This window comes from Lichenostomus cassidix, chromosome 2 (genome assembly GCF_008360975.1).
Source record: "Lichenostomus cassidix isolate B80296 chromosome 2, HeHo_3.0, whole genome shotgun sequence".
Classification (NCBI taxonomy): domain Eukaryota; kingdom Metazoa; phylum Chordata; class Aves; order Passeriformes; family Meliphagidae; genus Lichenostomus; species Lichenostomus cassidix.
This window is the reverse complement of record NC_139482.1, coordinates 101,917,908-102,062,086: the sequence shown is the minus strand read 5'-3', so window position 1 is coordinate 102,062,086 and position 144,179 is coordinate 101,917,908. Positions and strand designations below refer to the sequence as shown.

The following is a 144,179-nucleotide window of genomic DNA, read 5'->3' as shown; positions in this document are numbered from 1 at the left end:
GACCTTTCTGAATTGTTTCTGCATCCCCACCATCACTGGCACATCAGCTGGCAGCACTGACTATTGGCATCCTCTGCCCCCAAGGGCATCCTGCAGACCTTCCACCATGGCACTGATCCTCACTGCTGTGCCATGGCGATATGTTCCTGAAAAGTATCCTGGTCTGACAACTTAGCTGCTCAGAGTAAAATCCAAGAGCACTAGTTTAAATGCTCCATTTCCAGTAAAGGAAACTCTACACCACAGAAGCAGCTTTGTCCCCGTCTGGTCGAGGTTTGTTAGAGGGACCAGGGCAGAGTTTGTTATAATTTGCCAGTCCCTGAGGACTGCTTTCAAATTGGAGACGATTATTACCTGAGACTAGAGCTATCCCCAGCTTTATTTTTATACTATCACCAGTGCACATGATGTTTAAAGGCAAAAAGACAGAAAGAGGCAGCATCCCTTCCCCAGCTAATATATGGTTTGGTGACTGAAAGAGATTTATTGAAATCAATGTGCACTTTACCATCGATTTCTTTGTGCAGTGAGGCCTCCTTTAAAGCTTGTCAGCTTTTCCTTGTAAAGCTGAAATGAGACTAACCTGATGTATCAACACTGAGTAGTTTGAAGTGATACTTCTCTTTCTCTCTCTCCTTCTCTCTCCAGACTTCTGAGACACCACAAAATTACTTTTATTTAAAAATGTATTTATCACATTTACTGAAGGTGTCCAAACTGACTAAAAAAATAAAAAATGCATGCAAAATTCAGTTTAGCATTGGCAGGGGACTTGACCAGATGATCTAACTACATTTATAGCTAGCTATGACTGTAATTGCATGTCCACATCATGCTGTTTAAAATTTTAAATTCAGTCCACACCATATTTTCATTCCATAAAAGGAATTTACTTTAGCATCATTCTTTGCCCATGTCAGGAGAGCAATTTTTCACTGTTGATAAGAAAATGTCATTTTTTGTTTTAAAATTGCAAATGAAAAAGCCATTTCTATGTCTCCTGAGCTTTTATTTATTGATTGTCTCATTTTTTAGTGAGTAATTTCAATTAATTTTATAATAATAGCAATCTGTAGTGCATATCTATCAAATCGCACAGAAAATACTTTAAATAAATTATTGTGAATCATGATCTTGTCATGTGAAATGCTGCTTTTTCAGTGTCCATAGCTTGACCCCTAAAAAGAATAGCAAGAAATACATTATTTGACATTTTAAGTGACTGACAGGCTTCTACAATGAGGGGACCTGCTCAGTGGATGAAGGGAGAGCCATGGATGTTGTTTACCTTGAAACATTTCAAGGTACAAAAGGCATTTGACATTACTTCCAGTAAGACCCTCATAAATAATCTGGTGATGTACAGGTTAGGTAAGTGGACAGCGAGGTGGACTGAAAACTGTCTGAATGACCAGGTCCAGAGCATTGTGGTCAATGGCAGTAGGTCCAGTTGAGGACAAGTCAGAAGTAGTGTACACATTGGCTCAGTGTTCAGAGCCAATGCCTTGTAAACTCTTCATTAATGATTGGGATGATAGGGCAGAATTCAAGTTTGCAGATGAGCCAAAACTGGGAGGAGGAGCTGATACACCAGAAGGTTGTGCTGCCATCTGGAGAGACCTTGACAGGCTGGAGAAATGGGCAGATAAGAATCTCATGTGGTTCTATAAAGAGAAATTGCAAAGTGTTGCTTCTGGAGAGGATCAGCCAGCCCCAAGCTCCAGTACAGTCTGGAGGTTGATCAGCTGGAAATCAGCTCTGCAGAGAAGGACCTGGAGGCTCTGCTGTAGGAGCAGCTGATCACCAACCAGCAAAGTGACCTTCATTGCAGCAACAGGCCGTTGCTGCAAAGATGGTCAGTGGCACCTTGGGCTGCATTAGGAGGAATGTTGCCAGCAGGTCGAAGGAGGTGATCCTTCCTCTCTGCTCAGCACTGGTGAGGCCACAGCTGGAGTGCTGGGTCCAGTTCTGGGCTCTCCAGTACAGGAGGGATACAGACATACTGCAGAGAGGTCCAGCTAATGGCCCTAAAGATCATTGAGGCACCTGAGTTTCTGAGGTGGGAGGAGAGGCTCAAAGAGTTGGGACTGCTCAGTCTGGAGAAGAGAAAGGGCATCTAACATATGTATGTCAATACCTGATGGGAAGGAAGAAAGATGAGACAGCCAGGCTCTCTTCTCAGTGACCCTCTGTGCCAGGACAAGAGGCAGCTGGCAAAAATTAAATCACAAAGAATTCCATCTGAACACAAAAAACCCCTACACTTTTTACAGTGATGGAAGTCAAACACTGGGACAGGTTGCCCAGAGAGGTTGTGGAGTCTCCCTCCTTGAAGATATTTAAAAGCCATCTGGACCTGGCCTTGGGCAATCTGCTGTAGGTGTCCCTGCTTGAGCAGGGGGGTTGGACAAGGTGACCTCCAGAGGTCCTTTCCAGCCATTCAGCCATTCTGTGATTCTAGGAGTAATTCAGATACTGCACAGAACACACACACTTCCTACTTCTCAATGAGAAAACAGCAAATTACTCCACTGCAATTCCGTTTTCTGACTTTGATGAACGGAAATATGTTACGCATCATTAACAACATGCCAGCATATTAAAACCATATTATGCTTGTAAAATAAAGAGCATTTTTTTCATCCATTGCCATCAAATTTATTTCTGAGTTAATCTGAGAAATTAAATAAGTCCACATGGATCTCCCACTTCATGATGCCAAGTAAGTATATTCTTTAGTTTGAAATGGCAATATTTCTCTTCAAAGATTGGGATGGAACATGTACGCTCCCATGTTTCAAATTAAAACAAATTAGATGATTTTCAATCAGAAAGCTATGTCAAAGCGAAGGAAATGGCAGTATCACAGATTGGCCATTATGCCTTATAATGGCTCATCAGTCCAGGCCAAAAGTGCAGTAAAACCAGAGAAACATCTGTCCTTGGTCTGGTTGATGTGAATATGCAGGAGGTATATTGTGTTTTTGGACAGGACTGGTGGCTGCCTGCAAGTGTGAAGTCTGGACAATCCCAGACCACACTGAAGTGGAAGGGCATGCTGATCGTCTTTCTTTTAAATGAAATTAAAGAGGAATTAAAGCCTCATTTATTTAGTGGTAATTGAAACAAGACAAGCCACCGCCCAAGGTGCAACACAATATAGGAAGGCTGGATTGGAAGCTCAGCCATGTGGCTAGAGGGATTTCACTGGAAATTGGTTGCAAAACCAGGAAATAAGGCTTTGATTTGGTTGAAGCTTTGCATTAGCTTGTGGGTGGAAAGAAGCACAAACCAAGCAGACAACCGGACAGGCAGAGTGTGTGTGTGTGGCCCCAGAAAGGTAGCCAAGAGCAGATGACTTTTTTTGCTTTCCAACACTGAAAAGCCCAGAAAAAGATCTCACAAACAAAATAAAAAAACACTTTCTAGCTGTCTTTTCCTTCTGTGTTTCAGTGGAAAAAATATTTATATATTAACAAACAGATTTTACCCAACTTGTAAAAACAATGTCAACTTGAAGCAACCCCAGAGCTCTGTGAACTTTGGCTTCCTGCAAGGAGCTGCCTTATCTAACTGCAACACCATATAACCTGCAGCACTTAAATCAGTCTTCCATAAAGCAGGCTAGAGTCCCATCCCGCTGTCAATTAGAACTCCTCTCACAAAACAGACTGAAAGAGATGTGTATTGCAGCCTTGGAGCAATACAGCTTCTCCCACAAAGTTATGAAACCTTTCTTCCTTTAGGGATAAACAGTAAAGCAACATCTAATTTGTATGAATAACCCTTTCAGCTGCTTAAATACTTCCAGTCTGATGAATTTTTAAGCTGTTCTGCATTCCCTGAATATATTAATCTTCCACACCTGTTATTTTAGTGTAAACAGTGGATCATGCCATGCTACTAGTGTGTCACATTTCATACTATGCTTTTTTGAAGACTTGTGATTTGACAGCTTTTTCAAAATGGTAAAATATTAGCCAACAGTTCTGTAGATGTTTCTTCAGGTAAGGTTTTATGTCTGATGGTCTGTGGCACGGAAAAAAGAAATTACTTGCTGACGAAGCTGTTCAGTCTACTCGTGGTTCTTGTTGAACTGAGAATTTGCAGAAATGTATAATGGTGCATGGACTACGGCTTTTTTCTTGCCAACTCCATCTCTAAATGCGATGCCATTCATGTACAGAGCTATCCAGATGTGTGCCACAGCTTGATTTCCTGAGGCTGTCTAGGGAAATGCTTCAAGAGAAGCACAGCTCTCTACCCCAGTGACATGAAAAATCCCTTCAGGATGCTATACAGTACCAGAGCAGCAAAGCTTCATTACATTTGCTTTTAATGTGTCCCTTTTCAGTTTGTTGAAAATCCATCCTTTCTTCTAAACATGTTCATGAAGCTCACATAAAATGCTTTTTGTCATGTCTGACTAAACCTTTTTTAATTTGACAGTGGAAATTGTGATTCTGTACTCTTAGCTGGTTGTTTGTAATTTGGGCTTTTTCACTGATACACCAAAAATAGCTCCAATCTGAAGGTGAAAATTCTAGCCTGCATTTCTGTGCCAACACTCACAGAAGAAGTCTAGCAACGCAGGGGGATACAAACATATGCCTTAATCCTCTGAACGAACAGGTGCCTCATAGTTAAAGACAGATGAATACTTATTTGGAATATTATTTGGCATATGCCCTATAGGTCGTTGCCTCTTACCCACCCATTGCAATGCTAAGGACTCCTACCCAAAGCACAGCATGGCATCTCCCCCATTTTTATCTTTTCATGCACCTGGTTTGTGTCGAGAGCTGAGCTGGGAAGGGCACATAGCCCTTGGAAGTGGGAGGTAAGCTTTGACATGTAGGGAGAGGGGAGGAGAGGTAGAAGGATTCAGATCCTGAGGAGTTTGGGATGAGCCTACAGATTGAAATCTTGCAAACATTTGCAAGCTGCAGATTCCCTTGGGGTTTTTTTCCTCTCTTGCTTTTCTTTCTACCTTTTTTTTTTCCTTGACAATGTGCAGTAGTTGGGGCTTATAACTGTACTTTGCTATAGCTGGGAATCAGAGCTTCTTCCAAGACAGGTACTGTGATTTGTGGGGCTTGTCCTGCTCTGCTGAGCCTGTGCTCTCCATGGCCACATGTCCCACTGGGTGGCCCTCTGAGGAAAGCCTCCAGCCAGATGGTCACTGCATCTGCTGACACAGGATGGACATGGAGAGCCAGGTCCAGTTGAAGATAGGGCTGGGTTTGTTTTGATGTGAGCTGCCAGATGCCTAAAAAGAAGAGCATTATGAAGAGCATGGTTGTGTAGCTGCCTTTTCATTATTTTCTTTTAAATCTTTGGCTTTTATAGTTGAGAAAATAAAGATGACAAGTGAACTGAAAACATTCTGAGGATCAGAACATTTGTAAAGGTGCTTCCTGACAGCCTTTATATTACGGCTATGTCATTCCTCAATGTCACAGTTACTGTGACAGTTACTATTATAACCATTTAGATTATTGTATGTGATTTAGCAGCATGGATCATGGATTGATTGCAAAAGAATGACTGCACATACTTAAGATTCATAATCTGCAGGGCATGTTACATTGAAAAATAAAAAATGCTTGAAGCAGAACTGTCTAATGAACTTACATGTGTTTTCAGACCATACTATTATCTCTCATTTGACCACAGATTTCAAATTCTAGAGAGGAAGGGTTAAAACTCCTAACAGCTGCAAAAGTTTTCACAAGACAAGTGGTACATATATCATCAACAAAATCCAGAAAATCAGTCCAGCCCTTTCACAGTAGTGACTGAAAGACAGAAGATGGTAATTCCTCAGTGAGGTAACATTTGTCTTGGGTGAGTATCAACATGAAATCTGTTTTTAATCTCATTTTCAATTTTAACTAAAGGGATCAAAACTAATGATTAAAATAGGACCTCAAATAGACTTCTTATTACAATAAAAAGAAAGATTATTAACATTCATGAGGACCCTACTTAAAAAACAAAAGGCTCCAAATGAGCTGAAAGATGAAATAGATCCTGAAAACAATAGGTAATGCATTAAGAAATACAGAAAAGCATCAATTAGACTCAATAACTACAAATACATTGACATATTTAATTGCTCTTATAGAATTTATTAACCCCGCACACTAAAAATAATTGCACAGAACTGCAAAAGCAGCAGAGCAGATATGTCTAAGTTCAGTAATTCTTTAACATCCGTAGCATCTTAATCATATGACTGGAGGAAAATAGCATTTTATAACTGAGGGCCTGATTTTCAAGTGCTGCTGGAAAGACAATGAAGCCGTAAGCAAAGGATACAGCTTGTCCACTTTGGAGTCTTGGCCCAACAGAAGACAGCAGCTAGTTTTAATTATTACTTTTAGCACAGATATTAATGTGGAGACTAGGCATAAAAAAATTCTAACCACACAGCCAAACCCTACCTGTAAATAGTGTGGGGTTTCTGGGTGAGACTGAATGGCTTCTTCTTGTGGTCATCACTCCAGTGAGACAACTGAAAAGAGCATGTAAACAGCAGCAGGGTTATATTCTGGGATACTGACAATGCAGGAAGGGTCCTGTGTTTTCTGACTTCTGCGTGTTACTTGTATGCAGACCAGAGAATGTATAAAATCCTTAAAGAATAAAAATGAATATACGTTTCCATATATGTATTATTTTTGTGAAAGCTGTAACTTTTTCTATGAATTATTTGTGGCATTCAGTCCCACTACACTATACCTTACACACGTCATCTAGCAGGCTGTCTTGCTTGCAGCAGTTAAGACATTTTTTGTCAGTCTGTTATTCACGAAAAAGTTTATATTCCAAAAATCTTTCCAAGCTGCTTGCAACTGCACCTGCCCATCCCATGCCATACACACCATATGCCAGAGCCATGGGTGGTGTAAAGGGATGTGTGGCACTGATTTAGGTGGAGGCCCCATAATCTGCCCTGGCAGAGAGCAGAGCCTGACACCTGTGCAGGAAACAAGAAAACCACTAGAAAGTGTGATCAGCAATTTGGGAAGAAGATCAAATGTGGTTTCTGTGTCACCATTTCTCTGCTAAGCCTGTGACTGCCACTTAAGGGGATGTACTGTGCCTTCAAAGTTAATATGAGAGTAAGACTTGTCAGTTCGCATTTACTCCAGGACCTTTTAGCTTGAAAAGAGAAATGTTTACAGTTTTATGTTGTTTATTAAACTTTTTTTTTAATATGCTTTACATTCTTTTGATAACATTATGGGCAATTTTAGTCCTCAAGCCCCTTGTTCAGTCAAGCATCTAAAAGAATGAAATTACTTTTATATATAACCATTAAGTGCTCCCCTCTATTAGAACATTACAGACTAGATTTCATGCCTGCAATAATGCTAATAAAGCAGGTTATTGGAACAGGATTTGAGATTTTAATTCAGATTTATAATAAACAGAAGGAAAATAGCTAATGTGTATTGGCTACCAAAGGTTACTGTGATGTCAGATAAAGACTGAAAGAGAGTTCAAAGCAGCATGTGGTGCTGAGGGACTTTTCATTACAAGGAAGATGGATTTGTGATACTATGGACTGTTGCAGCCTAAACAGGATAACTTTTCCAATTTATATTGCATTAAAACATTCTACATAAAAGTCAGATATTTGTAATAATTGCATCATTTTTCTGTCCATTTTCATTTTCATAGTAAGTCACTCTACAGAGACCAAATCCTATGGAATAACTTTACCATGAAGTAACAAGGACATTGGAGTAGAAGTAAGAAGAAGTTCAACTCTTCAACAAATTTTGTTGTTGCAGAAAATTTTTTTCTGAAATATGAAAATACTCATGATTGAAATGAAAAACGGAAAAAAAATCAACAGCATTCATTGGCAAAATCAATCCATCTATTAAAAGGGGAGAAACTTCTCAGAATTAAAGATCTGACAGCATAGACTCAATATTCTTATTGAGTCTTATCTAGATTTATAAACTTGGTCCTACAAACATATCTCTAGAAAATGCTATCAAAAGACAATATGATAAAGTAGGATAATTTACTGTCCATTTTTATCTGTCCCTCAGTTTAACTGTATTTTGGTCTAGAAAATATTACCATTTCAGAATTAAAATAGTGCCTCGGAATTATAGATATAATCTGGTTTATCTTGCTTTTAGGTAGGAAACCATCAGCAATTGCTCCTAAAGTATATTTCAAATTTTGTTCCAGTTGGTGACTGGTTGATGCAGTTGATACAAACACTGACAGCAGAGTTCAGACTTGAGAGAGGTGAATATTGCACTGTCAGACCCAAATGCAATTTCCCTTACTGTACTCCAGACCCAAGCTAGGTCCCAGTAAATAATTAATCCTGTGGAAAACTCTAAAACCACCAGGATGTGAGACATGGGTTTGGACATCTCCAGTTTCCTTTGAACAATAATCCTTCAGGATTTAATACTGGTGGGAAGTGCTTGGCACAACCAAATGCATCCTGCAGGCTGCAGACTTCAGACTGTCTCCCACATGGGTGTGATGGGAGGGCACATTTCTCAATCTCCACATTGGTATTTTGGACATAAAGAGATAAGGAATGTTTCCAAATGCAGTGCATGCTTCCAGTAAAATGTAAAACTTTGTCTTTTCTGGTTATTAAGCAAACAGCACATCTGAGTAACTCTTACCAGAATGATGATGACTCTTGTGGTTCATTCTTTTTTTTTTTTTTCCTGAAAAGAAATAGGGCCATTCTCACTAGTCTTGGTTAATTCCACCATGAAAAGAAAATAAGAAAATAAGAAAATAAGAAAATAAATAAGAAAATAAGAAAATAAGAAAATAAAATAAGAAAATAAGAAAATAAGAAAAAAAGAAAATGAAAATAAGAAAATAAGAAAATAAGAAAATAAATAAGAAAATAAGAAGATAAGAAAATAAGAAAATAAGAAAATAAGAAAATAAAATAAGAAAATAAGAAAATAAAATAAGAAAATAAGAAAATAAGAAAATAAGAAAAAAGAAAAAAACATTTGTTGAGGAAGAAAAGTGAATTAATATAGAAATAAAGAAAATACATCTGAATTTTCTTTACTAGCAGTTTATGCAAATACTGTGACGTGTTTGAAAGGTTTCTTTTCCTTAGATATTACAAATGCTTCTGTTCATTTTTTCAAAATGTCTTTCTTTTAATAATTTGCAATAATTATTTAAGAACTAGGTTTTCATTAAAAATTCCAACAGTGAACTTTGGTACTGCTGGTAAACAAAAACATGAGGTTTTTGGGAAACAATTTTTCTTCAAAGACCAGCACACAGCCATTGAAATTCCTCATCTGTCCAGAAATTATGTGCTTTTCCTTTTACCAAAGTTTGCCTCAACCAGTTCTGTGCTGCAGTTACCTGGGGTAGGTCTAGAGCTGCCTACAATCATCTCGGAGTGTCTCCAGCTTTCAGGCTGGCAGAGGTTAATATGACTCAGCTACTTCCTGGCCAGCATTTTTTGCTCCTTGCAAAATAAATAATGCAGTAACCATATTAATTTCTCTAAGTTCTACATTTAAGTAATTTTTTCCCAGTATGTATTTTGTATTACATATTTTATTTATATATTTATTCAAATGGAAAGAAAGAAAATTGAGGAAAAAAAGAAGTCCCTTTCATAGTAGCTGAACAAAGTAAAATTACAGCAGCATAGATGGGTAGGAAAAAAACCACATTCATTTTTTATTTTGATTAGTAGGCCATTTGCAGAAAGAAATAATTTATTAGTGCAAAAGCTATATCAGGTAAAAGATACTTTCTTGGTTAAAATTTTCTCCTGTTTTCAGTGAAAATAGATTTCAAAGTGGAAACCTCATCATGTTGCTTTATGCAAAATATCTGAGCCAAGGGAAGGATATTTTCAAAGAGTCTCCAAATACATTTTCACTTTAGCAAAGACCCCAACCATTGATTTGATACTCTCTTTATGGGTGAAAATCTTATTCAAAAATGAGAAATGTTTCCATTGAAATCACTTATCAAATAATAAGCCATTAGTGTGTTTTCTTTCTGGAAGAGACGATGCCAAGTAAATTACTTTCATTATAGGTCAAATATCACCAGTACTGAGAGCCTTGGACATAGCTTTTAAATGCTTTGATGGATCTATATCAATGCACTTTCTACCACTGAGGACTTCTGAGACTCCCAACTCATCAAAATGTATTTGTTCATCTCAGCTTGCCTATTCAGTTCCAGTTCAGGCCTCTTCTTCACAGCAGAACTCCTCTGAAGAGTCAGAGGACATGGGAACAAAGAGAAGGATTTTGTTTGTTTGTTTATAATTCTCCTTTGTGAGATCCCCCAGGAGCAGGAAAGAAAATAGTTCACAGTCTGGTAAGATCAGAACAGCAAAAGTATTTGCAGTATGGCACACAATAAAGCATTGCCTGCTTGGAAACATTGCACTTCCAGCCAGCATCATCCTGTGAGACTCACAGATGAGCTCCAGATCCTGCCGCAGACTTGCTCCAGGACCTAAGACTCCACTCACCTCTGAAGGCTATTGTTCCCTAGAGAGGCTTAAGATCTGACCCACTACAGAATATCTGGTTATTTTTCTAATTTTTTCCTCTATGAATGGGTAGTTTTTTAAATACTACTTTAAAATTTGGGTTGGTTTTCATTCCCAATGACAATGCTTATATCCCACTAAACTGTTATTTATTTTACAAGTCTGTATTCTTTAATCATGTCATGGAGCAGACCACTAATTCTCTCCTTCTGGATGGCTGTGATGAGACCACACACTCTCTGCTCTGAGCACCAGTAGACTGGAAAGAGATGAAAAGACATGGCAAGAACAAAATACCGTTAGAAATCCAATGTTGTTTTCATCTGAATAGTTCTCTTGTGGTTCCTCATTAAGTTCCTCACCAGAGATCTTTTGTGTCTGTGGACTGATTATCAGTCCTTTTTTCTTTTTTCCTCCCATTGGTTTATCATTCCAAAAGTGATGGCAAAGCTGCATCCAAACAATTATCAGTTAGCTCTTGAAGGTAGTCCAAAATAAGCAGTAGCCCACACTATGCTTTTTGGTTGAGACACCAAGTTCAGAAAAGAAGGTATTGAGCTAATTAGCCTGAGTGAATGAATGGCCTTTTTTGGAGAACTAAAAGAGGGGATTTTTGAAATGCAATATTCCAGTTATATGGAGGGATGACACTGATGGGAGTTAAAGTTCCCATGCTAACTAATGTGCTCATTGATTAGTTATTTCTAAAATCACAATTAACATCTATTTTTAGTCCACACTGTGTACCAGTACAAACTGTGCCTTCCCTATTTCAAGTAAATTGGCAAGTTGGAAAACTTTAGAACAACTACACAGACTGTAGTGGTCTACATTTAAAGGAAATTGAATCTCACCGAGAGAGTATTCTAAGAAAACACCCGTGTTTCCTGATTTGAAACAATAAAGTATTCAATTTGATTTTGACAGCAGTGATATTGTCTAAAGGACAGAGTGTGGTAAGTACAGCTGCCTTGACACAAAAAGTTCTTCTTTATCTTCCTGTCCAAGATGACATCATCAGGGAGACAGTTTTTGTAACCTGTGTCTCACCTGAACATCTCGAAAGAAAGCTACAGTTCAGAGACCTGGTTGCTCAGTTTGCTCCATTTGCACAGCTCCTGGGGCAGATGTTTATGTGTCTACTGATGCAAGAGACACTGGAGAATCAGTCTAAAGTGCCATTGACTGCTACCATCTCTGCAGTCCAGTGTCATTTACATTAAACTTGTTTTACCATCAGGAATTCAGATACAGCCTTTCTCATCAGGACTGTAACTCTAGCTCATATTCTTACCTCAAACCCATAATTTCAAGAGATAAATTCTATAATATATTTTTTTTATTTTAAGGATATTGCCATCACTCAGGGACTCAATGGCAACCACTCAAAGAAGCTTGCAATGCAAGCTCCCTATGGTGATCAGTGGAGGACCCACGGGGATGGATGCTCTGTTCACAGATTCTTCAGGTTGCAGCTCTAAATCTGGGCACATTCCCCTGCCAGCAGCCAAAGTTAGGTGTCTGTGCCCTTCCTCAAACAACCTTGGCTGCTGCTTCTGGATCTGCCTCTCCTATTGACCAGTGTTATATTTGGGATCAGAGCTGCCTGGGACAGAGGAGAGTTTGTGTCCTGGGCAGAACCATTCACCTGCTGGCTACAGACATGGTCAGGAGCTGTGTGGGAGCTCAGCCTGCTCCAGCCACAAGACTTGCTTTGGCACATGAGCTGCCATGCATGAGCACCCTTTGGGCATGACAGCAGAAAGAAAGCCCAGCATTGTGTGCTGCCCACCACAGGGTTTCCGAGGGAATCTAACTCTTCATCAGCTCAGATCCATACCATGGCACTTTTACACCAACCCATCTCTTCATCTCTCAAATTTTTCAATTTCATTCACATAGAATGCACCATTTTGTGATAATAATTTTTGTCCACACTTTGAGCACACATACTCTAGGTCATTACAGGCTTGTCACTAGAGGCCTGTCAGTCTGTTAGCACAACCTGGGTGCCCTGGAAGCTCATGGAGCAAACCATCTTGAGTGCCAGGACCCATGCAGGACAACCAGGGGATCAGGCCCAGCCAGTATGGGTTTGTGAAATGCAGGTCCTGCTTGCCTAACCCTATCTCCTTCCATGAAAAGATGACCTGCTAAGTGGATGAGGGGAAGGTTGTGGATATCATCTACTCAGAGCTTTGTAAAGCCTTTAATGCTGCTTCCCACAACATTTTCCAGGAGAAACTGACTTTCCATGGGTGAAGATGGGTGCTCCCATCTTCACCAGCTGCATTGGTCTTCTAAGAAGACCTATGTCCAGTTTGGGTCCCTCACTACAAGAAGGACATTGAGGTGCTGGAGCATGTAGAGAGAAGGACAACGGAGCTGGTGAAGGGTCTGGAGCACAAGTCCTGTGAGGAGCAGCTGAGGGAGCTGGGAGTGTTTAGCCTGGATGAAAGGAGGATCAAGGGTGACCTTCTTGCTCTCCACAACAACCTGAAAGGAGTATTCTTTTCCCAAATACCAGTCAAAAGGAAAAGAAGAAATAGCCTCAAGTTGTGCCAGGGGAGGTTTAGAAAAATTTCTTCACAAAAAGGGTTGTCAGGCATTGGAACAGGCTGCCCAGGGAAGTGATGGAGTCACCATCCCTGGAGGTATTCCAAAGATGTGTAAATGTGGCTTTTGGGGACATGGTTTAGTGATGAGTTTGGCAGTGCTGTGTCAACAGCGGGACTCAATGACCTTAAAGGTCTTTTCCAACCTTAACAATTCTATGATTCTGTCATAGTAAGTCTGAAAGTTCAGTTTTTATTTCAAACAACCATTTGATTCAAGTGTTTCAAACAAAGGTTCTTATCTTTCACGTTGTTCCAAAGGGAAAAAAAAAAGCTTTGGGTGAGTAGTGAAATAAATCAAGAGTTTATTTGCAACTTTTTAGCAGCCGTTTGCTCAATATGGCCTCTGGCACTGCATATGCAACAACCAGTTAAAAGTGCTTGTACTGAGGAGCCAGCAGCAGCTCTTCTGACAAATATTTACCCTTACATGTTGCCTCATCTTTCTAGTCAACATTTTTGTTACCAGCTCCTCAACAAACTGGAATGAAACTGTCTGAAATTTTACCAGATCCAGATAAATGCAATCATGAACATATTACTGTGTCAAAATGAATTTTAAAAAGAATATTAAAATCAGTATGATACTAAATTAAATTAGTATTACTGCAAAGTACTCATTGTGCTCTTCATTTCAGCACCAAATTTTATCTGCCTTCTCCTAAGCTTTTGAAGATGCATCCCAGGCTGTCAGACTGACAATACTAAATTACTTTATAGTAAGAATTGTTGGGAGGAATCTGGATGTTTTGGTGACTGGGAAGAGGACAGGTGGTACATCAGGAACACAGTGGAAAATATGGGAAGTGATTTGGGAATGTAATAAGAGCATATTGGCTGGATGTTTCTGTTAGAGTATTCAGTAGCAAAATATTTAATGATGCTGACATTTAAATTGTGATAATTTGATTTCCTAGTTAGCACCACATTGAGAAGAATGGGAACAGTTTATATACTGCTCAGAGCTATTATTTCAGACTGTCTACAAACTTGTGTTGGCAAGAATGACCTGGTTCACATTCTATTTATATATGAGTTTTATTTTGGCATTAATGAAAGCTTAGCTTTTGGATCACAGTCCTCTTCTATTATGTGGCTCTGTGAGGATGGAAATCACAAAAGGCTTGCTTCCAGCCAAGCTTGGAGCTCCTCTGGTGAGATAGCAGCACAAGGCATTACCTCTGCAAATACTGGTCTGCAAATATGGCCATGGCACCTCCCTTTCAAGGGAAGGGAGGTTATCTAGGTGTCTTAGAAGGTACACTGGACATTTGAATAGAGAACTGTTTTTTGCAAAAAGTTTGTGGGAGAAGCAGACTAAATGTTTGCCATTATTTCCTCTCCAAGAGATTTGTCCCCTTGCTTTCTGAGATTTGCTACACCAGGCAGAACAGAGAGCTGCACCCACCATGACACAGACTGACAGTCTCTATCTGATGGCCAGTTTTGCTGCTTTGTGCAGGAGCTCTGGAGCAGCAATCCATGTAAAAAACCCCATTTTTCTCTGGCTGACCTTTCTCTCCTCCAGAGTTTTTGCAACAGAGCAACTTTGGAGGATGGGATGAGGAAAGAATCTTCTTTCCCGTCCATTTTAAGAAATACTGTGATCATCCTCTTCTTTTTCTCCTAATGGCCTCCCCATTAACTGTTCTTTTGGCCCACATGACAAATGAATTATTTCAGTTTAGATGTCCTTGTCACGGCTTTGGGGGGAGACAACTTGTCTTCTGAAATTCTGCCTGCAGCCAGCTTCCTCCAGAGCCAGGTGTGGCTGTGCTCAAGTCACAGCCCTGTTAGCAGCGAGCCCATCACCTTGGGGTGGGGACTCCTGCCAGCTGAATGGACAGAAGCCCCTGCCTGGGACTGAGGGTAAGAAGGAGCCTGAAAGGAGGCGCATCTGAGGGAGTGTCAGGGCTGAGGGAGGATCCATTTGTGGGAAAACGGGGCTAGAGTAGGACTGGAGAGGCAGCAAAAGTGCACATGGGATAAATGTTGGAACACTGGGGTGTGTGGTAGAGATGGACGCAGATAAAAGACCAAATAATATGGATAAGAGCAAACTGAAGTGAAAAGAGAGATCATGGAGGCAGACAGTCTGTAGCCACTGGGGTGTTCTGCCCTCCAGGAAGCCACGTTGATCCCAGGAGCATCTCCACCCGTCTGCTGTTGGTCGATATCTAAGAAATCCAATAACAACGTGTGAATCTCACCTTCCCTCATTTTCAAACGCCTGGCTTGCAGTCTAGCACAACCCCCCACTGTTCCAGTAGCAAATGTGATCAGGAAGCCAAGATTTATGCTGCACTTGTGGGTATAAACAATGCTGCTGCTAAAGTTCAAATGATGCATGCCTGGGGTTTTTTTTGAGAAATCATTAAGCCCTTCAGAACAATTCCAAATGAGCCTTTTTATTAAAGGGGGGGGGGGAGCGCTTCAGAGGAAAGCACTCAAAAATTAAGGAAAGTATCCAGAGTTAACAGAGACTCAGAACACTCCCCATGTGTGTGCTCTCTGTGAGACAGTGTTTAATTAGGTGATCATCTTATATATCATCCACGCGACCTTTGCCTGATCCCACACGCAGGGCAATGAGTCTCCAAATTTTTTGCTGCTCTTGTAAAGCACATTTCTGTAGCAGACATTTTATTTTGCTCCACAGTAATTAAATGTATTTATTGAGCTGTAGTAGGTTAACAGGGGAACTATCTGAGGAAAAGCAGAAGGGAGGAATGACTTGATGAGTAACTAATCACTCATAAAACTCTTGTAGTCACAGTTCCTACAGGGATTTCTGAATTTGTGAGCTACCTTATCTTCACTGTGGTGGATTTTTTTGCTTTGTTTTTTTTGTTTTTTGTTTGTTTGGTTGTTTGTTTGGTTGTTTTTTTTAGTGAGCAACTCAGGCATTATTCACTTTGTCTGGTACATATGTATACAAGGGGTAAAATCACATAGCAACCTTCCCCTTGGAAGAAGCACTAAGATGGCCTTTGGACCTGTATTGCTGTTTATTTTCATGAAATTTTCAGGACGTAAAGACTCCATAACTTTAGACCTGCTGTCAACTCTGGCCAGTGGCAAGTATGTGAGCTGAGAGACAGACTTCCCCAGCCCACATTCACACTCACAATCACGGTTACTCAATGTCACATTAGGACCCAAGGCCCATTTCTCCAGGCCATATGGATCCATTCCACATAGGGCAGCTTGCAGAAGTTTTTTTTACAGTGTATACAGCATTAGATTTGCTCAGAGAGGTTTGAGTCCCACATTTGTGAAGCCTTATCCTGGGTTCCTAGACAGGGAATGCCTGGCCACATAAAGAGGGCTGGTGCTTCCAAGCCAAGTTTGTAAGCGAGGGAGGCCCCAAAATGCAGCCTGTGAATCCCTGCTGGGTGAGGATCACCAGCTGCACAGCCTTTAAAACCAAGTGCACTGTTTCATCAGAAAGAATACCTCTGACCATACCATTCCCTTGAGCTTGGAGTGTCTGCAAACAGGCAATTCGCTCACAGTATGGAAGCTTATCATCAGGCAACTAATTCAGCTTTCCTCCGCTGGGATAATAAATTCTATTTACTTACCTGTTATCAGCAACAATAGTAGTTTAGAAAGAATGAAACAGAACATGATTGATTAGCTCTTTCTCCAGCTCCTTGTGGATCCAAGGTTATTTTTTTCATCCATCATGCCACATTAGCACAAGCATGATTTCTTTCAAGGTAGCAGTGTGGCTATCATGGTAACGGAGTGGATTATTCAGTGACGTGTTCAGCAAGAGTAGCTGTTTTTCTCCCATCTTCACTGCAACATGCATACAAGATTTCTAAGGCTACCAAATGCTTACAGCTTTTTCCCATACTGTATTTAGACAGGAAAACCTGTTGGCTTCCATATAAATTTCAGTGTCTAGAAATAAACTGCAATCCTCTGAACTAAAACGGGAGTCTGGATATATCTCTTTGCTAGAAGAAAATAATTAAAGGAGAGCCTTTATATTTATTTATTTACTTCCTTATCCTTTGTCTGTAATGGCAAAGAGTGAATATTCTTTTTTGCTTTTACTGAAAAGTCTCTTACCAAGGCTTAGGTCCTCTCTTCTCCCCTGGGCATTCTCTTCATAGAGCTGCAGCTGGTCGAAACAGAGCCAGAGGAGCCTCAGCCATGCCCTTGCTTATTTGCTTGCTATTAAAGTCTGTCATTGGTTCTACAATAGACAATATGATTTCCCACTTGCAACAGGTGGTGGAGCAAATGTAATCCAGACAGGCACTCACCCAGCACAGCAGCTGTGGTTCCATCTCCCCTGGGACATGCCATGAAAAAGTCAATACATATACAAGGCACAGTTTTTCCTAAAAACTCTCTGTGTGCTTGGAGAGGGCCAGCCTACACCTCCCTTGCCCTGGCCTCACCTGCTGTCCTCCACCTGTAACATTCACACTTTTCCATGGTCTCCAAGCCAAGGCTTCCTCTACAAGTCAGCATGGATCAGCATATCAGTCCTGAAGATGAAGGTAAACCCTCCTTCAGCAAGGTGGAAAGACAGGGGTTTTTTCCCCAACAAGTCTTAAGGGATGGGGGTATGCTCTGTGGGCCATTACTTTTGGCACTCAGATGCTGAAAGAGTAAAACCAGTCCCATCACCCTCCAAGTCTTCTGTCTTTCTTCCTTGCCTTTGCTGCCCTAAAAGCTCGTTGTTCATTCAGCTGTCCATGGACTAGGAAAACTGGGGAGATAAGAGAGGGAGGGAGGGTAGGAAGGCGTGCAGATGATCACAGGACAGATAGCCTAAGTGCTGCAGTCATGTTCTCTCTTTTTAGAAACACCAAATGTATATGCTGCCTCTTTCTGTCTGGCACTCATGAAGATCTCATCTTGCCATTCCTGATCAGCAACAGGCATTGTGCAAGAGTAGACACTTAAACTTTCAAAGCATGTCCATACTGTGAGAGATTTCACGTGGAGAAAGACCTGTGGGGGTAGTTCTTGCCTTGAGTGATGGAGGATTATTGCTCTGTGTGGAGGAAAGGTGAGTATATTACGCAACAGCCCCATTAAAATAAAAATGAAGAAAGATAAATGACTGTGAATGATCTTGACTGAAGCACTCTGAGGCCCCAGGTCAGTTTTCAGCTGAACTAACAGTATGAACATTTTTAAAGAGATTTAATTTTAATAAAGTGAGAGGAGTGACTGGAGTCTGAGAGGAAAATTAAAGAATTGCAGCTGAAGAGGAAAGCTGCTGCTGTACTGGCTTGATCCCACCTTGCACTTATCCATTCCCCCCTGCACTGCTGAGGAGGGAGAGGAAGAGCCTGGCTGTGCAGGTGGCCAGCAGCCAGCCAAAGCTGACCCACCACACTGAGACCAGGGGATCAGCACTTGTTCACGCCAAGACCAATGCTGCCCAGTCATGTAATGAATGTTGGATAGCAAGCATGGAATTGTCCCAGCTGTCCTTTCAACACAAGGTGCCAGAGCAAGCAGGAAGTCATGTCGGCATGAGCTGTCAACTTCATCCCCTTTTGGCTGCAATCTGGACACCAAGGTGGAATGTGGAGGAAGCTGTGCGCTCCCTGGCAGGCAGCAAGGTGCTCCTGCTTTAGCAGCTGGGCTCCCCAGCTGCCTTTCTAGGGATTGCCATAGCACACAACAGCAAGACTGCATTGGGTTTCAAGACTGAGCCCTTACTCCATCCTCCTTAATGAAATCATCAGCTCCTTGCTGCAAAAACAGTCCCCAGACCCTGTAAGACCTTTGTGTCAAAAGGATTCCAGGGTATTACTCTGACATACTATATTGGCTCTAATGGGAAATGCTGAAGGAGATGATGCCAAAGTGACTGTCAAGAACACAGAATAAATATTGCAGAAAAAAATGACTTCATACAATCAGATTTGTAGGCATTTATTTTTGGAGGTATAAACATTATATATATATATATTATATATTTATATTTATATATAAAATATTTTATATATTTATATTTATATATATTATATATTTTCCAAATGAAGCTTTCATCATGTTCTTAAAAAAAAAATCATTTCCTTTGTACCTATAAAAAATCAGAAGGTATTTGACTTGATATGAAATACTTTTAAATACTGTCCCAGCATCATAACTTCTGAGAAGTTTGCACTGAAGATGTAATATCTTGGTGCTCTGAGCAACAGAAGACCAGAAAGATTTGAATGATAGTGATCCTACTCTAAGGAAAAATTAGTCTTTAGTTTTAGTAACAATCTACTATTTTCCTTGTTATTTATTTCCTTGTTATTTATGTTATTTATATTCTAGTTCTGAGTTCTCATGCTGAGAGATATGAATGAAACCAGCTCTGGTTTTGTTGTTGTTTTCTGTAAAGAGAGGTGACCTGGGACCTGTGGTACAAATGGTGTTGTGCACGTTTCTGAAATCTGTGAGATTCAGGAACATCCAGAAATATCCTGATGATTAAAAACAGCTATCAAAAATAAGGCTATGTCTACAAAATAACAAGATTTCCCAAATAACCCTCATATATTTTAAACACTCATTTTCAGAAAAAGTCTTTGCAGTACCTTCATTAAGTCAATTGACAGCATAAACCAGACTAAATCTAGACAGAAACAGATCTTAAATACTAATCTTTCTATGTCCATAAGTAACAGAGATACTCCACCTATAGTTGCATTTGGCCTTCAGTTACCAAAGTAATTGTGCATATTAAAAGATTAAGCCTTTTGGAAGCTGCAATCATTTTCTGCCAATTTATTCTATACTGCTATATTTTTAATGAGGTCATTTACTGGAGGGTTTTGGGCCAAAATCCAGAGCATTTCCAGATTGGCATAGATTGCCAAGAACAATTGTAGATAAAAATAGAGTGTATGACTTTTTCATACAGGGAAAACTGAAATCTGTAAACTCATTCTCAATTAAAAGGTCCTTGATCTGGGAGGTGTGTGATTTATTCCAAATCTAATTAATGATTACCTTTTTTTTCTTTTTACTAGATTTATTCATTCTTGATCAGTTTTCAAATATTATTTTGTGCTGTTAAATACCGTGAGCCTGATTCTCATGAACAATAGATTTCTGTCCCCTTCTGACAGCTCAAGAAGCCCTAAAAGTGAGCAAAACTGGCAAGAGAATGTTACAACACTTTTTCATGCTCTTATAATTTCAGAACAAGTCCACTGTAAGTGAGGATAAAGGTAGCCTTGCTTCTTAGAGGAGAATGGGCATATTCTTTGCACAGGAGTCTTACTTGTCTTCAGCAAATCTTTGGCTTTTGAACTGGTTTATCTGGGCAGATAAACACTGTCTACCAAGAGGAGCACTTGAAGCCTATGTTTACTCTTCTAGCTTAGCTAGCATCTGCAGCAGCCAAAGTACCTTAAAACATTGCTAAGTCCTCCAAGAGAGGATCTGTATCCTTGTTCTATTATTTTATTTCTGTGCTAGTATCAATGGTCTGAAATACGAAGGTCACTGACACTCCGAAAATTCACAATTTAGTGTGACTATTCATATTATGCCAGTTTAAGTCTGTATCATAAATGAGGTTGTAGATACAGACTTTTGAGACAAAAGCAGACCCTCTTGACTATTTCTATCAGACTCTCCAGATTTTCATTTAATTTAAATAAAGAGAGATTAAGCTCAGGCATTAAGGTTAATGGTGGAATCTTGACTGGAATAAGTTTAGTCCAGACGCTATCAGTGTCATCACTATTATAACAACAGAATTCAAGGCTTTTTATTTTTTGAACATATGTTTGTACATCCCAAGTTATTTTTGAAGGGGAGCAGCCTTAAATTGACTTCTAGTTTGATGCTGATAACGTGTGTCTCCGCCTATGCACAAGTTTGGATGTTAATCAGTTATTTCAGTACCTAAAAATTCCCCTCAAATTGATTAACGTTTCCAAACTGAAATAATTGACTTGCTTTATGCCTTGCCTATTAACTGGGTATGCTCCATTGTGGCCTGCTACAATCTTCAGTGAGGAATACAAAACTGAGGGATAAAGAAAACAGGGAAGAAAAGCAATGGCGAGAGGTGCATGCTGTTCTCTGTTAGCATGGTGGGGGGCTGATAAACCATCCATAGCTGTTTAAGCAGGCAGTGTCGATAGAAGGATTGGCTCTGGTGCTGTGCAGCATTGACTGGTAGAAAGTAAATCTTCACTATTGCTTGCAGTGCAATGCCTAAGGCACAATGCTGTATCATAATGGGGAATTAGAGCCAGACTATGAAAAGCCTTGTTGCCTGCAACTAATCTGCAGGATGACAGCATTTTAAAAAATGGATAAATGCTACCTGAGCAAGGGGGGGATTGCGATATCAGAGAAGACACAGTATATTTCCCCGTCAGCAACAGAGGATATATCTCACAGTACTCAATACATTGGCTGTTGTAATCACACTCAGTACAGCATGTGATTGTTTTATGTGGTTGATTTGCTGTTATCTTTAATTAGCCACAATTCGGTCTTTTTGAACATTAAATGAGTTTGGTTTGAGAATTCTAATTGTAAAAGTCTCTCAAATTAACAGAATGGAAAAAAAAAAAACCCTGATCATAATGAACTGAATTTTAGATTACAATAAGCTATTACAGGGAACAGAACAAACGTGTGCAGGAAAATGATTAAACTGCATGGAGTTCTCCATGCTGTACCACATTCCCCTCCCTTCCCCATTTTGGTAACTCTTCTAGGCTCTTTTAAGCACAGAGCTTTCCTCATCTTCAGCCACAGTCAGTTAGTTTCAATGGAGACAATTCCTGAGCTTCAGCCACCCAGTCAGGGGAAGAATACAAGCAGACTCAGAATTTGGATCATAATTTTCAATGGCAAGAGTGGCTGGAAGATTTTCCAGCACTTAATATAGAAATGGGTGTAATCTTCCAGAAGAAATTTCACTCTCCCACAGCCTTGTCTTGAATCTTCTGTCAAAGGAAATGGGCTTATATATTGCTAAAATATATTGAGCAGCTTTTGACACTTCAAAGCTTCAGTGTGCTCAGCACAACGTGGACTAGCTAACACTTCCAAAGTGACTGTACACTGAGGATCACACTGCTTTAGAGACAGACAAAATTCTTCCAAAACAGATGTCAAAGCTGACACAGCAACCATTCTGCTGTGTACTCTGGCTGTCGCCTTTCTTAAACCTGTCACAGGGCAACTACCAGCATACTTGCCATTCAATACATCTATATGCAGCTCTTTCATGATACATTAGAAAACTACCTTTGCAAAGCCAAGAAGATGTGAATGTAATTTCTTTTTCCACCAAGCATTGGCTACATTTTTCGAAAGGTTAACCCACCTTACTAAACTGTACAAACATTATTTCACTTTTATTGACACTCTTTTCAGACCATGAAATGACTTGAATTTTAATCTGGGTTTTTGGGGTTTTTTTTTAATACTGAAAGGAACAGACTAATTTAATAAGCTTCATACAAAGAGGTATTTCTAAAACATGTTTTCCAAGGCTCTTGAAGTTGCAAGAGGGAAAGGAAAATGTTGTGTCACAAAGAAGGGGTTATTGTTGAAATAAATACAGTTATGTTTACTGGGCTAATATTAGTTTGTTGGTTTTTTTGTTCCAAGATATGCCTAGAGACCATGGCACAGCTTTCATGAAAGAAAGGCTTCACACTACTTGTTATAAGTAAGGTTATAAGGTCTTATTATCTTTCCCTAGGGGGGAAAAATTTACTGTTAAAATAAAACTCTGAAAGGATGATTTCATTCTCAGCATAATATTCTTTACCCAAATATGATCCATTGCCCACTTCACTTCTCATGGTGTGTGAAGACTGAAGATGGAGCACCTAACAGGGCTGGCTGCTCACTGGGGCACTAACAAGTCTTGTATCATCCAGTCTGGTGCCACATAAAAGGAAAGAACAAGCAGCAATTTGGTCACTTCATTTTGCCATAAAATTTGCAGAACTCATTTTCCATACTGTGTCTAGGGGGAAGCAAAAGGTCCCAACACTCCTGAACATCTCTGTGGGCCTAACTGCAGAAGCTGGTGAAACCATCATCCTTTGGAGCAGCTGAGCGAGTGCCTGTTGGAGTGGGGCTGGAAAACAGGTGCACAGCAGCCTCTGCTTTCAGCACCTGGGGGTTCCAGGAGATGGTTCCTCCAAGGCAATGTCTTCTCAGGGGAATGGGATGTCCAGCCAGTACAACCTCACAGTGGCCACTTTTGTGCAAAACCAGGGGGAGGTCCTCCTTTCACCGGAGACCATGAAAGTGTAGTGGGGCACCACTCTTGATCAGGAGTCACCTATCAAATGCTCCAAACTCTGAAAAAAAAAATTTCAGAAGTGTGGGACGTGGTGATTCCACTGATAGAAACTTGTTTCAACTGAGAATTCCATGCTGTATTTTTCTGGTGAGGGAATAACTCAGGGACAAACATGCCTCAAATGCTCCTTCCAAATTCAGTAACATATTTGAACATGCATTTGAGCAATGCAGCTTTGCTCTGAGGAAGTGGATTTCACCATCTGAAGACTCTTGGGTTTCATGATTCATGAAATTGGTTCACATAGCAAAATATTAAGGATCTCATAAAGATTATACAGTCTATATAGATTAGGGAAATGGCACACAGCATTAGCTAGCAGTTGTTTCATACTTAAAAGGAAAAAACAAATCTACCAAAAACCAGCAATTCAGACAGCTCTATAGTAAGCGTATATGGAATCCAATCTCTTGAAGATCAGGCTGGTCAGATTGACCAGAATAATAACCAGTCTATATTAAAAAAAAATCCAAGTACAACTAAGGAAACAAGGATTTTGTTCTTGACAAAATAGTCCTATCAATGTCGAAACCTGCAGCCCCTTTGTTTTTTTCCTCTCACTCTTTGGGCAGAGAATTTGGGCATTACTAATCCTCAAGCTGACAGCAGCAAGCGGTCTCTATGATAAGAAGAAAGATTGTCCCAGAGTAGATGCCTATCAAAGGTTTCTGCTAAAGAGTCTGTGCCAAAGTGATCAGCACTGGTGAGGTCACAGCAGTGTGTTGGATCCAACTCTGGGCTCCCCAGTATAAGAGAGAAATAAACATACCAGGGAATCCAGCAAAGTGCCACAAGGATGATGAAGGGACTGGAGCATCTCTCCTTTGAGGAAAGGCTGAGAGAGCTGGGGCTCCTCACTCTGGAGAAGACTTGACTCAGAGGAATCTCATCACTATGTACAAACAGCTGAAGGCATGGTTCCCGGAAGATGGAGCTGGGCTCTTTACAGTGATGCCCAGTGACAGGACCGGAGGCAAAAGGCACAACCTGAAACACAGGACATTCCCTCTGAACAGCAGGAAACATTTTTCTGCTGTGAATGTGACTGAGCACTGCCACAGGTTGTCCAGGAACGTTGTGGATTTTCCAACCATTTGTGGAGTTTCAAATGCCACTGGGACTTAGTGCTGGGAAACTGGCTCTGAGCATCCCTGCTTGAACTGGGAAGTCAGACCACAAAACCTCCAAAAGTCATAACAAAAATTTCTAGAACAGTCTCGTTTTTTGGTCCCATGCAAATTTTTACGTTACTAAATTTTTTATTAAATTTCAGCCAGTGACTACTGAAGTAGTAGCTGTAAGAATCATACCCCAGATCATTTTGGGTGTAAAACCAAGGAAATTTTTGTCTTTCAGTCAGCATAATTTTGACTCATGTTGTACAGAAAAGAAATTAAGAAAGAAAGAAAGAGCCAATCCCTTTAAATTTATATGCTCTGTTGATTTGTGGTGTTTCATTAACATCCATAGCTTCAAGCGTCACAACAGAAGATTAAATAAAATATATATTTAACAATTTTATATTTGTATTTTACCTGAAAAATTCTTTGCCAAAGTCTAGCCAAGGCAGTATACACCACCCACAAGATGTGTCTTGATGGATAGTAAAAAACACCACACGTTCTAGGAAAGAAATTGAGTCCTATGTGTATTGCATACATCAAACCTAATCCTGTGTTAAATATGAAGGAAACCATATTTTCTAACGACTGCTTTACTGACTTGTTACATTTTTAGGGCCAGACTCTTTTAAAAAGAATTGCTATAACTAAAACTATCCTATAAATTTGAGATATTTCTGGAACTGTAAACAAAGCTAAAACTTTCCCACTCTGTCATAAAAAGGAAGTTGGTTTTTTGGATTTTTTAACATAATAGCTGAAAGTTTTTGTCTGCAGCCTGGGGCAGGTATTTTAAATCTGTTTCTTCCTGCAATGAATTAGGAATTCCGTGTAAAATCTGCTGCATGTATTTTCTTTTATCACATTGTCACTCTGTGTTTTCCTTGTTTGAAATCTCTCATAGTCCTAAGCATAGACATTAGGCCACGGATTCATCTTTTCTTCCTTCATTGGTTTAGACTCCTTGTGGATAGCTCAGGGTCCATTTTTGCCCAGAAGTGTGTTCTTAACCGTTTTTAAAAGCCAGACCTGTGTGTGAAATGTGAAAAACACAACACACTTGGACAGCTTGGGCTCCCTCACCAAACATTAGTGTTCATAGAAGTAGAAAAACTTTTATTTCTTCACAAGTGGGACATCACCACAAATATACAGAAAAATATATGCAAATATGAGAGCACAGTGTACTCAAACATAAAAGCATAATGACAGCGTTAACTCTTTAGCTGATGAATGTTGCTAAAATTTGGTTAAAGGCACATAACTTGGGAGATGCATATCATATTGTTGCAGTGATTCCTGTTATCTTCACAATTAATTTGAGAATTTGCAGTAGTTGGAGCACTCAAGAGATGGAGAAGTGAAGAGATAGCAGGCTGTGTCAGGTGAAGAGCAAAAAGGGGTAAAAAAGAGAGGGTATAATATAAACTGATTTACAAAAGTTATTAAAAACTTAGGACAACTGAATATTTAAAAATGTTATTTAGATTGAATTCTGTGATAAAAATCAAGGTAGACCTGTATGGCACTAGAAATGAAACCCTTTTTATATCCTGTTGCTCAGTAGCAAAAAATAATGGAATTGGTCCAAGACACCAAACATATTTAATTTAGAGACTGATTTTTTTTTAAAGTAGTGACAAGAACAATTTGTTAAGCCTGAATTTTGAAACTATTATTTTTTAAAATTAAGATAGAAATAAATATTTGTAACCTCTGTAAAAACTACCTTTTGTGATACACTATCTCATTTTCTACAAAGTCAAAAAATTGTCAAGCAAAAATTGACAAGCTCTGCATATCATATTAGTTCAACTTTTATAAAATCTGCTGATTGTCTTCTAAGGCTTCTTTCATTAGTTCCTGGGACTCAAAGACTAAGCAAAGACTTTCTTTAGTAGCAAATAAAACAATTTAGAGGTTTAATGGACTGTCACTTGGAAGGAAAATTATCTAAATACAGGCAGCAGGTTTCACTGTAACCATTCCACTTTCAGCTCTTCCCATTACCCTAACCTTCTGTGCTGCAGTTAAAATAAATTAACAAGAATATGAACATGGCTAAAGTGAGAATTTAACCTGGCAAGACTCAGGGCTATGTAAAGTAAATTTTATTAAAAAGTCCTGTTAAGACAGACAGAAGTAATTTGGTTCTATCCTCCCCTGTTGTATTCAACTGGGTCTGAACAGCAGCTATTCAATTTGCATAGGAGCTTACATTACCAATAAATAGAACAAAACATGGCACTAACTGCAGTTGGTAACTTGACTTCCTTGCATGTAAAGGAAATGGGCATTTATTCTCTGCTTAAAATACATGGTAGTAACATAGGAAATATTCCCCTTTTATTGTTGCAAGCAGTGCATGAGAACTAGTGAAGAAAATTTCCGTGTTTACCTTTACTTTTCAGAAATCAAATGAGATGTGTGAAATTTAGCAAGAGAATGTTAAAGCTTCATTGTAAATTCAGTATATTTTTAGAGATGTGCTATCTGCTTTAAATACTTTCTAATTTGGATCTGAGCAAACAAAATCTGCTAGCTGAGATAAATACCTATGTAGGATGGAGAAGATTTTGGCTGGGATATATGCAATCATCCACATTAAAAACCTTTAATAAAGCACTGAAAATCTTTGCAGTGCTTTATCAACACATAATAAAATACAATTTTAGGACTCAAATTTTCACTTAGCTTTCACAGATCAGAATAAAAAAAAAATATTCCTCCCTTGGAAAATGGTGAATTTGGGCATGGATACTACCCACAGTGACTGTCTTCCCCCACAAAATGCAGTGCAGTATGGAAGACCCCAGAGAGGGCTGAGCAGATAGAGCCCACATGGGCATCTCTGTGCCTGTAGCAAACACTGCCCCAAAAACTGAGAAAGTGGTTCAAGTGCCTTGTCACGGATGTTCAGAGTGCACTGGATTTCCCATAAGGTGTCCTTCTCAGTGGGTTCCCAGGAGAGTATGGGATTCCTGCATGTCAGCAGCACCTCAATGCCTGCCCTGTGCAGATGATTTGGGTACCATCAGACACCTGAAGTGGCTCTGACCATCTAAGCTCAGGCAGCCAAACCTCATCCCAAGCCCCTCTGCATTCATAGGATGGAGTACCTAAATTTCTTCAAATATCTAGGCCTCAGTATCTAAAATTTCGTGGTGGCACCAAATTCATTATGCCACACTGTACCGCAAATTGTAAGGACATTCTGACAGCTATTTCTAAACCCACTGTAAAAACCTCACCAAATTTGCATATTTTAAAGCTGGTTTTGTTAAACTCTAAAGCTCTCTCCTTGGCTTTACTCTAATCATTGTAGCTCATGTTAAAGGCTATATATTTGGCTACAAAAAAAACTATGAAGAATGATCAGAACAAATTAAATGCTACACTCTAAAAGTGCTTCTCTTAGGCTAAGCATTTCTGGGAATCTTAACAGGTCACTGCAGAAAGATGGCTTTTCTAAGGCTTAGAGACGTGTTACAGGTAGGGGAGGGAAAGAGCGGCAGCTTTATGCACTCCCATCCATTCAGCCAAATCAATCTGCTGTGCCAAGGGGTAATCAGTGACCCTCTTTTTTCCTTCTCCCAACAGAGCCTGCCCTCCTGGGGAGTACCTCGCTTCCTAAATCACAGCCCTGTTGGAGTGGAGATCCCCACTCATCTCAGGTCTCTGGTCTCAGGATCATTCCAACTCTTCTGTGATTGCCTAAGGCAAAACAGCCCTCTGAAAGCAGAACTTGTCTTCTCTCAGCTACATACCACAGAGCTGAGAAAAGTGGAGTCAGCTTCCTTAAGATCTCCCTTCTGGTTCAATGAGTCTTGCCCTGCTGTGAATCACCTCATATGCTTCCCTCAGGCACCTAGCCTCAAAAGAGGTCAGAGTCCAGCCTTCCCTCCTGTATTAATCCTTTCCCTGAACTGGCTGGAAGCAGCTCTTTTCTCAGTGAGTGGCTTTAAATCATCTCCCTCGGTCCTTGGATTTCATTGCAGTCAGCATGTGTCCAGAATGAAGAATTGCAGCATCTCAGTTATGAGCACCCCAGGCTTTTATTAGCTATGGTCCTAACAGCCTAATTCCATGGTTTAATCATTAGATAGGTCTTCCTGTTAGAGATCAAACTTCAGTCTTAGGTCAAGTTAACGTTGTTTGTTTAATAAATGTTCCCCCATACCAAACCATGCACTGTCAGAACATTAGTAATCACCCACCGCACCACTTGCCTTTTGCACCTCTTGAGTACATTGTCTGCAGATAATATCATGGTCAAGAAATGTTTTTTCCATTACCTAAGATAAAAACTCACGTACTGGAAGCTACAAGTCATCAGTAGGATGTAACAAATACCTGAATGAAATTTGTCTCTCTTGTGAATGGAGCTCATCTCATTCATCTCAGAAACAGTGTTGTGGTAGCAACACTGAGACTATGGGCCTTGTAAAAAGTTTTACATAATTATAGTAGCCTTCCACTATGTTTTTGGGAGGAATACCAGAGCTCAATGGCGGCAGCATTTAATGCAATCCTATTCTTGTACGTGAGTTTGGGGCACATGGAAATTCTGTTTTGGGTACCAGAGCCACATAGAAACCAAGCATTCTTCTAATTTTTTGAAATTTAAAGTTAGGGATAAAGGAATGCTACTGTGGGACAATACAGACAGGAACATTTCAGCCACCTGATATACAAAGACCAGATTTTCAAAAGATATTTGAAGTGACCAAGAAGTGTTGGAAAAACTCTGTCCTTACAGAGTTCAGTCTTGGACTCTTGGCAGCCAATATTCCTCACAATAGGAGGGAGATTTGCCAAGGAATTTTGGATCAGGTCTCTTCACTTATTCTAGGCTTTGAAATGTGTTTTGCAGCCCATGGAGGAAAAAATAGGGAGAAATTAAAACCGTGACTCAGAACCATCCCTAGAAGGTGTAAATTAAAGGGTTAGAAGACATCTCGCTTTTAAATCGTGTTCACATTCAATAGAGAAAGCACCCCTTGATGTTGCACTGACTTTTTGATTTAGAGCTCAGTAATTAAAAGCAGCTATTTTAAAAATGGTTGTTTGCTAATCCAAGATGCTGTTACTTTGCATTTCATTCCAGGCAGGGCTTTTATAAGTTTGTTCATAAAAAGCACCCCAAAAGGACTAGTTTCAAACCAAAAATCCTGTGAATATTTATCTACTGGATTTAAGACGTGATGAATTTAAGAAGCTTAGGAAAATGCCAGCAAAAGTCCACCAGTGCTTTCTAGCACTGCAACTGATGCGATATAAATTGGAAATTAATTTCTTCCTGAAGAGAAGGCTTGCATTGGAAATAGTACACTCCCAATGCAGGTCCAAAGGGAGAAGCAAAAAGAGTTGTGATTCTGCCATGTTGGATCCCTCCATGGCTGATCATCCCAGGGGAGGGAACTGGGTACTCTGCACCCTCTGGAGGAAGGAAATCTCTAGGTCTTAATTTCTCATCCAATTAGATAAATATGAATGGTCATTAAGATTAAATTTTAGACTTGATGATGTTATTTTGCCACCCAAAGAATGCAGTGACAGCTTGGCATTTCAGATCATCTGTGGAAAAGCAGCATGAAGAGAACTAGTGCAGATTAGCTGCTTTTAACTTTTAGCTCCAGGATCTATTCTGTGCAGCTAAAGTTGGGTATATGAGATTATGAGTGTGTGATTACAGGATTTTAAAGGAAGACTTGATCCCTGTCTGTTGAGAATGCTTTAACTTATCAGTGTAGTCTTAATTCCACTTACTTTTTTTCTTAGTTTACTCCACTTATTTGTAAGTTCAATTTTCATCTATTCTCATTCCTGTTGAATTGAGCTCTAATATATTGAAGTTTTCGTATTCCAGAAAGAAGCTTGAAAATTAGATTATGTCTTTATTTCTAGTAAGATTCAAGTTACAAGGAACCTAGTTAATGCATCTTGCTCAAAATTTCATAGTTACACCTACCTCTAGATCTGGAGTCTGAAGAAAATTTTCACCTTCTCTGAACACATCATCAAAAGGGTGTTAGACACCTGTTTTCACTGAGTGTGGAGCAAAGAACAGTTTCTAACCAAAGGTCTTAGGACAGTAAGAAGTTTCCTTCCATGGATCAGGTCTGGAAACACACGTGACCCTAGATTTTCTTGGTCAAGTAGTTGTTTTTGCAGTTTTTTACTCCTGAGTTTTTATAGACTGCTGAGAAGTTATGAAAAGTGAGACATCAAGGGCTGCACTGTCCTCTCCATCTAAAAACTGTGCCTAAGATGCCATAGGACAGCCCACCAGAGAATGCCCCTCAGCCCTTTTTGATTTGCCAGGGAAGAATCTAAACTTGCTGATCTTGTAAATTCAAAGTTTTCCAGAGAGAAACCTCTGTGACAAGGATGCCAGACTTGAATTTAAGTGATATTACTCTGCAAATATATTTGCCAAATGCAACATGAATGTAGGAGTATCATTACATTTGGTCTGAGAATTTCAGTAAGCAAGCAGGACTTCATCCAGATAAATTTTTATAGTTTGAATATTTCCCTTCTGGTGAGTTTATATTTTGTCAATCTTTGACAAATATCTTAACTAATTTTTCAATAAAAATGAGAAAAGTGTGAGTTCAGAAGCATGTCAACACCTTCTGTTTTGTCATCAACTGTGATAAGGTTAACTTTGAATATTTTTGAATTTATTCGGTAAAGGAGAAAAATGACATCTGTTTTGTAACCTCACATCTTCCTACACTTTCTGACAGCATGCAGCATTTTCACTGAACTGTATGGTTTGCTCATGAAAGCTGAGCTAATCAGAGGTGGCTATCCAAAGTTCAGTCAATAAATAGCTTGACTTTTCAGTTTGTTACAATATAAAGGGATCAATAAGAACTATGAAGATTATTTTTCCATTTCCTTCTGCTTCATATTAAGCTAGCCATGAAGGACAGACTACTTCCCTTCTATCAGTTTTTTGTCCTTAGCTATTATGGTGCACCTGTTCAGGAGACAGAAAGAAATGTAAACACTAGCATCTGAACATTTGCATTTAAGTAATACATTCCTAAACAATAACTGCTTATAGCCTTTGCATATTTACTATCAAATCAGAATGTTTAATTAAAAAAATATGTAATTTAAGTCTTTAAGATGCACATGGATTTTTTTGTCACTCTTCTTGCAGAACTGGCTCAATTATGAATATTTAGACCAAATCTCTTCTTGAAAAATTAGGATCACTACTGAGAGCAAGCTTTTGTTTAGAAAACAAGAAAATAATTTCTACCTTAACAACATACAGCACAGCTTCAGTAATGTCAGCCCACACGAAGCTTGTGAAACATCCATTATGTCAGATTACTTTCTGGAAAAGGTTTTAGTAAATGACTGTACTGGAACACTGAAGAAGTGTCCAGTTTGAATTGAATATCAATGCGGAGATTAAGCATTGACCAATGTGAAGTGAAGGGTATTTCTGAGGCAAAAGAGAAAAAGCAAAGGCCAGTAAAAAGAAGAACAGTTATGGAATTAATATAGATTTTATAGAGAAAAAAGGCAAGAAGAAGGATCCAGGAGAACCGAGACAGTTTTAAGTGTTTACATAAACACCAGTTATCTGCAAAACCAATGACTTTTATGTTGGGATTTTTAAGGGTTAGTGAAAGTGTGTGTGTACTTTGGCTCTGTATCTCACCTGCAATTAGAGTTATTTGTGGCCAGGCATTTAATGCAGTTTTAAACAGAGGACTAGGACATGCGCCATAATCTGTAAGAACATATTTAATACTCATAAAGAGTTAAAAGGATTTTAATTGTCAGGATGGCTGAAATTCCAGGAAGGAGTCTAGGGAATTAAGCCAAAGTAATCTTGGAACAATTCCCTTTGAATATTCATTGAGGACAAAGAAGGTCTGAGAACAGGAAAAGTTAAGAATGCATCTCTGAAAAAGAAATTTGTGGAACAAAACAGAAAGCTCAACTTTAAGACTTAGGAAGAATAAGTTAAAAATGTCAAGAAATGCTGGGGCTTTTTTTGCTTTTGGTTATTTACTCTCAGTGCTGAAGTGGTCTCTTATTGCAACTAAACATGAGGTTAGCTACAGCTTTGGGGTAGTAGGTAATACAGTGACACAATCCAAGATTTCTGTTACTAAATTCCATCTCAGAGTAAGAACAAATGCCAATTTTGGACACTCTGAAAAGAGCATCTGAAGCCCTCCACCTTTGAAAACAAGGGATAACTGCCTGAAATTTGTAAAATTAATTTCAGTGCATGAAACTGCAGGGGAGTGAGATAGGAAATGAAAAAAAATTCAGAGTAGGAACCATTCAGCCAAATACCACTACTACAGAAGCTAACCTAGCTCATACAATTGATCATTAACTGCATACATGCTGATGTTGTCATGTTACTTTAACAAAAAAACCCCTAACTTTTTGTATCTTGTAACTTAAACATCATACCTAAGTTGTAAGAAGCAGGTTGGGGTTTTTTCACCTCATGTGGTGCCTAGGATCAGTAGTCAGGACCCAATGTCCAGTTCTGGACACCACAAAGTACTGACAGAATTATAAGGAGAGAAAAAATACCTAGGGAGAATCAGTTTAAAACACCTGATGTCAAAAGGACGAAGGAATTAGACATAGCTGAGAAAGATAAGAGAGAAGAGACTATTGTGACATGTAAAGGTTATGCAATATAGGCATTCATCAACAAATATTCTACATGTTTTTTTGGACTATGACAGGAAAGAACAAGCCCTGATGTTCAGCATTTTCCAAGACCCCCTGGGCCACTTGTTACAGAGTTTAGCCACTGGGGTTTACAAAAGCTGTAGCATGTTCTGTTGCCTTGTCACTACATCCTGCTAAATCTATCCCCATCCCCATTATAATCACCCCCATGGATGGTTGTAGGCAGCAATTTAATCTCCTTGCCCTTTGATTTTTAAAAAATCCAGTTCCTTCTATTCTCCTATGTCTTGTATTCCAGACATCTTTGTGGCATTCTCCAGCATGTCCATGTACTTCGTTGTACTTTGAGAGACTAAAACTTGTCACAGCTCTCCAGATGTTGTTTCACAAGTTCCAAGAGGAAAGAAAGAAGCACATGCTCCCCTAATGCATGTGTGCAGATGGTTCCCCTTGCCATTAAAGAGTGTGGCTTATTCCTGTTAAGCTTGTCTGTCAGGATTTCCAGGTTCCATCCAGCAGAGCTGCTCCACAGCCAGTCAACCCCAATGCATGTTACAGATTATCCCATCCCAGATGCAGGACTTCATGCTTGTTTTTGAGCATCATGAGGTTGCTGTCAGTCCTCTGCTGTAGCTTGAAGATGGTCCTCAGCTTAATAGTCCTGCCTTTCAGTCCTTCAGCTACTTCACCTTTTTTATCTTGCAGTGTATCCTCACAGTTTGCCCAGTTTGCCTACAAGTTTGCTACAGAAGAACCTGTCAAGGTAAAAGTGAAAGTCAAGGTATGCAACATCTACTGCTCTCCCTTCATTGATAGAGCCCCAGATCTTCGCTGCAGAATGCAATCAGGTTAATGAGTCTCCATGTCTCATCATAAATCTGTACTAACTGTTTCCAAAGATTTTCTGTCCTTTGTGTACTTGGAAATGGTTTCTGTGAGGACCTGCTTCATGATGTTCCTACTTACTGATGTGAGGCTGACCGGCCTATAGTTGTTCCTTCTTTTTTTTTTTTTTTAATGAGAATAAAATGTCTTTTTTCCCAGTAATGAGAAACCTCTCCTGAACACCAAAAGCAATTTTGCATGACATGGACTAGCTCCTTCAACTCCATCCTTGCATTAAAATCTCTTCTATCACAGTGGGGATATGTATGTTCATTTCCTTTACCTCACTTTTCTAAATGCTGCTACTAAGAGCAGAAACTGTGAGGTCTGAGATCAAGCCTTGCTAATGAAGTGATGAGAAGAGGAACTTCAGAATCAAACCCTCATCAATGCCCATTCCCACTAGTTTGTCTTCTCCTAGATAGCAGTAAGTGCCATATTCCTTGGCATTCCTTTTGCTGCCAAAGTACTTATGGAAAGGTATCTTCTCAGCCTTCACATCTATGTAGTGCCAAATCCAGCTGTGCTTGACTTTCTAAACTTTCTCCCTGAAATAATTCTGGGTGGAAATTGTACATTGCCTGTGGATAGTCTGCTCCTACCTCCAACTCTTGAGGCTTGAGCTCATTCAGAATTGCATACTCAGCCAAGCTGGCCTCCTGACACAAGTTCATTTCCTTGAGCACTGAAGCAGAGCTTTCTTACCCTTTAAGAAGGTTGCTTAGGGAGATCAACCAGCTCTTTTATGTTCCTCTTAAGGGATACTCCCGGGCAGCATTCCTTGTGGCTGTGAGTCTTCTTTCAGGCACTCAGCTTTTCTCAGTTGCTGTACGTGATCAAATCCAGCAGCAATGGTCAAGTCTGTACCCACCTTGGCTGACTGTAACCAGGCTGGATGGAAACCACTGCCGACACTTGCTTGGAACTTCTTTGAAACAAACCATTAAGTTACACAAGCCTATCTTTGACCATGCCGAGACAGGAAAAGCAATTAAAGATTTAGCAGGAAACATGGATCCATAACATATTCAGTGAAGCCAGAAAAACATTTTCTAAGAATCACCCTGCTTATCTTCCTCTTAATGCAAAATCCCCAAATATACAGTTCCCTAGCTAGTCTAACATCGACTTGCCATTAATGAGTTTGATTTGCTTCTGTCTGCAGCAGAAAGCCTTGCAATCTGCACATTGTGTTACACAGTGTGATGAGAAATATGAAATGCACCCTTTTGTAGGGTATAGTCAACCTGATAAAAATAGAAACAGACCAAAACATAAGGAAGGATTTCTTATTCTCCTACCATCAGATGAAGCTCTTCAGACCCATAATTTAAATGTTTGTCTCATTGTAGAGGTGCTAAAAAATGTGTCAAGAGACTTCAGCTAGTTAGTCTGCAATTTAGCTTGAAAAGTTTGTTTCTTCCCATTCTTCCTAGTTTTTGAATAAAGAGACAAGGGAAAATGCCTGCTTGCCATGGTAGGTACATGAGCTATAATTTGCAATGAAATATCATGAACTGTGCCATACTACAGAAGCTTTAATTAGAGTAATTAAAACACATTGTAACTTACCAGTGATTTTGCATTCAGTATATTTTAAACAGCTGAGCCCTGAAAAAAATGCAGTGATTTGCTCACTACCACACATCAATGGGTTTCTGCAGCTGTGGAATCACACTCAAATTGAGCTTGCACAGGCAGCCAAATTATTCTTCAGGAACTGGAGAAAATCAGAGAATGATATTCCTAGAGACAGACCATTAAAGAAAAATTAACTATTAGGTGTCCTATGTGATTTTTGGCTCTCTGTACCCAGATGGAAGACTTCAAGGATCTTTGATATTGTGTGTGTGCATATACATACACAAATATATGAAGGTTTTCCTCTAGTTAGCCGAAGCAAAGAAATATGTTCCAAGGGAATATGATACTAGGAGGACTGTGAGCATGGACTCACAGTAGAAAGGAAAAGATACCAGGTAGTACTGGCTGGCAGTTTCAAACCAGCTGCTTGTTAAAGGATAATCTCAAAAGACTGTAATTAAGAAATGAATATGCTTTTGAGTGAAGGAATGAGGGCTAGAATTTTTTTTCCTAACTGTTTCTTGACAATTACATTAGCTTTGTATACATCCCTAGTGTATTTTATTGTGTAGGCCCTTAGAACTTCCAGAAGCTAGAAAATATAAAAAAAATCTTGCACAGATGCTTAAATCAAGACCACCTATGGGTAGGAGACATCTAATTCGACTGCGCTTTTACACATCCTGCACAAGCACTTGGTGGGAAAATACGTAGGAGATTCAGCACCAACATCACCATCCCTGCCACGTGTCTCCACAGGGCACATTGCAATGGCTGGTTCATGCTGAGCACCTTGTGCAGCTCTAAGTCCAGGTTTGTACCCAAATACGTGTGTCCTACTCAGAGAAATCCCAAAGCTTAGAGCACCAAGCATGTCCTCCCTGTGTCTGCTGGTGGAGAAGCAATCAAGCCTATCTATCCCCAGTACAGAGCAGTAAGCTGGTGAGGCACACCTAACTGCCCAGCTGCCATTAGCTGCTTCTGCAGGCCTGGTGTGAGGACTGAGAGGAGTAGCTGGGGCTCACCTAAGTAAAAAAGTGCAGACATCATCTTACCCAGAGCACATCAGAGGCGGATTTGGACAGAAAAATGCCAGCTCAGGCACCAGAGGAGCCAAAACTTAAAGATTTCCTTTGAGGAAAGACCAGTCTGTAAACAGAAGATTTTTACACTTCAAAGTTTAGTGAGGTTAACATCCCTGAGATTAAATGTACACCACAGCATCTGTAAATGGTAGAGAAGGGTATCAATTCTTTAAAGGTCATGCAATCTCTGCACAAAAGCAAGGGATTCCTATCAAAACAGGACCTGGGCAAGGACTGTACTGTTAATATTTTCAAGACAGCACAACAAAACAGCTGATCATTATAGTTTTCTGGAGAACACCCTACGTAGTTAATTTAAACTAAACCACAGAGAAATAGAAGCACTTTATTCCAACGCTGTTGCTTTTTTTAAAACTACCTTTCTGAAAATGTAATTGAGTCAGCTGTTCAAGGGACAGCATTCACAACAGGGAAAGGATGAGTCTTCAGTGAGTGATTAAAATCTGGAGCAATCCATTTAGATAACTATAAAAATATTTTATTGCAGATCTAGTTCAAAATCAAGAATATGTTTGTCATAGGATAAAAGAAGAAGAATAAAATAAAGAGAAAAATTCATACAAGCCTTTGGAATATGTTTTTTCTTTCTTGTGAACATTTGAATATTGTAAACTATTTCTGATATAGAAACTTGTCACAGGACATCACTGCCTCTCACTGCCCACCAGGCTGTCCCTTCTTGCCTCTCGAAACTGTGAGTGCCTTCTGCCCATGCAGCAGGCACCAAATTTCATTTGTGTGCTCCTACAGGAGACCAATTAATAGGGCTGTGACTGAGCTAGGGACACAGATGAACTTTTGCCTCTTCAAATACTCATTTGTCTACAAATCAATAAAAAATAATAGTCAAACTTCACAAAGCAATAATACTAAAGAAAGCTCCTACCTGAATGACCCTTGATAGTACTCACAGCCCATCACATAGATTCTTCTCACTTGCACAATAAACCATTACAGCTACAGCCCGTGTATGGCCCCAGGGTAGTCAGGGTCCCCCACTCTGCCCCAACAGGGAACCAGGGGAGGATGCCCTGGCTAAGGACAGTGGTAAGGATAAGTGCTAGGGATAAGCCACGCTCCAAACAGCAGTACCTTCATCTCAGGTCCAGCAATGAGGGTCCAGTGTTTCCTTCCACGAGGATCTACTCTGACAAGATTTACTTCACCATATAGGGTTTATACCACCAATCACTGTGCTGAACTTTAGATGGGTCATCCAGTCCTTACTCCTTGTCTCTGGCAAGGAGTAGGGTGCTGAGGGGTTGTGATGCCAACTCCTCCACAACCAGAGGGAAAGCTGGCGAAGGGATCAGGATAAAAAGAAAACAGCCCAGCTGTGACCTGAGTAAATCAGCTGGCCTGGCAACTACAGATAAATTCTGCCAGTAACTGGACTTACTTAGGAAAAGAAAATAGCCTTGCTTTCTGGATATACTGCCTAAGATTGCAGGATCTTCCTGTTTTACTGGTCAATCCATCTTTTAGTTGACCCATAGCAAACCTCAAGTGAAATGTTGTTCATAAAATACTTGTCAGCATTGTGTAAAGACATTTGTTATTGTGACCCAATGACATGCAACCTAATTTTTTTTATTTAAAAAATGCAGAGGCCCTAATGCACTAGGGAGAGAGTTATCAATAGAGATTTTAACACAGGACTTCAGTAGTGTCTGCAATGTAATCTGCATTATCCCTTTGAAGCATGATTTTAAAAAAGTATATTAGGTAGTACCAGCAAGTTGTGCAATGCCTGTTGTAGCTTTCTTGCCTTCTCAAAGGTCAGACTATTCTTCTAAGAATTGTTATGTAAACACTCACTGTTCATCTAATCATATTGCTTGCTTAGGGGCACATATTTAATATTAGTCAATTTATTTATTTAAAAATGCTGGAAATACCTTTGTTCAAATCAATTGGATCCTTTCCTTTAAAAGCAACATGCTAAAGAACCCACATTGCCTACAAAACTTTATCACACACACCTTAACTTCATCTCTAAATGCCACTAAGAGTGTCTTCTCAGACAATTTCAAAGAACATGCAGAGCAACAATAAAAAAGAGACAGAGCATCCTGAAGGAGAAGCTTTTATACAAGTAGGTCATCATCAGCCCTAGTCATTTATTCATTAAAAATTACCTGAGAGCTTCCAAGATCCTCAGATGTTCTGTGTAAGAAAGCAGGCCAAAGCAGTAAATCTATTGAGGAAATATTTGCTGTTTCAGCTGTATCAATCTTTGCCCTGCTGCCTTCCCACTCTATCAGGTAAGCAATAACTTGTAGTAGCTCAGCTTCAGTTTGAATCTCTTTATTCATCACAGGTGCAGAGGGGTCACACTCATGAGATAGCCTCAGTCATGTGAATTGAATTTGGTATAAAAACCCATCCCAGGACCGTGCTCTGTTTATAGGTAGTGAAAGTTTTAGTTGGAAGTTTTATTTCTGCTGTTGTAGTTGTTGCTGACCAAAGCTGTTTAAAGGGTTTCTGTGTAAGTTGTTAGTATTGTTATTAGCAGGTAGGTAAATTAATAGATGGTTAAATTTTGTTTCATAACTCTTTTCATGGTTATAGTGTTGCAATTTGAAGAGATGTAGCTGGTTAAGCAAATGTGCTGTGCACAGAGAAATAGCAAGTTATGGCTTCTGCTGATGAGATTGAAAATAGTTAATGGTAATAGGACTTTGTGGGTTGGGAGAGAGCAGAGGGGATGGTGTGGTCTGAGCTAATTTGATATTAGTGAGGTAAAAATGCACCTATTATAGGCAGAAAAATCTAATTGCTCAGCATATTTGCATTGTGGCTTTTTATGATGGTTCTGTACTGTACCTTATGACCCTGTTTTTACTTCTAAGGGGATCTCCCTTTGAAATTTGCTCCTTGAGGTATGAGGCTTATTGTACTGCTGTCCATTAGTGTTGGCTTACAGAGCAGGAGGTAGCAGTCTGCTATGAATTTGAGTTATGAATTGTTTATACATATACTATTTTAGATCTCTGTTCTCAGATTTTTTTTTTTGGCTGTGTCTATTTGTGATGCTAAAGTGATTGGAAAGCTACAGAGGAACAAAACCCAAGTTTATTTGAACTGAATCTGTATGCCCTTTTATAGGAGGTGGGAAATGATCATAAAAATATTTTCTTTTCCTTTTTATTTGGATTTTTTCTTTTCATTATCTTTAACTAATGTCTGTCCTTGGAACATACTGACCTGAGGCATTGAGTTGTTGGTTAATGTATGTAGAGACATGACCCTCTAAGATATAGCTATTTAGTGTGCTGTGCTATTCTGTTATTGCCCTTAATAGGCCTTCAAAGACATGCAGCTTGAATAATAACCTAAATCTAAGGTTGTTACCAAGTGTCTATAGGCCTAATCAGCTACCACCACTGGGAATAGCTAATGACAAAAGTGTCCCACTTCTTTGTAACTTGTGTATATTATTTTTGTTTATGCTTTAGCATTTGCTGTCATGATGCTCTTCAGAGAAACAAGACAGTAAAGTTTCAGCCTTAAGGTTGTCCTTTGGGGCTGGCATGTGATTTTGATAACAGCTTGAATACGAACTTGGTGTTTATTGGAACAATGCCAGGTCAGTAGCTTTGAAGTGTAAATCTCCTATTTTGTTTGCCCAAGAAGTGCAGATGAGTCCTGGTAATGCAGGTCTACCTTGCCCTGGGAGTACTTAGTAGTGTGCCTGAGGGAGGACAGCCTGAGCTGAGGGCATTCCATCACCTCTGGAGGGATGTCTCCTGGCTCTACAACACTGCTGAGGGGCTTGGGTAAGATGCAATGAGAGCAGGTGACTCCTTTGTCCTTATCCCCTGCTGACCACTGGCTGCCTCTTCTGTTTTGCTGCCCCAAGAGCCTGTCTGTGGCTGTTGTTCCTTTTCACCTACAGAATAAATGTCTTAAATCTAATTTGCCTCTCTTCCACTTAGTTATGCAGTAAGTCTGCTGTGACTTTCTTTAGGCTTTCTAACCACTTTAATAAGAGCATGGCCTTGGGAGATATCTTAATCTGGGAAGCCAAAAGGGGGATATTGTGAGGGGAAAATTGCTTCCTTAAGTTGCTTGCTCTGATCTGCAGAGTGGATTTGTGGGTCCTCTGCAGACTGCTAACAGGGATAAGTCCTTGCTGTTCTCTGTTAGATAATCTTTCCTTGCTGTTTGGATCCTTTTAGTGTTGAAAGGAACTTATGGATATGCAGTGTAAAGGGTTTCCATTGTTAAGGAAAGAGTGATCTGATTTATACTCTTACGTAGACACATATCAGCAGACTGTGTCAGTAAAATGCATGTTTAGGTTACAAAAATGTATGTATATACACACACATACAGTGTGTGTGTATATATATATGTATGCAAGCTGTAACTAAAGATTCCTGTTGCCATAGTGTTTAATTCTGAAGAAAACAGCTCTCTCTCAACAAGGAGCATTTTTTTTCAGAGCTCCTTTATTAATCATTAGTTTTTGTGCTGTTCTTTATTCTTTTTATTGATGTTGCATGTAATGGTGTCAGTCTGCCTTGAGATGTTAAGAGAGACTATCAAAAGCTAAATTTTCTGTAAGACTTAATTCAAAGAGATGTATTATTCCTGCAGCTCTCCTCCATGTTTCCAAATATGATCTCATGAATTTAAATAGATCAACTACAGTTGATGTATCTTCTTGATCTGTTTGAATTGCTTCTGAAGCTACTGATCATATGCTTTTGTCTCCTTCATGCTGGTGGCACAGCTGTCTGTTCATTCAAGGCCCAACTTCTGAGGTTCTGGGATTATTCTGTGCCTCTAAATGGGCTCTAAAACTGCTAGCTCTTATAAGTAATCAATGCTAGCTCATTCTTGGCAAGGATTTAATCCACACCAGGGTTTTGATGGAATGGTTCAATTACTCTTTCTCTTGAACTTGATCGTCAGATGCAAAAGGAATAAAGGAGATGGGACAGTTTCCATAACTCTTAATGATATTGTGCCTTACACTGCAATTAATAGTATTTATAGCTTTATGTACTCTCTCTTCTGCCTCCTTCTTGATATGAAAAGGTGAATTATTGCTTCCTAAAAATCCATAATAAAGACAAAATAACTCTTGCAAATACCTTCTTTATAGTTCATTTGAGCAGTTAATTAAGTATAGCATGGTTTCTCTTCAGTGACTGAACAAAACCCAAAGCAGTTTCTAAAGAAAAGTGTGAGCCTATACACATGCTGAAGGTGCATTTCACAGATATATTACAATTACTTATCTTGTAGAGTTAGGTAATATTTTCTTTTCTTGTGAATGCTTCTGAGTAATAGCCTTGTTAGAACTTCTACAAAAACAAGCTTGACATTTCAAAAATCCCCATTTATTTGTTCCCTGGAGTATCTAATCTAGCAAGCACTCTGCATTTCCTTTTCTTCTCCTGCCATCCTCTTGTGTGTTGGCATCACATTTGAAGTGGAGATAACTGACCTGCAAAAATGCTGCTTCTTCTTTGGGCATCTCTGACCTGCCTGAAAGTGTACAAGAGCACTTCAGCTGTAGAAAACTACAATGTATCTAAGATGTTTGTACCACGTTAATTTTGTTTGAATATGAGAGTAGTAAGTGCTTATGATAATTGACATGCTGCACAAGGCACAGTGTAAGAAATGTTTGCATAATATATACCTAGAGCTGTTGTTCCTCCCCAGGAGGATCCTGGCAAATTAAGATTTCATTCATGTAAAAGTTATCTTTCAGGATTGCCATTTCTTTGAAGACTCAACAACAATCACAAAATATATCAAAGCAGTTAATTTGTTCCTGCTGTACTCAAGTGCCTGCATGTGTCTTAATAGCTTCTTAATGGATGCTTAAGGAGTTCTGTCTGTGTCCAACAGGCAGAGAGCTCTCAACACGTTATGGTTGATAATTACTGATGAGTTTAGTTAATAGGGTTAATAGGCTGCAGTGAGAGGTTGGCATTTTGCTGTTACATTTGGGATTTCATTGTCAAAGATATGTTACCTGGGATGTCCCGATGTGTTGCTTCAAAAAAAATGTTGAGGGAAGGAAAGGAGAAAAGCTCTGCTTCTGCTGATCTTCAGCAGCTGCAGATCACATTAAGTTGGATAACTGAGTACAGAACTGAGCTCTATCCAAAATAATGTTTGATCTTATAACTTGTAACTCTGGGTGGATTGTATAGCTTAGAAAAACTTTGTGCAGTACCAGATTACATTTGTGCAGCAAACTTTCACATCCTCGTGGAAGCTCGTTGGAGGCAGTCAGAGGTAACCTTCCCTGTCCTGATGCAAGCTCTCTAACCCATCCCAAGACTGCTCGTCTTGGGACCAGCAGATGCTGTGGGGACTTAGTTCCCAGTGTACATAGAGGGATCATTCTAGCCTGATACATCCTTAAAAGAGCAACCAGGGAAAAAAAATCACTACAGAGGTGGAGATTTTTTTGTTTCGGTTTGGGGGGTTTTTTGGTTTCTTTAGTTTGTTTTGGGTTTTTTTTCTTTGTTTTTTGGTGGAGTTGTTTTGTTTTTTTTGTGGGGTGGGGTTTTTGGTGGCTTTTTTTGGGTGTTTTTTTTGTTTGTTCTTGGTTTGGTTTTTTTTTGTTTGTTTTTGTTTGGTTTTTTGGGGTTTTTTATCAGTCTAAGTACAGCTTTTGTAGTGATAGCTGGGAGTATGTTGCTCTCAGCTCTTTTGTTGTCATTGAAGAAAATTACTTTTATTTGTCTTCCAGACAAAACGGCATGAGTACTGCAGGGAGGGTTTGGTAGAAGTGCATTACAGTATGAGTTTTGTGGCATAAATGCAGTAGTTCTTGACTCTCCATTAGGTATGTTGCAGTAATGCAGGTGAAAAAGCCTTGTCACTCACCTCTGCACAGACCTTTCCCACCATACCAAAAAGCCCTAAACAAACAAAGAGAAAAAAACCCCTCAATCTCTCCCCCAAAAAAACCCAAAGAAACAACACAACCAAAACCCCTGAACAAGCAAAAAAATCTCCCCAACCCCCTGAAACAAACCCTAAACCAAGCCAGAATAAAACACAGGGAAAACTTTGATAACTTCATAAGTATCTTACTAGAGTGCGTAAAGGAAATTGCTTCAGGGATAACTGTTTTCTTCATACCCAACAATTATTTTTTGATTTGAGAAGAAAATTTCTTGATGACAGGCAAGTGTCACTATCACTTTTTGCTCTGCCCATTTCACAGGACACAAAGGCAATGTATAAATATAAGTTGACAATTCATACTTGCATGATGGCATAATAGTAATGTGTTGTGTGATTTCATTACTGTCCAGTATGTTGTCATTATGTTTGGCTTAAACACAAAATTCAGATGAGTAATGCAGGATTATTGTGCTGTACAAGGCTATGTCTGTAATGGAATGTGCTTCTTTGGAGAATGCTGGAAACAGCCTCTCTTCTGGTGCTGGAGTATTAGATACTGTCTTTGTGTCTAAATGTGGTGAGCATATGAATGTGAAATACAAGAGGAGATTTGCCAACTGCTGATATCTTTCTGATTTCTCTGCCTCCATATGTCTTTCCACTGGCTGCCTCTTACGTCACAGTTTCCATCCCCCTGCTCAGATGCTTTTATATCATTTTTGGAAGAAGGATCTGTGTTCATCTGACAGAAGGCATGCATAATGTGAGCTACTTATTGAAATAGAAGCAGTCTCTTGGACCGTACATATACACTGATTTTTCCTGAGCTCTCCTTTGAGAGTACAGGTAGGGAGGCTGGGGAAAAAAAACCCGAAACACATTACCTTTTCATGTCTGACTAGATCTGCAGTCCCTCAGTGCAGGGTGAACTGCAAGAGGAGTGTGACTCTGCAGAAGTGTGTTTACATGGCAGAAAAATCATCCCAGCTGTGACTCAATAGTTCATTCTGTTTACATGCACGAATACACAAGATCATTTTTATTCAACATGCTTAACAATTTCCTAAGGAGGTGTGTGTGTGTAATACAGGTTCTTATTGAAAAATATTCAGGTTTGCAGTCAGGTACATATTTTGTTTCTTGAGCAGAAGAATGGAGAACACTGTTTCAAACACTTCAATAAAGAAGAGGAAGATATTTCTTTGCAAATTATCTTAGCTACCAACTTAAAACTCTTTTTTTAAATACCAAAAGTGTAATTTTCACAATGACTTTTATTCTGCATAGCTGAAATAAATTTCCTGAACTAATACATTTCTGTTCATACAATAGGTTCAAAACAGACCTTTATATGTATAGTGTCAAAACCATTGACTTACAAGCTCTTTTTGGTGGTTATTAGTCTAGTAACTGAGTTTGAGTTTAAAATTTCGTATTCTTTATTTGAAAAGTTGATTTCTTTTTTTAAGGTATTTGCAGTTTTCTTTCCCTAAAATGACCTCCAGTCTCCAAGTAAGTAAAAGGAAATAAGTTTTTTTTGTTTGGTTTGTGTTTTTTTTTTTATTATTGTCTTGAGAGATGCTTTCTCTGGTCCTTCAGGTATGTTCCTCTGGAGAAGAACATGCTGACCTCTAGCAGGTCTGTGGCTGCCTCTAGCCCTGCTTGCAGCCCAGCCTTCACGGAGCACTGGATGCTCTGTGGTGGTCAGATGTTCTCTTGCTGCACAGCTGATAGTTGCTCTGACCACACAGTGTTCTGCCTGTACCCTCTGAGCCTAAAGAATGTCTGTTTTATCCTGAGTCCTTTCATTCTTCTTCTCTGGATTGCTTGTGTAATTGTCTGATTATAAAGTTTCAGGCAGGTGAACTAAGGACCTGACAGTGAGTGGCCTGGATGTTTAGGCAGGGTTTGGAAATAGCTATATGAATTAAAAGTTAGGTTTAGCTGTTGAGATACAGTATTCTCTCTCTCCAAGGTCGGATACTCAGTCACTTAAGATGGAGACTTCTTGTGTGCTTGCAGAAAAAATTTTTTAACAGAACAAATAATCCATATTTGCTTTTCTAAGTGGATATGAGGTACTTAAGAAGAGCCATTAATTTACTGAGTAAATCCTTTAGACTGCAGACAGTCACTGTGGCTGGATACTGCAGGAGACCACCATAAGCAGAGGTTGAGGTGATGTAATGCACTGTATTTCAGATTATCTCCTTAATTGATAGCTGGAAAGCAGACACTTCTAATTATTCTGACTTGTGAAATATTGCTGAGATTAATGGAATCTCTGTAAGTGCAATGAGAAATTGTGATAAAGAGGCAATACCTGGACTGTGCTGTCACAAACCCACAGCTGTGGGCTTTGTAAATCTGATAGTGTTAAACCCTGCCTTTGCAACAAAAAGTGCTTTAAAATAAAGGCAGAAGCACTCGTGCAAGAGATGTCCCTCCTGTGTGGTGTTCTCTTGGTCCATGGGTGCCTCAGAAGTGCTGATGCCAAAGGGTGACAGGAGTGCCAGGTCTGCTGGAACTGCTGGCAGTTCAGGGTGTCCAGGTGTGGAGGACTTCACTTGAAGACTCTGCCTGAGTGAGGGGCTGCAAAAACAGGTGGTTTTTTTTTCAAGTCAGTCTTGAGATTAGCCCTCCCACCTGTCAGTTTAATGGGGACTTTGGTGCTGCCTCTGTGAAGAAGTAATGAAGTCAGGAGATCCCTGCAAGGTTTGCTGGAGAGCAGCTAATTGTTTGTAGCATCATCCTTTTTAATTATAACCTCAGTCTCAGTATTTTAGTTCCTCATGTATCAGAAGTGATGAATCTTACCTTTTTAGAGAATGTTGTTTGCTTGCATAAATGATATGCCTACCAAAAATCAAAGTAATCTCGAGTGTGTGCTGATTATCTTATGCAAATAATTTTAGGCTTATCTTGGGTAACACTCTTGTTTCATTTCAGAGAGCATAAAGATACACTTTGAAATGCAGACTAACATGGCCAGATGAGTTATAGCTTAACTGTAATTCTGAGTTCTGCTTCACTTGGAGCTAGAGAGAAGAAGGGCAGCAGGGATTACAATTGAACCAGCTGACAATGTACAGAATATTTGCCTCTGTTACACCTAAAAGATTAGTACAGCATCCAAGATAATTGCTGTTTAATAGCTTCTCAGAGATCTTCATAAAGAAAAGCAATGACTGGGACACATTTTATGGATGTATTGGCTTTTTCCTGCAATGGAAAAGTGGTACAATGATTGCATGGTTCTAGTCAGTGTAAAGAAACTTCTACAAAACCACTTTAACACGATGTATAATGACTATAACTCACAGGGGAGCATGTATTATTCGAGGGAGGATGGTTTATCTTGCATATCTAACACTTTTTCTAATTATAGTGCTTTAAACAATGGCTAATAAAGCAAGCTACACACAGTCATTGAAAAGCTAATAACTGCATTTGTCTTCAGAGCAATGGTGGTGCCAGCTTTCCTTCTCCACCAGGTAGTGGTGGTCTCTAAGACACTGCAGTCACTATTGTATGCACCCTGCATGCTAAATGCTGAAACTCTATCCACACACAGATATGGTAATGGTGGATCATTAAATACAAGTCAAGCCTTTTTTATCTTTCATCTGTACTCTGGGAACAATTCATTCAGTGTGGTCTGACAAAGTGTGGAATCCTAATGAGTCACTAAGGAAAAAGTAGCTTCGTAAAGTATATGTTGCTCCTATGAAGGGTGCTGTTTCTGCCTCTAATGTCTTTCCACCAAACATAAATATTGTTCATTTCAAAGCTCCCATTTCTCCTGTTTTCACCCTCCACACCTTTTCCTTGGCCTCACCTCTGTAGGTGAACAAACACTTTAAATTTAGTCTTGGTAAGGAATTAGTGGCCTAATGTTAAATAGCAGTTTGGAATACTTCTTTTGGAATGCTTGTTTGTTACTTTGGTGATTAGTCAGAAAAATAGACATGACCAAATGTAGTATCAGTTTTGAGAGGTGTGAGTTCCCTCATTTTACCACTTTTATACTGGGAAAATGGAGCTAATAAGTGAACATGTCAAATTCTAGAACTTCAGTGCCTCTAGATTAACAGATAATATTATACACAAAGAAGGCAACTGAAGGGTCTACTTCACTCTAAACAGTTTGGGTTTCCACTGAAGAAACATGTAGGTACAGACAATGGAACACTGATCTTTCTCACGTATTCTCTATTATGGGTTAATTAACTGTGGCTTTGTATTCCCTCCCACCTTCACCCTTCTTCCTACACCTGTATTAAACCTCTAGCAAAATGTACGATGAGACAGGGCAAAATATGTCTCAGTAAAACAATTCTCTAGCTGAAACCATTTTGTAGAGATGACTTTTTATATTGTATTTAAGCTTGTTTCCTCTCTTCTTGCTACCATTTCTCACCAACTGCAAAAAAAATTCACACTTAAGAAGGTGCAATAAACTGGTAAGAGGGAGAAACTAAGGGCCACTAATTTCTGTGTGCTTTCTCTTGATCTAACTAAACTTAATTTTAATTGATAGGGAATAAAATGAACAGAGATTGTGGCATACTGTGATGACTTCAATGATACAGCTTCATATAAAAATGTTGTTTCTTAGGGTATTTATGGTAGGTTCCTTGACCTTTTTCTTCTTCTCCTCCTCTAACATTGTGGTAGCTGAACACTGAAAAGGCATCTTAGCAGGAAAAACAGGTATCTGAGATGAATAGTTTGCAGAATGTGCAGTTATTTTGGGAGGGTTGAGAGAGCGAGAAATAAGGCCTGATTACCAGACAAATATATCTCATCATTAGACTGAGGAAAGTAACTTGGATAACTGCAGCCTTCTAGCATGGCAGGATGAGTGGATGTTTTAGGCATGGGTTGCCAGAGGGCAGCATTGCTTAGAGAAAAGATCTGGGTGCTGCAGGAAAGGCTGTTTGCTTAAAATGCCTTTTGCTTCATGTACATCAGATTACTTCAGTACTTTGTTAGCTTTATTGGGGGAGTACCAAAGGCCCAAGAAGCTGTTCAGATCTTGGGCAAAACACAAGAAGTGAATTATTACAATAGGGGTGTGTCTATACTCAACCAGGACCTGGAAAATCTTCCCTGTATCTCCAGCATTCTAAGCAGCCTACCTGGACCTGGGATGCAAGTCTGCCCTTCAGCTACTGAACTGCATCTTCATCCTGCTCTTCTGCAGCTGAGTAGCAAGGGAGAGATTTATGCAAAAAGCAAGGCCCATAGATAGACTTGTTTGGGCTTCCCAGACCACTGTCAGCAAACTTGCATGTCACTGTCACAGCTGAGGAGTTTCAGACCTGTCTGATCAAGCAGAACTGTGTAAAAGCTGTTCTCATGGCTTATTTTCTGTGCAGAGAGGCTGTTTTGCATGCATCAGAGTGGCTGTAGCAGGCTTCAACATCATCCTTCAGAGACACTGAGGCAGTGTTACCCAGTCAGCAGTTTCCTGCGGCACTTCTCTGGAGCACAAAATCTGTTTCCGGGTAGAAACAAATGTTGCCTGGCTTCCAAGGTTTCTGTAATTATGGGAGCTTAATGCTGGCAATATAGTCAGCTGGGCAGAAGGGAATGCTTCACAGTAGAATTAAAGTTTAGAGCAGCAGAGCTGAACTTTTTATTGTCATCCACATTGGGTATTTGATTCTTTTGAGATTGAGGAGGTGAGAAATATCCAACTGAGGTCTGAAGCAGCAAAGACAGGTCTTTGGCCAAATGCTGTCTACATCTTCATGAGACAGGTCAGCCTTCCTTCTGGATGATTCTGGACCCTTTTGACCAAGGGTTAGGCACAGTTATTATCTATTTCCAGCCTTTGGCATGGGACTGAGGGTGGGGGTAGCTTGCTTTTGGAGCTTCTGTGTTTGTTGTTTCAGAGCTGCTGGCTGGGATACAAGTGTCTGCATGAGCTCTGTCTGTCAAAAGGCTGAAAATGGAGCAAACTATTTATTTGAAGAAAGAGCTTTCTTCATAGTTTAAATGTTTTGAATGCAGGTGGGTGGTCTTCCTGCTTTTTTTAAGGACCTCCTGAGGGCATATTTCAGCGCTATAGGGGCAGGAATCTTTCTTATTTGTATAGACTGCAGTCTTCATTTCTTGGCTGCCTGCCTTGCACTGGACCTTGCTGTGGGTGGACAAGTATTTGGTGTTGTTACCTGGGCTAAATGGCTTGGCAGGGCTCAGAATAACAGTGCAGGGGGAACCTGGGGAGATCTTGGGGCTCTCTGGAATGCTTCTAGCACTCAGGATCTCCAGCCACTTTTTATTTTACCCAGGTGCTGAAGTGTTTGAAGGGCCAAGATGCTGCCACTTCATGAATCTCTGATGAGGAGTTTAGGTTGTACCAAGTAAGAGTAGAAAAACCCTGAGCCCTTAATTCTCAGCAGCCACACAATGGCTTTAAAGACTTGCAAATAATGTAGGGATGGCTGGGTAGCAGTTGCAGCTCTAACTCTTTTTGCAGGGTGGAATTATCAGCTGAAGGTTTTGTGGGAAATGTGCACATATGAAGAAATACATGGAAGGAGGGAGGAAATAGTGTAGGGAAAGAGCTGTTTAAAACTGATGAGACTACCTTGATGCTATGTATTGAAAGTAATAAAATTGGCCATTATCTTGTACAGGGCTCTGATGCTTCTTTCTATGTGATTCTTCTATACTCACCCTGAGCTGCTGCATTTCTGTCCTTGCTGCATTGATGACAGTCTGTGAAATCCCTACTGAACATTACTGAGCAGGCACAAATGCAAGAGACACTGTGCTTTTAGGTGTTTCTTCAGGGAGGGAACCTAATAAAGCCAACAACAAATGTCCACCACCACAGCATCTCGTTACAGGTTGTTACCTGTTTTGATGATTTTTCACAGAGCAGCTTAGGGTGAATGCAAGACAGGGTTCATTTAGACTCCTGTTATGCCTCAGCTGCGCATTGGTAGTAAGTGGGGTTTATAATGTTTTAGAGCCATGAATTCTGTCACTCTACGTGCATAAAACTTTGACTCACCTACATGCATCTAAATACTTGTTTACAGTGAATTTAGATGCTGCATTCTCTGAATCTGACTGAACTATTGTAATAGGTGCTTACCAAGGCTTCACACAGCTTTGAGGCTTAATTTACATGATGATTTCTGAGAGAGAAAAGGGTTTGCTTTCTCAAGTGCCTTGACTGTGAGGAAGGCAGAGGAGTGTAATGGTGTCTCAGGAGCTGCTGCCCCATTACAAGTACTTTAAAAATACATGTATGTTCTACAGCAGTTACATGGTTGAAAGGGTTCTCTGGAAGACTTCAGTATGGCTCATTTCTTCCAGTTCCTCACTTGGACAGTGAATACATGAAAGCAGTGGCAGAGCTTGTTTTTGTCAAAGCTGATGTCAGAGAGATGTTTGAAAGTAGGTTTTGTGCTGTTTCAGGATGAAGTACTTCATTAGATTGTGCCTTTTGTTAAGGACCACCGAGCTGATCAGGAATTCTTCATGTTCCTGATTAGACATTCTTCCAAAAGGAAAAAAAATCTTCTTTTGGAGCCCAGGCACAAATATCATGGATAATAGCTGATTTTATAGACAGTTTATGACCACAGTGCTTTTCCTCCAGAGAGGTAAGATTGGTCTACTTCCATATGCATTTGGCCTCTTATGTTTTTAAACTCTTTATTAGTCTCTTTAACTCTTTAGATTTGACATACAGTCAACAAAATTCTCAAAGCATAACAGAATACAAGAAATGTATTTCTTGTATTCTGATTAGTGAAATTACATGTGAAATATGTGTGCATTAAAATCTCCTTTTTAAAACAAGTCCATTCTATGGAACCATATGCCAACATCTGGATTCTGGAAAGAACATATAATAGCCTTCACAGGAATTCAATATGAGTTTAAGCTTTTTGTATTTAGACCACTGCAAAAATAATTTGGTTTTGTCTTGGTTTTTTGTTTGCTTTTTTATAAGCAGATAGCTGTACTACCTCTGTCTTGGGTTGCCCAACATTAAAATATGTAGGTTGTGTGTCAATTTTTTTAGGCTTTTTCTATTTAGTTTTGACTTTTTTCATGGCTGTGGGTTTTGTGGGGGTGGGAAGGGATCTAGTTTTCCTGCAAAATTTGAACAAAAATTTTGGTTGTCTTGGAGAGCAGATTTATAAAAAATGTGTCTATATCTGCCTACCTCTTTATAACTTCAGGAGAAAAAACCCTCAGTGTTGTCATGACTTGGAAGGACTTGAAGTCAAGGCAGTTCATAATCTGGGGTCTGCAATATTTTTTTTCATACAAATGAATCCTGTTTGGTCTTTAGAATTTATTTGCTTAGACACTCTCTTTAAAAAGTGCTGTTTCTGTTGAGTGCAGTTGAGCTGCATGGACTAATGAAGAGATGTTCTTGGATTTTTGAGCTTCTGTGGAATTTGCCTCTGAAAAAAGGAGGAAAAAAATGCCTTTGCTCTTTCAGTGCCTTCACTGATTGTACCCAAACAGTATGGATGAGAAAAGCATCTCCTCTTCAACTTTATTGAAGAAGAAAAAGGGAATGAGACAGGGTGAATGGGAGACATTAAGACAAATGAGGATGTGGCAGGACTTTGCTGTAGGAAAATCTGTAATGTACACATGGGAAGGAAGAAAGTGTGTGCAGACCTGATTAGATGGTAACATGCTGCAGTTCGAGGTGACCAGAGCATCACTGGCAATCTTGTTTCTGTATGCATTCAGCTTCTGAGTGGCTCAGGCTATTCTCTGAATCTGAATCTCTGTGAGTAACTACCTCTAGGCAACACACCTGCAGTACCTTGATAAGGCTTCTGTCTCTGTACTGCCGCATGCTGTGAAATGCTGTGCTTATGCTTTAGAGCATGGGAGACTTAATCAGGGCAAGAGCAGAAGTCAAGACCACAGTATGGTGACTAGAAGCAAGAGTTCAATCTTCAGTCAGGCTCTCCAGAGGTTTTTAGACTGAGCTGTTTGACCGGGTTGAAGCTCCCTGTAGTGAGTCCAACTGAACAGAGCTGAACCCAGACTGAAATATTGTAAGAAATATTTTTGATAGCTATTCAGCTTTTTTTTTCTTTCCCCAGCTCTTTAAAAAAGTACTTCAAGCCCCAAAGAAAGAGAAGGAGGACCTTGGAGAATCCTCAGCTTAGAAGAAGAAACCTTCAGTCTTATAGGATGAAGGTGATGAAGCCAGAGTTGTGCAGTAGTCGGCATCAAGAGATGGTTCAGGTGGATGGAAGTCCAGAGGGAGCTCAGCCTCAAGAGGTGGTCCAGGAGCAGGTTCAGGTGGACGAAAGCCCAGAAGGAGCTCAGCAGCACTGCTCACCTGCACAGCTGGAGCAAGGAGACCATCCCCTAGCAGCACAGCTACTTCCCTCTGCTCAAGAGCCTCAGGGAGACAATGACATCCACACGCAGCCACAGGGGCAGCCAGCACGAGGAGGCACAGCCCCAAACACGGAACCACAACAAACAGAGCCAGGGTGGGAGTTCCCAAATGTGACTGTGAAAGTGCAGCCCCAGAACATGAGGCAGGGGTGGGAGTCCCCAGAGGTGACAGTGCAGGTTCAGCCTCAGAAGCCAAGCCCAAGGTGGGAAGCCCCATCAGTGACTGTGCAGGTGCAGGTCCAGCAGAGGGGCCAAGGGCCATCTCTTCCACAAGTCACTATACAGGTACAGCCACAGCAGTGGGGACAAGGCACCGCTGGCATCAAGGTGAAGGTGCAGCTGCGTTTGGGCAGTGAGCCAGAAGAGGTAATCTGCCTCCAGGATGGAGGTGAGGAAGTGTTAGATAATGGAGAGCAGCAGACCCAAATACAAAATCGAGGAGAGACAATGACAAGATGTGAAGGTGAGAGAGAGCTTGCTGTGGGGGAACTGGTGCCACAAGGGGTTCTGAGCCAAAACCAGGATCAAGAGGGGGAAGTGGCAAAACCCTGGCAGTATCAGAGCCAAGAGGAAAGAGTAGAAGTGGTGGAGATGCATGAAGTGCAGGCTGGAGACAAAGCAGACCTAAATGGGATGGTGACAGAGGAGCAGCTGCAGGACCAGAGGGAAGAGCAGAAGCAGCTAAAAGCAGACCTGTCTCTGCAAAAGGAAGGCCAGAGAAGTACAGAGACGAGACATGAACAAGGTGATATCCAAGAAGGGCCCTGGGGGATGGTGGAACACCAGAAGGAAGACCTAGGACAAGAACTGTCTAAGAAACGTCCACGAGAGGCTCCAAATTATTTTGTCGCTATTCCAATAACAGATGATAAGGTACTTTGAAGTAGCTGTTCTATCAAGAAAAACTTAACTTTAAACTTATGCTTAATTTCTTACTTACCTTGTTTGCAAAGCTGCTTAACGAGCCAAGAGTAATCAAATTCTGCACCCTTACTGAAGTGGTTTGTTGGGTTTGGGATGGAGTTAACTTCCTCCTAGCAGCCCTTGTAGGTGCTGTGCTTTGCTTTTGTAGACAGAGCTCTATTTATACACATCCATGTTTCACATGCTAGGAAAAAAATCACTTTCAGAATTTCTACTGCCTTTTCTATAGGGTCTGAGGTGTCGTCTCTCATCAATAATATCTTCTATTCTATAAACTTTTTTCAAATAAAAGCAGTGACTTTCATCATCATGTTTTTGTCCCATTCTACATTTTCTGAGGGCTTTGTGCAGCGCAAGGGTATTGATTTGTTTGTTCATCTCCTTTTCCACTGAAGTTCACAATGGAGAATGAGAATTTCCTTCTCTTCTGCAGGAGATTATAGAGGATTGATCTGTTTTCTCTACTCCATCTTTTATCTGACAAGCTTGCCCTGGGATCTTAGGCAGACAGTTAATTTTAAGAGCCCATGTGTGGAGTCTGTATGCTCATACTTCATTGAAGTGTACTATATTCTGTGACACCCATGTTTAAACAGTGTTGGAAAAAGCAGCAGATCATTTCACCTCCCTACTGTTGAACCAAAGTGCAGTAAACAGTGGAAAGCCAAATAGAAATATTTTCCTCTAGAGGCTTTGTGGGGGACCTAAAGCATTCCAATTACCACAGTAAATGCTTCTTCTGAAATAGGTCAATACAGTTTTGTAGGGCTTGGCTACTACAGGCCCTGTCTTATGATCTATGGAAGTAAATTCCAAAAATGATACAGTAGCAAGAGAGACAGGTTTCACACTTTATTTACTAGTTAGGGACTTCAAATAAATCTTACATAACTTTTGCACAACTCTTTGTACTTGTAAAGAAAGTGGGAAGATACTGGCTCACCTTGAGCTACTTCTTCCCATTCTGCTGATATGAATTTTGAAGCTCACACAAAAATTTCTGAAAGAAGGATATGGAAAGGCTCATTTCCAAAGCAGCACTGTCAGTATGTTTATGGACAGGTTTTTTTACCCTCTAGCTTTCCACAGACAACATCAGAGCTTCTGGTGGCAATATTTTGTTTGCAGCTGCTCAAGGTATACAAAAGCAGACAGAGCTTTCACTTTGTCCCAGTACCTGCTGTTATCCCAAGGAGCCTTGGATAGGATTCTGTTCTTGGACTGTGGAACAGCAGCACTGTGATGTGGACATTCCCCATGCCCCTTTACATAGGGGCAGCAGGTGACTATACACTCAAATGTATTGTGAAGAGGAAGAGAAAGAAAAGCCTTGAGATGCCAAGACAATCAGCAGACTATTCCACACAACAGAGATAGGCAGAGGGAAGCCTTAATTTGAATCAGAAACTACTGTGTCACAGCTAGCATGGCAGAATGGAGAAACAGTATATAAGTTGTATAAATTAATATTTATGTATATATGTATCTTGATACATTTTGCTATAAAGCAAATGTAAAAGGCAAAACCTGAATATTAACTTGTATGAACAGAGTGCAAATGCAACATTGTACTATCAGCTTCTGCTAGTAGTTTATGGCTCTTTTTCCAACGAGTTAAGTAGATATTGTTTGTTGCAATATATAACTTGATTCCTTTTTCCCCCTAGCTTAAGCTTTCATGCAGTATCTTGCATGACTATTTATGCTGCTTAAAGGCAATAATTAAGTAGGATTGATGTATCTGTTGTACAGACTTTTTTTTTTGTTCTCCAGTGTGACCAGCAGTTGCAGTACAGTGTCTTGCTTTGGCAGGCTTTTGAGTTTTTGTTTTTACCTTAGTTAAGTGTAAAAACACTTATGTATGTGTTAGGGGGGAGATGTCAAAGGTGCCTTCCTCTTGGTAGGCAATTATTTGCCCTGGCTTTGTCTTGAGCAGAATTATCTTTGAAGGTTATTTGGAGGATGGCCTCATATAACTTTAGTGATTCCTACATATGACTAGCTTTTGAGAGGTGAACAAAAGTGCAGAGCACATCAGGAAGATAAATGCCAGGAAGGGAAAATAACTGTGTAAGCTGAAGACAATGTTGGCAGATGAACAAATGGGTATGAAGTGGGCAAAGAATAAATCTAAGCTGGAAACTGGAAAGTTTCCTGCCATCTGAGGAATGAGATCATGGAACAGCTTGAAGGGTCATGAATGCCTAACTTATTCTGTGATTTTAATGAGATTTGAGTGTCTTAATATATGGCCTGGGACCACATCCTGTGTAGCCCTATGGCTGCCCTTCACCTCTTTTTCCTTTTCTTCTCTTTCTCAATTCTGCTCTTATAGATTTCCCTGCACTCATCCCAACTCTGGTGCTCTGGCATCCCTGGTTGGATGCTCTGCCCAAGATATGCTCAGTTTATGTTCCTCTCAAATGCTGCCTTTGAGGGTGGCAGTGACCTGAGACGGCCCTGTGTGAGGCTCTGAAACAAACACTGAAGAGTGCAGTGCTGTAAGGTTGGCATGTGTATGTACAGAGAGTGAGTAAAGAAATCACAGAATGGTTTGGGTTGGAACGGATCTTAAAGATCATCTAGTTGCAATACTCCTGCCATAGGCAAAGGCACCTCCCACTAGAACAGGTTGCTCAGAGCTCCATCCAAGCTGGCCTTGAACACTTTCAGGAATGGAGCATACACAACCTCTGGGCAACCTGTTCCAGTGCCTCACCTCCTTCACAGTAAATAATTATTTCCTAATATCTAGTCCAAACTTTGAGCTTGAATCCATTTCCTCCTTGTTCTGTTACTTCATGCTCTTCTAAGATGTTCCTCTCCATCTTTCTTGTAGTCTCCTGTCAGGTACTGAAAGGCAGCAATTAGGTCACTCTGAAGACCTTTCTTTTCCATGCTGAACAAACAGGATTTTCTCAGCCTTTCCTCACAGGAGAGGTGCTCCATCCCTCTAATTACCTCTGGACTCATCCAAACAGCTCAATGTCTTTCCAGTGCTGTGGGCCCTACAGCTGGATGCAGCACTCCAGGTGGAGTCGCACCAAATGGAGTAGAGGGGCAGAGCTGTGTCCCTCGACCTCCTGGCCAAATGTATGTATATACATATCTACATCCACATATAATGGTGTTTTGACAATTTTAGATGCTTTTACCTCTAAAGCAGAGGTTCCTGACCTCACTGAACACACAATTTGGTTGTCTGTTACTCTGTAGACCTTGTCTATTACAGAAGGTTTTAAAGATGCTGTTAGTGTTTTGGGAATAATTATTATACCTTAATTAAGAGATCTCTCCAGATGGCAGGGCCTAGGGCTGTGGACATTTTTCTCCCTTTCAAGAGGACAAAGGAAAAGCCCTGTTCCAGTCTTGATGGGTGCATAGCCCTTTTCCCTCTGTGTCTAAGCAGGGCTCCAGGAGGCTAGACACCAGGACTAGATTGCATCTGAGAATTTTATAGTCTCAGGCTTTCAGTAGTGTATTTTAAGTGCTTTCTTCCTGCCCCTCACCTCCCAGAAAAGCCCAAGATATCCCATCAAATTCAAATACACAGTATTTATAGAAAAGTGCTAAACTGATGCACAAAAAAAAAAGTGTATCAATAGGGTAGACTGTCTCCATGGGAGAAGGAGCAGGAAGTTGAGAAGAATCATATGTGAAGCTAAAAAAAAGAGGTAAGAAAAGACATTAACACTGCTTGTAATAGTTAAATATCTACATGAAGGAATTTCGCTCAAACTTGGCTTCCCAGATGTCTAAGCCTCAAACTGAAAAGGCAACAGGATCTTCTTTCTTGTTTCAAGAATGTTCTTGAAAAGACTGGGTAAGGGAGAATAACAGGAAACTTAGCCTAGTCTGTTGAAGCAAAGGTTGTAGTTTGTATGGTTGGACAGCTTGATGGCTTGATTCCTGCTCAATGTTTTTGCAATCTAAACATATGCTGTAAATAGCAGGCTGCAATAAATTGTGCTTCAGTTGCAGTAGGAATTAACTTAATGTAAGAGTCATTTCAGTGATGTGTTTTTCACAGTGACAAATGTACTGTAAGGGTTGGTGAATTCAGGGAGTTTGTATCTTCAAATGGTTATTTTAATTGTGTGTGGCTTTTATCCACATGTTTATTGGGAACTTGTTATGCTAATCTCTTTTGATGGGCAGGTTGTGTGACTATTTACTGGACTGCACAATGGCTGCTGAGGCTTTATGGAGAAAGATTGTAAAAGAAAAACATATTGACCCAGCTGTTTCAATCTGTGTAAGAATAAAGGGGAGCTCTAACATGCGTGAGCACCTAGGCGTGTAGGGCAGAATTTGCTCAGTGAAATAATCTGAAAATCTATAAATGATTTCTCTGCAACATTGGCTTGTACCAGGTACTTAGTACCTGTGTGAATGAATTCTTCTCTCTCCTGCCTGTTCTCATGACTGGCTTATAAACCTTAATAGATCATATTGAAAAAAAAAAAAATCTTTGAAGTTAATTGTGCAAAGGCACAGATAGATCCACAAGAGTCAGAAACTGGCCACACAGTTCTGAGAAACACTAGCTCAGAAAACAGCACGTTTACCCAGTCAATCTACTTTGTTTGCTGCTACATTTTCCTTTTGCGAAGAGATATCAGTTTAATCTGTGATCAAACTTGTAATCAGAAAATGGGGTAAGATTAATTATGGAAATGTTATTCAATTTACACAGTCTATTAACAACTGACAACTGCATGAAGATCCCATTAATATTTACACAGTGCCGTGAGCTTTTATCTGACATGCTTAGGGTCAGATTCACACCTTCTTTAAGATCTAGGGCTTCTGGTTCACAGGAGAGCTGTGAGAGTTTAGCCTGTAGGCTTTAAAAAAGGAAAACAGATCAATCAATCCCTGAAAAATTAAGTATGAAATTGAGAGTTGGTATATGATAAATGGGGGGGGGTGTGGAAGGTGGTTTCGGGGATTCCTGGTTTAAATGTTGAGTTGCATTTTTGGGTGTGTAAAGCTTTGGCATTCTGAAATTTTCCAGTAATGTGTGGCCATTCCAAAATGAAAATTTAGTTCTTTCTCCTGTTTACTCCACTACAGATTTTGGACAGAATTGAAGATGTCCAAGAGCTCATATTCTCTAAAGAACCTGACCTGTGGAGAGCTCTTCTTCCTGTTCAAACTATGCACCTTACTATAATAGTAGCTCACCTGGGAACAGAAGAAGAAGTAAAAAAGTAAGAATCCTGCAAAATTCAATAGCAGCCAAGTCTTCTGTAAATGTGGTAGCCTTACTGCTGCTATTGTGAATCATAATGTTTTATTGGAGCCTACACACAATTTCTCTTAAACTTCTTTTGATCAGTTTCTGGCTTGCTTTCAGTACCTGTGGGGAAGGATCTTTACAAAAGCTAGATGTGATGTGTCAGATTGAAATTTTCTGTATCTGCCATGGGGTGAAGAGAAAAAGCAATGTGGCAGTAAACAGTATTACTACTTTCTTACTGTGCTATCACAAATTAGCTCAACAGATGTAGGCTTCCCTGAGCTGCTGTCTTTTGAGAAACCACAGCTTTTCAGATCAGCCATACTTGCATCAGCTGGAAAATGTTAGCTGTTCAGATAGGTTACACTAAGAAGAAAACAGGAGAAATCTGCCTTGTTTCTTCCCAAGTCTCTCCCTTGTTAAATTCAAGCTGTGGGCTGCCACCGGGGACCTGGAAATTAAGATGGGGATATTGACAGATGACTAAGGAAAGCTACCCTGTGGTCAGGAAGGCTAGAAATGATAGAACTGTCCAGAAAATGATGCCAGTGTGCTGCAGTTTTTTTCCTCTAAGCCTTATCCTAGTGTACCACACTGGGAAACGTGTGACTTCTTGACATAAGGAGGCAGAAAGGGAAGGCCCTTATGTGCCTGGCAAGGCATCATGTGGTAGAGGTGGGAACCTGGTGAGAAGAGCACTTTCTCCAGGGGCCCTGGCAAGTATCAGCATGGGAATGAAAAACAGGCCTCAACACCATATGAGTGTCATGCAGGATCTGCTTGGGCGTAAAGCAGAATGCCTAGCTGGAAAGGTGTCACAAGAACCAATATGACTAGAAAAAAACCCTTCTGCCCGTACCAGCAGCATCAGTTAAGCATGATTAAGATGCACATGGCAGGCTTGTATGTGCCTTATTTTAAAATTACCTGCTTTATTGTACATTCCAGAGACTTTTTTTAGGAGGGTCTAAGGGGAAGAAAATAGTGTTATATGGGCTAAGGAGACATGCAGAAGGCAGTGCACAGTAATTCAGTAATAAAACGCTGTGCCAGTGCTGCTGACTGGGCAGGCTGATGTCCAAGAGGATAGGAAGGTAGTTGAGAGCAGCAATCAAAATAGAAATCAATTGGTTAGGGAGGTGAGTGCAGCTAAGTAGTGTTAATGAACTTAAGAGTGGCTGTGTGTCTGTAATGTAAAAATAATGGACATAGCTAATGAAAAGCAGATCTGCCTTGCCAAATTTTTTTTTCCATCCTGTATTTTTACCTACCTCCTTAGCTCTTCTAAATGAGGCCATAGTTTGGTGGCTACTGCTCTGTGCTCTTACAGGAAAGAGTGCCTTGTGCTTCTGTATTTCTCACTTCTCAAGCCAACAGCATTGCTGATACAGGGGGAGGGAGGCATCTTCAAATCTCAGGGCAGAAGATGGAGAAGAACCTTTTAGATGGACATATAGTGATAGGACAAGGACAGCTTCAAGCTGAAAAAAGGCAGGCTTTTAGATATGGGTAAGAACTTCTTTACTATGGTAAGGCCGTGAACAGAAAGAAGTGGTGGATGGCCCATCCCTGTAAGTATTCAAGCAGTCTGGATGGGGCTTTGAGTAACCTGGTCTACTGGAAGGTGTCCCTACCCATGGTTAGAATTAGATAACATTTCAGGTCCCTTGCAACAGAAACCATCTGATGGGAGAAGCTCTCTTAGCAGTATTTAATTTTAGTTTGGATGTTATGAACTTAAATGAAGGGCTAGATTAGCCATGCTTTTTGTTAAGGTGGAAAAATAAACTTCTGCGAAGAATTAATTCCCTTCCCAACTTCAGTCCTGTCCTCACTATATCTCAATCTGCTGAGTCCCCAGGAGTCTTGGAAAGAAGCTGTTCCTATGCCATTATTGCTGAAATAACCCCAAGGCAGCAGTGAGGACTGCTCATAATGTTGCTGAAGCGGCCTCTGTATGCATTAAACATGCTTTCTAAAGAGCATTACTTTGTGCTATGTGGGCTTTACTGCCTGGTTTGTATTTGGGTGTAACACAGTTCTAAGATTTTTAAAGAGTGAAATGGATGCAGTCAAAACTTGTTCTAGGTGTAATAATAAATTAAATGTGGCTACAGGATCCCTAATAACCAAGGGAATGGTGTCCTGCAGTCCTTAGTCATGCTGCAATTTGTTAGAAGTATGAAGCCTTAGTAGAAGGCTTCTGGTCAAACTGCAGACTGAAAGGATCCCCCTTCCTGAGACACCAGGGCAAAGAAGGGCACCTGAAAAACTTCTGAAGGTATGAAGTTACTGGAAGTCTTGGTGCCTACATTTAGAAATTTAATAGTTACGCTTTTTCTGTGTCTTTAAGAAAAATGGTTTAATTTGAAATATTAATGTCTTTGGATAATTCAATTTTTTGAGATTTCTCTGCACAGCAAGGTGCATATCTAAACTCTATTGAAATGGGACACAGAGCTGAGAATATAACCATCAATTTGGTATTTTGTTACCTAGCCTGGAATAGGGGGATAAAATGGAGAAAAATGCTAATTGTGCTTCAGGTGGGAGAATGACTTTGTTTTAGTTTGAGAATAAAATTAGTCAACCAGTTAAAAATGACAGTGATAAAGTTTTAAACTATGTGATAGAAATATAACTTCAGTTTTATCCCTTTTGACTCTTCAGTACCATATACTCATAGTTTTGGAATGTTAATATCTTATGGAATGTTCACTAATAAAACTTCTAAGATATAAGCTAAGGTTGAAGTTGAAAGATGTAATGTATTTGAAATCTGATTGTTACAATAGCATTGGCAATGAAATTCACTATTCTTGAGACACCTTGCACAGCGCTGCAGAGCGGTCAAAATCAGGTATATTGGCCAGTATTAAAAATAAAACAATGTTTCCATATGTAAAGCTTAATAACTTTCAGTACTTATATATTGATTATTTTTAAGGGCTGTTCTGGCACTGAAGCAAAGCAAGACTAAAGTGGAAGACATCTTGCAGGGCAAAGACCTTAATTTGACATTCCATGGGATTGGAGAGTTTAATAACCAAGTGCTGTATGTGAAAATATTGGAGGAAGACCAGAAAATGCTGAGCAGAATTGCAGGTAAGAACAAAACCTGACTTTCTGCCACTTGTGATAAACCAGTTTGTAGAGTCAGTCAGCTCTCATGAGCACTGGCCCAAGCTGTTGTGCATGACTGTGATGTGTGCTGCCTTTCCTCTCACCTCCTCTCTTTCTTAAATGTCAAACATGAAGCCAACAACTGAGCTCCTGCAGAGCATAAGGCCTAAAATAGGTTCTCTGCACTAATTTGGGACAGGTGAAATGCACAGACGTTCATGTGAAGATCACACAGCAAGGCTAACTTAACTTACCCTGCCCTGCCATTGGAATCTCACAGGCCTGAGGTGTGCAGAGTCTTCAAAGTGACACCTCAAACTGAGGCTCTGCTCATCCTAATAAACTGAAAACCTGAGAAATGTTGGCCCCAGCTGAGTATACAAGCACTTCCTCTAAACAGGAGTATGCTTGAACTCATAGGCACCTCTGGGACAGGAGGTAACAAAAAAGTATTTCTCTGCATAGGTGTGTGTAGCACCAGCAAATCAGTCTTTTGCTTCCACTGTAGAAGATGGAAGAGAAGTGTAAGAATAGCTTGTCTTCTGCTCTAAATTCCCAAAGCGCTGATGGGCTCATGACATGCTCCAGACCTCTGATCTGCTTACCTGCATCTGAGTGTAGAAGGGCTTGATACTCTCTTCTTCCTCCCTACCCTGCTGCCTATCCTCTTAGAAGATGATTTAGCCTGCAATGCAGAACCTAATCTGTGTCCTGGGCTTCCACTCCAACAGAACAGAAATAATCAATATACATTATTTTTCTTTGCTATTTTCATACTAAGCAAAAAGGAAGCATAGTTCAACTAATGCTTCTTGAAAAGGCGTGCAATACTAAGACACTGTGTAAACTTCAAAGAATATGATTCTCAGAACAGTCTGTTTTTCTTTTTGTTGATGCTGTTTCCTACCTCCTCCAGTTCTCAGCTTTGATATAATAGTTCTGCTCTCTTATACTCCTGTTTATTTTACCTCTTAAGTAGTCAGTGTTATAACTAGAGAGGGGATGCCTTTTATGAACAGCTTCTTCACCTCAGCTATGTAAAATTAGCCACTTCACTATCCATTATCTCTTTCTTGACTCTGGCCTTCACATCTCTTATTGTTCCATCTATCCCAAAGCTAATTTTGACTCAAAATAGCTGTGCTTTTGTTGAAAATATTCTGACGTTATCCCTATTTCTTAGGATTAGAACCTCAACAAATTCACCCGTGCACAAACTGCTTCTTCTCGTCTTTAACAAAAAATAATCTTGACTGGAAGATAACAAAGTAGAAGGTAGATGATGCAATTTCCTATAAGATCGTATTTGGTACATGCCTGTCTACAGCATATATATAATTCAGTGTCATTGAAAGAAAGGACTGACTGACTCTTGATGCCTGGTTTGACTGTTTTGAGAATACTGCCTTGGCTCTCTCCTCACTCCTGAAAGATGCACAAATGAGTACTTCATTTCTCATCTGAAAACAACTGGTTTTCCCTCGACTCATTGTCTTGCTTGACTGTGAATTTTGTTCCCAATGAGTCGTTGCATACAAGGTCAATTTTTCTCGTGCTATTTTATCACTATCAGAAGTGTTCAATTTTGGTTCTGCAGAATGTGTGCTGTGGTGCACTTTACATATCATCTTGGACCTGCATTAGCTCTAAAAGCCATTACAATAGTGGGTGGCAGATCCTTCATGTTCTCTGCCTAGATAACCTGCATCTTCAGAGTTCAGGAAACCTAATGTCTAGCTTCTGATATGAATCCCTTTTGTAATTAGGTAGGGGGGTAAATTTTTGATTGCAAGCCCTGGGAATATTCTGTCAGTACTTGTGTTTTTAATGCAATATGATTGTTCACTGATTGCCTGAAATAATTCCTTGACTGGGAGACAAGCTGCCAGTTTTCAAGCTGTTAACTCCGTTACCAATGATTTTGCTATTTAGAGAGTTGTAACTTCCAGTGTTCTATTCTGCATAACTTCTGACCATTTCTAGAACTTAATGAGTCTGGGAATTATGCAAATATGTATCAAAGTCTATCCTTTTAATGACATCTCCAAAGAGATGGGGTTTTGTCTCCTCTCTCTCAGCATAGCAATTGAATTAATTGTTATACAGTGAATAGGGATTTTTTTCCTTATGTTTTAGTAAATATTTTTGATTGTCATGAAGTAGGTGTGGATTTTAAATGCTACCTTTTCAAACAGCATGATGGGCCAACAATTTGGCTGGCAAAGGTGAAGCTACTCCTGCTACTCCTCATCATGGCCTTATTGATGGTTTGTCAGCAAGTCTAATAATTCTGCCTGCTCTAAGAAGTTTTTGAACCTCTGAAGTATTCCTGACATTAGGCAGGTGACTGGGCCTTCATTTGCTTTTGGTCCTACATCATTGACTTCAGGCTCAAAGTGGAGAGTTAACCTATTTCTTGATCAATTAACTGCAATTAATTGGTAAATACTGAGCACTACTGGGTTTATCTTGCTGCTAGTGACCTCATTCACTTTGGAGAAATGATACTGCTTAAGATGTCTTGGAATTTTTGTAGCATATTATTCAAATGAGCTGGAGAAGACAGCGTCTGGAAAATTGAGTGCCATCCTGGCATGGGCAGGACACATCACCTACAAACCTTGTTCCTACAGTGACTTCTTGAAGATGATTGCTGGCCTTGACCTTTCTTCCATCGTCAGCCTTTCTGATGAAAATCTGCTCATGCCAGAAAGACCTTCACCTTCCAGTAAGAGCTCCTTCCTGCTACTTTGCAGCATTGGTGCTGCATGGTAACCAAGAGGAGATGTTATTTTCAAGTTTTCTTTGCTAGGTTTACCTCTACCTGGCTTCTTTTTATGCAACTGAGGGACATTATATGTCTGGATGATATGTGGGGAAGGTTGTTTTTTTCTAGAAGGAGCTTGCACACTTTTCTGCTGTGTTTAGTCTCTGGGGCTTGCTGTGCTTTGACCTACTGGTATGGGGACAAGAAGATTTAATATGCAGAAGCTCTTCATGTTAATGTGTTCTATTTGACAAAGTACTGGAGGCACTTTAGGAGCTGTTTGATGTCTAACCATAACCATGTAGGTCATTTTCAGATGCCCTAAAGTATTTGCAGCACTCACACTGGACCTACAGCCAGGCTGAGCCTTCTGCAGCAGCAGCTGGAGGCCAGGTGGACATCCTGTAGGGCATCTAAAAGGGCATTAGATGCTTGTTTGGACAACTGGATCCTATTCTTTGTGTTTTCCAGATGGAAAATATAAAAAGCAGTTGCCTTGGCAAAGTGATCAGACAGCCCCAGCTGCTGTTCCTTCATAAATACTCTGAGAAGAAACATTTTAAACTATTAATTAGCTAAACTCCAAGCCAGAGACCTGGCCTTGATACAAATGCATATGACAAACTAGTGAACACACGTGTAGTTAAATTTCCTGATGGGTGGAAAATTAAAGTGGAAGTAGGGAAGTGGAAGGGAATTCAAGCAAGGCACTCATCAGATATGCAATATGCTATTTTCTACACAATCTCAACATTGAACTTCTCTCAGTGCCTAAGCAATTAAGCAGTAATAAAGATAAGTGTCAAGGTGACAGGATCTGGCCAGGAGAACCACAAATGCTGCAGGTGTCCAATTTAAAATGTTGATTTCTCCCCCCACTATTTTATCGTGTTTATACAATCAAGCTATAAAGACTTCTGGCAATAAGAAAAATTTTTGGGGGAGTACTCCAGCCTTAGCCAATGCTTTCAGTGTAATTTTGGAATTATTTCTTGCTGTTTAAGCACAACTGTTGAACAAGACATCTTATGTTTTTGCCAGACTTGTTGGGATCTGTCACATGCAAACCTTGCCTTGCTATTCTTGGTATTCAGAGATGAGTCTCTGCATCCCCCAAAGTTCATGAAAACCAGGAATAGTTCAACTTGGTTTGACTTGTCATTGAAATCCTTAGCTGAAAGGCCTACAAGAATATAAATCCTGGAGTTACTCACTGACAATTTTTTGTATGAAGGATAAAACCTTATTGTTTTATAAACAAGTGACTGAAGTTTATGAGCCAATACCATCACAAACACTTTGTATTACATTATCTCGGGAAGGAGTATTATGTTTGTTTGATGTTCCCCCCTGAGTTGCTTCAAGTGCTGTGGAATTGTAATAGTCTTGTGAATATAGCAACTTTTTTTTCCCCTCCTGGAAGCACTTTGCTTATCACATTGCTGTTTGCACTAACTGGGGAGAATCTGTTCAGTCACAGACTCTGGCACTGTGGCCACTGGTGGTGGCTGCATCCTGTTCCTGGCAGGGCTGCCATGGACAGATGCTTTCTTAAGCTCAGCATTGTGATAGGGGATTTGTGAATTCAGAAGGAATTGTGTTGCAAACACAGACGTTTGGATCCAGTCTTAGGTTTGCAACATATGTCTGTATGTCATGCAAAACTTTAGTTTTCAGTACTTTTCTCAGTTTTTTCTGTTGCCTGTGATGGTGCAGCAACTGGTAACCTGGTAAACTGGTTGTATGTTTTAAGTGTCTTGCTTCAGAAAAGGATAGTGGCTTTCTGTCTAACCTTCCTGTAAATATTTTTCCCTACCTCCCCACTGTTATTCATTTCTTTCTTATATTATCTTTTTCCAGAAGCTGTGGAAGAATGCTTTATTGAAAGGAATCTTGACATTTCAGGGAGTAAGGACTTCAAACCACATCTGTCTTTCCTGAAGCTCTCCAAAATATCGAGGCTGAGAAGAAGGGCAAGTAATTGGGTTTAAAAGTATTTTTTTCTGGGATCTGTTCAAGTTACTATTTTGCTTTTAATGAGATTCTTGGGATCTAAGCAATCATTGTTGCAACCAGAGAACAATGTAACTTCTCTTATTTAACAAAGCTTGTATATAGGCTGGCCAACACAGTTGTGTTTGCTCATATCTGACTGGAAGAAATGAGGTCTGTTGCTAATATTGTGTGTGGTTCTCTTGTAGAGTAAAGAGTACTTCCTTTCTGATGTGGCTGGTCAAATCTGCACAAAAACAATGTTGGGCTGTTTCCATAGGGCAGGATGGCTTCTGAGTAATATTTGTCTTCTGAGTAATATTTACCTCAGAACAAGATTAATGTCATGTTGGAAGTTAGGCTGGTGCCTTGATTTATACTAGAAATGTGTGATGTGCTTTTCTAACCTTTACTGCAGCATTGTATGGGATTTATCACAAACAATTAAAGTAAAAAACACCTCTGATTAGATTGCTCATTTCCCAGTGGAATACTGTCCTTCTTGTTTCCAGGAATAATACTTGTATTTATGAGGTCAATATATTGCAAACCTGAAATACTAGAGGAGCATGCAGAAAGGAAAACAGAAAAAGCTATAATAGCTGAAGAAAATGACCTTGTTCAAGTACTTCATATTGACTTGATATTAGCCTTTTGTGTACATGATACAATCAAAGTTGGCTAGGAGTGATAGTTCTATGCTGGAGGCTTTTTTCTTTTATACTGCCTGTAGGGATTTTCATGAGCACAGGCATCGACATTGTCTAATGCAAAAGAAACTACACAGTAGGCACGTAGGAATTACTGTTGACTCGTCTGGAGTATTTCCACACTTCCTCTTACTATCAAATTTAAAATTAAAAAAAATTGTAATTTCTTGCATACTCTCCTCTTTTGATCTCTAGCACTAAATATAGCTTAATCTTGCAGAGCATGATTTATGTGTGCCATCTCCTTGCAGATATATATATATAGGTATATGCAAGTGTGTATGTCTTTGAATGGTAAAATATAAGTGGTGTGCCCAGAAGTGGACGCAGTATTCCTGGTGTGGCCTCACTGGTGCTGAGCAGAGGGGAATGATCTCCCTCAATCTGCTGGCAATATTCCTCCTAATGCAGCCCAGGATATCATTGGCTGCCTTTGCTGCAAGGACATGCTCCTGGCTCATGGTCAGCCTGGTGTCCAGCAGGACCTCTAGGTCCTTTTTCTGTGAAATTCCTTCATAGTTAGCTGTCAGCCTGTACTTGTGCCTGGGTTCATTCCTACCCTGTGGCTGACCTTTGTGCTCCTTGTTCAGCCTCATGAAGTTCTCCATCCTGTTGAGATACCTGTGGCTGGCAGCACCCTCTAGTGAATCAGGCACTTCTCCCACTTTGTTATTAGTGAAGTTGCTGAGGGTGCACTCTTCCCCAAAATCTAAATTATTAATGAAGATGCTAAACAGTACTGGGCCCAAGATTGGCCCCTTGGGTGCCTCTCTAGTTATCAGCCTCCAACTAGACTTTGAGCCACCAATCACTACCATCTGGAACTGCCTGTTCAGCCAATTTTCAATCCACCTTGCTGTCCAGCCAGCCAGTGATGAATCAGCCTTCTCTATGGAGATCCCACAGGAAACAGTGTCAAAAACCTTCCTTGACTTCAGGTAGACAATATTCACCACTCTTCCCTTGTTTACCAAGCATTACTTTTTTTTTAGAAATTAGTTTTTGCAATAAAACCTTTGCTTCTGAAATATTATTTTACATAACAGGACTGTGAAATGGAAGTGGAGTAGGGCCATTTGTTGAGTTGACTATTAGGGGCATGTGGACTTGGTAAGTCCATGTACAAGTCTTCCTGAGGTTAGTAAGTCTCAACCCTAGACATAAGACATGATCTCAAAGACCAAACTGGATGATTAGTGTGTATGTGCTTTGAGATATGACACATAAGTGGACACTGCCAACTTACAACACTACTTTTAAAATATAATGTGAATAAAATGAGGAAAACTGACTACTTTTATAGTATCCCATTCCTAAATACTGCAGGAGAGAAATCAGCTTTCCTAAACACTAGAAGATGCCAAAGTATAAATAAGACAAAATATCACTTAAGTTATTATGATGCCATCTACTGGCTGTAATTACTTTCTTTATACTATAAATAACTGTTTCCTTGCTGTAAGGACGATGTTTAAGTATTTAATGCAATGTAAGTACCTATTGTATGAAGTTAACAGGTTATTGCTAATGCAGTTTATATTTTACATCTCAAGAATACTTTATTAATGAGAGGTATGCAAAGACACTGGTGGTGTAGCTGCAGGCCTTGTTCTCTTTTGTAGGGAAAGAGGAGCTGGCTCTCTTTAAAACTAACATAACTGTAAACTTTCACTTTGAGAAGCTGTGCATCTTTGGCTTTGCTTGTGTGTCTAAATAACCCAAGAGGCTGGAGAGAGCTTGGATTGTGTGCTTTTTATTCTGAATAGCTACCAAAGGAGCAATATGTGCTGTTTGAAGAACAGGTTCAAAACAGACAGTGTGACCCTGGCATAAATACAAAATATAGGTTCTTCAGGTGCTTTGACCTCTACTTTTCCAACGAGCCGAAAGGGAACAGTTCACCTCTTAAGAGAATCCATTACTTGTAGTAAGAGCCTTCTCTAGCACACAGACTAAGAACTTTTACAATGTGGGCTGTTTTCCTTTAATGCTGGGCACTGCCTACATTCACCTCAGCCAGAGAAAAGCCGTGGATCAAGTGCCTCTGAGCTAAAGTGGAAAGTGTTTGTTCATTCCTTTCTATGCTGTTTTAAGTAGATTCACTTGGTGCAGGTCTGGAAATAGCTGTGGTCTACCCTGGGTGGTGAGAGAGCATACTCTTTATTTAACAAGTATTACCAAGTCACATACTTGTATTAAAATATTTGGAGCTTTTTAATGGAAGGGCAGTCCTAATCCTGCCCTCTTCTGGCTGCTTGATAAGTTATCTTCAGTGATGTGACCTTACTCAAGTTTCTATTATCCTCCCGAATTACCCAGAAAACAGCTCATGCGCAGTGTGTCTCTGCATTTCAGCAGAACTTGAACCTCATGGCTTTTAGGTGACAAGTAGCTCCTGGCTCCTGAACAGCCTGGCTCTGACTGACACATGGGTATCTCTGGGGCACAGAAAAAGGTGTGCTGTTGGCTTAAATAAACTTTCAAGTGTTTTAGTCACCGCAGGCAGCAGTGCCTAATGGTTTGATGTATTTGGCTGTGAAGCTATTTATATCTGCTTCTGTCCAGGTGACATGGGCTGTTCTGGCAGTCCTCCCACAATCCCCATGCTGTGAACCATACATATCCACCTGCTAATAAGGCTGTCATTAAGAAGAGGAAGTCTTGTAAATATACTTTTTTTTTCTTCCCCCTGGTGTTTGAGAGCAGGGCTGAACAAACTGATTGAGACTTCTTTGAGGCAATGTGTTTCAAGGAGCCCCTTGGAGACTTGTTAGCTCACATACTCATTAGGTTAAGAGAAGGTGGAGACTATTCTTTGTTGCTTAATGATTCATCTGTCCTTCACTGCATGTCCATATGTGCCCCTAGAATATGTGGTTTGCTGTAGGCTAAATGCTTTGTGGGAGCCCCTTATATAAATTGGCAGCCTGTTGCTGTCTGAATTAAAGCCATGGGATCCATGGAATTGTTGGATTGCTCACCCATCCCTGGTGACACCTGTAAAGGGCTGCTAGTGCTGCTGTGTCCAAACTTGTTGAGGGGGAGAAGAGCAAATAAATTATTCTGAGGGACTGCTGAATTTTGGTCTTGTCAGTCATATATTGCAAGGATTTCTAAGCATATGCTTTGGTTATGACAATGGAAGTTACTTTTCTTAGTCTGAAAACTATGTGTCAACCTTTGAAAACACGTCTCTAGGAGTGTACACTTCCATTTATGTGTCATGACTGTTGTCATGGGATTATCATTGGGATACCAACAGTTTTTTGTAGCTATCTAAGAGTTGCTGTGGTTTTCTTTTCTAGCTTGCTGAAATGAGCTTTCTTTCACAGTAAATCACTGAGTTAAATTTCTTTTGTATATTACTTTGCTCACAGGGAGGAAGGTGCATGAGCTCTATTTCTAAACTGTCTCTAGCACACAACTTAATTAGTGTTGTGGAATGTGAACACCAAGGAGAAGGGTTAAATTTTCAGTCTGTTAAGACAGCAGTGGGGTGAAACTGAGTGAAGTAAATCTAGGTGAAATCGAGCAATCTCTCCTAAAGGCAATTCCAAATAACTAGGGTGACTGTGAACTTGCTTGAAATATCTAAAATTACATGGATGCATTTAAACAACAGTAGGTTAAATTGATCTGCTTTTGTATCTTTGTTATGCTTTTTTTTTTTCTTGCAGAGGGTGGGGTAGGTGGAGGATTCAGCAAAAGCCAAACTTCCTATAATTTTAATTTGTAATGGTTGGTTTTTCTCAATATCAACCTAAATATTGCCATAGAAAGTTGATGCTGTTATCCTAATCAGGGGTGAGCTGCATGGGTGGTACTTTCTTTGCTGAGTTTTGTTAAGATAATACTTGGCGTACCTTTCTAAAATGCATGCGTATTTGTCTACATGTACTCTACATATAATGTCATTTTGCTCTTTCAAGATACAGGGCTTCAGAAAAATTTGCACAGATCTGTATAAGGAATATGAAGACAGCCACTTTGGCACAGAGGTCTGCAGTCGAATTGATCTCTGCGCCATGCGTAAGAAGAAGCAGGAATCTGGTTACTATTACTGTGAGTGTTCAATAAATGTGGGCTCCAGTGGTAAGGAAGAAAGTAAAGAGCAAGAAATGCAGACAGAAGATGTGGGAAAAACAAGCAGTGAAGACCTCCCAAACAGTGCAGCAAAGGCTGAAATAGGAGCAACTGCTGCAAGCTGTAAGCTTGCCTCAACCACAGTAGCTGATGATAAACCATCTCAAAATATTGCTGAGGCCTCAATTGCAATTAAAGAAAAAGAAATCAATGAGGCAAAGGGACAGCCTGAAGCTACAGATGGGACTTTTCCTACAGCTGGAGATATCTGCTCAGAGTCAGTACTTGGTCTGCTGCCAGCAAGTTCAGATGTGTGGAAAAGCTTGGAAATAGAACAAGAAAAAGCAAAGATAACAGATGGTAGTTTGCAAAAAACTGAAGCAACAGAATATGCACCTAATCAGACAGCAAGTTTAAGATAAAGTTGTTGCAGTTCTTGGTGAACTTGGTGAACCTGTGCGTGGTGAGGGTGGAGAAGGCAAACAACTACACTGAGGCTATGTGGGTATGGTGAATTCATTTTTGGTTGGGAATGTTATTTTTAGGAGTCTGACAAAACATAGTAGAGCAAAGTCTGAGGGTGATATCACTTAATATTTTAATGGTGAAATGTTTAGCTCTAAACCTATACCACGTATGTGTAAGCATGGGTACTATAAAGACAAGTGAGCTGTGGTTTATAGGATCAGACCCTTCAGAGCCAGCCATCACCCACTGATGCCAAAGCTGGTGCCAGAAGCCCCTGGTGCCCAAATGCACCCTGCAGCTACCTTGGTTGAGTTTCTTTCTGCCCTGCTTCACCCCCTGCCCTGGGCTGCACCCTCAGCTTTGCTCCTTTATTTGCCTGCTTGCCTTCTCCTCTCTGACTACTGCCTATAGTCAACTTTTCTCATTTAATTCCAAGAGCTGCCCTGATCTGTGCCTTCAAACTGTGATTGCAACACCCTCATTCATTGCATGTCTGTAGCAGGTAGATGGTTTTAGTTGTTAACACACTACTGTGAAGTGTTTTCTTTCCTTTGACTTAGTAGCTACTTAATGAGAAAACTATTTTGCCTGACTTATGGAAATAGCATTTTTGGAAGAAAATGAGGTATAGCACTAAATACTTTTGTTTTCCTTTTCCTCTCCTTTTCTTTATCTAACGAACTGTCTTTGCAAAATGCCCTGAGGAGCATACAAGGGACTAAAGCGCTTTTCTAAACTGGAGTTCTGGCTAGGGCTGACGTTTCCTGGCTTTTCTCTTTGCTGGCCGTTCCCTAGCCGAGCTGTGCCCCCTGCCCTTCCGGCACGGGGATGGCGTTCCCGGCGGAGCCTGGCGACAGCGACACCAGCAGATGGCACCGCTGGAGAGCCAGATGCGCCGGGAAGGGACCAGCCGCCTCCCGGCGCTGCGCATCCATGGAGCCGGGGAAGGAAACTGCTCGGGCACTTGGAAAATGTCCCTCTCCCCTTATCTGCTCTAATTGCTCCTTGAGAAAGGGATATGTAGTACTCTAAAAGGAAAAAAAAAAAGTGCATTTAAAAAAAAAGTATGATCAAAATGTAGCTCCCCTTCCACACACACACAAAAAATGTAGTAGCATCAAACATACGGTGTTTTGCTTCCCTACAAGGTGTTTGGAAATACAGGTTTAGGCAGAACTGCCAGGATTCCCTCTGTTAAATTAACACCAGGCTGGTTTAAAACTTGTTACCAAACTTTTGAAAAAACAAAGTGCTGTATTTGTACCATTTTCACAGGGAGTGAGGGAAACAACCCTCCCTAGCCAGGCACTGTGCTGGAGGAAAGGGAAGGCTCTGCATTTAATGAACCTGCTTTGTACTCACACTGGGGTCTGTGTCAGATCCCTTGTGTTGCAGTGCTTGGCAGAGCATTTATTTTTATGTCCCTCCACTGAAGGTTGTGGACTTTGAAAAGGCTGTCCCCAAATGGTCTTCTAAATACAAATTCCAGAGTAGCTATTCCCAGCTTCTCTGGGGTCTTCAAAAGGCAGCTAAATTGTTAGGGGAAGACTCCAAGGTTGTTTTGGGGAAGAACTTAGGAGCTGACACCTCAGAGAGTGTCTCTGTATCAGGGCAGTCTGGATGATTATTTTTTTCCCCAGGAAAATTTGCTTCAAATAAACACTGAAGAAACAGTGTCTTAGTGATTTTTTTTTTTTTTTTTCCCCCCCTTCTAATTCAAAAAAGGATTGGCAGCGTCATTCATTGTAAGAACTGAAGTGAATTCAATGGCCTAGGACCAAATACTCTTTACAACATGCCGTATTTCTTCTTATTGAAAATGTTAATTATCTTTTTATAGACAGATGGCACTGGAGTGTAGCAAATGCATGGTGAATCTGCACTCATAAACATTTGGGGTTTTAGTGTGTACAGGTTTCAATTAAGTTTAATTTTGGTTTAGGGTTATTATAATGCTAGTAGGGTAATTAATTTCACTTATCTTGGGAGTAGAATAACTTGTTTTGGTACATTATGTTAAAATATATACTTAAGTTGTATCATTGTGATTAATCTTGACAATTTAGAATAGCGCTTGAAACCAAGTATCTACCAAATTCATCTCTTTATTCTCTAATGACAACCAAGTCAAAATAATCTTCTGTAATACTGTTCAAATCATGAGAGCATATGTTCAGCTTTGTGATGGAGGATATAAAAGAAGTCTTATTTAAGTCTCAAATTTTGTTGGTGCTCTGCTTTAGGCAAGGGTATCCGTGGTCTTGTTCCCTGGTATTTTTTCATTCAACTTAATTGAAATATATTTGATTATTATATACTTATGATGTAAAAAAGTGAGAGAGTTTCTAATTCATAACTTTTATGTCGCTGAAGCAGATTAATTGTCCTTCTTTATGACTACTGTAGGAAAATTGCACAGTGAAATTCAGATCCAGAAGAGAGTTTGATTCACTCTTTATGATCTCTGCATTTGCTGTTCTTTTCCTATAATGTTTTCTTTCTCTTTATGGTCTCTAACTTGCCTATTTTTTCCCTTTGAGTAATTTTCTTTATAAGTACTAGAAGTTTATGTAGAAATGCAATCTGTTAATTTCATGTAATTGAGTTTAGTTGAATGTAACTTGAGTTATTGAAATAATGGTACAATATTGGGGTTGGAGAGAATTTGCAATAAATATTACTCACTGACTGTGACTTTTTCTTTGTGTGGAAGTACTGAATGATGAATTGCACAGCAATGATAAGTATTTTCCAAGGGAGTTGAGAGGAGGCTTTACCTACAGCATCTCCCTGTTGCTTGGCTGGTTTTAGTTGGATGCTTGTTAAACTAGCTACTCTAATAAACAGGATGCCAAAGCCAGAGGAAGGATTGTTCTGTAAATACCTCATCATGCATACCCTGGTCACTGTTCAGCACTAAAAATCAGATGGGCCAATTTTTTCCTGGATGTTGCATATTTTGCTGATTAGATGCAATTAAGCAAGGGCTGTACGTCTGTGTTAAAATAAATAAAGGTTACACTGGTTAGTCCAGCTGCCTTTCCCTTTCATAGTCTCATACTTTGTACAAATGCAGAAGAAAGCAGAGACACCTTTGTTTACTTACACTTCAGGTCAGGAAGATGTTTGCACAGCAGAGGCAACAGACAGCTGGGAGCTTGAGGCTCGAGCCCTGCACTCATCTTTCCTGATCCAGCAGCTAGGAGAAGAAAGTTTTAGGGGAAAGTAATCAACTGCCCATCTTGAAGCATTTTATTTCCATGTGTTTATTCTGCTGCTGTTAGCCACAGTTTTGAAGGTGTAGTGTATCACCAAGGCAAAAGTTCCACACTGTTTCTTTGCATGCAGGGAGAAGGGAATAATCCCTCAATTTAGAACCTTTACCAATACTTGCTGTTGTTCCTCATCACCTCTTATGTAAAAAACAAACAAAAAACCTCACAAAAATAACTTTCCCAAATCCTCTACTTGGTGAAAAACTTGAAGCAGTTTTTTGCACAGGCCCACACTCCCTGCAATGTCACTCTGACCCTCAGATGCAATGCTGCAGGCTTAGCCAGGAGAGAAGCTTGCTTATGGCGCTCTGAAGATCAGAGAAAACTGTGGATTTTTCTCTGTTAGGAAATCTTCTATATTGTCTTGGAACTAAAAGCAGATGTTGGAATGAAAGACAAGTTTGATAAGTACTCAGATTGAAAAAGCCATGTCTTGTGGAATATTTAAACGTTGGTAAATACCCTCTTTGTGGAAGTGGCTATTCAGAGTTAGAACCAGAAGGACGCATCTAGGGGCCCATAAATCCTAGTAATTCAGTGTAGCTGTATTCTACAGCTTTCTTCTCAAAACCACTCCCAGATGGGCTTAAATCCAAGCACTGTGTACGCTGAACACTTCTGAAGCTGGCTTCTGACCATGGCTTTTGGTCACTGACCTGTGCATCAGAAACATGAAGCAAGTCTGGTAAAAAGAGTCTTAAGAAGTCTATATATTAAATGAGAGTATATTTTTCACACTCATGAGAAAGAAATTAATTACTTAAAAATTAAAACAAAAGGTATTGAGTGTCCATCCAGGACTTTTTCTTTTCTATTGTGTAGATTGACTTTTTATCTTCTAATTATAAAATCACGTTTTAAGATCAGCTGAAACTATTAACAATTTATTTTAGAAATGTTATTTAAAATTATTTTTATCCAAATTGCAAGATGTGGGGTGTCAATGCTTGGATCAGAGGTGGAAAAACATATGTTATTTTTAAACTGGACTTACCACTTTAATAATTCTGTCTTCAAACTGAAAAAACCCAATAAATTACTGCCTGGCTGTTCACTACCCTTTGAACCTTCAGTTTCTTAATGTAAAAAAGAGAGATGAGCACCTGTATGAGATAGTAGTTTATACCACTCTTTACAAGAAATCCAGCATTTATTATCTCCTAGTAGGTGCCTAGCTCAGCTTTTAGGCTGTTGAGTAAGAAAAAAATATACTGAATAAGCATTAAACAGTGACAAGTACGTGTGTCAGAGAGAGGTGATCACACTGAGTTTCTAATACACTTTTAAAGTTTATGGGAAGTTTCATATGTCTTTTTCTAAGACAAGGAATCTGCTCACCTGCTTGTCAGTAGTGAACTGGAGTCAAAGACCTGTTGAGAGTTTTTCTTTTGATAAATTCCCTTCAGGTAGAGGCCAAGCTTACAATGCTCTGTGGTTCAGAGGTGTTTTTCAGAATTAAGTTGACTTGAGGTTAAATCCTACTCAGACTGCCGTGGAGGCAGTGCCATCAGTGACACTGAGGTCTTATCTAATGCTGCTGAGACCAAATCAAACCCCCAATTTTCTGCATGACAATGGCTGTTACTGAGAGTTGTTGGGAATTCAGTTTGCTGAAATAAATTTAATTGAGAAATGCAGAGATTCTTCTGCACAATTGGACCTTTTTCAGGGATTTGCCTCCAAATACAGTATCCTGATGTGAGCCTTGTGCTTCACAGCATAATTAATACTTTGATCTGTAAAAAAATCTATGGACCTGATTCTTGAGTCTTGTCCCAGGGGGTGTTATCTCCTTGTGTTAGGTGACCTGTGGGAAATCCAGGCCAAACAGGGACCTTAGACAGACAAGAGGGAGGGTGAGTGGGCTCTGTGAGACTTGATGGCTCTGCTGACAAAAAGATTTTCTTCTCTCGTCTTTAACTTTGTGAAGAAGACATTTTTTTCTTGACTGACTTTACTAAAATCCACTGACTAGACTCTGAGCCTGATACTGAAATTACCCTGTCTACTGATTTCATACATAAAGCCCTGAAAGACAATTATTTGCAGAAATAATAAAATTATATTCAAACAAATAAAATATAATTAAAATTATATTGAAGTAATATAATTTCAGCCTGAATAATTGAAACCCTTTAGGTACTGTTATGAAATAATTTACAAAGTAGTTGTGAGTTATAAACAAATACATTATAATGTTAATATATTATCAGTCAAAGCCCAATCGAATCTTGAGTTTGACTTAAAGTTATATTTTAAGATATGTTTCAGGGCATTTTAACTTTTGCTGACACAAGAAAAACTTTAAATGCATAAGAAGTAAGGTAAACATACAATTTCAGGAGCATAAGCTTTGAGAAAACAGTTAATCTGTCAAGAGACGGGCACTCCTGTGTCAGTATTTGTTTCACTTTTTTATTTCCTTCTGCATGTTTTAGTATCCGCTGAGGGTAAGAGCCAGGTATCTATTCCTTGGCATATCTGTGCGCCTTAACTCTTTACTTGTCCTATGCACCACGCCCACACCTGTGCTGCCCCCCATCTTAGTCACTGCAGGACTTACAGTGACACTGTTCTGGTTTTTTTCAAAGCAGAAAGGGAGGAACATTGCTCAACTGATCAGTATTTATGCACACAGAAAGCAAGAAGTAATGCATGTGAATGTGGTCCATAAAATCAGATCTCCCTCACCCCTTTATAGCCAGGAGAAGCACTTATATGTTTCAATCTGCCTTTCAAAAACTTAAAGTACACTTCCTTTTCCCACTGTCAGGAGCATGGCTTTGTAGAATTTGCTAAGTTGAGTCACTGCCCCATCACAAGACCTTTTAACACTGCTTTTCCCATCACTGTTTATTTTCTATGCTACTCTTACTTTACTCTTCCTCTAATCCATGTATCCATTTCAGCATGGGGCCCTACACTTCTACCTCTTCCATGATGCTTCTGTATTTGACTGCATTTCCCAGCTGGAACCTCTTGCTCAGCCCGTTGCTGCAGAGCAGGATGCTCAGTGTCATCCCTTTGAGCTGGTAAAGGCTCTGGGCTAGCTCACTTTGGCAGCTGTTAGTCAGCTGCTTGTAAGCCCATTTTGCTCTGGTTTGCAGAGCCCCTGTTGCAATGGGGGCATTGAGCTATCCCAGAGTCTCTGAGCAGCTGTAATCCTACTTGGAATAACTGAGCAAGTGTAGTGCTGAGTTACTGCAAATAGAAAGTGGAGCCAGCACCAAATGGGATTGCAGTAAATGTACCAGCAAATGTGCATCAGGGTCTCACACAGCAGCACTTATGCTTTCCTTTGCAGATGCTGGTTTGTTTAAGATCAGACAGCTGGAGCACAGGTTCTCCCTGTAGTCTTTAATTTACTCAGATGACTCAGAGAAGCAGCAGCAAATTGCAGGATTCAGTGGCATGGGCTGTCCTGTCTCAGGCTAGCTCCAATCTTGGACATGTAGGAATATCAGCAATCACTTGTCGATGCCTCATCCCTGGAAGTGTCCAATGCCAAGATGGATGGAGTCCTGAGCAACCTGGTGTAGTGGAAGGTGTCCCAGCCCATGGCGGGAGGGTTGAAACTGGATGTTCTTGAAGGTCTCTTTAATGCAAACTGTTCTATTCTTATGAAGTGTCTTTTCCATGCTCCTGTTCCTGAGGCTGCTGGGCTCCTCTGTAGGGTGAGCTGAGTCATGCTAAGGCTGCTGCTGTCCCCACTGTCCCTATTGCTCACTCTCCAAGGAAGCGTCTGTGCTGCAGTCTGCAATTGTAGGAAATGTTCCACCACTCTCTGGAGGGGGAGCATCCACTCAGGACACACCAGCCACTCTGCTGTGGGGCCTGAAAGCAGCGAGTTGGCACTAAGGATCTCCTGCCTTGGGAATAGCTCCTGCAGTAAGTTGGGCCCTTTCCTATGTGCCTGACTGATGGGGAGAGTTCCTCTCTCCTTTTGAGCAGCTTTCATGGACTGCAGGTGAGCTCCTTAGCATTGTCTTAAGTTACTGCTTGGATTTTCTTCTTCTTCTTCTTTCTTCCTTCTTTTTTATACTTTTTTATTTTTTGTGAACTTGTGGCAGGTTCAGTCTAACTCCCATTTCAAGCAGCTCTGATCACCATGTCTATGGTTTTAAATCAGTGCTGTGCTGAAATCAGCCATTTCCTCATGGCCATCCCCATCTCTGACACCTGTTTTATTCTGAGTGCATATGTTACCCCATGTGTTGCACCAGAATTTCAGTTTTTAGCACTTGGCTGTTCTTTGGGCTATGTAGAAGTAATGTCTTTTCGATGAGCATAACCATGCTGATTTATTTATGTCATGTTGCTGTCGTTGATGCAGATTCAAGCACGTGTAACAATTGCTTACAATCTCTACCATAACAGAATTATTCAATTAAACAAAAGCTGATTAAGTTGTAGCCCCTTGACAGAGGAGAAGCAGAGCAATTCTCAGGACTCTCCTTGATAGATCGAGACTTGCTAATGCTTCCATATTTTAAGACAGTAAAACCAGTGCATTACTTACTACTTCAAAGTCACGAAAATGACACACTGCCTATGTTGATCAAGCACAGATTTTTCAAGGGAAGGCTCCATACTGGACATTGCTTCAATTTACTATGTGCAATACAAATAGTCTATCATCTCATGTGATTGGAAGGAAAACAAAAAAGGATAAAGCAATCTGGTATCATAGTATGGAACATTTATCAGCATGTGTTTGCAATGGCTATGTTACTCACCTTGGAGCTCCTGCTAACAAAAAGCTTCTCCATCTCCCACATTGCCACATGTATTCCGTTTTTATGTTAAAAAAAGAAATGTTTTATGAATATGTAAATATATTTAGGGAGGAATCTTTATTTTCCCTGCACTTTATAAGCATTCCAACTGCTCATAGGAAACCACAACTCATTTTAAAATAATTTGAATAACTTATGCTTTAATTCCCTAATGTTTTGACATCTTGAATTTACAAAAGTATCTGGGAATGTCTGAACTGATGGTGTGAAAATTTCATATCTGACAAGAAACTCAATTTTAAAATGGCAGTTCTAAATAAAGGATCTGTTGTTGATCCAAATCTGATTCTTGTCTCCCACCATTTCTTCAGGCTGGGATTAAACTAAACACTTCTGTTCACTTTATCAGTTTTGCTCAAACACATAGTTCTATTATTATAGTGGCAAAGTTACCTGAGTACATCTGCCTAAATTGCGTGAGATTTATCTAGAGCTGTAAACTAAGCCAAGACATTCTGCAGAACATTTTGTGAGGTGCTTAGTTGTTGGCTCGGATTGAACTATGACAGATACATACCTAATTTGTTCGCCAGAAAACCTTGCTGTTGAGAAATCTGTTGCCTATGTGAGAATTCAACCTGTTGGTGAATCATTAGGCAGACTAAAATATTTATTTGGGTAGAGGACTGCATTTCAATTTGCCAGTGAAATGAAGAGCTCTCTTATGGAGGGAGCCGTAGGTGGAAGCCGCAAATCTATAAGGACCACTCCTGGTGGAACTGCAACATTTTGTGGGTCCTCTTTTTGGCCAAATGTGACCACTCAGAAGTGCAAGGACAAGTACAATGGAAAGCCAGTGACTTATTGCTTTGCTTGCCATCTTCAATAGAGCCTTCTTGGTGGCATCAGAATTGCTGCAACCTGTACTCTGGTTGGCTTCTTTTGCTCTTCAGGTAACTCCCGGGGCTTGCTGGGTGCCATGCTGGCAGCTGACATACAAACTGGCGATGGCTAAAACTGCTGACCTTCCCTAGCTCATCATGTGACCCTTTCTTCCCAGATTGTCAGGGACAAGCATGTACCAGCCAAATGGCTACTGAGACACAACACTAGCAGCATTAGAAGCTCACTGATCCCAGAACTACAGCTCCTGTTCAGGTTTTCCTCCGCATGTGCCAGAGGAGAGGCAGTATATCCTTGTAGAAAACATTGCTAGAAAGGCATCCTCACCTTTCCTTTGCATATTAAACTCAAGCAATACCCTAAAGAGTGCAAGTGCTTCATTAAGGTGACAGTGAACCAACTCTGAGTTAATAGTTTAAAAGAAACAACATCCACAGCTTTCTTGTGGCGAGAGGTGATGAGAGATGCACCCTCAGCACCCGTCCTTGTTTCAGTGCTGCTGCTCCAGAAGCTGCACACATTGCAAAGACAGACACAAGGACAGAACAGTTCTGTTTGCATTTTCAGCCCCGAGGCAGCCTGTAGTGTTAATTACGTTAGCAGTGCCAGCAGACAGTTTTGTTTCTAAAATCCAAAGAACTGCGACTATCATCATCTTGTGCTGTGTTACCCCAGTAAGATAATAAGAAGTGCCAGACTTTACCTGTTCTTATTTTAATTTTCTGGTTTTAAACAGAATGTCATCAGCTGCCTACTATCACTTGTGTCCTTCAATGTTTTGTATGGTGTCTTGCTAATTTATTTTGTGTAATATTGTGTGTGATGAGTCTGGAAGATGGCGACCTAAATTAGCACTTCAGTGCCTCACATGCTGAAAGTGTCTCTGCTAAACCTGAAGGAGCAGAGTTACTGTTGGATCTCCTGTTGGAGTACAAGTGTTCAAAGTTCTGTTCAACAGCAGGCTACTTGCATGGTTTGGAAACATCACTCAGAGGCAGATACTTGCATGCTGTCATCATTGCATACTGGTGACTATACTCTTCTCCTTTTAAAGAAAATAAAAATCTGGTCTTTACACACTTTGTCTGTGGCTGTATCTCTGTCTTGTTTTCACAGAAGAAGATAGTCATGCTCTGTACCCAAGGCAGGTAAGAGAGAAATACATTAAGGACTGTGAGATCATTGGATACCAATTTAATGGGGACTCTATAAGAATTTAAAATAGTAGTTGCTATTAGGCTCTGAGACCAAACTGCCTTTCTTTAAAAAGAGTTTTGACTGTAAAGTCAGTGAATTAAAAACATGCTACACTCCTCAGAGAGACCTAAAGTAGACTCCAGAAATGAGGGGGGAAGGCTAGTTTATGGTGTTGCAGAAGTACCATATTATTTCATGAGGGGTTTATCCTTATTGAGCTGACTCTGGAGACTCTTCTGTGCCTTTTCAGGCAGTTTTGTGTGAGACTCTGCCACAGGTTTCTGTGTTGCTTCAAGATGTGGAGGGAGCTGCACTGCACCCTGTACCAACCTACCTCTTTGCAAAGCCTCTAGCAGCTCCAAGTCTTGCCAGAACTGACAGTCATGCTCTGAAGTCCTGCTCCTTTAGATATGGCTGATTTAGCTTTTGGCAACAAAATGGGAGCTGTATGGCATCGTCTCAGCCTGCTCTCAAGCAGGTCAGGCGGGATCATGCCAAATCTTATGACTGATTAACAAAATGCAATCTGAGGCTGTGTGATGGAATTACATCATCTTACGTGATGGTGAAACTTGCATGCTGAATATTAACTTTTTACTTGCCATTTTTTACTTCAGCTATGACGTTTATCATAGAACAGGCTGCTTCTCTAAAGCCAAACCATCTCTCCCTATTTTTACCTTCCAGTCTAAGAGTATCAGTTATGTGTCCTCAGTAGAACCAAACTTGTCATAGGGAGAAAGGGAAAGGGAAAAAAGAAAAATTAATGCTCAAAAATCTTAGACTGAAACTCCTTTGTGCAGAGGAAGATAAAGAAAACATCACAGACTGAGTTTTTAACAGTGATTTTTGACATTTGTTTAGTTTGTACCTCTTTTCATACTGTCCCCAAATAGCTTTCTGTCTCATTGCAATGTAATTTAAAAAGAATAACAATGGATTAAAAACCCTTTAAAAGTAGTATTTTGGCTTCACTAAAGTGTAGATAAAAGACTGACTAGTGGAAAAACACATGCCATGTTCCTCTGTTTCCTGAATTATTCTGTAATCCAGTCAGACCCTTTCTAGCAGCCTAGTTCCCCCATCCAAACTTCAATGCCATTTTACCTGACTGTGTATGCCTTTGTCAGATCCCCAGGGTCCCCCTCTGTCTCTAAGTTTACAGTGAAAGCTAAATGGTAGAAGACAATTTCTAGTGTGCTCTTTTCTGTCTTGGAGCTTCTAGAAATGGTAAATAGAAATTCTGGCTTCTAAAATGAAATAATAACGATATACTCTTCCATGGAAGACTTTTTTCCTGTGGCTGTTATGACCTGTTTATCCTCTCAGATTGTGTCTGCACGTGCCGTTTGTAAGCCCAAACTCAAACCCAGTAATTAAGTGACCTAGCTAAAGCATTACATTATTGTTACTGAGAGTCTTGAAAAGGTCAGAGGGATCTTTTTTTCCTAGAATTAAAAAATATCCCCCAAATCTATGCTTTTAATCTCTACTAAGATTTTACTAGTCAGGTAGCAGTGAGCATTTATATTTTTTGTGGGATTTGTATGGTAAGAAAAACTGTTTGGCATTATCAAAAGCTATTCTTCCATCTATAATCTAATAAGATTTATCATTCTGTCATTTCCTTTACTTGTAATAACAACTGTTTTTTAATTAGAGTCATATTGCTACTTCTCTGTAAACTGTTTTGTCCGTTATGAAATCTGCAACAATCTATAACATCTGCATTTCAGACTGCAGTACTAAAACGTCAACAGTTACCTAATTCGATGTTTCTAAGTGCACTATTGCTCACTGTTGGACAGCATCAGTCCTTGAAAAAGCTCTTAAAAACGTATCTAAACAATACAGGTTAATAAATCTGGGCTATAGTCTTTTGTAGTAGATCAGCTGATATGTCAACAGTTGGGGAGTTTGGTAAATCAGTCCAGCCAAGCAAGCCAGGTTAATGCAAGGATTTTAAATACTTTGCTAGCCAGCGAAAACTGAGCCAGAACTGGGTTACAGTATGATCACGTCAGCAGCTTCTCCAGAGTCCTGAGGATTTTGTAACAAACAGCAGCACGACTGAAGTACAATTAGGGCACTTGCCTGTCCTCAGACTGGTCCAAACAGCATCCACAATCATAATGAGCAGACATAGCCTCCCTCCTAGGTATGCAGGTATTCTGAGGGTTTGGGCAAAATTAACCTTCCTCTGGAAATTTTATATAAACATCATAGCATATTTATGCTAAAATACCCAAATCAACCCAAAATCCGATTTTTCCATAGCAAAAATGTATTGCTAAGTATGGCAGCTTACCATATCTTCAGGAATATCACTTCTCAAATACAGGGACTAATGAGTCTTTCTTAATAAACATTAACAATTTTTCTAAATTAATTAATTTTAATTAATTACTTATAAATAAACATGTATGACAGCCCATCTCTTTCTGAACATGCAGGCAGCTGTATACTGGCAATAGAGACAGTTCCTGGTGCTTGACAAGGACTGTGGAGGAAGCACTAGGTGGCAGGACACCAGAGAGGAAGGCTAGAAGGAAGAGCCTGGATTGGAGGGAAATGGATAAGCATCCTGTGACAGGATTTGCAAATGATGGTCAAGAGGCAGCCGGGCAGTCCTGAGAAGCTGTCAGGGCCAGACCAGAGAGACTCAAGAGCCAATCAAAGTACAAACCCCATCACCCCCATCATCTGTGGGTATCACCAGGAAAGGCTCAGCTCTTTACCAGCTGCTTGTACTGACAGCAGTCACAGATGGTGCACAGGGGTTGAACCTCTCTGTTGTTTTCCAGCATCGGGGTTGGAAATAATTTGCCCAGCTTGAATTTTAAACAAAGGTTTCTGACTCCAACTCCACCCCTGCACAAATTGCCCAACAAATAGTTTTAATTAATAAATTTGCAAAAATAATGGCTTGCAAAGACAGAAAGGCAGCTTTCTCTTCTTAGTAATTTATATGCTAGAAAATCACTTCTTGCTGCTGTTATTAAAAAATCCTGCTTGACTGATGAAAGTTCATGTTTCACATCTTTTTTGGCAACACAGGAACAAGCTATAATTTTACTTATTAAACACAAACTGTTATAATTTTGTCATTCAGAAGACTTTGCAGTAAATTAATCATCAGAATAATTACTGGTCTACTTTGATTTAAATCAATCTAAGGAGTAACCAAAGGCTTTTTAAAGTTGTTTTTTTTTTTCCAGAGCACACTTCAGATGACAGAAGAAATATTTACTAAGAATATTTTAAAAAGCATGATTTCCCCTATCAGAATAAAACAAACCCCTGTCACATCTTGAAAAGGATTCCATGCCCCAGTAAGTAGCACACAACTTGCCTTTTTCCCTGCATCTCCATGGAAGGTTTTAGTATGGAAAATAACAAACAGGGTGTCTTCGGCTCTGTAACCAGAATCTGCATCAGTACCAGGTAACTCTGCTCAGATATCTCATAAATCTTTCTGGAAGTCACAGGAGAAGGAGCAGTAGCACATGCCCATGGAGAACTGAAAGATCCATGCAAATGCCAGCACCAGCTGAGCCACCTGCTCACCACTTTCTGTGGTGCCTAATCCAACCCATGCCAATACAGGCAGTTTTACAGCAGATTTTTGCCAGCTGTGTGCTAGCAGTTTAATAGCAAAATAATGCCAGTGATGTTCATACTGTCAGTGCACTTGTTGCCACTGGCAGGAGGAAAGATATTGCCACGTGGATGTCTCTCTTGCTCAAGAGAACAAGCGCAAGGCACCTTCTGCTTCTCCAGTTTCAAGACTCTTACATGGCAATTTTTTTTTTCTTTTCTTCTTTTCTTTTAAATTAGCCTTATTTAGTACAGAATTTTGCAGGATTTCAAAATGTAATTGTATTTAGTGACAGTTATAATCCATGTTGCAATGCACTGTAATGTAAGTAAATATGTAGCTAAGAACTTTAAAACATGAAACCACAAGAAAAATTTTAATTGCAACAGAAAGATTTCTGCCTGCCTACACATTGTGTTTGTTTGATGTCGATTTCTCTTCCCACAGTAGAGAAATGCCACATCCATATTTAAAATCAGAAGTATTGACAAAATCTTCTGAGTGCATAAAGCTGTTTTGACAAAACACGAGTGCCTGCCATGCTGCAGCTATGAAAATGAAACAGCTCATCAATTTACCAAAAACTCTACCTACAGACAAGGCATTCTCCAGCCTTCAGGAACCTGATGCTTTTCTCATGCAGGAAGAAATCCTCATCACGCTGGACTCAGTGACAAACCGCTACTGACTTCAACATGGCCAACTGCTAAGAGACTGACAGGGTTATCATTATGCTTTAAAATTAAGCTTATGCACATGCATTCATGAATAGGAACTGCAATGGCAGAAAGGCTTAATGCAACAGTTATAAGGAACTGAAAAATCCAGAAAAAAGGTGCTTCAGTTAAAGATTATTCTGTTACTCACAAAAAAACTAATCTGAATAAAAGATCAAACATTTTAAAAAAATTTTCCCTTAGCACGTCAAAATCCCACATTTCTTAGGCTGTGTGTCACAGAGCACTATCAGAAATGGAGACATAATCTCTTGATTGAATTACAGTGTGGTTTCTCAAAGACTAAACCAGTATTTATTTTGAAATTACACATAAATTATTAATTACCTCCCTAAAAGTTTAAGCAAGCTTTTGGCATCATAGCATTTCTATAATCTCTCACAGTATAAAATGAAACAGTTTCTAATATCTATAATTAGTTATGAAAATAAAGAAATTAATTTTTGTAAGTTTTGTTTGTAAATATTTTATTTTAAAAAATCTTTTAATGCTATTAGTCAATACATGTGTAATAATACTTTGATAAAGTATCATGTAGTAATATGTATTTTGGATTCAGGAATGTAATGGTTTTAACTAAACCATCAGAGCTCTGTTCTGCTCCAGTCTCTTCTAAACTGTCATTTTTTCCAGAATTTAAACAAACTCATTCTTTGTCAAGGTACATCATCCTTAAGGCCTTGCAAACGTTTTAGTAATCGAACCAAAACAAAGAGAGAGCTCAGCTTTCTTTCTGAAGACCACATTGCTTTTGAGCTTAAAAAGGTGCCTGCAGCTTTCAAGCAGTTAGTGGCAAATCAGCAAGAAATCAGAGGAGAAGAAGGGGCACTTAAAAATCAAAACAGTAAAGTGCACAGCTATACCATCCAAAATTGTATTAATCTGATCCAAAGAACTTGCTGGACTGTGGATGTTTAATACAATTTGGCTTGCATGAAACATACAATCACAATTAGACAGAAAGGATTTTCTTTTTTCTTCCTGAAGTCATCTACAGGATCTATGGAATTCAATTTTCAAGGGTAACATAGTGCAGCTCTTTGGATATTGATTGATTTCCTAAGTCCACAAGGAGATGAAGAAGCAGGGAAGGTGTGGAGGGATGCAAGGTGTGCTCTTGCCATCTCTGTTTTATTTAGTTGCCCTTACTCTCCAGTTCCCCATCCTCCAGCCCTAATGCAGCATGTGACCTAGAAATCATAAAGAGTTTCTCTTTATTTGTGTACTGTCTTTGAATTTGCTGGGATTGTTCCCCTGTTTGTTCTCTGCTGGTAGCCTTGAGGGGGTCCATCTTCTCAACTGGTTCCTCCTCACAGTCCTGAATTTTACTGGCTGCGGTGTTGGCAACTGACTCCAAGGAGGTGCCTGCCTCCTCCAAGTGGCTGTAGCCCTTATTGCTGCTGGAAGGCTCAGACTGGGAGCTCTGGGAGTCCGTCCTGGTGATGGCAGGAGGGCCTGAAGGGGGAGATCCCCCCACATCTAGAGATTTGGAGTAGCTAGGAGATGCCTTTACCAAGAGGCTGGAGTCCAGGACCCTCCTGACAGCTGGTGACCGAGACGGCTCAGGGGAGAGGGGACGCCTGGCATCAGGCAAGCAGCTGGTGCTCTGCCGCCTGAGAACCAGCTTGTGCCTCCTTGTCCCACAGCCTCCCTTCACGTGGCTGCTGCTGAGGTCGGTTAGGCTCAGTTCAAACTCCCCCCGTGGGATCTCCTGGGCTCCCCGCTCACCAGGTGGTCTCTGCCAGCCTCCCCCTCCATTTCTTGGCCCCAAGGGCAGGAGGGTGAAGGTGCTCAGCGAAGAGCCAACGATGGAGCTGGCTGTGCTGCACCGCTCACAGCTCTCCGGCGGGCTGCAGGGCGGGCTGGTGGCAGGGCGGCCAGCAAGGGCAGCGTGCTCCCGGCAGATGCTGTACACAGCCTCAGCCAGGCTGGGCGGCTGCGCTGGGCCGCAGAAGGAGGAACGCTGCGGTGAGGACATCAGATCCGGCGGCGAAAGGGACACACCCAGCCCTGGTGGCCAGGAGCTCTTGGCCAGCATGGCTGCGGCACCCAGGCCGTCACCGCCGGGCTTCAGCTCCAGGCCCCGGGACTGCACGTAGTTGACAAAGCCATTGAGAGGGGCTGAGGCCGGGGTGCCTCCATCCTTGGCCCGCAGGCTGTGGGCATCGATGACGGTGGAGTAGAGGTCACGCAGGTTGATGATCTTGGTCTTCTTGTCGCGGTTCTCGTGCAACACCGCGTTGGCGCAGATGAAGAGGAAGATGCCAATGCCCATGATCAGAGGGCCCAGCACCTTCAGCTTGTCCGAATGCAAGTAGCTCGAGAAAAGACGGAAAAGGAAACCCACTGAGGCCTGGGGGGATGAGGAAGTAGGGGGAGACCTGCCGGCGGTAGCGGTGGTGGAGGTGTTGGCTCTAGGGTGGATCCCTGCTTGCAGCCCTTCCTGGCTCTGGGAGTGGTTCGTGGGAGTGCCACCCTGCACTGCTGGCTGCTGGCCCCTGGCAAAGCTGCTTTCTCTGTACACCTGGCTGGGCTTTGGCCAGTAGCCCACCACAGCCAAGGCAATGCCCACCAGCAGTACCAGGATGCCACAGAGGGCAATGAATCCCGAGAGGGAGCACAGTTTGAGCTTGCCTTTCACCACCACCACGTCATTCTTGCGCTTCTTTTTGGCCTTGCGTTTGCGCTTGGGGATTTGGCTCTGGGGTTTCAAGGGGTCCTGTTTCCTGGCCGAGATCCTCAGGAGGCCTCCAGTGGCGATCATGGCTGGCTAACAGTGCACTGCCCCCCACGGCCACTCCAGCTCCTGCAGCGAGAGAGAGAAGAGGATGAGGACCAAGGGCAGACCTGCAGCACAAGAGGTGTCTCTGCTTGCTCTTCCTCCTTCAAATTCCTGCTAATTAAAACCCTAAACAAGTGGGATGGGGGTTGAAACTAATAGGTGTACCTTCCTTGCCCACACAGCTCCTGTGTGTGAGAAAGAGACAGGCAGACCACCAGTATTAAAGAAGCCACGTGTCCCACTACACTCTTGCCAAACAGTTAATTAGTTTCTTTATACTCCAGGTAAATGATAGAGCTAGAGGCATCCACTAGAGTAAACAGGAAAAAGATCTTGCTCGTTTCAGAGTTTGCAAAGCCCCAGAGCTCAGAGGATGCCAAGCCCCCCTCCCTAATATGTTCTGGGGTTACACTGCACACTGACTGTGGTTAGTGATGTCATGCAGGATTTGAGGGGATAGGAGAACTAAAAGCAGGAAGGCAATATAATTGATCTATAGATGCCATTTGTTTCATTACACTACTTACACATTACTGGAGGGAGGTTTAAACATATTACTTGTCTTGCTTAAATGAGTGAGAAAGGAATTACTGTGAAATGCACAAGGGAAACATTTAAACACTGGAAAGTGGTGCCCTGTGAAAGTTTCTTCCTAGCCATTAACACTTGATCTGCAGTATTAGAAATTCATCTCCTGCCTGCAGTCCAGAAGCATCCCTAGTTTGGGAACATGTGCGATGTTCCAGGTAACTGTTATGTAACACTGACAAATTCAACCTCCTCCCTCCCTGCCCTCAGAAAGGGGAGATGGTGGCTGGCAGGTAAGAGATGGCAAGTCAAATCCTATTAAAGGAGAAGTGAAACCCTGTGAGTCACCCGGGGAAACCCTAACGAGTGCTTGCAGGGAAACTGGCAGAACACTAAACACTGAGCATTTGTGGCTTTTGTCCTACTGGACCATCAGAAGTCATCTCTCTGTTCCCATGATCTGAGCTAAACAACACAGCATGTAGGAGCATTTCTGCACTGTGCAATTCTTTTTGGAACCTATTTCTTCATGCTACCAAGGTGGAGGATACCCTCCTCCTTTTCTCTTTCTGAGCATTCTATTATTTTTTCTTTGATGGGGCAAAAGATGACATCACTGAATATAATACCACTCACAAAGTTCAATTAATTGTACTGAAAGACGATTAAGTAAGCGACTAAAAAAAAGCCCCATGCTCCTCTTTGCCTGCTTAGTCTTTAAATCTCATCTCTTTTCTGTTCTAATGCCAGAATTGCCACATATGCAGTAATATTGTGTCCCATTTACTCTGTTTGTATTTTCCACAGAAAAAAAGATGGGTGTTGTCAGCAAAGACGTTGTTAAATTACTCCCCGAGGTACTGCACGCTCAAAACAAAGAGCAGAGATTTCTCTCTTCTATCCCTGAACTATTTATTAAAAATAGAGAAAAAAAAAAAAGAGAGCACATTTTGTTAATGCAAAAGTGGAATTATTGGAGAATGCTCTGCTGTAATTGCCGATTCTTTTATCTCATTCTCTGATGCCCCGCTAGCCAGCTGCCCGTCTCCTCTCCAGGGCGATAACAGATGGTCATCAGCTCCGAGGAACGCTCCCAGTCCAGCATCGCCTGGCACTTAGTTTCGGCGATGGCGAGAGCAGCGCTCGGCAGGCGAAGGAGGGCACGGCCGCACCGCCGGCCATCGCCAGCGGCCGCAGTGCCATGAAACCACCCGGACGGGAGCCGCGGGGGCTGGAGTCACATCCCGCACGAACGAACCGCGACCCCGCATCCAGCCCGGGCAGCCGGACCCGCAAGCACCACGACCTTGCCCGGGAAAACCCAAACACAGCGGTAACAGCACTAACAGGACCCGGGTTAAGTCCTTCTCAGCCCTGGGTTCTCACGCGGGACTCGCCGGGCTCCGGCTGCCGGGATGCCCGGCACCAGCTCCCGGGCGGTGCGCTCCGGCCGCGCAGCTCCCGCCGCCGCGGCGCAGCGCCGAGCTTCGCCGCCTCCCATCCCGGGCGCGCCGGTCGGGGGTCGCCGGCGGACGGAGCCGCCGCTCAAGACGGGGATGCCGCGGTCACTTACCGAGGAGGGCCGGGGAGAAGTCCGGACGGGAAGCGGGCGAGCCGCCGCGGGGAAGAAACTTTCCGGCCCGAGTGGGCATCCCCGCCCCGCCGCCGCTCACGGCCCCGGGCGGACGGGCGGCGGGGCTGGGCCGAGCGCAGGGCGCCCCGTCGGCCCCGCCGCGGCCGGCCGCCTCCTCAGGCAGCTCCGCCGGAGCGCTGCCCCCTCGCCACGCCGCATCCTCCCCGCCGCGGGGCCGCCCCCCGCAGCAGCGCGCCCGCCCTCCCGGCGGAGCCGCCGCCTGTGCCGGTGCCGCCGCTGCGGGCGGAGCGCGGCTCCGCGGCTGCCGGCCGGACCCGGCGCCGTTGCCAAGCGACGGGAGCCGTGACACAGGGAAATTGCGGCAGGGCGGCCGCCGCCCCCGCCACCTGCGCACCTGCGCCCGCCCGCCGCCGCCTCGCCCCGCACCCCGGCCGCCCCGCCCGCGCAAGCCCCGCCCCGATCGCCACGACAACCCACGGGCTCCTTTCCACCCGTACCGTCCTGGCAGCCTCATCCCCGATAGCCTCATCTTTGTGGTCCTTTTCCCCTCCAAGATTGCAGGAATGCTCAGGAAGAAAGTCAGGAAGCAGGTGAGAAGATGAGGCAAGAGGACGAGGAAGAAAGTGGCGGCTGAGATCCATCAGTGCTGTCACCCAGAATTTCTCAGTTTCGGCGGAGAATGGGAAACAATGTTCTCTTTCGAGCTACTTTGTGAAAAGTGATTAAATGAAGCTCTCACTTTAGTGAGACATAATCTGACATGTCCCGTCATGCTGCTGCACTTATTCTCAGGAGGAGATTGCTGCTGATTGCTTTAGTCGTCTTGTTAGAGGTTCACCATGATCTAGAATGGCAAATCTTGGGCAGGTTTTTCAGTAAATGCAGAAAACTCATCCCGTGGGTTGGGGTTGCTCCTGAAGGTACATAGCAGGGTTTTCTGGGGTGGATAGACTGAAAACCAGGGGTTTTGTACAGATCTCTTTTGTACAGAACCTTTTGAAGCTGGAGTGTTACCTAGCCTGAGCCAAAGCAGCTATCTTCTACCTCTACATGTCCTCTCACGTGGAAGACTGTGGGTAAAATAGCCTGGCAGAAAGCAAAGGGCAGTAATGAAAATATCTTTGCTGTTAAATGATGTTTTTGGAAATAAAGGTTCCATCATAGATTGGAAAAATTATGCATATTCAGGTTATGCATATTCAATTAAATTGTATGTATTCCAGCCTCAACAATTCTGCAACTCAGTGTTCACCCAGACCGTGCTATTTTGCATCTTTCACTCCAACCATCAGTGCCTGTTTTGAGACCAAACAAATCCTAAAGCTGCACATATGCATTTTAATGTCATTTGCAGTTTGTCTCAGCAAAGTCATTTGGGACACATTTTTTTAGTACATATATAACTTTTGGTTATGCAACAGGCTTGAAATTTAAGATTTATTATTTAAGAACTTCTTTTAAATGTGTGCTTTGAACAGTCTCAATGAACCCAACTCTTCTGACATTCAGTAATTTGCTTTGTGTTCAGCCCAGGCTATCAGAGGAAACCAAACATATCACATCTGTTTCCACTGGAGACCTGTATCACATCAATAATGCAGCATCACCAGACTCTCCCTGAAAGGCTCCTGTGTAAGAGAGGGAGGAAGAACAAGACTGATTTTTTAAAGGGCAAAGAACTCTTTTCCCTATCTGAGTCATATTTTCTATTTCTGTCAAACTAAACCATTCTATTTAGCTATCTTCTTTATACAACAGCCTTTTTTTGGCCATGTTTTCATTGCTAAAGTTTTGAGTGATTGGGCTATCATCACATGCACAGTTTTCAAATAACACTTAGAAAAATGTGTTGTAGGTGAGGCCAAATCCTGGAAAACAAGAAATATGTTCTTGGATGAAAAGCTTCTGAAGGTGTTGTTCTGTGGCAGCTATCAATGTAATCTTAATTTGCTCTACGTGTTAAGGACCAGCTGTACAATGGCAGGCTGAATCCCTCACAGCAAGCTACTATGCCAAGTTGCGTGTCCCTACCTATCCTACAGATTCTTCTGCTTGTTGAAAAGAAGCTTTAATGAAAGGGCTTTAATGAAACATTTACTTTATTTTTAGTTGATAAGGATTTTATGTTCCCAGAAGTGGAATGATTGCAAAAGGCAGCTTCCCTAATGGTCTGGTTCAGTCGTTGCCTGAGTGAATTTGTAACTCTCTGTTTGCATTGACTACTGAGCACTGCTGGCAGGCTCTGCCCTTGTCTTACTTGTGTAACTTTCTACATAATGCTGCCCATTTATCATTAAACTGTGGTGAATGTAAATAATTATTGGGAATTGCAGAGAGGTTATTTGAGCTGGTTTTTTTTTTTCCTCTTTTCTACCTTCTCATTTTTTCTTTCTCTATTCTCCTTCCTTCTTTCCCACCCCCTTTTCTATTTTCCTTTTCCCCTGCTCTCTCCTCTCCTCTCCTCTCCTCTCCTCTCCTCTCCTCTCCTCTCCTCTCCTCTCCTCTCCTCTCCTCTCCTCTCCTCTCCTCTCCTCTCCTCTCCAAAAAATCTGCAGTTTTTCAGCATACACTTACTTTTGTTCGGTTGTTTGAGCATAAGATGATAACCTTTATCAGGTCCTTGTCAGGGAATGTTTCAGTACATCAATACTGCCATCAATTTTAGTATATCCTCTTGAATGTGTTCCATCCCAGGCTGGCTGGGCACCCAGGAGATGTGTAGCCAAGTTAATATATCTCAGCCCTCAGCAGGCCCAGGGCCCAAAAGCAATTCAAAAGACAGCCTAAAGTACTTGGTGTACTTCTCTGAAATACTGAAACATCTCTGGGTTCCAGACACAGACCTGCAGTTCCCAGTGTACAGACCCTACAAAACAAAACCAGAGAGAAGACCCTTATTCAACATAACTGCAATATGAGCATCAGATAAAAAGGATAAATATGAAAGGGATTCTCAGGATAGTATTAAAAGAGAGACATTTTGTGTGGTGTTAAACACATGATCTCCACAATGGTATGGCAAAGACACTATATGGCAAAAATCCATGGTTCCTAAACTGTTAGTTTGTTATGAGTTTACCTATTTGTGAGGCACAGCAAATGTGCTTAACCAACTACTATAGACCATGATAGGAACAGGCATCAGGTGTAACCAACTACTAGCCCCACGGTGTGAGACTTATTGGTCTTAATAATTGTTTTACAATTATGTAGCTTGGTTTTCACCTCTAGCTTAGCTGAGTCATTCCCAGAATGCTTTTCTAGTTAGCCAAAGTAACAGAAGTGAGCAAGGATTTTACAGAGGCAGTAACGCTCTCACTTGGCACAGCCTTTCTGCCCCACAACAATTTTGCATAGGTTTCAGGTTTTCCCCAGTAACTTCCCTTTACAATTTCTCTGGCACAGAGTAGCAGAAGTATGTGATGGTCATTGGTTACTTACACCCTGCTAGCAGAATGAGTTCTAGTCATAACAGCAGCCCTAGCCTAAAAGTACATTTTATCTGTAGCTTATTTAGCTATTTAATTAGCTAATTTATTACATTAATAAAAATAAAAGCTAATATGCATTTTGTACATATGCTTCACAGTACATTGTGCTAAATGCCAAGGTTTCCTGAGTCTTTATTGCTGAAATTCGTAGTTTCCTCTTATTTAATAGCTACAAAAGTTGTAAGAGCATCATTCCAAATCTGGCCACTGGTCTCAGAGTGGTGAGTGGTTTGTATTTTTTTTTTCCTAATCTTAGCCTCATATACTTTGTTTGTTTGTTTGCTTCCCATGGCAGTAGAAATTCTGATATAATTAATGGTGGAGACTCTGGTATAATTAATGATGATTTGATAACAAATGCAAAGGAAAAGTGCAGCATTGTGAATGATCTATGAGAAATCACCCTCACTGAGAAAATATATGTTTGAACTCCCTACAAACCTACATCAAACACAATGGAACTGCATTGTGTATTAGATTCACCCAGTTTATTTGATATGTGGTGCAGTCAGAGGCAACTTTTTATTGTGTAGCAAGTCTGGGTCTAGATAATCCACTGAGAGTGAAAGGCAATTTGCATGTCTGCTCTTCTTTCAAAATTAATTATAGCAGACATACACATTGCTGGAAACATTTGCCTGGATGAATTAATACACAGCCATGAAATCTGGTGATTGCAAGGTAAAGAGAAAAAATGTTTTCGGATGAACAAGCTTCTTTAAAAAAAGAAAAAAAATAATGAAAGGACCTACTAGTTTATCTCACTCCAGTTTTTACTGTCATTCTCCACTAAAAGATTTTTTATTTTTGAGGCAATAATTACACTGACCACTTTATAAATATTTTTCATTGACATTTTTTAAAAGATTTGAAAACTAGAGGAAACAGAATGTGAATCGCTCCCTGGTCAGTTGTGACATATTGCAGGAAGCCTGTGATGATCACACCCGCAGGTTATGAACTGTACTCAGGGCAGATGTCACTCACTTTCTTTTTGATGTTCTGTGCATGACTTCTCAGCTGGTTTAAAAAGAAGCAGGAGCTATTCAGCCATGTTATTTGCCTTCCCTTTTGATTTGTTGATACAAGACAACTGCAAGGAAGTGCAAAATATTGTGTGTGATTTTGTGAACCAAGCCACATAAAGGCTAATCAGGAAAGCTTACCAAACTATTTGCCTGGAAGAGAAGACCAGTGCAGTATTTCCCCCAAATAATTGAAACTGCTTCTTTTTAAAATATTTTTTTTCATGTTCTCCTTTTGTTTATCTTTCTGCTGTATGATGTAAGCTCTTTCAGATAGAGACTATCCCAAAGCAACTTGACCCTAACTCCAATGAGATATATGTGTACAACTGTTTCATACTTAAAACCTTCTCATTTTTTGAACACTTTTGTTGTTTAGTTGAAAATCTACAGCAAATTATGTCAGTATTTTGTAAGACAAGTTCATAAAATAGCTTATATTATCTTCAAGCCTTAGAAGCAGTATTTGGAGTCACTGGGACAGCACACGTCTATGAGAAATAATGACAAACCATATTGGACAGGGGTTTGAAAATTTATTTTGTTATATACTATATTAAAAGCACACAACGTGCATGCAAAACAGTTGTTTGTAGAAGGGGAACACCAGAATGCACCAATGACATCGAGTTCCTGCTGTCTTTCTTTCGTCTAGGACAGTAGGTGCTAGTGAGATTTTTAGCCTTGGTAATTTAAAATTCTATATGATCAAAAATAAACTTGATACCAGCATTTTTGCAACTCTCTGCAAAGGTTTTTTCATCAAGGAGAAAGACGCTCATGACTGTTAACTGCATTGCTCATTGCTAGTCCCAACATCAGAGATTTCTGGCAATATGAAAACAGCTAAAAGTGGAAGTGGTAGGGGGGAAAGATGAGCAGTTTGCTTCCTCCACATGGGGATAGGACATCCATGAAATAGAGTTAGTCCATCCAGTCCCCGAGCTGGGTTAGTCAACCACAAGGAACCACCATCACACAGACCCTGACTATTTTACAGATAAAATTTTCCTTATATCAATGTTTTCCACTGCTTCTTGGGGATGCACCTGCTGCTTCCCAGCATATCCTCAGGCTGCCAGGGAGCAGGGCTGTCTTTTTGCTATGCAGAATACACAATGTGAGCATCAGTTGGGGAAATTCTTGACTGGTCTGGTGAGACACGGGAACAAAGCAAGCAATCATAATCACATTTGGAATTAATATTAAAATGGCTTGCAGTAATCTGCATGAAAGCACAGTCTATCAGTCAGGAGAATGAAACACTGATTGCATCCTTTCTTTTTTATGAGGAGGTTTTTCTCAGACCAGCACTCCCCACATACCTACATACTTGTGCAGTTTGGTAGGTGTTTTGCCCTACATGATTAAAGGATTAACTTAGCATTTAATAAATTGAAACTATCACAGTATCTTTTTTGTATGCTGTCAAGAGAGATTAACCCAAATTTTTGACCTGTTTTTTTTGTTTTGTTGCTTCCCTTCCTCCATGATCTGCAAGCAGTTTTTTTACTCTATGCTAGATTTCTGATCATCACTGTGGAGAAACAATAAGTTAACACAGAGTATTCATCCAATAGAAATAATTATTAGGGTCTATTTTTAGGGTCATTTTGCCCCAATGAATTGTGAATACCCTTTAAGATTCATTGCTATCAATATCAGAGTGATACAAGATCTGCTCAAAGCTCAAGGTCAAATTCAAGGTTTAATGGTACATCTTGGGAACTTGAAGGAACACAAAAAATATATTAGAACTCTGGAAGGAACTCTTGTGTTGCCAGAAGAAGAGTCACCTTGCTTCTGCCAGTTCTTCTGCAGCTTCTCTATAGAGAAGGGTCTTTGGTGTAATGTCAATAGCACATCTTAGAGCACTCAAAGGTGACATGTTAATAATCAGCACAGGCATGAACAGCCTGGGGGTTTCTTATGTGTGATAGGAGCTAAACCCTTCCCAGGCAAAGGGTAGCACAAAAGTGAACTGTAGAGTTCCTTGAGCTTCTCCAAGGGCCTCGCTCAATGTACTGATATATTTTCTCTTCAGTTACACTTGTGTTTTGAATTATTCTAATTGTCAAAAGTAGCAAAGGATATTTTCATAAATAACAGTGAGCTTTGCCCTAAAGTTGTAGAATGGTGATTTAACAGTGATCAGTAGGTGTTAAGTCCTAAAAGTAGACAGAAAAAAGCTCCTATTCGGAACTAGAGCTTGAATTCAGTAATTACACTACACTTAGGGACTCAGATTGTAAGCCATTGCTTATTAAATATAATTCATAGTATTTTATGTGGACAACTTGATTATTATTCTTTTGGTATACATGACACATATTGTACCTCTGCCGCTATTTTGAATGTTAATGTTCCAACACTCAGTTATGTTAGTCAAATGCCTGGCACAACACTAATTGTTCTCAACCAGATTTGTAACTTTGAGGGTTTTAAATTTTATAATTCAAATAAAGTACAAGCTGGTAATGCTTTTATGATACAAATGAGCTGAATTTACAGAATGTAGTAGATCTACAGGAAATGCCATGGTTTTGCCCAAACCAGGGAATATTCATAGCAGAAAGCCAACAGAAATTTTCTTTTCTTTACTATGGGAAACATTACCATGAAAGAATGAAACAGAATAAATTAAAAAGAATTTATTTTCTTTTTCAACATCATGTGTGCTTGCCGTTACTTTTGCTTTCATTACAACACAACTCTCTTTCCCTAAATTTACAGAGAAAAAGCAAGGGTGCCTTTCAATTGTGCAGGCTAAAATGATGTTTCTTGTGCTGGTCTTTTCAACGCTCTCACTGGGGTAGGTTATGACCTAGTTAATCTATATATCTGAAGAAAATTGGCTTGCTGTAAAATTTCAGCAGACATACTGAAAGGAGAATCTGGCCTGTAAGTACTGGGGGGTAATCTATGTGAGTAAAGCAACAAGGCTTTGGCCCCTGTTGTCAAGCACTAACTGTATTGTTCATGCAGCAAGGCAGGAGCTTTAGGAGGTTCTATAGGCTTGAGTGCTCCTGAAAACCACATATATTCCAGGCAGAAGGAAAATGTATACCTCATCTTGTGATGCAGAACATAGCTGATTTTCAGTCTTTTCTGCATATCTAGCTATTTTTAGAGAGTTATTTGGCTGAATTTTTAAAATAGATTTTAACAGTTCAGATTAGGTGATTTTGCCCTAAAGTACTCAAAAAGACAGAATCTGAAAAAACAGTTAATTTTCCTGAAATTTATTTGTGATTACATGTGGTTATTGAACAGAAGGATGGGAAGGGCCTTTTCACATTTTTTTTTCTCTTTGCTTGTTTGAATATTTTGTATGTGAAATGAAGCTTGTCACGCACGTGGGTTAAAAAGCCTCAATACCTCCATTTATTATGCATTCTTCTTTTGGTGAATGCTTATTACTCATGCATAGCCAGGAGTATGAGCATCACAGATGCATTAAGAACTGTTTATTTAACTTTGTAACCAATCAGAGTGGAAGAAAATATTATTCAACTATTTCCAAGTAATACCTGCAGATATAAATCTGTACATGGCAAAACAAGTAACTGTCTCTGTCAGAGCTTCTGATGAGGTCTCAGCCATGGTCAGAGCACTTACATTCTTCGTTACTTTTTCCTTTCCTACATATCCTCACCACAAAAGGCTGTGTCAGTTCCTGTCTCAGATACAACTTATTCCATCTCAAGTGTGTGAAATTTATCCCACCTAACTTTGGAAGGCTGTGACATGCCTGCATCACTTCCAGAATAATGACAGATCTGGTCTTCTGCTAGAGTGGCGATTTGAGGGGAGTGGATTTCTGCAATTACTTGTTTCCTTCTAGTGATTATAGAAAAACTTTAGGTTTTGGTGTTGCAGATTTTCATATTTGAGACTTTTCCCTCTGCTTATCTCTACTGTTTCCATGACTTCCTCTGGAGCCTTTTTGCATAACATTATAAGAGTTCAGCAAAGCACTAGATCTCAGGGTCATGTTCAACAGATTTCTATTCTACATCTCATAATGCTTTCTGCATCCCAGTATCTAGTTCTTTATACCACTCAGTGACTTCATGCATCTCTATTTTACTTATGAGTCCTTGAGGGAATTCTGCATCTGTCTTTTAGCTTGGCTATCTTTTCTCTCTGCATTCAGAAATTTAATTTAGTTCTGCATAGAAATTTGACTGATGGGTGTGCTGAAGTGTAGACAAAAACTTTTGAGGGAGAAGAATAGATAAGATAAACACTTCAGAAGAATGGCAGGCTGTTTCATTTCACTGGGCAACAGTTTGAGAACTGCAAGTAACTCCTTAGTGGATCACATTGTAAGTGGTGCCTTACATAACAAGAAATAGTTGCAGAACATTTGGGTATAGAAAGACATGTCCTTGAAGTTGTATGATGAGCCTTTTAACTCAAATACCTGGATGAGGGGTGCTTTGCTTACAGGGAAATGTGTTTTGGCTGCCCTCTGAAACTCTGCTTTCTTTAGTTGCTGTTGCTCAGTAGGCACCATGCCTGAGGTTGGAAAAACCATACTGGAGGTTGTAGATATGCATATGTGTAAGATTAAGCATATCCTTACTCAAAAGACTTTCATAGAAGCATTTCACAGGGAAATTTGAAGCAGTGATTATCCTGAATAGAGTTAGAAAGAGAATCAAATGTTAGGCATGGCTTATGGATGCTTACTCTAGTTCTGGCGTTCCTCACATTATCCCAATTACTCATCCACTCAGAGTCCTCATTCCACACACTGCTGAGTTGCCAGAGTTAGTTTGCTAGCTATAAAACTGTAAAAAGAAGGTGCATAAGGTTAATTTTAACAATAAATGTGCAGACCGCATTATTCTTTCTTGATTGGCATAGGCAACATATTGGGGACTCAAATACCTGCAGGGATTATGAAATGTTTACAGTGTACTCAATAAGTGAGGAGTTAAAAGAAGACAAAATATCCTAAAAGATCAGACATGACCAGCTGAAGAGCGAATTACAGGACTTATCAAGCAGGAGACAAGCCACACTCTCCTCATGTGAAATGGGGCATAACACACTGACCATGATGTCTGGGTGATTAAACTTCAAGTAACGGATCTAAACCCAAAGACTGGTGACTGGGAGCTGAAATCTTAACTGTTTCATATGTAGATTTTGGTATTTACATGACTCTACGCCTCTCTTTGCTCAGCATGAAGGTAGACGATATCAACTTTAGTTAAATGAATTTTGAAAGGGAAAGAATCTGTTACTTTGCTTAAAGTAGAACTCATCTCTTGGGACATCATGGGGACAGGATCTTGAGTGTCATTTCCTGTCTCCCAAGGACAGGTTGATTCCCAAGGCTCCCATGACTGCACCTTCCCTAGAGGTGTCCCATAGAAAAAGAGCAATGCTGGTTTGCAGCAAATAAAATTATTTGATCTCAGTATGTCAAGAAAGCATGCTGTTCCTCATTCTGAATGTAGAGATAAACCCCTGACTCCTTTTCTGTTTCCTCTGTGGTTGATGCTTCTCTGTCTCAAAAGTCTCATAGTGGAGAGGCTTAGTTTTTGGGTTTGGTTTGTGTTTGTTTTTGGCATTTTGGATTTTTTCATTCTATTTTCAGTTTTTAAAAAGTTTTTCACTAGTAATGGTAGGAAAAGCCTTACTAAGAATATGAGACATGTCAAATGGGATCAAGTAGAAAACCTGATCCACAGAGTTCAATATCACCTTTCTCATAAAAGACATAAGAGTAAAATTTTGCTGTCTTGTTTTCCCTTCCCCTCCACGTACTAAAAATGTAAAGAAGCAACAGTCCAAAAATAAGTGAACTAACAAATATCTTAAACAAGGTGAATTGGTTTGTGGTTTTTTGGTTGTGTTTTTTTTTGTTGGAGTACTCATATTAACTTAAAATTTTCGACAAAAGATCATTTTGGAATTGTCAAAGGGACATGCTTGTCAAAACCTGTTAACTAAAAATTTATTTTTAAAAATAAATTAATGTTTAATAGTTTTTTTGGTTTTTTATTGTTTTTTGCATTAAATGAATAACTATCCCCCATCCTCAAAATGCTCATGCAGCTGATGAGGCCCTATATTTACTGTATCTGTGACATCAGCCTGTGAGTGACTAAGGAGAAGATGCAGAGGAATTTTCTGAGGAAACTGAAGGATCATGAAAGGGATTGATACTCTCATGTGAAGTCTAGGTGGAGTCATACCTAACAGGTCATAAACATTTGGGTTTTCAATTAATTTTACTGAAATGCAGAATAATGGAGCAAGGCCAATTTGGATAGGCTTTCTGATGGATTCTGGAAATGGGAATGTACTAGTTCATTAAACATAGCTGTGTTGCAAGCAAATTAAGCTGATTTGGGTTCTTTATCAGTGGAGTTAAAGACAAATGTCTTTCCTATGTGTTATTTGAGACAAAAGAGATGCAAAAATATTATCTGAACAAGGAAAACACATCAGAGAGCATTAAACTCTGCAGAGACAAGATACTGTGATGAATTTCTATCCTCCAGAGCCTTGTGCATATATTTTATAGTTTGTAATAAAACAAATGGGATGCTTAACATTTACGGAAAGGTAATATGGGGAACTGGTGGAATAGATATTCTTTTATCAACTGTTCACTAATTGATGTGAAAAATCAGGGAACAGATTTTGTTCCTAGTCATACATGTGTGAATCTTCAGCAGCACTTCAGTGAATTATGAGATTGATGTAGCAGAAGGTGGCTTTTTTATTTCAGACAAATGAAACTTAAAACCTGTATGCTCTGAGTTTACTTTCTATAGCATCTGCTTTTGTAATTTATTTTACCTAGAGGACAGCTTAAAATGCTTCATGTGGCCCTAAGCACTCTAAACACCTGCCTGGAATGAACAAAATTTAAACATGAACCAAACTGAACTGAGATTATTCTAACTGAACTATTGACATATTAATGAATAATAGATGCAATGAACCTCTGTGTGGCCTATAATTACCCAAAAGAGTGGAAACTTTGAAACAGAATTTATAAAAGAAAGTAGAAGCAGGAATTTCTGTCTCTCATCTTAACCATACCTGGGGATTGCATAAAGCATTTCCACCCCTTGGGGCTGACAGGCCACATCCATCTGCAGAAAGCCCAAGGAGATCTCACTGTGTTGAGACATACAGTGTTGCATGGTCCTGGTACACTACAGTCGTCCTAAATCTTCTGCCACTCTAGCATGGAGGTAGAGTTTATTTTAACACAGTCTGTGCTGCTCTGTGGAAGTGTTGTCAGTGAAGTTGAAGACAGTTTGTGATACAGGAAGTGACGAGTTTGTTCTTCCACAGACAATTGAATCATTTCAGTGCATCAGCATGAAGAATTTCATATACAGATATAACGAGGATGTCACAGAACTGGCAACTTCTAATCCCACTCTCACACTTGTCTAGAGGTGTTGCTGTTAGCTCCCACTCACAGAAAAATATCTAACACTTCATATGTATTTCACATGGAAAGAACTTCAGACATGAAATAGAAGCTGACTGGGATTGCAACCTAATTTTCAGTAGTTTCTCAATAAGGTTAACTATAACATCTACTCATAAACAGAGCTATAATGCCAATAGAAAGCTACTGTGAAGATGTTCTATGTCCCTAAGATATAGCTGATATTTGTCTAGGAAACCATAGCTGAGATTTGTCTTAATAAACTAGGAAAAACTAGATGTATGGGAAAAATTTTTTTAACCTTTTATGAGAAATGGCAAAATACTTTTTAAAAACAGTCTTGAAAAATAGAGAGCATGGCTATATTTTTTTCTAATACTTTTCTTCTTTAAATCTGAGATTTAAAAATGGATTAAAGTGATCAGTTTGGAAAGTGGATAAAACTTCCATTGAGCAAATGCTTGCATTTTTCAAAAACATAATTTATATCTCCAAGATATGTATCTCTTCTAGGCTAGCCTCTTCTGAGGAGAATGTAACTGCTCCCTACATTGCTGATAAACATGAGTCAAGCTTGTTTTGAATCCATGAACCAAAAAACTAATTTGGAGCCACCAACTTACACATGAGCACCTATAACCATTTAAGTCAAGTTATCTGAGTATTGTTCATATCTGTTTCTGTGCGACAAGCAGAAGAAATAAGATGTGTCTCAAAATGAGCAATCAAAGCCAAGGGGCACAACCTGAATAAATTTTGAGGCTGTGACCCTGAAATGAATGCAAGCCTACCACACAGCCTTAGGATTAATGTCAGCTGGAAAATGAAGATGAAAGAAGGCAAAAGTTCTAGTTTCCTTCTTTTGAATACCTGTTTCATGCTTTCCAATATAGTAGCAAGGGTCAAGGAAGGGTCTCTGCTTATTCAAAGAGAGGACTTCTTATTTTGAGGAAAGAAAAGCTCAAGAAGTGATAAAGAGCCTGCAAGCTAACCTAATACTCTCCTCAAGATGCTGTAATAATGTGAGATTTTATTACTGAATTTGGACCATTCACAATTAGGAATTTAATATTTACTTTATGTATATTCTGTGGTTCTTTTAATCAACAGAACAGGCAAAACTCATTTATTTTCAGAAGGTGACTGGAAGGTAATTATTGCTCCAGCTCTGAAATTATCCTTCCAAATTTTGCCTTGCTGTGACTATTTGCCCTAAACACAACAGAGTAATTAATACATTATATTATTGCAAACGATTACTGGACCCATTTCTTAAAAATAGGGGTGAGTCAAAATTAAGCAGCCTGCAGCTGAGGTAAATATAATTTAATTTTTGAAAATTAATGTGTGACATGAACCTTCAAGTTCTGACCTTGAATAAAGGTTATCTCTCCAAGCAAGGCCTTTTAAATCTGAACAACTTTTACTGACACTGGCATTTTAACGAGATGGAATCTTACTTGTGGAAACTAATAAACATGTGGCAACAATGACCCTGTCATCAATATATCAGATATAACACCAACAGATGTATGTGGAGGACAGCGTTAAAATGACAATATTCCAGTCTGAAAATCCATTTGCCTTTCAATCCATTTGTATTATTCTATTTGGCTGTTTCAAATGATGACAAACTTAGCCTTTTCACAGCTGAATAAGTATTCTATGGGACTATTTCTTTATAACAAATTATAACTCAAATTTTTTGCTTGGATGAAAATGAGTAATTAATCATGGTGGTCATTTGTCACAGGCCCTGTAACTCTGGAGAAACAAATCCTCATATTCAGAGATGCCTGGAATTTGCTCATACATGTTAGCTGTTTCCACTTCATTTTTTACAATCTTGACGTCCTTTTTTTTTCCTTTTTTTTTTTCTTTATTTTTTTATGTAGTAAAGAGCAGTGGGAATCCAATGTCCATGAGGTGAGGCAGGTCATGAACTCTGTGCTTTCAGAAAGTACTGTAATAGTGAAAAAATATCCCAAAGCCAACTCTTTTTTCTTCTCTCTGTGTTGTTACAAAGTGTTTGAAAATGGGGTGAGAAAGAGCCGTGGAAGTGGGCACTTGCAGTTAAAAGAAGTGTTTGAATTTCTATAAATAATTGTTCCAACATTTAGCTTTCTTTGAATTTCTCAATCAAATGCTACTCCCAATTTGGTAAACATTTTCAGGAGCTTGTTATTTTTAGCCAGAAAGGAATTGAAAACAGGAGTGAAAGAGAGGTGTGCATCTTACACAGTCTTGACAATAACTTTCTTTTGCCATCCTGTTTAAATGCTTTTGAAAAGTACATTGAGGAAAGCTGTAGTTTAGAAAATAGAGACTTACCTGGTATTCAAATGAAAGGAAAAGGAAGCAACTGCATTTGATTCAGATCTCTGATTATTTAGTTGCATTCACAGCTGCACTGTGTCAAATAAAAATTTCCCCTGGTGTAAAGGAGAGAAGGCTTAGACCCAAAGCTTGGATGGTTTGGAAACCAGCAGCAGAATAATTTGTTACAAAATCCAGATGCTGAAACACTGGGAGCTTAGAGCCTATTCTTTTTGAGCTGACCTCATTTTCAAAAAGCAAGAATGCTCAAAGGATGGTCTTCACTTGTTCTCTTGCCTTAGGCACAATTTTGTCACGTTGAATAATGCCTGAATTTGTAAATAATGCATTCTCTAATGGCGGGGTCCTTGTCTGCACTTAATGTGGGCCCCACTGAAAGTAAGGCTGGACCAGGTCCCCCCTAGAGGTCCCTTATGGCTTCAGTTACACCATAACCCTGTGGATTTTGACCATTGATTTCCAGGAGGAAAAACTAAGAGTGTGATATTAATTCTGATGTAATTTGTAGATTTATTTTTACTACATGGGTAAAGAACAAACTTGTACTTGACTTTTTTATTATTATTATTAACATGCATTGAGATGTGGAAAGTTTTATCCATTTCTTTTAAACTTTTTGGCTGCTATATTTTAAAACTTTTGAATTTTCACTTAGTTAGAAGTGACATTTCTATTGTCAGACAATATGTAACCATACCTAAATTATTATTTTTACTGCTCCAGTACTAAATTTGGCCTAACCCATTTAAGTCATTTTTAGAGACAGATTTGCATTTGAGCTGATTATGTGAATGCCAAGTTTCAGCCTACAATGACTGAAAACAGCTGAATAGTGAAATAGTGAGTGACACTGTTCATAAAGAAAACAGCTCCTGACCCTCAGTGACAGCTCTGTGAATATGATGGTACAATCATTTGAGGATGTTCAGTCTTGTTCACAGTTATTACTACGTAGGTTCTTAATTTGTTGCTGTCCTCCATCATCAGAACATGTTCTGTAACTCACATTTTTAGAGTGATGAATTTTATTTCTGCCTGTTTCCTCTGAGTGCTATCTTGTGAAGGGCCACAATATTTATAATATCACTTGCATTTATTTTCATAGGGCTACACTCTGCCTCTGGGCATAGCCTTCAGACAGAGACACTGCTATATGTTGTGCCACAGCAAGGGTAGCCCCAGGAAATTACAGGCTTCAGACAGTCCAAAAAAGCATGGTTTTTCTTTTTTTTCCCTTTATCTGGCTAGTAAGTTGCTATTAGCTAGTGAAGCAATGAGTCTGGCCAATCCTTAAATGATTTCAGCTGTGCTGAGTGCACATGTGCATATGCACAGTGAGGGTGCATGGAACAAGCACCAGTGCCTTACAATGAATTCATTATTGGGGTTCTGGAGGTTTGTGTCACCCCCTCACTCATTTTTATTTTGTGTATCTTCATTTCTTACTCTCTCTCCTGCTCTACACATTCTCATTCACTTCTGTGGAAATAAGTCTGAGCTCTGGAGAAGGGAGGCTCAAGTTCACATTCACAGTCACCATGTTCCTCTCTGAGTATCTCACACCATGGCTCTAATTTACAGGGAGCAAGGCACAATTTTTTCTCAGAAAGTCTGATGAAAAGCTCTGGTTCTGGCATATTAGTCCCAAGGGCAAAGTGTGAATCTCACCAATGTGTTTCATGGATTGCATAGTCTGTAACTTTGATTACATAGTCTATAATTTTTTCCTGAAGCACACCAATAAGATAATTTTTAGTATTTGGAGCACTTTTGCCCTCCACTTGAATAAGCCAACCAACTAAATTACAAAACCCTGAAAATGAAAATGGAAATAGAAGAAGGAAAAAAGCATTTTGGGGAATACCTCTATTATTTCTCTAGACTGGATCCTGAATTTTAAACCTTGATACTCCATTACCTGTTCATATGTACTACTGAACAGATTTAAAGTATATAATTTTAGAAGATTTCACATGAAATATACCCACATTCATCCATAACTCTGGGTGTGTATCTTTCAGTCATGTTTGTCATCAGAAGGGAGTAAGGAGCTATAGAGAACAAAGAGTCTCTGCTCCTTGTACAGGGCTGAGTGTAGATCTGGCACTCAACAAATTAAATGAAAAGGGGGGCAGGGTGGAAAATTTGTAGAAAATAACTAGCTTCACCCAGGAATTTTGCCTATCCTTTTATGTCCCCTGGGTTTTAGGACTCTCAACACAACATGGATTTATTTTTGAGGAACAACCACCTAAAAAAACCAACCCCAGCCAAACAAAAAACCAGCAACCAACCCAAAACTTTAGAATATCTTTGTATGTGTGATCCTTATTAGTGGCTGCCTTTTTTTTTCTCATGTCTGAATTTAGAGTCTTCAACACCATTCTTTATTTTACTGAGGTTGTTGTAATTTTCTTGCAAAGAAATCTGTCGCTCATTGGCATCTGTAGTTGAATGGGATGGAACAGTCTTAAGAATACTTGAACAATTGGTTCTGCTGTAACTTTTACAAAGCCTTTGGTTAAGCCTTGTTAGACATTTTGTGCCTCAGATTTTATACACTGTTTGAAGTGTCTCTTTATACATTATTCATGTTCCCATCAGCACAATATCGAATTTTGGCATCCTTCCAAGGACTGGTAACATTCATTTCCAAAATGAGGCTGGAAAGGAAAAGAGGGGAGAAAAAGATCATATTTCTCAGTCTTCACAGAAATTTATCTGACCACTGACCTACTTTATTTTCTTGAATATCATGAGATAAAAGTGGGTTGATGGAATAATTTCTACAGATATCTGAGTGAATGTGAAATTAAATGGAGGGAATACAATCTTAAAGAGGCTGGGACAAATTTACCAGAGGGATTATGGCAGCCAGGGGTAGTATAGAATTTACTGTAGTTTTCTTAAAGCAGAAACTGAGCAGGTCAATTGGTATTAGTCAAAAGTTGCTGAGACCTTTCAAACACTAAGGCTTGGGCAGTGCTTCAAGGATCAGTTCGAGTTTGAGAAATTGATGTTTTAGTACTGGAACAAGCCTTGTAAGCACAGCTTCATTATGCTCCTTCAGGAGTGTAATTAAGTCATGGATGCAGTAAATTCTGGTGCTGGTAGAAAGCTGTGATACACCATGAAGGAATGTTGGTATCACTGACTTTTCTCCATGAAGACAGCATTCTCATGGCTCAGACTTTACCCATAGAGAATACCTCCCCACGCAGATTTGTCAGACATGATGCCACAGAGCATAGTATTCCTCTGGCTTGTGCTAGCTCTAAAACAAATGCCTCTCCACTGATTTGACAATACTTGTCAAAAAGTCAGTGCACAGTAAACAGTGCAAGTAAAAGTCTTGTTAAAGTAGATACAAATTACCTTTATCCTCTTGTCCTGGTCTTTTTGAATTGCCTGCTATGGAGAAAGACCTGTGATTTTTCATAACATTTAGCAAAACGACATGAAATAATTGCTTGGACTTCATTTGAGTGAGAAGCCAACCAAATGCTCACTCAAACCAAGAACCACATGGGCAAAAGCAAAAATTAACAGTCATGCTGATGACTTCTGTGCTAGCATCTAAGATAGCTGATCTCAGAGATGGCTCCCCAGTGAGGTGTCTGACTAACCCAGCACTGCCTTCCAATGCACAATTCTCCTGTTTGGCCCCTAGAAGCAATCATTTTTAGACAAAAATCATTATCTGGTATAATCAGAACTGGTGGCTGTTACATTTATATCAATAAACTAGAATAACTCTTTTTTTTTTTTTTTTTGTGACAATTACTACTGCAATGGGCTGCAAAAAGAGCCAACACAATTATAATTTTCTTCTCTCAGCAGTGCTGAGTTGGGATCAAAAGATAACTGTTCTTGTTTCCAGAGTGGGAAATTCTTGGCAATTAAATTTTTAGGCACCTTCGGCTATATCAAAGACTTTGTAGACACTGTAGAACACACAAGATAAAAATCTAGGTTTTATCCCCATTAGGGATTCTTTTCTCCATTGCACTTACCAAGAGAGGAGGATACCTTAAATTCAAGTTCTTTACTGGGACCAAGAATGCATGCAGGAGCAACACCTTAAGCATTTGGATGACAAGCTCTGAATATTCCATATGATCATTCTCTTGTTCACTGCTAAGCCTATGCACAAGTGCCATGCTGAGCAAGGCTTTCTAAATGCTTCACTCTACGTGGTATCATTGACTTCCATGCTGTTACCACCGTTTTCAGGACATTTTTCTTTTTAGTTTTTCTTTTTAACCTTCAAAATTTGTCTTTTCTTCAGGATCTTAGGGAAGACTGGGTTGAGAGATGAACAGCCTTCAGCTTATTTTTCCTCATGATAACTACTGAATATTTATGTGCTGAATTGTGATGAGCTGTCCTTTCTATATTGCATATTACTGGGTATTTTAATTTATGAGATGAATGCAGAGCAGAGAGGTGCTTCTGAACGTTTTTATAGCTCTAAATAAATGAATGAGGCAGACAAGTTTTAGTCTTCTCATCCACCTCTTCAGCAAGTGCATTTCTTTCTCTACTCTTTATTTTGTTGTTCTTCTGCAGGATCAAGCTACCTCAGTGACAGACACCATGTGAATCAAAAGAAACAACATCACAGTCTTATTGGTGTTCACTCTTTTGAGAGAAGTACAGAACAAAATTGAGAAACTACTCACCTTTCTCATTTGTTTTCTTTGTGAGTCTGGAACGCAAATAATTTCACCAGGGTTGTTCAGACAATATTTCTAAGCTGTCCTCAGAATAACTGCTAAGTTCTCCCCCTGGCTTCTGCATATCCTGAATTCTTCCCATCATGTGAGTATGAGAAAGCCTCTTAAAAATGTGTCACAACAAGAATTTTACCTTTTCATTTTTATCTTCCCCCACTCCCAAGCTGTTGTGTTTTTCACTAAACTCAAAAATTTGCTTTTTGCAAAAACCAAGAAAAATTGAAGAAATTTTCAGAAAGTATGATAAGTTTAAACTTTCCAGTGTAAATGCAACATGCAATAAAGGCATTAAATTTCAACATAATAATAATCATGAACCTTTCAGCTTGCTTCTTCAAAAATATGTAAATGTGTAACAAGATTAAAATCATGTTCTATTGACAATGCTCTTGAGTTGAAAAAGTGAGTTGATAAAATACTGGCCAAAAATTCTTATTAAATAACTAAAAGTATCAGTGTAACATTTATTATATGCTTTAAAAGCTGGGGTGAAAAATGTATTCTTTCTTTGGTTTTCTTTAAATGATTGTTTGCTGTAAATTCCCTTTTTCTTTTCCTTTCTTTCATATTTCCATTTTGTCACTGAAAACGGCTGGAGAAGACCATGCAAAGTGATTATTTTGTTTTGGGTGCCTTAAAAAATTGGCACTCTTTTCTTTATCAAAAAATCAGTCTTGTGAGGATTAATTCTGAAGGTACTTGAGAATAGAAGGTCCATGTGATCTCCTTGTGTAGTCTTGAGGATGCCATGTTTTTTTGCCTGATGCCTGATCCCATGATAAGGGATCCTAGATTGCTGAGAACCACAGAGGTTGTGTGATACGCAGCAAATTCGTGTTTGAAAAGTCCTTCTGAGCTCCTGAGATGGAAAGGTCTACTGCAACAGGGAATATTCCTTAAGGTTATGTGCAAGTAAATGTAGGAGACAAATCTTCTAGCAGACTAGAAAATAAGTAGAAATTATGTTCGTGCCCTGAGTTGTTTAACCGTGGCTTTGCTTCTCATTTTCTCAACAAATACAGAACAATGAAAAGCTGATTCTATCACAGTGAACTTTGAGCTTTCATGCCAAATATTCTTTATTCAAGTATTTTTGTATGTAGAAATTCAAGGAATATTGTGCATTGGGAGAACAGACTCAGTGTGCTTCATGCTGGTGGCAGCTTGGCTATTGTAATTACATCTTTTTATGTCATGGGTTGACTCCAATTAGCAGGGCATGGTGTGGAGAAAAGTAGATCCTGGGAATTGCCATATGCAAGTTGTTAATTAGAAATTACTGTTCTACTGCAAACACTAAAATCCACCAATGCATGCCTAGTTATCCATCCATCTTAATTCCTCAGAAAAAATTTGGGGCTTTTTTCCAGTTTTTCTACACCTTAGTTATTTACAGAAAGAGGGCCATGATCTAATTTCAAAACTTACCTGTCAGTGCATTGGCAAACAGGCAATATTTCTTGCTTGCAATTTTTTTTTTTAATGTGTATGTGGAATAGGATGCAGCATGACTAATAAATTATTTCACTTAAGTAGAGGTGAATCACTGACTAGAGTTGCCATAGCTGGGGCCTTATTGGGCAATGCACTACTTCATCAAGAACAGTATCCAGAAGAGAATTAAGTATTACCTGTTGTTGATGTGTTAAAAACTTAGAGGCAAAACTTATAGCCAGAGTAATTTGCTATAGGAAGTAAAAAACAGTACCATTTAAGTATTTATAGACATCTTGTGGAAAACAGCATACAATAATATCAGAGAGAAAAGTAATTATTGAGTTCTTAAGGAAGAAAACGAGTGTGGCTGGGCTGGCAGAGTAAGGTCATATGAAGTTCCAGCTATATGAGTGTTTCATTCTTTAACAATCTTTAGTTATATTTAAGAGACCTAGAAGGATATGTTTAATAAGTTCCTGGGTGTATAGTGAAACATTAGGGAGCACATTTCTTCAAGAAGAAACTAAGGAGCCAAAGGTGTAGTATATGCAGGATTAGCGTGCCCTGGTTTTGTGCCAGTCTATAGTTGTGTTGAGTTTAAAGAATTTGGGTTAAACATGGTTTGGTGCCTCTATAGGTCATAAGCTGCTTGGGAGAAAGATTTTTAATGGGTTAAACACTGCCTGGAGCTCAGACGCTGAAAATTTAGGGTTTTATATGGCTCTGTCACAGAGAAATCTAAAATACTTCACATATAAAGAGAAACAGTAAGGCCATTTTCTCTGGCTCATCCCTTGGGAAAAGTCTCTATGGCTCTTTCTTCCAGTTCCTCTCCTTTACCAGCATTCGTTTCCTCAGAGGATGTCCCGTGTTTTGCACTTACTTTCTAAAGTTTGATAGTCAATCTAAATAAAATAAGAAAGCAATAGTTTTTGTAATAGCATCATTTGGTAAAAGCTGGAAGCAAAACAGAAATGTGGAAAATACAGCTCCTTCAAGACCAAAATGTGTGAAGAAATTCTGTTAAAAATTAACATAGAAGTGTATGAGCAGGAGGGAAAGAAGTATGTTCCTGATTTAGGGATCAGTTCTGAACAGCATGTGGCCATCTTGAAGAGGTGGAGGTTCAACAAATTTTAGAGAAGGGGAATTAAAGAAATAGTTTTACTTAATTTATCTTGCTGCTAAGAACCAACTGAAGTGCAGGGAAACATCTATATTTTAGCTACAGAAATGAAGGATACTGAAGGAAGGGCTAAATCAACCCACTGTTTACCCAGCCTGGTGGGGAGAAAATCTGGGCTCTGAATGATAACAGTAGATATCAGTGACCCAATAACATAAAATAAATAAACCTGGAATATATTAATAACAAATATATGATTCTGTGGTACTCCTAAGGATCCTTTAAATAAGGATCCTTTAATTCGGGCTGGCTAGAAGCCCATGCACTCTGCCACAAGGAGAAGGAATGAAGGGCCCAGGATCCTGGAGCCTTTGCCAGTTGGACCATGCTGTGGGACTCAGACAGGACACAGAGGCAAGGCATCCTCGCGGTGTTTGGGTTTCCTGTGTTTAAACAAATATAGCACTTACTTGGGCAGAAACAGACAAGGGAGAATGCCTGGGAAATGCCAATACTGAGGCTGTTGACACTTGGGGTTGCTGTGGGTGTGGCTGCATGGCATGTGGGCTCCTTGCCTCGGATTCTCTGCTTTGCCAGAGCTCAGTAAAGAGAAGGGAGGGGAGGCAGGGCTGGAGAGTGAATCAGATGCCTGAAATTAGCTGCTGTGAAACCTATTCTCATTTAATACCTATCTCAAAGGCCAGACTGCAGTTGCAAGAAAGGCAATAATAGCCAGAATTAAACTCCTGTGTAGCCTCTCTGGGCTTTAAATCTCCAAGAAAATGCTCCACACTGTGAACAACCTCCCTCCTATCTCCACAGAGCAGTAGGTGCATATAGATCCTGGTACCAAATGTATGCAGCACTGGATACTTAGTCATGAGGGGGAACAAGGCTGACAGCAGAGGTTGGTGCCTGCAGAGAGAAAACATTTACCAGCTGATGCTTCAAACAGCAGCTGCAGCATCCTCAGATTCACCAGCTCCCACTCAAGGACCTTGCCTGAATCGATTCAACGTGCAGCAGGAAGGCCACGTGCATCCATGGAGGAGCCTCCTCTGAGCAGAGAAACAGCTGGTCATGGGTATGAAAATGTCTTTACTCCACTGAGATCAACAAGGATAAAGGTGAGAGCTCTAGGGGATGTGGGAGGGAACATCCTTCCAGTGTCAGTAATGTCCATAAACCCTTTGAGGAGGAAGGGGCAAGGCACTGAGAAAGGCTGTTTTTGAGAATAGGAGAGGCTGATGCACAGATCAGTAACAATGCATTGGAAATTGGGGAAATCAAGGCCTGCTGCCTCGTCATTCAAGAGGTGAGGGACCCAGGCTTGCACTGGGGAGAGGGAACTGCACTGAAACCAGGCAGACTGAGCTGGGATCCCATTTATTGGGTTGCTGAAATTTTGGCTTTACTGTCTGTATCTGGAAGGACACTATTGGTTGGCATTGACTTTGGTATGTATAGAACTTCAGAATGTCTTTCCAAAGCAGACTATAATTAAAGATATGCCATGTTCTCTACAAGATATTTGTGTGTTTAAGTATATATGTATCTGTTTTCCTTTATTTCTATGTTGTATGAGTATATGTAAATGGGGAAAATGGAAATAACTGACATATGAGTAAAATATGGGTCTGTGGTCAAACATTTGTACTGAATAGTGAAGAGACTCAGAATAGAAAAGGGCAATATTTTTTAGTGGCTGAGGTGGACCTTTATAACTTTAAAAGGATCTTTAATAATGTATTATTTGTCCATTTCTTTCCAGAAGGGTATACATGATATACGGCTGAATGCCACAGACAGTTTCTTTGGGGGAAGTATTTTCTAGTTGTCAACAAGGCAGTGTAGCTGAGAAGAGGATTTCATCACACTTTCTCCAGATTTCCTAGTTGGCAGTCTCTGTTCACCTCCCAGTGCCCCTCTGCTCTGCTGCTCTGGCAGTGTTTAATATTCAGTTGGAGAGACAAAGGAGGATTGTCTTTTCAAAATGTACATACATCAGCCCTGACTGAAAGAGAAATACAGCAGGAAACACTGATTCCAAATTGCTATTTAAAGTGTTGGACTTCTTCTGAAATGCAGACAAAACAGAAATAAAACAGAAGCTAAAAGCAGTGATTTTTGTTCAAGCAGAGAAAGGACTCCCTTTTGGCACCTTTTTTAAGGCATTAACTATATCCAACGAGCAGTTGAAATGGGGTGAGAATAAAATGGTATTTCTGATATAAACAGCTAAGCCATGATAGCAATAACTACTCCTTTAGATACTGGTTTCTGCTGTACTGGAATTCGGGAGGTAAAAATGGTTTCTTATTCTTGGAGGTAAATCCGCTGGGCTAAATCTGAAACTAAAAGCTCCAAAATCTCCAGGCAAAGCTTGCCAAGTCTAAAGAATCCTACTAAACGTATGTCATCTGGAGGCTGATACATGAGCTACTGCTCATATACTGCACAGAATTATGCCAGCCCCTTATGCAAGGCCCTCCACACAGGACATTGGGATTTTGTGGCTGAGAATGGGTCTGGATCTGCTCCACTCTTTGTGTGGGGAGAATGATTATTGGCAGACTAGATGGGCAATACTAGGGTATTATGTGTGATGTGCTTGCTCACTGGGTTTTTTTCTCCCACCTAGCCTGTCAGAAATCACAGACCAGAGCTTGCATGGCACAGTTTCTGGACTAATATCACTTTATGCATTAGATAAATCTAAAAATTAATCACCTGCTATGCTGCTCCTCAGACATTCTTTTATTATACGCCTTGAGTATAGATATAGATGATACCCCAAACTCCCAAAATTTCTTTGGGTTTAGTGCCAATATTTAATTCCTTAAAAATGAGAAGATATAGATCTTATCTATACTTAGAAAAGCCTTTTTGGGGATGCAACATGATGTCCAATTCTAGCAGAGACGTATCCAGGGCTGCCATCTGCCACACTGAGCCTATGTCTTTCTGATTCTGGTCCAATGCCAATTAAATCTAGCATACAGAAAGCAGAGGTAAAGAGTCCAAAACAATCAAGAGAACATGAAGATCACAGAAGGAAGTTTATGCCTCATTCATATGTCAGTAGGGATCTATTCACTAGCAAAGGGCTTAAAAGAAAGAACAGAAGAAGGAGACCAGAAAAAAATACAGTGACTGCATGACAACAGAAATGTTCCTGTGTTGATATTCCTGAAGCACTTCAGCCACTCCTTTCGCTTAGAGTAGGGAATAACCTTATCTCACAGAACTGGTATGAGCAGTGGTTGGCTTTTTAATGGTGCTTTATTTAACTTACTAATGAACAAATATACACACATACACTTAAATGTGCAGAAAATATGGACTTTAAAATTAAACTGTTATCAAAGAAGGCCAAAAAATATAGATGCAACTGCTAAGGCTGAGGTGGTAAGCATCTGATCAGATCAGGAATTACAGTGCCCTGAATGGAGCTGGATGCAGTCTCTGGCATGTGGGCATCACTAGTACCACTTTCTTCTCCCCCAGAGTGCAGAATAATCAACAATAGACCACTTATTTCAGGATGGAAAAGCAGCTGCAGGTGGCTCTCTGTGAGAGCTAAGGGCAGAACATAAGAAAAAAAGAAATGTTTTATTGTTCGCACCATGAACAGGATATTTCCTCTTATAGCTGCATCTGCTCAGGTCACCATAGATAATTTTCTGGGGTTTTCTAGTTTTTTGTGGTGTTGTGTAGGGTTTGTCTGGCATTTGCCTATTTATTCAGTACTTGCTTTTTTACACCCATACATGTTTTTTCATAGCCAAAATAGCAGGGAGTTCCACATGTGTACTACCCACTAGCATGAAGAACTACCTCCTTTTGCTGGTTTCAATCCCAGCTCTTGCTTCTTTGGCCTTAGTTCTTGTGTTGGAATAGACATTGAGTGATTGGACTCTCCCTACCTTCTTTATGTTGCTAAGAATTTTTTTGACCTTTATTCTAAGCGACTAAGATGCCTCTTTTCCATAACTAAGAGTCCCAGACTCCTTCTCTTACTGAAGTTTTCCTGCTTTTATTTATGCTTGTGGATCTTCTGTGAACCTTATATGTCCTTTTGCAGATGAGAAGAGCAGAACTGAACAGAATATTCAAGGCATGGGCAAAACATGGATTTGTACTGCAGCATGATGATTTTTGCTTCGTTCTCTATTCTTTTCCTGATAATTCCAAGCATTTGTTGTTTTGTTCTTTCAGCAGCTGTAGAACAGTAATCTAAAGCCTTTTATGGACCTATATATCATAACATGAAGGTCTTGATCCTAAGTGGTAATAGTCAGTACAGAGCTCATAATTTTTTGTGTGAAGTGAAGATTGGTTTTCCTGATGTGCATCACTTTACATTTATCTACAGTGAATTTCATCTATCAATTTTTTGTCCATCTGCTTGGCCCCTTAAGGTGAAAAAAGTCATCATGGTAGTTCTTGCTCTTAGCGCCTTGGATATGAGTGAAAATTTTGGATATTATCTGCAAATTTTGTTGTCTCTTGGCTCATCCTCTTCTCAAGGTGATAAAATTTGAGTGTCTTAAACAGTAAAAGTTTCAGCATCACTCCATGCAGAATTTGACTAGTGATTTCACTGAGAAATGACCATTAATCCTATTTTCTCTTTTGATTTTTGTATGCAGTTTTATTTTCTATGCATGCTTATTTTCTTTGTCTTTGATAAAAGAATTTTAAGAAGCCTCTTGGAAATCCAGTTTTGTCAAGTAGATTATTTTCAGCCCCCTACTTAACCCCCTTCTTGAACCTTAAAGAAGCCATGCTGACTACTCTCAAATGAGACACCCTCTGTGGATAACATGCCTCTAATGATTCCTTTTCTCCCCTAACATGGCTGATGCTGTGCTTCTGTAAGTGATTCATTTTTGACAGGCAATTATTTTAGCTAGGCTCCCATTTCCCGTTCTCGACAATAGCTCAGGAATGAGCACACATCAGTTCTTGGAAGCTGGCCACGGCAATCTCATGGGGAGTTGTCATGTCAAATCCACCAACAAATTTGTTGTGAAGGTCTGTGAGGCATTGTCCAGCCAATTTACCATGATGAGCATCCACAATGTCCACAGTGATCCTTCTGTGTGTGTGTATGAGCCCTGCTGCAGTAGCCTGTTTGCTCCACAGAATATCAGCTTCCACAAGAGGCAAGGCACCCACTGTGTGCATCTTAGCAAATTGCTGCCTACTAGCATGGTGCCTCAGTACCTGATACTGATGATGACCTCTTCTGTCAGCTCTCAATTTCTGTCGTAACCATGGAGTGTACTTTCAGGGAAAGTCATTTGGGCTGCTGCAGTGGGTGACATTGTTTTCATAGTAGCACAGAAAATATCATGAGGTTAGCACAGCTCAGTGCCTGGAGGAAACTGTTGCAGCTCCACTAAAGAGCAAGCAGCTCTGTGATATTTCTGGGTTTGGACTCTGTCATTAAACAGGAAAAACCTCTTTCTGTCTGAAGGTACACTGGCGTCATATGTAGACCTTAAGGCACAAATCACCTGTGACTCTGCCTGCCTCAAAGGGTATATTCTCCCCTCTCATACACTTTTCAAACACCTACCAGATTCAATCTTAGGTTATTATTTTCACCATTAGAAGACTGAAAACCAAGAAGAAATATTTGCATGTAAAATAAGCTGCCTTAATGTGAATGTTGAATACTAATCAGACCTCCTATATTTTCATGTACATGTACCAGAGCAAGGGCACAGGCACAGGCTGACCACAGACAGCCGACATGCAGGCTGCCTTTTCCTCAGAGGGATCACCTAGATTTTCTCCAAATCTCTCTGGATCTCAGCTGAGATTTCCCTCTGTGCCACAGGCTGGGCATGCCCTTAGGGAAAGAAGGCATACAGGCAAAATTCAAACAGATGTAAAAAAAGAGTGCTCATTGAGAACTGATAGATGCATGGAGGAGCATGGATCAAAAGTGAGTGGTAGACTTGCCTAAGAATGAGAGAGCCCTAGCTGCTGGTAACCTCGGGGATGGTTACACAAGACACTGTGTGGAAAAGAGTCCAGGTGCTGGAGGGTGCCTCTTGACAAATCCCAATCCATAGCCAGCTTTGAAATGCTGGTGAAATGCTTCCAAATGACTGCTGACAACTTCTCAGAGTTGCTGCTACAGCTGTGGATAGTAGCAGGCACTGTTTTCCCCTTAAGTTATCTAAAGTGAAAGGAAGTCCTGGCTGGATCATTGTGACTGGTTACTGTTCTTTGCAGTGGAAGCTCGTGTTGGTGTGGTGTGGCCCCTCCTGACAGTTGACAGAAATCCCTCTGAGTGATTTAACAGATGGGTCATTTAAAAAAAAAATGAGAAGAGCAAGCAGGACTCTGAGGCAAAAAAAAAAACAAACAAACAAGCAAGCAAACAAAACACACACAGGTGATGGTGTTCAAACACTTCTGCTAAACCTAAATAAGATCTAATGTGAACATGAGAGGATTCCTTTGGGGCAGTCTTTCCCTTTGTTCTGTGTGGAGAGGGGCTCAGGGAATGCTTGAGCTGTTGAGACTTGCATGAGGTATGTGTTTCTGGAAGGGGAGATGTAGGGGCGTGATATGAAGCCCCTTCAAAAGGGCATCTCTTAGGTAAGAGCCATTTGGACTAGGTGTGGATGTAGATAGTGGTCTCCATTGTGACCTTCCACCTGGACCTTTTGCTCGTAGCTGTTTCAGTTGGATTGCTCTCAGGACATCTCTGGGGTAGTTTAAAGGAGGAAGCTGTGTGGAGGGACGCAGTGGTGGGATGTGAGAAATCTAACAAGGTAAGATAGCTGTAAGGTAAAAGACCCAAAAGAGAGTTTTTGTCTTGTACTGGATACTTTTGTATAAGGAGGTTTTTTGGGGGCAATGAGAGAGAAGGAGGTAATTTAAAATTATGTTTGTACTTATAGTCACAAGCCTTTGATGTTCTTGGGAAGCTACCTCCTACCTCCAAAATTCTGCTCTAAAATAACAAAAAATTGAAAGAATGTATGCTTCTCCATGCCAACAGTTTGTTCAGTGTAATCTGAATATACCTGTTTTGTGCAAATGCTACTGTCTGAGAGTCAGTCTTCAGTGAAAAACATCTACATGGTTACATGTTTGGAGGTGTCAGATATTCCATCTAACTTCCAGGTTGGGCAGTTCTTGTGTGGCAAAAATTATAACCAGAACAAAGAAAAAGGAAATTAAGAAACCATGAGGAGATGTGTTTTATTTATTATATATGAAATAAAATATAAACTTTCACACTTTTTGAAGCACACATGATTCTCACTTTGATTATTTTTAAAGTGCTGAGTTATCCTGTCTTTTACAGTGTGTAAGTGAAAACTCCTCACAGCCCAGATGGAAAAAACATCTGAGTATTGCTCTGTTTTGCCGATAAAAACCTTTAAAACATATTTATGAATACTACTTCTACTATCAACAAGCTGAGGATTTTTTCACAAACATTTGAAATAATTTTCTGGTAGATCACTGCTTTCACAGTAATGCTTAAAAGTGTTAATGAAAGAAATTTACATTTGTGGGCCTACACTGTTTTTAACTCATATTCATCAGAATCTCTTAAAAGTATAAAGTTTTTGTTTAGTTCATATATGTGACCCAGCCTGAAGAATAGAATGTGACATATTCCTCAGGTTCAGAGGATTGCCAAAATGTATACACAAATACATGCAAATACTTGTATGTCTGATGCTCTTGTGTATAAAATTAATATTAGGGTTTTTTTTAGTGCTGGATCAGATCAAACATGTCTTGTTTCACCATTCCATTGGACCCATGTGCTGGGCCATAGCTATTTCCAGCCTGTGTCTACCTTAAAGTGTATTACAAGACTGTGAAGGATTTCAGGTGGAATTCAGATGATTTGAGCAAAAAATACATGTATGTGTCTGTTCTTCCAAAACAAGTCTTGTAACATAGAAAATCTAATTTCAGAGTTCTCCAAATACAGTAATATTTGTAATAACCTAGTAATATACACAATCTAAGTACAGAGACCTTTACAGGAGCTGAGTCAGATTTAAAGCTGACTACATTTCACTGACTGTGGGAGCTTGGACACCTAACTTAACTTAGTTGGAGCCTATTTTTAGATAACTAGGGACTCCAGCTAAATGCTCCTCCTATTATTTTCTGATTTTATCTTCCACACCTGATTGTCAACTCAGACCCTTTTTATTTCCTTTTTTTCGCTTGATTTTCAAATTTGATAGGCAGTCTTCTTTAGGTTTGATTTTTTTGAATGTGATACTGGGTGATTTCAAATATCTTTCCTGTAGCAGTCTAGAATCAAACCCACATCTATCTGTCTTACACCTATTTTAATTTCCTTCCTTCCTTCCTTCCTTCCTTCCTTCCTTCCTTCCTTCCTTCCTTCCTTCCTTCCTTCCTTCCTTCCTTCCTTCCTTCCTTCCTTCCTTCCTTCCTTCCTTCCTTCCTTCCCTCCTCTCTCTTTTTCTTTCGCTCTCTCTCCTCCTATATCAGTTTTATTTTACTCTTTTAAAAGCATGATCTGCTTTTCTTCCTCCCTTTTAGTATATTTTCTTCATTATTCAATAGCGTTTTTCATATGCCAATAGAGCATCCAGTGCTGTTCTTCATATCTATTTACTGATGATGGCCAAACACCTAGATAAAGTGATTTAGTAAATGCTGTGCTTGACTACATTATCACAGATTTTAATCATGTTCTGCTAGTGAAGATTTCTCTGCAAGCAAACTGGGAACTTATTTAAAACTCTTTCCTCCAGCATACTTTTCATTGCCCAGCCTGTGCCAATTCAAAAACTGCAGGGTAAAAGAAGCCACTCTTGCTCCTGCTGTGGTTCTTGAATCAGCTTGAATATTTGTTACCACAACGTTCTCAGTTTTTAATATGTGCTAATGATATTAATATACGTCCTGGGGAGAGTTCCCTTCTACTTAGTACATTTTTTTTCTTTATCCTGATGTATTGTCACTGTGATGAACCAAATAGCTTTAATAAATACGAATAACTATTATCTTTACCTTATATTTAAATCAGCAGGTAGGATATTTTCCCATTAACCTACTAATAAGTTATATTAAAATAAGGGAATCCTAATGATATACAGTGAAGGACAATATCCCATAAATTTCCATGTAGAAATGGAAATTTCTATTTTCACTTGGCAGGAAAATAGCAAAGAACCCTTTAGTAGATGCACTCTGTTGCAAAAACTATGTTGTAAGTAATAGACATGCATAAGTCACTTTTTAGAAGTCAGTCAGGTAATTCAAAGCAGTGTGCAAGAGCTGGCTTTTGTGGCTAAAAGAGCTTCAAATTAAATTTTACATAATGTTGGGTTAGTTCATACTGAATTATTAATATGGACTAGATTATAAACCAAAACCTTCATTACCTTGGGTTTCTTGAATAATATATATTTTAGTTAATATTGGTCTTGCTGTAGGAGATTGTGACTAATAAATACCTTTGCTATATTCCTCTGCATATTTCCAGTCAATGCCTGTGTTCATACAAATAATTGCTGGAAGCTTTATGTATTTAGTATTCAGGCATTTTAAGAGTATTTTTTCTTACAAAGTGGAATATAAATAACAGCCAGTCAAAACAAAATTTCAACAAATGTAACAAATGTTTTCGCAAGCATCACCCCAGGGCAAGATACTGAAGAAAACCCATGTACTTTACTGCATGCCAGTCTCTCCTGTCTTGTGTCTCACTCCTTCCTCTCTAATTGCCTCTTTATTTTTTAAATTCTTGCCTGACATTGACACTGGATTAGGCAAGGATTGTCCAATTACACTCAGGGGTTGCTGCATCTATGTGTTCTTTGATTCTTGCTGCGAATTTAAAGAAAGCAATTCTGGCTTTGTAAAATGGGGATTTCCTCTTTTTGTCTGATTTTTATTTTCCTGTTATATTCCATTATCAACTTCCCCCCTGTTACATGCCAGGTTGGGTGGGGCTCTGAGCAACCTGGTGTAGTGAAAGGTGTCCCTGACAATGGCATGGGGTTGGAACCAGGTGATCTTTAAGGACCCTTCCAACCCAAACCATTCTATGATTCTATGGTTCTATGGTTCTATGATTCTATACGGCACGACAACAGAACTCATTTAGATGCAGAAGGGGAAAATGTCTAGGAATTAATCTTTTAAAAAATTTATATATATAAATGCAAGTGGTACAATAATACATTTATAATTCCATTTGAAGAATTTTGGTATTGGTAAAGAAATGTCTTGTAGAAAGAGAGGATTTGGTACCTATGAAAAAGAACAGATATTTAGACTAGAGCAGGCCAGCTAAAACATGTCACTCATGGAAATTTCTTTCCTTGGCAATATTGCAGATATTTCTCCAAATAGCTATTTTAGAAATCAGTTTCATTGGGAAGTAACAATGTGAGATAATGACTAGTGTAACTAGACAGTGGGGGTAAAAAGGAATTCCCTCACTTAAATTATCTGTTTATTAATTTCTGTTTCCAGATTGCTTAAGGACAGAATCGAATTAAATATGTTACATGCACGAAATATTTTCTACTCCAACTATAACATAAAATAGGAGTCATAGTAGGTATTTAGCATATTGTAATACTATTTTCATGTCTCTTTTCTAGGGCTAGATAAAAGAAGAAAAATATGGTTTGCCTTTTATTTCTTTACTTCTACCTGCCAGTGTCATAGGGTGCAATTCAATCCACTAAAGGTAGAGGAAGAGCTCCTGTTTGGATTTGTCCTTTGATGAATTATATTTTTTTAAATCTACACCAAATTTGTATTTGCAATTAGAACAGAAAAGGAAGTACTGTAATTTAAGACTTGCATTTCTAAAAAGGAGAAAATGAATTGTTGCTCCTTAATGAAAACACTGATTTATAAACACTCTCAATCATGGTAGATGTAAACACACAGACAGAATTGATGTTTCAAGTGTCTTTCTCCTGGTGTGAAACCACTTTAATCACTTTCAAAGTTTCATTAATTTTAATATATTTTTAATTAGTTCAGTAAACTTGTAAATATGATGAAGAAATGGCACTCAAGCTTCCTAATTTTAAGTATTAATATCCACAGTGGCATCAAGGCTATAGGATTGTAATCAGTTAAAATGTCACTTTTGGGGGAATTTATTGACTGGATATAACTCTGAAAAATTGATGTATTTTGCTCAGTCAAAGGAGAAAATATTATTCGAATCTCAGAAACAAATTACTCTTTTGAACAGCACACAGGAATTGTATCCCACATATTCCACTATAGTTGGTGAAGAAAAGAGCCCTCAGGGAAGGCAATGCCTCAGAAGAAATTATCATATTCTGTAGTGATAAATCAATAAACTTGAAAGAGGAGGGAGAGATAGAAGCTGAGAGTTGACATATAATGTAAATACTTCCCATAATATTACTGGATTGGATTCTCTAAATGAAGGACTGAAAGTTAGCTGCTTTTAATACTCTGAGCTGCTTCTAATGCTTTCATGACAGAAAGATTTTGCTGCCCTTTAAGTGCTGCAAGGGAAGAAATAGAAAATCAAGAATTCCATTCCTTAATGACGTTGTATAGCTAAAGACTACTGTGATGCTACTGCATCACAGTTTACTAGGGACACAGTGTTACTTCTTTAGAGGTTTAAGGACATACCTCTTTGTTATCTGGACCTTTCTGGAACATCACACAGGTCTTTGAAGAAGTCTTAACTCTAGGTAAATTACATATTTCTCTTTATAGTCTTCAGTGCTCATGTTTATGGACTATAACACTAGCTATTCTTGAATGATTTTCCTTAGAAATATTGACATAAGGGAACAGACCTTTAATTATGTAGCAATGGACACCGACCAAACCAAGCTAAACCTAATTTTAAATTTCCTCATGGATATTCAGACTAAATAGTGTTAAAACACTGTAAATATATTTTCATTCTGGATGGGTATATTTGCTAGGGTACATTCCTCCCTAATTTCATCAGAGAAACACAATGCCGTAGGAGTGCTCTTATTCAAGCCTAAAAGCTTACGTAATAAAAATTGTTAGTGGATATTTGCAGCTGAAGTACCTTGGCATCTGCATGTGCTGTATTCCCCCTTCTGCTGCAATTACAGGATGCTTCACAAGGGATGCCAGGCTTTATGCAGTGTTCTTTATTTGTGGCAAATTAGGGAGATGTTCTGGAGCACTGAGGTTGCTGAATCTATTTACCAAATGCCAGGTGACTGCAGTTATCATTTTATAGGTGAACAACTAAAACTATCTAATTGAGCTTTGAGTGTATACATCCACAGCAGTCCAAATTACACCAGCAGTAGTGCTGCTATTTATACAGGTGGTAATAACACTACAGAAAATACCACCCACCTGGGAATAAGAGACTGTAGCAAAAGTCCTTATTTATCTGCCTATCAAAATACTCTAAAGCTGAACTCACAAAGGATAGTGTTTATATCAACAGTGGAAAAACTGTACCTATATTCTTTTCACACGTGGAAAATGGTCTGTGAGGGTTTTTTTTAGCTGTGCAAAGGAGAATCACTGCAATGGGTTGTGAGGAAAGCTACTGAACAAATATAGGTTGAAGGCTTGAGGAGCAGGTTTTAGAAGATCAAGGGTAAAATTCACGTATAAGGATGTCTATTCTTACCCTTTCATCAATACCTACTCTGACCTGCAATAGAATGAGATCATGTTTCAGCATGTAGCTACAAGTGGAACACATGTTTAGACAACACATGACCTGACTGAGAGTAGTAGCAACCCTGCTCGATGGAGTCCTGCTGAGGTGCTGAGAACACTGAACGAGTTGTGGTTGTGCAGGGGGTAGTGGCTCCTGTCTGCTGCCATACACACTCAGCTCTGTGCTGTTGGGACCCAGGAGAAGAAGTTTCTGCACAGTGCTCCTGGGACCTCCCTGAGCAAGGGTGAGTGCTGGCAGAAGCCCTCAGGGACCTCTGCATTCTTTACTAAAAACACCCAAGATCAATTGGACATTCCCATTGCACTACAATTCTTAAACACTGTTTAGTTGGTTGAAGATGAGTGGTGCTGTAGCCATAATGATCTGATGATATCACTTCACATTGACTTGTAGGGGACAGAGAGAGAGAAACACACAAGGCCTCCTTTTATAGTTGGGGAAGGTAGTCAAGCTTACAGGAAAGTGAGCCACACACATTCAGGTAAATAGGCACATTTTGGTGAAAGCTGGAATTAAAAAAACTCTACAGACCTTGCTCGTAGAACTGATCTTTTAAGAAATTCTTCACTTCCTCAAAAATTATGGTATTAGCTGTTTGTTGGTATAGTTGTATGACTAATTGGACTTTCCAAATAGTTCGCTTCAATTTACCTCTCTTTATCACCGAATGAACTATTATATACTGGTATTTGCTGTAAGTTAGGGTTGTCCTCACCATTTCAACACATACAACTCTTTTTTGTAGGTCCTTAAAGAGTAAATTTCATGTTAATATCTTCGTAATTGGAAAGGCTTAGGGGGATCAATGTGGCTAATCCATCAAAGTATGTAGTGAATGTTTCTTCTAATAACTATTGTATTTTCTAAGTGGGCTATTATGGTTTTTACACTTTCAGTGATAAAATTTATTTTCTCATAAGTGGTTTTGAATTAGGATGGGAATAGAGTTTAAAATGGTAAATGTAGTGCTTTCACACTAAATACACGTGATTGCTTTGGCCTGGAGCCCAACAAGAACATAGAATTTTTCTCTGCTGTAAGTTTCAGCATTAGAATTTTTCAAACTCTAAACACTAGCCAAAGCACTAAAGATGCCTGTTCTCTCTCCTTCCATGTGTCTTGAGTTCTATTGCTCTTTGATGCACTCTCCTATGACTTCTAGTGTCTCTAAGTAATTTAATTCTAGAAGTGGGATTAGGTGAAATATGCACAGATGGCTAAAGTAGAGGCTTGGTCAGGTCATTTGTCATTAAAAAACAACTGTGTTTTGTCTTGGCTGTTACAATCACTGGATCTAAACCGTGTCCAGGGAAAATAAATTGTAGTAAAAGGCCTGCCTGACCAGATTATTGTAGTCATGTGAGTGTAATTCATTCATGAATACAAAGACAATTCAGGACACCTAAATTTCATCCCAGTTACTGACAGCCAACTGTGGACCTTCAGCTCCCTCTAACTCGTTACATTTGTCATACCTGGATGACCTACACTGGTGCTTACAGGAAACTTATATAGGAGTGGGAAGGCCTAGAGTATTTTCTCGAGGTAAGTGTTATGGGACAGAAGTTTGGGAGATAGTCAGTCATTGCCACTCTAAGCTGTCTTAAATTTGAACATTAGTTCAGGGCCAAATTCTGGTTTCATGTTTAAGACTTGGAAGTGGCTAATTCAGGATAGGGCTGATAAAGCATTTTAGCAGATATAGGATGAGCCACTGACACATGGGAGAGGAATCGAATGTGGAAAGCAACTTGTGTGGAAGGATCCTGAGGACAGGACCAGGAGCAGTGTGCAATGTTGTTCCTGGTGCCTTTTGCAGGAGTGAGGTCTGGAGGAGAAGGTGCTAATGAGAAACAGTTGGCATGCCAGTCCTGCATCTCCCAAACGTGGGCTGTGTCCTGCGGTGCCCCTGCACCCTGGCAGTATCAGCAGGCCTGTGGTGGATGTAGTCTGAGCAAGTGTTCACTTCAGTGAGTGTACTGAAAGCTCATTGAAAGACAAACTAATGAACATCCCCTCATTTGTTAGAGACAGAGCATAGAGTTTGATGTCCTGCATAACCTCCCAGTCTTGGCCTAGGCCTTGGCAAACCGTGATGTTCAGGTTATAACTGAGATGCTCCAAATACTTGGCATCATAAAGGTCTATATGCATCAAAGTCAAACCCTGACATATTTGTCACAGAACATATATTCTGAAGAGGGCAGTGATTCAAAATGGGTTTCCTTAAGTGACCTCAATTTGTAATAAATACCTTGGTTCTTGTGACAGTGCAAATCTATGAGTTGGATCAGCCATAAATTTAATTATCAGCATATGCTTCCTTGATGAGTTCCTTGAAAAATGAGTTTGCTAAATGCTTTCTTTCATATGTTAGTACTGATTATATTACATGCTCAGGCCAAAATTGGCACTTGCGTCCCTGACATGGTTTTATGTGTTTTGTATTTCTCCTCTCAATTTGCTTTTGTATATAGCTACACTTGAGTCAGGTTTATCCCAAATTCTTAAGCCTAATGTGCACTGAAAGATTATCATCACAAGGTGCATGCATGTCCATGAGTTGCATTGGGAACACTGCGGGTATTTGCACCATTTCAAGTGTATATTCATTACACTTCTGCACACAGATTTACAGAAAATAAGTTTAATATTTGCAGCACATTGCATACTGCATGGTAAAGAGAAGGTTCACATGTATTAGCCATCGAGGACAAGGTATCAGCAGGTGACTTCATTGGTCCTTCACAGAACAGATGAAGGATTCAAGAATAACTCACAAAGGTTAGATTTTAAAGTTTACATTGCTTGATCCAAATTGTGATAGAGCAAGAAAGTAGCACTGTGAGGCACAGGTCAAGAGAAGTTCAAGAGAAAGCAGGAAAAGAGTTCAGTCTACTTTTTCCCAGTTCTCAGAGTGTGATGATTTTCTCTGAAAGTCTGTGGCAAATTTTTAGGTACTAAGTGTTAATAGAGGTACAGACTCTTCTATGACCTGATAACACTGGAGCACAGGGCACTAGCCTAATAGCATTCAGGTACCAAGACACTTCAGAGCAGCAAAAGTGAATTGAAATCCCCATGATCCGTGGTAAAACTGATGGAGAGAGTGTCTATCAGGTCAAGCCACCCTGGCAGTGGCTGTTACTCAGGGTTTTGGCATTAGCCCAGAAATAAAGGTCCTTGTACCCAAGTTTTCACCCTCTTGTCAGAAGCAGGAGAGGCAATTTTCCTGCTGAGCACAGAACACTTCCCCTTTACTCCTCTCTCCTTTTTATGTCTGAAGAGCACTGCACAGAGGGCTCTTCTTGGGATAACAGAATCAATGCTGGTAATGCTTTTAAGAAATTTTAAGGTGAGCTGACTATCCAAACAAGCTAGTTTAAAGGCAACTTGGTTATGTCTGCACAATTTCAAGTAGCTGCAATGTAGACATATCTTTTCAGGTATGGCAGTTCTCTTGGCTAAAGCCACACTGGAACATAGTATTTGCCATATTGTAATACAACTAAAGTATTATAGACCAATGCTGGCACTGAAAAAGTAGAAAATAAGATTAGAATGTTTTTAGTTTTATGTCTGAATAAAAACATCAACCTGAAATCCTGCTGCAGAGTTTATATCACAGGCAGAGGTACATAAGGATCTGTGAATATTCTACTTTATGCCCTATAAATTCTTTCCTTCTGGCAGATCTCACTGAATGGCTCTTAAATTGTGTGGTGATATTTGCTTTTGTGTAAGTAGCAGCATTCTGTTCAATCAATTTCTGGAGAAAGCATACAAAAGACAGCCTTTCCTAACCCCTGTCTGCTTCCTTCACCTCCAGGCTGTCCGCTTCACCATCAGTTTCTCTCCCAGTTGGAAAGAGATTCTTATGTTTCTTGCTAATGATTACTAACTTTGCATTTAAAAACTATTGGCTTCCTGCAATGCCCAGAGGACCCTCCTGTAAAGAAGAGTTGTAGTTGAAATAGCCTAAGGGTGATGAAATCCATTTCCCTCATTTGGTATTGCCTCCTACTCATTCAATTTTGGTCTTTATTGCAATGAGTAGAAAGAATAAAGTAGACCCCTCTGGACTTCTAAAATTTCCCTTGCAAAGTAACTTCTCAGTAAGAGATAGATCAAAAGACAGCTTTGGTACTGAAGTGCAGACTAAAGAAAAAGAAAAGGTCTCAAGACTCTTAGACTGCTGGTGCTGCAAAGCCTAAAGGCAGATGCCCAGCTCCAGAAGAAAAATTCATAGTATAGTGAAGGTTATGAAAGAATTCACAGTGGAGCATCACTCGCTGTCTGCTCCTGTACCAAAACATAGGATCTGCAACAGACACCAAAGCAAGCCAAGAGATTCTGTGGCTTGGAGAGGTATTGGTTGTGAGAGGTTGTGGATTCAGCTATTAGCCTTCTACTTCAGCATTACGTGTTTTTGGACAACTGCTTTCTTTTGAAATGCACATGTCCAGCCCCCATGGAGTCTGTCAGGGCAGGGTCTGGCAGTGATGCCTGTCCCTCCAGCAAGGGCAGGAGCAGGGCAGCTCTGAAACTTTGGGGCAGCCCCAACTACAGGTTTTGGACACCTCCCTGGAAACAGTTTGGAGCATCCCATGGCCAGGCATGGAGTCTGGCCCTGTTGTGGTGATTCAGGGCTGGGGCTGACTGCCCTGGGGGGTTGAAATGCAGTCCTGATCTGTGCCAGGGTGGGGATAACACAGGAAGGGCTAATAGGGACAGGCAGGGCTGATGGTGCATCAGGGCCATGGTGATGTGATATTTTGCACCCACCTTTTGTGTGGTGCCAGGCACTGAGAATGTTCACTGAAGGAGAAGGTATGGTCCCCAGCCCTTCCCACACAGAGGAGTCTCCATTCATCCCTCCCTCATTACTGTAGGGGTCCCATGTGTTTCAGCACTTCCACCCTTTTCATCCTCCATGGTGCAAATCCCAGTCAAAGGTGGCCAAGTCTTCACAAGGGAACCACAGTATCCAAGTCAGGCTTGTGGAGCCCAGCCTAGTGTAGAATCTAGGAGGTTGTCTTCTCAGTAAGTGTCTCTGCAATTTATCCACTATAATTTCAGCACCAGTTACTGTAAATGTGCATATGTATTGCTGTTTTTTAATGGAATGTGTGAAATTTACACTATTATCTCATTACTTTAGAATAAACTGTATTTGAAAATTTCACTTTTATTGAACTTTTGTTTGCATATCTTTAAATATCTGCTTTAGCGTGAATAACAGTGTGTTAAAACCATGGTGGACATTGAAAATCAAAATCTCTTCAGTATGGTGAAGGAAGCTGATTTAAATTAAAGAATTTTTCAAAGTAATTTTTCAAAATTTCCGTTTAGAAAGTATATGAGCCAGTAATATCACAAAAACTCCCCTACTTGCTAGTTCTAAAGGAACTGTGAAGGATATATAGGATTAATAAGTCCGGTGAGTTTAGAACAAGCTCAGCATTGAAAAGTACAGAGGATCTCAAAACACCGAAACTTTTAAATAAGTCCACCCTGAACTTTCATTGTGAATCTAAAGAAAAGTACGGGACTTCAAACGGCAGACCATATAATTAATTTAATTAAAACCACTTTGATTGCATGTGAAAATGAAAAACACATGTGTAAGTAAAATGCTTATTTATATACATGTCCCGAGTGATTTATCATTTCTTTAGAGGTGGGAGAGTAAAAGGATAAGGTACAAAACACACAACAGGGGAAGTTCTGATCAGATATTAAGGTAAGTTTTTTCACTGTGATATTTGTCAGATATTGTACCAGATTTCCCACAGACTTCTAATATCTCTGTCCTGGAGATATTCTTGACTGTAAAGAAAAAGTTCCTGATTTCCCTAAATTGGCTCAGGTTTGAGTGCTCTGTGGATCAGTTGGTACCCAGAGGACCATTGGAACATATATCGTTCTGTGGGTGGGTAAGATTCAGAGGACTGCATATGCAAAGTGGTGAAAATCAGGGTTAGTGGGACAAATTCTCTAGCAAGTTTGGTCTTTTATTGCACAGCATACATTACTTAACAGAAAAATTCAGTAAAACCAAGTACAGCAATTCCAATTCAAATTTTCCCCTGACATATAATTGACTGCTACTAAAAAAAAAAAAAAAGTATTATAGGTCCTGTAGACCCTATTTTTAAAAGGCCATAAAGTAATATAGAACTGAAGAACTATATATTCTGCAAACAAATCTCCTCAGGACCATTACCTCTGTGTGAATTGTTGCATACATTTGTCATTCTTGGGAGAGGGAGGTAAGAGATTTAATGGACAGAATTAAAAGGACCAAAGATAACATTAAAAAATTATGGGCTTTACTTTTCACACTAAAAGAGCTGAGTGAATGAGATGAATCTACTGGTGTGAGTGGAGGAGACACAATATAGGGTCAGGCCTTTGATGGTGATGGGTTCTATGCTTTCATAAAGCATCCACTATGATTGTTGGAATCTTGAACAGGGATCTTCAATCCCTTCACTTGGTGAAACAAGGTGTTGTGGTCTTTAGCCTGTCCTTGAATTCACCTGATTGTGCAAGCAGATCTGATTTGGATGTTGCAAAAGTGACAGGAACTTGGAAATTATGTAAGAAGGGAAAATGTATCAGTAAATTACCTAGTGGCAGTTTTTCCTGGCTCATTTGAAATGCTCCTGCCCTCCTCCTTCAGATTCAGTCTTGAAGTTATTGGCATTACCTAATGGCTGGAAGGGCTGATGCCTGTGCTATTATTATTATTATTATTAACCTATTTGATAACCATCTCACAGAGAAGAGGCACTGAGGGAGATTGTTTTTGACAGCAAACCAAAAACCCTACCCATGAAAGAAAACCTTAATTTAAAACATTATACCAAAGAGGGGTTTTGTGGTATAATTTGTTATCCTCAGGAAGTGCTAACTTGCCCTGAATAATTGTATTGGGTTTTTTAAGTTTTATTTTTTTATTTATGTGGTTCCCCCCACCTGCTACTACTGGAGGTAAACAACTACTTTGCTTGGCTGAGTCCTAGGCAAACACAGAAGTGTTACCACAGTTTGAGAATGAATGGAAAGTCTGAGGAAGAGTGGGGCTCTGTCAGGGCTGTCAGGGAGGGAGATGGTTGTGTTCCCTCAGGAAGGGAATTATGGAAAAGAAAAGGAAGCCAGAGAGGATATGTCACTTCTACAGAAAATGCCTCTTCCGGGAAATATCCAACACTTTTGAAGCCCTGCCATGTGGCTTGTCCCAGCGAAAGATTGCTAGCTATTTGGTATTTTCTCCAAAACTATGGAAGATTTTTTTTTTAATAGCAGTACCAGTGTGTCATGTAGGACTCTGCTTAAAATTACCTGATGAATACTTAATCTCTGAAGAAACAGAATTTTTAAATAAAGGAAATTATCACAGAAACAAGAAAACACTTGATGTAATAAGAAGTAATTACACTGGGATTTGTGAGAATAAAAAGAATTATTAGGCAGGAGAGAGACCATGTGAGAATCAGAGAAGGAAACCAGAGAGGAAATAGAAAAAATGCAGCAATTATATCTTAAACAATTTTAAGTGAAGTCCATATGTTTTATGAGATGTGGCATATACAGAAGCTGCAGGATGGAGGTTAAAAAAAGGACTGGATAATTCTTATGAAAGTAGCAGTAGCAGTCTAGATTTCCTTTTGAATCACAATCTTTGTGTCTTTTACCACAGCTGACCAATCAGACCACAATACAGAAAAAATATATGTTAGAGGTACATCAGCCTTGCAGAGTTTATAACTTCAGCTGGCAGAAACGACATGGATGCATTTATACTTTAATTAGCAGGGGAAAATCACATCAAGTACAGGGAGTTATGCCAATTTACACTAGAAGAGGAATTAATCCTTAATATTTTGGATAATCACACTTGAATGCAAATATATAAATATTTTTAGTAGTCTGTATTCTAGTTGCATTATTGCACACAGTAAATTAAATAAACTAGTAATGTAATTCAAAGCCTATTATGAGGGCTTGTATCCTGTTAACTGGGTCTGAAAATAAAAGGCATCTATTATGCAAATGGAACACACCCTTGAATTAATTACATATTTTAGATGATGAATCTAACCCATATTTTACATCAGTCGCTCAACTATTTTTTGTTCCTATTAGTAATCAGAAAGGTTTGTATCATGAACATGCTTGCCAATCACTTCACTTATCCTGAAATACTGCATTATGTCTCCACAAAGATGTCTCAAGCCTGTGTACATAGAGACAAAAAGGCAAAATGATTTCATGGGTTCATACACTTCTTTGTTTCACTTGAATGCAATGATTATGCACCATTAATACAGATTTTTTTTCAACCTTGACCTTTTTAGTATGTAAATAGATCATCTCCCTGCACAGTGTAATCAACAGGATATAGGGTGATTGATTCAGAAGAAATTCACTTAAAAAATTCAGGTAAATGCTTTTATGAAAAAATTCGCAGATATAGCATGGTATAATACAATGTGTATGAAGTGTCCACGAAGCCCGCAGTCACAGTACTGTAGTCTCTGCCTACCCATCATGTCTATAGCCAAATGGTAATTCACAGTTTCTCTGGTTCTTAGAGCATTTTTATTTAAAAAGAAAAGCAGTAAAGGCAGATGACTAACAGTCCAAACTAGATGATAAATAAATGCCTCTGTATTTTACAGATTTATGGACTGACTGTGTCAGAACTGATGAGGTGCAATCCTTTCAGAAACAAGATATTTCTGTAATGAAAGACAGAAATAACACAAACATAGGAATTCTTTGTCATAATTTATTGCAAAAAACGTCTCCTAGCATGCTGATCCCTGGATTGCTGCAGTCATGAAGCCTTTATTTCTCCTAGAGAAGGCAGGCTTAAAGTTTTTATAAATGTGGTTTGCCAATCAAGGGGACAGATTCAACTTCATCTGGTTTATAACTGTGGGTTAGAACAGAAAAACGTCACTTAAGTTTTGTTAGGGTCCAAATTTTCTCTTTCCTATGAATTCTTGACAATTTTGACAAAAGCTGGGGTCTATTACTGGAAAACATCTCTTGTATCCTCTGATACTTGAGAGGATGATAGTGTGTGCTGAGAACAGGTCCTGCATGTCCTGTATGTATTTTAGGGGAATAAGGAGAAACTGTAATAGAGACCTACAAGTTCCTGATATTTACTGATTGATGTAGCAGGGTCCGAGAGGGCGGCAGGAGCCGGCTGGCCCCCCGGACCGGGTCTCTGGTCCGTGTAATCCCACCGGATCTGGGGCGGGCGGCCCCTGCGGTCCCGCGCATGGCAGAGGTCTCCCAACCACAGAAATTCTAACAGGAAACGTAGTAAGACGAAGGAACGAACCTGGACTCCATCTCTGTTCTGGCAGGGCGGTTTATTTGGGGTAACAGGGAGAGGGGTTGCAGGGGAGGAGAAGGGGGGAGGAAAAGCAGGGACAGGGTAAGGGCTGCCAGCCCAGAGAGGAGACCTCTCCCAGACCCAAGCTCTGGCTTTTAAGGGGAAAGGAAGGGGGTGGGGGCTGGCTCTCTCTGAGCCAGTCCCAGGAGGATGAAGGGAAGACTGGCAGGAGGGTTACACACCAGTAGGTTTTCAGGTACAGCAGAGCATATTTTAAAATGAACCAATAGTACACCGAGCAGGGAAACAGAGAGCACTTGGAATCCTAAAACCCCACATTGCTACAACTGATTACAAATACCAGCCCTGAAAACAACAAAAACACTGAATCTCGAAAGGAGATCCTGTTTTGCAATAGCTAAGCTCCAAACCTCATTGTTAGCTGCTCCAGATGGCAGCTGCTAATGCTGCTGTTGTCAATCAGTTCTCTTGTTGTAGCCCATGTTTCTATCAGAAACATCATCTGAAGGTGACACAAAGGTCAGCCCTCTGTGCTGGCAAAGCAGAGCAAACGCTACACATACAAGATAAAATAATTGTATTCATTCTTCCTAGTAAGGTGAAGGAAAATCCCTGTGACACTGTTCCCTGTCTGCTGAGACATCACGCTGTTGGTCTCTGACCTTGCACATGAAAGGCCTTGCATTTCTGGCAGCAATGATACACTGAAGGCAACATCGCTTATCATCTTTTGCTGCTAACACCTTATGCCTCTTGTCTTGTCAGGAATAAAAATGGCAAGGTTGAATTTCACCATGCTGTACTAAAGAAAACAAAGAACTATCCATAAAAGTGCAGCCACAAATGGATTTGACTGCAAAAGCTTTTAAAATATTTTATTTTAGTTTGTTTATAATTGTATGGTGAGCCCTTCTCTGAAATTAGAAAGACGATATATAATATGCTGCCTTGCATTTAATTAGAACATTTTATAATACTGCTTGTATGAATGAATAGCTTTGGACAAATACAGTTGAGTTGTTCTTAATTTGGTCACTGGAGGACTGCCATTTTTTTTCACTTGTAACAATAGAAAGAGTGGAAAAAATGATTACAGAAGTGGCTGGCCCAGAATCTCAGCTATTGCTAAGCAGCTCACAGAACAGCCTGCAAATGACAGTGTGTGGGCATATAAATATAGACTTTTCACTCGTGTGGATGTCTGTGTCAGGATGGTTCTCCATATTTTCCATCCTCGATTTTTCTTGAAGCAGGTAGTAGATGTTTAAGTCCATCAAAATGCTGGGAAAAAAAACAAATAAAAGCAAGAAAACTGAATTCAACTAAAACCAAAGGACAATAGCATTTTTTAAAAGCATTGGCAAATTGTCTGTAAAATTTCTGTGTCGATGGAGGACAATTGGTACCTGTAATGAGCTTGCCTGTGTATTTTGTATAGTTTACAAAGGAACAATGCATTAGGCTGATAGCAGCAAAACTAAAAACATCCAGAAAAAAAGCACTGTGTGGTATGTAAGAAAAATCCTTCTTACTATAGCAGGATGCATGGTGAAGATAGAGAGAAATTATCCCACACGTATTGCGTACTTCCAAAATGTATAGAACAGCAAGATAATACAAGTTTCTAAATTATAGTCTTCTAAATTAGCTGTGTTGAAATGTTTTAAATTAGATGAATCCTTCATGATAAGTAGTATCTCCAATGGCAGAATGCTTCTAAGCAGAATGAAGAATCCTTTCCCTGAAGGGACCAGTTCTGCCCTTCTGTATCAAAAGACATCATGCATATTTAAGGACAGACCACGGCAACTTTTGTAGTCACACAGGACTGCATAGCCTGGAGATATAGTATGTTATAATGCTAATCTTGGCAATATAACTAATAAAGTGCTTGTTTTCAGCATTTTGTAGCATTACTGTGCTCCCTGAGACCTACAGATGTGTTCCTTTAATTTTTTCAGAAGCTCAGTTAATCCCGTGTCTAATCTCACATACACAGAAGCAGCAAAGTGGCTGAAAAAGAAACTGCAAAATGCTGCAGTCTTTGCCAGAGATAAGCACCCTAATTCTCTCTGTTATGCTGACTTGATGCCAGTGTTACTTCCTAACTTCAGAAAAATTCCCTCTATCCCCCATGTATTTTGACAGAATACAGAAGCAGGTCCGAGAGGGGATGTTTGCAGGAACTTTGTGCATTTGTAGTACATTTCTAACATCTGAAGTATGTGGTCTGCTTCAAACATGTCCCCCCCATGAACTAGGTAAGCTGGAAATGCCTCAACTGAGCAGCAAAGAACATGTTAACAATTGCACATGAGTAATGCTGTCATCTCAAATAACTCCAAGCAAATTAGTATGACTGACTAAACCACTGTTTCTTTTACTGGGAACTCTATTTCAAATTATTTACTCAGAATCAGAAAGCTTTTCTAATGAATGAAATTGACACTGCACTGAGGCATTACCTGGAAGACATTGTTGAGTTTACTAGGCATAAGAGAGTTGAAGTGCAGCATGACCTCAGGACAGTATATGAGACAGGCTGATGTTCTGGTTAGCAGTCTTCTCTGAAAAATTTCACTTCTCAATGTTAGAGTCTGGACACTGAAATGAAAACTGAAAACAGTCTGTAGCTCTTCTCCCTCCCGTTTTGGAAAAATTATTGGTGAATCATTAAACAGAATATTTCATTCTTTTACTCTTGAGAAGCTGAATATTTTTAAGAAGCCAAGACAGGGATATATTGTGTCTCTAAGCAATTTTATGTTACCTCGTTAGCTTTATGGGTTTATGTGTCGTTTCAAAAATGCGAGAAAGAAATAAGCACTATGGGAGAGTAATCTTCATTAAAAAAAAAATAAAAGAAGAGAGAAGGAGAGAGGGGAGAGAGGAGAGAGAAGAGAGGAGAGAGAAGAGAGAGAAGAGGGAAGAGAGAAGAGGGAAGAGGGAAGAGGGAAGAGAGAAGAGAGAAGAGAGAAGAGAGAAGAGAGAAGAGAGGAGAGAGGAGAGAGGAGAGAGGAGAGAGGAGGGAAGAGGGAAGAGGGAAGAGGGAAGAGAGAAAGAAGAGAGAAAGAAGAGAGAAAGAAGAGAGAAGAGAGAAGAGAGAAGAGAGAAGAGAGAAGAGAGAAGAGAGAAGAGAGAAGAGAGAAGAGAGAAGAGAGAAGAGAGAAGAGAGAAGAGGAAAATTCCTCAGACATACAATGCATATCCTACAGCTGTCCAATATCATTGAGGGGATAATTTTTCTTGGTCAAATCACAGTAAGTTCTGCCCTTAATTAACCTTCCTACTGCTACACTGTTAGGCTGCCAGCAATATGAGCTTCATCCCCTTGTCTCATACACACTGGACAACATTTATTTTCTCTTATCAAGCTGGCATGAATGCAAGGCACTTACCATATTACCTTATGCTGTTTTTCACGACAAAAAACTCTTAAATATTTTGCACCTTTTAAAATTCAAAAAGTAGGAAGAAATAAATACTCCTAATGAAATCAGGTTTCTTAAATGACTGCAAACTTTTCCCAAATTTTGCAAGCAAAGGGTGAAAATTGAACATGACCTCTCTGTGCATGGTTACCTTCATATAAATAAGATACAACATGAAAATTATTGCAATCTTTACGCAGATATCTTCTGACCCTTGAATATACAGAATGTTACCCACAGCAAGAAAAGTCAATTCAAATGTTAATGTTCCCTGTTGAATAGAGTTAAGAAGCAGAAGACTGTTAATAGCTTTTGAGAAAGCATGTGAACAGACAGTGTTCAAAGATAAAAGAAGAACTGTTCCAGGGTCTGGAAAAAACCACCCATGAATCTGTAACAATAAGTGGGAGGTCCAAATGAAGAAGCATTGGACAGACTCAGATGCCAATATGTGCACCCTGTCTAGAAGAGCAGCACAAATAAATAAGGTATCAAAATTGCTGCAAATAAATAAGGTATCAAAATCTGCCAGCACTGCAATCATCTTTTTAACTGATGACCATATGAATTGCCATGCTAGATCACAACAAATGGTCATCCAATTCCATGCTTCCAGCAGTGACTAGACTCTGGTTGGCCATAATCCCCCTTCTAATCCTTCTGGTTTTGGCCTAAAATGCCTGTTCATAGCTGTACTATTTTAAAAAATCAATTTTTTTTTTAATGTAAAGCACATGGCTAAGTGGAATCGGAATTTTCTTGAATATGAGCAGTACTAAGAGGAGAAAGCAGGCATGCATAGAAAAAAGTAATCCCTTAATTGAACTAATTTGAGGTAGTTAGTAATTTTTATGCCTCTTGAAAATGTAAATAAATGCAGAGTATTAGGTACACGTTGCAACATATGTCATGTGTTGTATGACATCTGTGAATGAAACCGAAATAGCGGGCACTGAAATTTGGAGCTAAAAAAACATTTTGCACACACAATTTTTAACTGTATCATAAACTCCTTCAAACAAGTTGTTTAATACCAAATTAAGTATTGCCTTGAAAGCTGTGTTCTCTTTCATATTTTTTTTCCTCCTTTGGACTTTTGTATAATTGATCCATGTTTTCAGATCACCTTGAGCCTGTCACGCATTGCTCTGTTTATATCCCATAACTCAAAACAGTGTTCTGGGTTTCTGAAGTCAGTTGACACAGCTTTTGTAAACTTTACTTTCAGTGCAAAAAGAGTCTTTGTTTCCAAAACATGGGCTTTTTCACAGTTGTGTGAACAGAGAACTTAAGAGAAACTTAAATCCCATTTCTGACTTTGCTGTAACTGCTGACATCTGTATTGAGTTGCTGGGTTGACATAAAGGGTAATATTAAAAAAACCCCTAAAATTGCTAGTTTTCTGTTCAGCAGAATGTAGCAACATGATTTGAACATTCCATCACCAGAAAAGCTAGCAAAATCAATGGCGCTGCTGTATCTCAAAGCTTCAAAGCATTAACAAAAATAGCTGTATTTGTGTTAACACCCCATTTTCAGTAAACTCATATTCCCACAATGAGTTTTGCAGCAAGCCTAAAGACTAGTGGTCTAGCCTGGAAGTCAAGAGCTTTGCATTTCATTACATCTTATTCTGCATCTTTGAGACTCCCCTGGGTAAATCACTTTTTCTGCATGCTTTGGTATCCCATCCATGAAATGCCCTTTGCAAAGTGCCGTGAAGCCAGTGGTTTCCCAGTGCAATGCAGTGCTGTATCATTAGAGCAGCAAGGAAAGCTCTCCAACATCGATTGCTGGGCTCCTGTAAATGAGATGTGAGGGGTGAAAACATCGACAGCTGGTGAATACCACATGCAACTCTTCACAGAGAGCTGTGGTGTTCTGTTGAAGCCAGTCACTAGGAGTCTATACCAACTCTTTATTTCTGGTGTTTGATCCTGTCAACACCTACAAATAATGATTTGCAGCCCCAACAGTTTCATCTGGAAAAAAAAAAAGAAAAAGAAAAAAAAGGAAAAAGAAAAAATAAAAAAGAGGGAAGTATTTGCTCACAGAGTTTCTCTTTAAGTAAATGTCAGGCCAGTCAACACGTGAGATATATCTCTCAGGTACTGTCAATTGCACTGGGGCAGACAAACTCATTTGTATCTGAGAAATGAAAATTTGACTGTGGAGGACCTTGTAGTATTTTCTGTAGCTGGTGGCCAATAGGAAGTGATAAACTTGTCTTAAAATAAACTTTTTGTGTTTATGAATTTTTAAACCCTGATATTTGTGCTGGATATTGTTACGAGAAAGGATAGTTAGAGGTGGGGCATCAGGTTAGAATGTTGGAGAGCTGGTTGCTGCTTTGAATTTTTCACTACTTTGACCATAATTTGCTTATATCATCTCACTCCATGCCTCAGATTATTAAATAGGCTTTGTAGTCCTGGTTTGCATGTAATGTGAGATCTAGAGGTTAAAAATAAAAGGAGACAAAATCTGCATATTATTGTTATTTTATAAGCACTAAAATTGTAATAGTAATGAAAGGTATTTCAAGTGCATTCCTTCCCTGTACTATCCAATAAAAAAGGCTTAGATTTGAATTAAGAAAAAAACAAGAAAACCCTGTTCATTTTGAAGACAGAGACGTCTGTTTTCTTTGAATTGTGAAAACTGAAATCTATAACATGCCTGGCCCAAGCTTAAAAAGTTACAACCTCACAGATATTGGAAAGAAATTGGTAGAATAATCTGGTAGACGTAGGTCAAATGAAGGTCAAATACCCTTTTCTTCTGAAAAAGCAAATGAATATGCCTCCAGATACATGCTGAGGGGTAGATTGTTGACCTCATTTCACCAAGGGATACATTTCCAAACGTGGTCAAAACAACCTTTTGGTTTCCTTGAAGAAATGAACTCTGAGATTATATGGCAAGGCAGGATGTAGCTTGGAGGGGGACATCTTGTTCCCAAATGAAGAAACACCAAGGAAGCAAAAGTAATTTTTGGTGGATATACTCAGAGTGCATTTTATAGAATTATCTGATATGCAAGTTTTGGATCATTGTCAATGCTTCCTATAGAATCTTTCTAGATTTACCATAGACAGTTGGTAGCTTAAATCTGATTGCTTACTTTCCTCGTTTAAAGCTGCTTTTTCTGTATAGAAACTAAAGCTGTGACAGAAACAAAATTGGCATTCAGTTTGTCAGTAAGTAAAGGCATCTGCAATCCATAAAGGTAGCAGTGCCAATATTGGCATCTGTCTTGTTTCTGGTCTCACAGCTCTGCTGTTGAGAGCAGCATGTATAACAGCCCTGATCTCTGACATGAAAATTGCTCCATTCCCTGGAAGAAAGGGCTGTGCTGTTATGGTGCCAGTTTTAATTGGCAAGCTACTGGTGTCAAAAGGCACATAAAATGAACAACTAGTATGGATTCCTCAGGAGGAAATGTCTGTGGCTAGAGGGTCTTGTTAGCTCTGCCACAGCAGAGGCACCGTCTGTGATGTTTTCAGCTATAACTGTGCACATCCTCAGATGCATCAGAGCATTCACTTCTAAAAATGTGTCTTGTTATTAGCAAGATGAGAGGTGTCAACTTTTCTGTTTTCTAATTACATAGATCTTCTAAAAATGCAAAAATCTCACAGAGTCTAGTAAAATGGAAGTAGTAGTCAAAATTTTGAACAGTATGATTTTTTTCCTTGACACTCCATTTCAAATCATCATCCTTTCTTTCTGTCCATAATGGTTTGCTCTCTGAGAATGGGTACAAATATGTATGATTTAAAAGTCTCTGGATTGCTGTTGATGCATTTTAATTTAATGTTTATACACCACCTGGCATCATCATCACAGTGCTTGGTAGGATGGCTTGAATTAAGTCCATATGCTTGTTTCTTTCCAAAAGAATCCTCGTGTGTTTCATGCAGATGGAAGACAAAGCAAGCCTTACACATCAGTAGGGCTTATATATTCCGTGTATCTGAATCAGAAGGCACTGTGCAAGGAATTGTGTGTTATAAGGAAATATTTCAAATAAAATTGAATAATCTGTTCTGGAACTTGTAGTCTTAGGCTATCAAAGCTGCAATCTTTGAGCAGCTGTCTCCATTACAAGATTTGTCTCTACAACTCATATGTCCCTCTGAAATGCCTGCGGCAGTGACGACCAAGTAACCAAATACTGCCCAATTTAGACACATTCTCTGCCTTGTCAACTCTCTTCAGTATTTCTTCTTACACCAGATATTGTCTCCTCCATGACAGCTTGTCTCTGCATAGGCTTTCCTTTCACTAAATATCCTTGTCCTTTTTCTCCTTATTTTTTCCTAATCTCTTTTACTACTAAATTTGCAAAAAAAAGTTACAAGTTAGTGTGGAGATGCATCATATTAAGCTTAAGAATAGGAGCAACTGGACAAAACTAGGGAGTCTTACAGTTCTATTTGCAAGAATATTTGCAAGATGCAGGTAGCTTTCCCGTGCACAAGCTGTTTGGTGTCAGTGGCTGCATGTACTCTACAGAGATGTGAGTTTTGGGAACACACAAGGACTCTCTTGTGAATTAATGTTGACAATGATCTCTGTGACATATTGAGATCCTTCACAGGCTGAAATGGCTACAAATCTTACTTGTCCTTGCAGCAAAAAGCAGAGTCTCTGTAGGCTGAATCATTTGTGTCTGCTCAGACACGGCCAGACCACATCACCATAAAGGTGGGAGCTAAATGTGGAGGTGGCTGCAAGGCAAGTGCACCATAATCACAACTTAATGCTTAGGTCCTCTGAAGACTTTTTATTTTACATTTCCTCTAATCAATAACATAGCTGGAGGCATTCCATAAAGTTAGAAATATGAATGGTCAGGTAATTCAACATCTCCCCAGCCTTGAATCTTAGCTTGAAGTATAGCAAAGTCCTGATACCTTGATACAAGCATGGGGAAATACAAAGATTGTTGGATGAAAGATTAAAGAAAAAGTAAGGGAAATTTTCAAGAAGTGATATCTTTATGTACCTTAGTTTTGTCTTTCAGTGAAACCTTCTGTAGGACTGGACTGATAGTTTCAAGAATTTCCGTACCAGAGTTAATTAAATATTAAAAAAAAAAATTAGCTGATATCTTTTTCTCTATGATTCAGGTATTTTAAGTAAGTTTGTGATATACTGTAAAACAGCTACTGGATTCAACTATCTCCTTAGCTAAAAAAAAAAAAATCAATTTCTTCAGAGAAAAAACCCAATTGTATCTATTTAATACACGTCTGCTTTAGAAATGAAATTACTCCTGA

At 39.9% G+C, this 144,179-nt stretch overlaps 2 protein-coding genes and 1 long non-coding RNA gene across 4 annotated transcripts; 1 reads left to right on the top strand and 2 right to left on the bottom strand.

The window, feature by feature from the left end:
• Positions 1 to 33,019: 33,019 nt before the first annotated feature.
• On the bottom strand, positions 33,020 to 39,110 carry LOC146441867 (uncharacterized). The gene is made up of 3 exons (XR_014849538.1): positions 38,993 to 39,110; positions 35,737 to 35,910; positions 33,020 to 33,174 (listed from the first exon to the last, which is right to left on the bottom strand). It is a non-coding gene; the product is annotated as an uncharacterized LOC146441867 (long non-coding RNA).
• A 132-nt stretch (positions 39,111 to 39,242) lies between these two features.
• On the top strand, positions 39,243 to 75,859 carry LOC146441866 (uncharacterized). Of its 2 annotated transcripts, XM_085052591.1 has the most exons (7): positions 39,243 to 39,369; positions 52,835 to 54,011; positions 59,139 to 59,275; positions 62,252 to 62,409; positions 67,055 to 67,167; positions 71,832 to 72,442; positions 73,243 to 75,859. In XM_085052591.1, exons 2-6 carry the CDS (start codon positions 52,926 to 52,928, stop codon positions 72,399 to 72,401), a joined length of 2,064 nt encoding a protein of 687 aa, XP_084908717.1. In that variant the 5' UTR covers positions 39,243 to 39,369; positions 52,835 to 52,925; the 3' UTR covers positions 72,402 to 72,442; positions 73,243 to 75,859. The 2 variants fall into 2 exon arrangements, with proteins under 2 accessions (XP_084908717.1, XP_084908716.1); XM_085052590.1 differs by having other exon boundaries at positions 71,832 to 75,859.
• Positions 75,860 to 85,438: 9,579 nt separating this feature from the next.
• Positions 85,439 to 92,173, bottom strand: TMEM200C (transmembrane protein 200C). Its single transcript, XM_085052589.1, has 2 exons — positions 91,777 to 92,173; positions 85,439 to 89,699 (listed from the first exon to the last, which is right to left on the bottom strand). The coding sequence occupies exon 2, from the start codon at positions 89,655 to 89,657 to the stop codon at positions 88,029 to 88,031; it is 1,629 nt and encodes a 542-aa protein (XP_084908715.1). The 5' UTR covers positions 89,658 to 89,699; positions 91,777 to 92,173; the 3' UTR covers positions 85,439 to 88,028.
• Positions 92,174 to 144,179: the final 52,006 nt, after the last annotated feature.

What these genes read in the sequence shown, in the direction of transcription:
- LOC146441866 (XM_085052591.1), top strand. Translation starts at nt 52,926, where the DNA reads ATGAAGGTGATGAAGCCAGAGTTGTGCAGTAGTCGGCATCAAGAGATG. An exon ending in TTCCAATAACAGATGATAAG is followed by an intron (nt 54,012 to 59,138) that starts GTACTTTGAAGT and finishes ACTCCACTACAG; the next exon opens with ATTTTGGACAGAATTGAAGA. An exon ending in TATCGAGGCTGAGAAGAAGG is followed by an intron (nt 67,168 to 71,831) that starts GCAAGTAATTGG and finishes TTCAAGATACAG; the next exon opens with GGCTTCAGAAAAATTTGCAC.
- TMEM200C (XM_085052589.1), bottom strand. Translation starts at nt 89,657, where the DNA reads ATGATCGCCACTGGAGGCCTCCTGAGGATCTCGGCCAGGAAACAGGAC.